The sequence below is a fragment of the Antechinus flavipes genome, chromosome 2 (assembly GCF_016432865.1).
Source record: "Antechinus flavipes isolate AdamAnt ecotype Samford, QLD, Australia chromosome 2, AdamAnt_v2, whole genome shotgun sequence".
NCBI lineage: Eukaryota > Metazoa > Chordata > Mammalia > Dasyuromorphia > Dasyuridae > Antechinus > Antechinus flavipes.
This window is the reverse complement of record NC_067399.1, coordinates 453,203,927-453,348,105: the sequence shown is the minus strand read 5'-3', so window position 1 is coordinate 453,348,105 and position 144,179 is coordinate 453,203,927. Positions and strand designations below refer to the sequence as shown.

Genomic DNA, 144,179 nt, shown 5'->3' with positions numbered 1-144,179 from the left:
ACTTACTGTGTGACATTGGCAAGTCTGGCTAGGTATTAAAATCCTCATTTGTAAAATGAGAGTATAGGACTTGATGACTTCTAAATCTCTGAGTCATAATTTTGCCATTTATTTGCTAGATAACTTGAACTTTCTCCATGAAGGTGGATAAGATAGAGAGATAGAGAGATCGATGGATGATAGATAGATATCAAAATAGTGTGAATATGTTTAAAGTGTTTTATTCTGAAATTTGAAACTATCCATTTGTGGTACCACATAAAGTATTAAACCATTTTCAAGACCAAGCTCTGGAGAGGTAAGATTAAAAGATCATGGGAATTTGGCATCTGAAGTTCTGGCTTTAGTCCTGCCTTTGTTACCTATTACTTATGGGGACCTCGGGCAAGCTATTCCTCATCTCTAGATTTTATTTTTTTCATCTGCAAATTGAAGGGGTTAGATTAAAATGTTCTGGCTTTAAATCATATTGTTTTACCAGCCTTGTGACTTGAACAAGTGTTTTAATGACTTTGGGTCTCAGTTTCTTCATCTGTAAAATTAATAAATTAGATTAAATGATTCCTAATGATCACTTTCATCTCTAAATTAATGAATCAGATAATCTTCCAGCTCAGATCTTCTATGTTAGAAGGTTCCTCCTCTCTTACAGTCTATATTTTGTGATTATTTTACTACTGAGAGATAATTGTCATTTTCCTTGAGAGAGGGATTGTTTTGTTTTTTGTATTATTATTCCCAGAACTGACCATAGCATATGTCACACAGTAGGTGTCTAATAAAAGCTTGCTGATGAACTCCTTTTCCTTTAGTTCCAATGACTTGCCAGACCTCCAAAGAAAAAGCTCCAAATTTGCTTGTATTGGTTCTTCCTTCTGCTTTATTTTTTTCATTTCCCTCTAGAGAAAAATTTGGCAATGCTTTGGTTCCCTTTTGCAGAATTTTGCAGCTATTATGTACCCACACAGCGTTGGCACTCAATTGATCCCAGCCAACCTGTTACTAGCTGGCCAGGGAAAAAGTCCCATAATCCTGACGTCAGCTTGGAGTGCTGAGACAGGGTGGAGGACACAGCTGGGTTCTTATCAAAAGCTGGTCCAGGAAAACCTAGGGGAGCTGAGTCTACTTAACTGGGAAAGCCCAGGAATACAATTTAACCAGAGAGTTGGGGCTGAGATCAGAGATGAGCCGGAACGGAATCTGGGGTTGGGGAGCTTTCAGTTGCCAGAATGAGGTAATTGTTCACTCATCACTGCAGTAGATGTTGTTGGCGCCGCACTAAGTGAGCCTGTCTATAGACTTCTGAAAGTGGCATGTGGCTGCAGAGGCCCATGAGCCTGCTTACAGCCAACACTTACATGCATGGTGCTATGGGAGACAGAGAAAAATATAATGAGAGCAATTTGAATGTATGTAATTTAGTAAGGGTTACAAGGCACTCTACCCATAAGTCTGTGAGGCACAAGTATTAGATGGATGGATAAATAGATGGAGAGAGAAAGAAAGAGGGACAAAGACAGAAACAGAGAGCAACAGAAAGATAAATAGATGTAGATAAATAGAAAGATAGATGTAGATAGACAAGTGTAGCTGAATTGAACTATGTAGATAGATAGACAGAGAGTCAAACAGTGATAGATGAGAGAGAGATAGAGAGGAAAGAGATAGGGAAAAGAGACAAAATATGGGGGAGAGGAGGAAGAGACAGTGACAGACAGAAACACAAAGAGAGAGAGAGATGTAGATAGACAAATGTAGTTAAATTGAACTATGTAGATAGCAACAGGAAGTCAAATAGTGATAGACAGATGAGAGATAGGAAGGAGGTAGGGGAAAGAAAAAGACAAGGGAAGGGAAAGAAGAGGTAGAAAGGGAGAGAGAGTCAAAGACAGAGACAAAGAGGCAGATGAGAGAGAGAGACAGAGACAGAGACAGAGACAGAGAGACAGAGCAAGAAAGAAAGAGAGACAGACAGAGACAGAGACACAGAGAGAAACACTAAGTATTTACTATGTGCTAAACATTAGGGATACAAATACAGTGAACATGACTGTCACCACCTCAAGAAGCTTATATTCAAATGGAGAAAGACAACAGATAAAGAAAAGGGAGCTGGAAATACAGAAGGATATTTGAGCAGGATTAAGGCTTCTGGTAAGAAAGGAGAGAAGTTCTGTGACAAAGTTGAGCTAGGAGTGAAATGAGAATGGCTAGGGGTCCTAAAGATATGGTAGTCTGGCCTAGAGAGTTACCAATCAAGAAAGTGGACCTCAAGGCAAGAGTTTTCTCCAGGGTGCAAAGGCAGGAAAAATAAATTTGAAAGTGAGGCTCATAGATATCAAAATAACTTTCTCTAAGTCACCCACTTTTATTAAGGAAAAGAGTCCAAGTTAATTTTTTGAATTCCAAACTCCTTGTTCTATGTACTTTATCCACTACCTTAAGCTCCCACCACAAACATAAGCCAATGTGCTAGCCCTTAAGGAAATCCAATCAGGGGAAAAATTGTTGTTATTTAGTTGCTTTCACTCCTTTCTGACTCTTTGATGCCCCATTTGGTTTGGGATTTGTTTTTGTTTTTTTACAAAGATACTAGTTTGTCATTTCCTTCTCCAGCTCATTTTATAGATAAAGAAACAGTAGATTAAGTGATTTGCTCAATGTCATATAGCTAGTAAGGAACAGAGAGGTGTCATGTGGAACAAAACTCTTCCTTTTTTTTCATGTCCTGGCCTATAGATCTCTTCTCAGATGAATGTAAATGCAGAAGCATTACAAAGGAAACTAGTCCTATTGAAAAACAATGATCAAAAGATTTGTTTTCATAAATTTACTTGTGATCTAGTTTATAGTAATTTGCAAAATCTGTCAGCAGATTTCTTATGAGTCTATGGAACTCAGGTTAAGAAACCATGATGTTGAAGGTAATGTTTTAAGCTAAGACTTGAGAGAAACAAGAAATTCTAAGAGGTAAAAATGATATGTGAAATACAGTTAGTTGGGGTGTTCCAAAAATGGCAGAGATTAGTGTGGATTGAGGTGATCAGAGAAAGGCTTGGAAGGATCAGGAAATTATGAAATGAATTTGACTATCATCCTTTTGCTTTGTGCCATCCTGAGCATTCCCATACATCTCTGGATATACCCAAGCAACCAACTCCTACTCCTAACTCACTGTGAGTCCAGATCAGCAGCACCCTGCTGGCAAGTTTCTCCTTTTCCCATGACCCACTCAGTACCACCTGGTTCTGATTTGTGACCAGCCTTGCTTCCCTATAGCCACAGCAGGCCCCGTTCCAAACATTCTTGGCTTTTTCTCTCCATGCTCTGAGGGTGGCAGATCAGGTTGGGGAAGCTGGGGGAGGAGTGTCTGTAATCTCTTAGAAAGAAAATGGGGTCTCTGCCTAATAGTCCATAATAGTCAAGGCCCCGCCTGATGGAATAGTGCTGACATAACCTGGCCTGCGTTAGGAGTTCATTTAGTTCTTGTAAGAATCACAGATTCTCTTTCTACAACAATAAGGGTTTCTTTACGTGTCTATCAGCTCCGGTAATGGCTGAGGGATTTGCCATCTGGTCCTGGAGTTCTAAGAATCCTCAGGAGTTATGGGCAATACCCCAACTTGCCTGTTCTGATAACTGAGAATTGATTGACCATATTTGTCTGAAGCATCTCAAGCCTGCTTTGCTCTGGCATCAGCAAATTTAACAGGTGGGAAGGGATGCCAAGGGGGAGGGGAGGGAGGGAGAGGAGGGGTATCAGCCTCCCTTTTTCATTTCCTCCTCATCTGTCCTTCCTCCATCCTCACACCAACTATCACCATCTTGACAAGAAATAAGCCATAACCAAATTGTGGGGTAAGGGAAATTTGTCATATATTTCTATCTTTTGTTTTTAAATCACATTCATATATGTGGAATAAGGACAATTTGTCATAGTTTTTTTTAATTATTGATATCTTTTTAAAATCACTTTCATTTTACATATGTGTGTATACACACACACACATATAGGGAGGAAGGGGGAAATATGTATATTTCCCCCTTCCTTCCCTAACCCAGAGAGCCATTGCCTCCAACAAAAGAGAGATAATAAGTAGTTTATAAAACCAAACAACACATCAGTAGAGTCTGACAGTATATTTAACATTACATAGCCACAATTGCTCATTTCTGCAACAAAGAGAGAAGGAAATGTTTTCTGCTCCTTTCTTTGGGACTATGCTTAATCGTTATGACTAGATAGCATGCAGCTTCAGTTTTGTTTTTCCCCTTTGCATTTACTTTGTTATAGTCATTATTTAAGTTGCTTTTCTGGTTCTGAATACCTTACTCTGTCCTAGTTCATATAAGTCTTCTTGTTCTTTTATTCTTTTCTAAATACTTTGTCTTCATTGTTTCTTATAGCACAATAATAATCCATTATATTTATGGGCCACAATTCGTTTAACTGTCCCTCAATAGATGGGCATATCATAGAATTTTAGAACTGGAAGAACCTCAAAGACCATGCAAAAGACACAATCAAGTGCCTGGAGAGAAGGAATTGCCTTGCCCAGCCTCCTTTTTGGAAATAACAGAAATTTCATTTCCAAAGTGGTGCACATGACTTGCAAACTACATCCCTCCCCAGTTTGTTTGTTTTTTACAGCAAACCCATGAGACTGAAATGCAAGGTTCACTATTATCCTTATTTGATGTGTCAGGAAACTGACGTTCAGACAGGTAGGGAGCATTGTTCCCTTATTATTAAGAGGCAGAGGTCGAATTCTAACTCAGGTCTAGGTTTAGTGCCAGGTAATGAAAGGAGACGAGTTGGGCACAAAGCAGGGTAGCCGTAGTCATCCCTCAACTTGAGAAATACCAAAAGGCTTACCTCCAACCAAAAATATACCTTTCCATGTATATGCACACACACATATACAGCCCACCACAGGGCCTGAGGCCACATGAGTGTGCTGGAGCCAGCTCAAACTTGCTCTGGAGAGCTGGATTGGGAAATTTTCAAGGTGAGCACTTATACTTTGGAAACCAAACACTATAAATCAGAGCTTGGTTTATTGTTTTTTGGAGTTTTTATTTATTATTTAGACTTAAGAAAGTGATGGGGAAAATGTTAACAATGGAACAAATGGAAATGAAAAATTTCCATGTGTACTTCTTTTCAGAAGCTTGTTATTAAACATTTACCTACCAGCACTCCCCAATTGCTCCATAGTGGTTAAATTAGAACAGCATATTATTATTTTTAATTACTTCCTAATTGGCTTGCTTATTTCTCATTTCTACCTTCTCCAGTCCATTTCCCCACAAGAGCTGCTAGCATATTCCTAAAATACAGGCCTAACCATATTATCCACCTACTCAAGAAGCTTCAGTGACTCCTAATTTCTTTAGAATAAAAACCAAATTATCTTGTTTGGCATTTAAAACCTTTTATAATTTAGTCAAATGATAGAGCCCTGGAATTGAAACCAGAAAGACTCATCTTCCTGGGTTCAAATTTGACCTCAGACACTCACTAGTTGTGTGGTCCTGAGCAAGTCACTTCATCCTGTTTGCCTCAGTTTCCTCATCTGTAAAATGAGCTTGAGAAGGAAATGGCAAACCACTCCAAAAAATAAACCAAAAACTAACCCAGACAGATAGGACTGGAAAACTACTACAATAACAATAATCTGGCTCTAACCTACCTTTCTGTGATTATTTCATATTACACACACCCACACCTATACATCATTATGCATGCCCTACTTCCCACTCCACTTCCACCCCCTAAGAAGTCAATGCCATCTGAATTGCAAATGAGAAGTACCCAAAAGGAATGCCCTACAAAGTCTTGGGTTCTAAGCCACAGAAAGAACTGCAGGAGAACAGAAATGACTTTTCATTACATTATTTTATTCATTCCACACAGATTTGTTAAATACAAATGTGAAACATTATTCCAGGTGCTAGAAATTCAAACAGAAAAATCAAATAGTCCTTGTCCACAAGGAATTTATGTCAGGCATGAAGAGATGTATATACAAAGTACTATGGGGAGGAAGGAGCTGAAAAGACCTAGCTTTAGAGGTCTGACCCTCTGAAATTTGAAGGAAAGGAGGAATTCTAGAGAGAACTGAGGCTGGAGAGCATGCTGGGATTTGGGACAGTTTCTGCAAAGACCCAAAAGTAGAGGAGGCTTCTCACACACAAGGAATAGTTTTTTTTTTTTTTAAAAAGTCATTTTGGTGGGAGCAGAGCTGCATGACATTGGTAGGGGTCATGGGATGGTATATGAAATAATCATGGAAAAACAAGACAGAGCCAGATTGTAAAGGTTATTAATGCTAAGCAAAATAATTTCTTTTTTTCTAAAGGAATTAAGAATCCCTGAAGCTCCATGTGGTTAGATGTGTATTTGGGAATATGGTAACAGCTTTTATGGAGGAATAGACTGGAAAAGAGAGATGAGAAACAAGCAAGCCAATTAGGAAGTAATCAATAATAATAGCTGATGTTTATATATTGTTTTAGGATTTGCAAAGCCCTTTGCATCCATTATCTTATTTGATATAATAACCCTGGGAAGCAACTATGATTTCTCCCTTTTACAGATGAGAAAACCAAGGCACATAGAAGTCTATGATCACATAGCCAGGATGTGTCTCAGGCTAGATTTGAATCTGGGACTTCCTGATTCCAAGGCCAGGTCTCTCTTCACTACAATACACAGGCTATGGTAACAGGACAGACAAGATGTGAAAAGGGCCATGTAAAGGCTTCCCTTTATATGAGGATGTGAGGGGTGTTGTGGAATCAGAATCTACAAGACTAGACATGCAAATGATGGGGCGTGAGAGGTGAAATTGGGGTGAGAGAATAAAGACTCCCAGATAACTATGAAGTTGTAGACCTGATTGTCTGGAAAGATGCTGATGCCATGGACAGAAACACCAACATTTTTAAAAGGGGTGAATTTGGGGTGGGGGAGAGTAATGCATTCTGTTTAGGATATTTAAAGTTTCAGGTAGAGAAATATGGCACAGATGACCAAAAGAAAGTAGAAAAATCTTTTTTGTTGCTGTTTGCTTACTTTTTTCCCTTTTGTTTTTACTTTTTTTCTGATCTGATTTTTCTTGTGCAGCATGATAAATGTAGAAATATATATATATATATATATGAATGTACTTATTTAACATATAATGGATTACTTGCTGTCTAGAGGAAGGGGTGGGGGACAGAGAGAAAAATTTGGAATACAAGGTTTTGCAAAGGTGAATATTAAAAACTATCTTTGCATGTATTTTTTTATTATAGCTTTTTATTTAGAAGTTCTATGCATGGGTAATTTTATAACATTGACAATGCCAAACCTTTTGTTCCAATTTTTCCCCTCCTTCCCCCCGCCCTCTCCCACAGATGGCAGGTTGACCAATACATGTTAAATATGTTAAAGTATAAATTAAATACAAAATAAGTATACATGTCTAGTTATTTTGCTGTACAAAAAGAATCGGACTCTGAAATAGTGTACAATTAGCCTGTGAAGGAAATAAAAAATGTTCAAGTATTTTGAAAATAAAAAACTATTATTTAAAAACTGATAAGTTCATGTTTAAATTTTTTTAAAAGAAAGAAAAAACCTCTTATAATTAAGGAGTTAAGAAAATACTTGACTGTCTTTGACACATTTAAGTCACCAAGCCCAGAACTATAACACTCAGACCACTTCCTCCTAGTAGTAAAAGAAATGGCTAATGGAATCGCTGAATGAGTCACGCTTGAAAGATTGTGCAGAACAGGAGGCCGATCATAAGACTAGACAATGCCGAGTGTCCTGTATGTCAAAAAGGGAAAGAATGGGGAAAGAATAAAAAGCCAGCAATGGTTTCACCAAAAAGGACCATGTCAGACTAATTTCATTTCCTTTCTTTTTTTAATAGAATTAGTACCTGTGGTTCCATTTGGGATATTCTTGGCAAAGATACTGGAGGGGTTTGTTATTTCCTTCTCCAGCTCATTTTACAGATAAGGAAACTGAGGCAAACAAGGTAAAGTGACTCGACCAGGCTCATACAGTTAGTACTGAATTCTGAACGATGAATCTTTTTGGTTCCAAACCCAGTATTCTATCCACTGTATCAATATAACACCTAAATAATATCAAATTAATTAATTTAAATACTTATTTAAATGGATAAATATTAAATAATGTTATATATATTATATAAATAATAACTGAACCATTTATAAGGTTTTAGGATAGCTAAGTGGTACAGTGGATAGAGTGCTGGTCCTGAATCAGGAGGACCTGAGTTCAAATCTGACCTCAGATACTTACTACTATGTGACCCTGAGCAAGTCAATTAACCTTGTTTGCTTCAGTTTTCTAATGGATATAATGAACTGGAGAAAGAAATGCTAAAGCACTTTAGTAAACCTTAAATGGGTTCATGAAGAGTTGGACTCTGATCAATTGAGTAAACAATAAGAGCAAATTCAGAATTAAGGCATAAATTTAGCTTATCAAGATTCTAGCAAAGCATTTGATAAATTTTTTCATTCTATTCTTGAAGATAAGATGAATCAATGTGGATTAGAGTGTAGTGTTGCTTGTTAAGAAGATCAGCAAATAGTATGAATCTCTATAGCAAAATAACTTATGAGGAAATCATTATTAAAGCATCCTAGAGATCTATGGGTGGCCCTGTATTAGAAAACATTTTTCTCATTACTTGGATATATAAGAGATGCAATTATCAGATTTGCAAATTACTCACAGCTAGCCTGGATACCTAATACATCAGATAACAGAAGAAAGATTCAAAAAGGTCTTGCCAGACTATTACGTTGGACTGAATCTAATAAGATGAAATTTAATAGGGATAAATGTAAAAGTCATACACTTCTATTTAAAAAAGCAGAACACTGCAAAGAAAAGCTATCAGAGGCACAGCAGTTTATGTGGGAAATATCCGAGGCTTTTAGAAATCAACAAACTCAATAGGACACAATATGATATGGCAGTGGGGAGGGTGAAGTTTGTTAAAGAATTAAGTCAATATTCTATATGTCTATTGCTCACTCAAGATATTTTTTTTACTTGTGAAAAGGAAGATGGGATAATGGATACCCAAGCAGGTTTTCTATCCAAATATAGATGACCTTCCAATTCTTACATTACAGTTGAGAAGACAAAAGGGAAGATGGGTGATGAAAAGTAGAAAGACAAAAAATAAAAGTCATAACAATATCCACCAGCATCTATCATTTATTACTTCTCAATACTTTCCTCTTAAATATTGACTTGCTGATGCATCAACTTAGATAATTTTACCAGGATCAAAGAAAGATAAGTACAAGTCACACTTGCAGTCCCAAGAGATGACACCTCATATATTAAGTTCCCATGTTTATCATTAAAGCAAATCTCTCAGTGCTCTAGAGCCCAGCTTCTTAAAACTGTAGGATCTTGAAATTGAAGGTGGGGGATCATAAAATTATGATTTATTATCAGAAAACATTGTATTTGTATAGCTATTTTATATACCTATATGCTGGGGTTACTTAAAAATTTCTTGGGCAAAAAGGGGTCACTAGTATAAAAAATTTACGAAGCCCTGCTCTAGACAATTCTACTTAATGGCACAGTGACACAAAAGGTACCAATATGCATTGGCAGTGTGAGTTTCCTTATTTGGAAATTCCCCACATCAATGATATGAGAGGTCAAGTTCCTATCTTTATCCCTTACAGCAGCTAAGATACTTCACCTCTCAACTCCACTGGCCATACCCATGTCCAGAATGCCCTTGCTCCTCATGTCTACCTTCTGGCTTCTCTGGCTTCCTTTCCTACTTTGCTACTTTCTACAAGAAGCCTTTCCCAATATTCCTGTTGATTATTTCCAATATATCCAGTGTATGGCTTGTTTGTATATAGTTATTTGCATGTTCCTCCCCAAGCAGGTTGTACACTCCTCAAAAACAGGCTTTTACCCTTTTTTGTTTCTCCCAGCATTTGTTAGCACAGTTTTTGGCTTAATAAATTTTTATTAGCTGAGAGTAGTATAACACAGAACAAACACTGAGTTTCAGATTCTTCAAGTTTATCATTATAAAATATAAGGTAAACAACGTATTTAAACTTTTGATTTCCCCATTCAGAAAAAAAATGCATATTTTCTTTATGTTCTTAGAGGGCAATGCCTAACCATACAATTAATGAATGAAAAATCATTTATTAAACTCTTACTATGTGCAAAGCAATATACTAAGTGATGGGGCCACATTTTTGATTATAAAGAGATAATCCTTAGCTTAATTTTTTTTCTGATAGGGAAAATAACAGATTAAAAAGAAAAGATAACTGAGAATAGGGATGGAGGTTGGTGTTCTGAGGAAATCAAAGAGGCCCAGGATAATGGTATATGGGAGAGGAAGTTGAAGCCTGTTTCAAATAAATTCTTTAATAAATTGCTTATAAAAGTGTCATTTTCCCATCTGGTAGGAATGCAGGGAATCAGATATCATCAGGTAATATATTCAGAAAAAGTCATTTTCCAAATACATAAATTTTATAAAATTTATGTGATCTTTTTGTCATAATCTGAAGATTTAAAGTCTAAACTAATTTTCTAATTACCATGTTCAGAGAACCTCTAAATGTATCTTCATTTCTGATTTTGACTTATTTTAAGCTGAAAATTCATGAAAATATTTCAACCAAGCTATCTTTTAGCTAATTCATGAGCTATAAAGCCATAGTTATTCTTCCTTATTTTGGAAAATCAAAGATTGAATATATTAGCTTAAGATCATAATTAATGTCCTTTGCAAACATACGTATAACTTCAGATTTTCAAGGTCTCTTGTACCATTTTAGCAAAACCAAATTGACTCTTTATATATATATATATATATATATATATATAGAGAGAGAGAGAGAGAGAGAGAGAGAGAGAGAGAATCATACAAATGTATGAGCACTGAAATCAAAGAGGATTCTGCCCTTTAATATTACATATGCATCACACATTAAGTATCATTACCAAGTATTAACAGCATAGTTTTATAATACTTTTCACAATTATAATGTTTAAATCTCATAAACAGAGCAATAACCAAAAATAATCTTGTGAACAATTCAAGCATTAGGAAGAACTCACTGTAATTGATCTGACAACATTAATCCAGTTGAACATATTTTAAAATTATTGATAAGGAAAAAATGCCATGTGTGTCTCTCCCAGTTAGGGCATTTCATTATTGTTACACCCAAAATCCCAGCACAGATAATTTCCTAATTTCAAAGGTGTTTATCAGTTGTTATTCACATCCTGTGTCAACTTTGCCATTGAAATCACTGTCTTCCAACTCTGAGATACCACTACACACCTGTCAGATTGGCTAGAATGACAGGGAAAAATAATATGGAATGTTGGAAGGGATGCAGGAAAACTGGGACACTGATACATTGTTGGTGGAATTGTGAACACATCCAGCCATTCTGGAGAGCAATTTGGAACTATGCTCAAAAAGTTATCAAACTGTGCATACCCTTTGATCCAGCAGTGTTTCTACTGGGCTTATACCCCAAAGAGATACTAAAGAAAGGGAAGGGACCTGTATGTGCCAAAATGTTTGTGGCAGCCCTGTTTGTAGTGGCTAGAAGCTGGAAAATGAATGGCTGCCCATCAATTGGAGAATGGTTGAGTAAATTGTGGTATATGAAATCACTGTCTTCAACTAATGTACTAAAACAAATGAAAAAAATTACTTATATGGCTCAAATTTAAAGTTGTTCCATTATTCTAGCTTCCTTTTCCAAATCCACACCAAGATACTGGTATTTATGAAATAAAACTTAAAAATAATTAGAAATCTCCGTAACTTCCTAAAGAGCAACTGTCTTTTCAGAGATAGTCTGTCATCCTAAATAAGTTGACAGGTAAAAGCTTTTCTATGAATCATTTTTTCCATTAATTTTTCTGAATTTCCAATAGCTTCCAAACGTCTAGCAAATCAGACTAACTCTGTTGTAATTTATTATATTTCTCTATTCATACCTATATATATATACATATCTTCTTTTTCTACTGTTAAGAAATTAACAAATTTGTTGCTTTCAGTGGTACAGAGAATAGAATGCTGAACCTAATCAGGAAGAACTGAGTTCAAATCCAGCCTCAGCTATTTACTAGTTTTGTAATCCTAGATAAGTCATTTAATCTCTGTTTGTCTCAGGTTCCTCATATGTAAAATGGGAATAATAATAGTCCTTCTCTCCTTGGAGTGCTCTGAGAATAAAATAAGAAAATACTTGTATGTTATGGAATATTATTGTTCTGTAAGAAATGACCAGCAAGATGAATACAGAAAGTCTTGGAGAGACTTACATAAACTGATGCTAAGTGAAATGAGCAGAACCAGGAGATCATTATATACCTCAACAATGATACTGTTTGAGGATGTATTCTGATGGAAGTGGATTTCTTTGACAAAGAGAAGATCTAACTCAGTTTCAATTGATCAAGGATGGACAGAAGTAGCTACACCAAAAGAAAGAACACTGGGAAGTGAATGTAAACTGCTAGCATTTTTGTCTTTCTTCCCAGGTTATTTTTACCTTCTGAATCCAACTCTTCTTGTGCAACAAGAGAACTGTTCGGTTCTGCATACATATATTGTATCTAAGATACACTGTGACATATTTAACTTGTATAGGACTGCTTGCCATCTGGGGGAGGGGGTGAAGGAAGGGAGGGGAAAAGTCAGAACAGAAGTGAGTGCAAGGGATAATGTTGTAAAAAAAAATTACCCAGGCATAGGCTCTGTCAATAAAAAATTATAAAAAAAAAAGAAAATATTTGTAAAGTATTTTACTAATCTTTAAAGTGCTATATAGATGTTAACTATCATCATATTATTATTGTTCCAAATGTGGTTCAAGTGTGCTGTTAATTCTAGTTTTCTTTTTCCTCATTGTTTCTTTCTTCAATTTAGTATACTTTCTGTATATAGGACTAATTCATTCTTTCCTAAAATATGCTTTTTTTAATCTAGTTACTTAGTAGTAGTTTAGATGAATACAAATTGAGCCATGTAAACTTTCTTCAATTTGCCGAACAATTGAATTCAACTAAATCATTTATTCAGAAAAATGTGAGCAATGAAAAGTTTTCTTATTAAAAATGGACAGGTTTTCAAAAACTTCCCCCTTTCAGTAGCAATAACTACTAGGAAGGAAGATTTACTTTAAGTGCTTCTAGAATTAAATGAATGCAGTTCAGCTTTGCATCCTACAATCTTTGTGAAAGAGAGAGAGAATAAAGAAATAAAGGTGGACACAGACATTCAAGTTTATTAGTTTTCAATTTAACTATCTATAATAAACCATTTATCTGATTATGAAATTTAGTATAAACTCCACTTGATCTCCTTATAATTATCATGATCTTTCCCTTGTATCCCGATTGGCCAAAAATAGCGGAAAGAAGGTTTCTGCTCAGATTGGGAAAATTCCCATTTTATTTTTAAGTAGACTCCAATTTTAAATTAATTTTCATTTAAGGATGAATCACATATACCTAAACCTAGAGAAGAAATGAAAAAGCTTTTGCAGGCATTAAATCATTAATAATGAAGACAGGACAATACCTGGTAGTTCAATTATTTTTTTCTGGGATCCATTCCAATTTTACTCTGGCAGACTCTCAACACTAATTGTTTGAGATCAACCTTTTTTCTTTTCTTACCTTAGAGACCTAACTTTTCTATTTTAAATATTTTTTTCATTTACCAACAGGTGAAATGTCTCCAAAGTACCATCTGTTCCTATTGCTAATAAAACAAAACTTCTTCTTATAGCTACCTAGAGGATATAGTTAATTTGAAAGTCATTCATCTGCTATGACCAGCTTCTAGTTAAAATCATTTTGAAAATGCTTTCTGTTCTAAGAGTAGGTAAGATAAAGAACCACTTTTTTCAATCTGGTATTTAGTTCACACAGAAGTCAAAAGTAGATTTTGCTTCTGTCATAAAGGATAGCTCATAGGAAAACAAAATAGACTCTGCTGACTTCATTTAAAGGTCTAACATGATCAGTCATGATCAAGGAAGAAATCACTACCTCTTATGTGATTAAAGGATGAAATAACTGGAGCAGAGAGTTGTGAACAAAGCCATGCAAGCCTCTTCTGGGCTCTTATTTAAAGGGGATTAGTCCAATACTGTATGAGGATGTGTTCTGATGGAAGTGGATTTCTCTGACAAAGAGATCTAACTCAGTTTCAATTGATAAATGATGGACAGAAGCAGCTACACCCAAAGAAAGAACACTGGGAAATGAATGTAAACTATTTGCATTTTTGTTTGTCTTCCCGGGTTATTTCTACCTTCTGAATCCAATTCTCCCTGTGCAACAAGAGAACTGTTCGGTTCTGCAAACATATATTGTATCTAGGATATACTGCAACATATTTAACATATATAGGACTGCTTGCCATCTAAGGGAGGGGATAAAGGGAGGGAGGGGAAAAATCAAAACAGAAGCGAATGCAAGGGATAATGTTGTAAAAAAAAAATTACCCTGGCATGGGTTCTATCAATAAAAAGTTATTATAAAATAAAAAAAATAAATAAAGGGGATTAGTCATAGGGGAAGATGAGCAGAGGTGATCCAGCAGATACTGCTAAGAGCTAGCCATATTCTCTCTCCAAATTCCTCTTTCATCCATTTACATTCAGGTCTCATTATATGGGAAATATAATCTTCAGGTCTCCATAAACCATCTTTCCATTCCACCTTCTTATAACCAAAGTGAACCAACAATAGATATGATGAATAAATAGATAAATAAATATATAAATATATACGACAAGTAAATATGGCAGCTGACTGGCACAGTGGATAGAACACTGGACTTGCAGTCAAGTTCAAATTCTGTCTCGGAAAGTAACTGGGTGACTCTGGGCAAATCACTTAAGCTCTTTCAACCTCAGTTTCCTCATCTGAAAAAAATGGAGATAATAACAGCACATCCCTTGCAGAATTATAGTAATGATCAAATACAAATCTTAAAGAGCTATTTAAATATTAGCTATTTGTATCATTAAACTTCCTTGTCTAATAGGAAACAAACAAAAAGCAAACAAATTCTTAGCTTTTTAGAAAAGATTAACTAGTTCTATCACTCATATTCAACAGAAAAGTTCCAGGACTTTTTAACACAGAAGTGAATTGTGCTGTGACTACCTCAGATAATCTGAGGTTTTATTGTCAGCCCCAAAAGAATGGATTTGACACCAGCTTAGCTTCAGCTAGAATTTTTTGCAGATATTAGGGTACTACACAAAACCAGAACTCTTCCTATCAAAATTAGAGGAAAACCAGATATCAAGAATCTCCCTCAGAAACTGGGGCATTACCTAAAAGACCTGAAGAATTTTCCTTCAGATTAGAGTAGTTCCCAAAGTTCTTAAACAGTTCCTTTTGAACTGCTTGTATAATATTTTTAAAAAGTAATTACCTGTCAGAATCCCTTTCAGATATAGAAAAATCCTACTTTTACTTTTTCCTTTTTTTCTAATTCCAGAAGCTTATAAAAACAACCCAACATTTACCTAACCTTTATTTCGAGGTTTTGAAAAGTCTACCTGTATACACACCTTGGAGTCTAGGGTATCAATCAAGAGAAGACCTTCCAGCCATGCTTATCAGTCAAAAAGTTGTATTGAATCTGAGAAGACATAGTCAAGCAGATAGGAAAACTAGGCAAGAGTAATATGACAAAAACCTCCAGGAAAGAGTATAAAGGAGAAGATGGGGAGGGTCAAAAATTCCAGAGAGATCAAGCAGGATGAGGATTGAGAAAATTCCATTAGATTTTGTAGTTCAGGGATCGTTGTGAGAAGCTAAAATGATGGAGTAACAGGAAGAAGTACAGTCAGCCTTCCCTAGCACAAAGTATGAAGTTGGGAAAAATGAGATCCCGGAATAACACAACATTTAACACCCCCAAAAAAAGTCACGGCAGGAATCCAGAAGACAAAAGGTCAGCCCAGACTTTCCTTCCAGATGTTGTTAGAGCCTAGTTCTAACATAAAGTATGATGTCGGGAAGAATGAACAACAACCAAAAAAAAATACCACCCCAAAAAGCTGTTATGGTGACAAGGATGCTCAAGATAACAAATCCAGAAAAAGAGAATGATTTCAAAACATTCAAATCATTCAAAATATCTACCAGCAAAACATCAAAGAAAAACAGAGCATGGGAACAAGTTCAACTAGAATTCCTAGAAGAGATAGGAAATGTTTTAAAAGGGTTTTAAATGCCTTTATTAAAAAAAAAAAAAAAAAAAAAACCAGAGGAGGAGGGCAAACGAGAGCTAACATAAAGACATAAGAGATAGAAAACACTGCCCAAGCAATAAACTCCTTGAAAATTAGAATGGATCCAATAAAAAATAAGAAATAGTAAAACAAAGTTAAAATAGAAGAAAATGTAAGGTATCTTATGACAAAAAACAACTGACTGGAAAACAAATGAGAGATCATTTAAGAAATATTGTTATCCACCATATACCAAGATAAGATCAAAATGGGTCTATGACCTAGGCATAAAGAACGAGATTATAAATAAATTAGAGGAACATAGAATAGTTTATCTCTCAGACTTGTGGAGGAGAAAGAAATTTGTGACCAAAGATGAACTAGAGACCATTACTGATCACAGAATAGAAAATTTCGATTACATCAAATTAAAAAGCCTTTGTACAAATAAAACTAATGCAAACAAGATTAGAAGGGAAGCAACAAACTGGGAAAACATTTTCACAGTTAAAGGTTCTGATAAAGGCCTCATTTCCAAAATATATAGAGAACTGACTCAAATTTATAAGAAATCAAGCCATTCTCCAATTGATAAATGGTCAAAGGATATGAACAGACAATTTTCAGAGGATGAGATTGAAACTATTACCACTCATATGAAAGAGTGTTCCAAATCATTATTGATCAGAGAAATGCAAATTAAGACAACTCTGAGATACCACTACACACCTGTCAGATTGGCTAAGATGACAGGAAAAAATAATGATGAATGTTGGAGGGGATGCGGGAAAACTGGGACACTAATGCATTGTTGGTGGAGTTGTGAACGAATCCAACCATTCTGGAGAGCAATCTGGAATTATGCCCAAAAAATTATCAAAATGTGCATATCCTTTGATCCAGCAGTGTTTCTATTGGGCTTATACCCCAAAGAGATACTAAAAAAGGGAAAGGGACCTGTATGTGCCAAAATGTTTGTAGCAGCCCTGTTTGTAGTGGCTAGAAACTGGAAAATGAATGGATGCCCATCAATTGGAGAATGGCTGGGTAAATTGTGGTATATGAATGTTATGGAATATTATTGTTCTGTAAGAAATGACCAGCAGGATGAATACAGAGAGGCTTGGAGAGACCTACATGAACTGATGCTAAGTGAAATGAGCAGAACCAGGAGATCATTATACACTTCGACAACGATATTGTATGAGGACATATTTTGATGGAAGTGGATTTCTTTGACAAAGAGACCTGAGTTTCAATTGATAAATGACGGACAAAAGCAGCTACACCCAAAGAAAGAACACTGGGAAACGAATGTGAACTATCTGCATTTTTGTTTTTCTTCCCGGATTATTTATACCTTCTGAATCCAATTCTCCCTACGCAACAAGAGAACTGTTCGGTTCTGCAAACATATATTGTATCTAGGATATACTGCAACATATCCAACATATAAAGGACTGCTTGCCATCTAGGGGAGGGGGTGGAGGGAGGGAGGGGAAAAAAAATCGGAACAGAAATGAGTGTCAATATAATGTAATTATTAAATAAAAAATTTAAAAAAAAAAAAAAAAGAAATATTGTTATCATTTAGTCATTTTTTCAGTTATATTGGACTCTTCATCAGCCCATTTGGAGTTTTCTTGGCACAGATGCTACAGTGGTTTGACATTTCCTTCTCCAGCTCATTTTACAGATGAGAAAACTGAAGCAAACAGGATTAAGTGACTTACCCAGGACCATACAGCTAGGAAGTATTTGAGATCAGATTTGAATTCAAGAAAATGGGTACTTCTTCCTCCAGGTCCAGAGCTCTATTTACTGGGCTGCCTACCTACCAGTAAGATTAAGAATCATTGGACCATCTGAAAACCTTGGACAAAAAAAAAAAAGAGCCAAGATATCATATTTTGTCAAATCATAAAAAAAAAGTGCTCAGATCTCATAGCAACAGAGAATAAAGTGAGTGTCCATTTTAACTCAAATCCTTCGAGCAAAGTCTAGATGACCACTTGTTAGAGATAATCTTGTCAAGGTACACATTAGACTGGTTGGTCACTGAGTGACCTTTACAATTCTTAGATTCCGTGTAATATAAAAGACAGAAACATATAACTATATTATTGCGCAGAATGTGATAAATTTGAAGGTACAAAGTGGTATGAGATTTAAAGCCCCTTACCACTTGACCCCAACCTCCTTTAACAGCTTCACTCCATATTGTACCCTTCCATGCACTCTGTGGTTCACCCAATCTGGCCTTCTTACAGTTCCCTACATAAAGTGCTAATCTCCAGCCTCTATGTCTTTGGACTGACTGACTGCCATGCCTGGAATGCATTTCCTTCTCACCCTCACCCTTTAGAATCCTGAATTCCCTCCAAGACTCAGCTGAAACATTTCATTCTACATGAAACTTTTCCTGATATGCAAAGCTACTAGTGACCTCCCTTCAAAATTATCTTGTATTCTATAAAAGATATATGTCTATATACGTATATATTGTTTCTTCTGGCTATAATTGTAAAGTCCTTCATGGTATTTTTTGTCTTTGTATCTTCATATATATCCTATAATAGTACCTAGCACATAGTAAATACTATGTCCTCAGTACTCAGCACACTTCCTGGTACATAGTAGATGTTTAATAAATATTTCTTAATGGACTGCTTAATAGCTACTTATTGATTGATGGAAATTTTGCATCTCTTTCCCTCACCAAAGGAGAAAGAAATCAGGCTGAAGACTTCATAAAACAATTGACAATTGTGTTAGACCTTAAGAGACTGAAACAGGGAGCAAAGACCCTTTGAGGAGGGCAGGAAATGAGGATGGTGAGAAATTCAGTTTGGCTGGAATGTGGAGCATGTGCAATGGGAAGCAGGAAGTAGAAAGTAGGAAGAGAAGACTGAAAAAATTAAAGTCAGATTGTGGAGCTTTTTGCAAGTCAGACTTGGGAGTTTTTACTCAGTTTGAGAAGTAATAGGGATGCATAGAAAGTTCTGGGACAGAGGAGAGATGGGATCCATTTAGATGATGATTTTTGGCAACATGTGCAGGATGGATTGGAGCTTGGCACAGGAGAGAAAGTACCTGATTCAGACAACGAATCTGGGTTTAAGTTCTGACTCTTATACTTACCCAATGATTTGAGGCAAGGCGTCTACCGCTGGATTTCAGATTCCTCAAATAAAATGGGGGAGTTGCACTAGAAAGTCTTATCTGCTTAAGACTCTCTTATTCAGAGCTAGAACGGACTTCAGAAGCCATCTAGTCCAATTCCTTCTTTTTAGGAATGAGGAAATGGAGATTTGAGAAGCACTGAATCACTTGTTTAAAGCCCCCACTTGTTTAGCAGCAGAGGCAAGATTTGAACTCTCATCATCTGACTCCAAATCCAGTATTCTTTCCACTGTGCTGTATTGCCTCACAAGGAAAAAACAGCCCACCAAAAAATTCTGATAGCATCAGTGTGAGTATTTCTCTAGTACTAATGAGGGGGGTATAGCTATTGAGATATCTCAGGTTCCTTCTTGACCTGCAATACTCAAGAACAATGGCATCAGAGTCCAATGAGAAGGGAGGGCCATTAATCTGTATGTAAGGATCCCTGCCGAAATGTGATATGTATTTAGTGTATGATATTGTATGATTTATTGTACTATATTTTATGATTATATATGTTGTGTTGAATGATTGTATTCTATTGTATAATTTATTGTGTTTTTATTGATTTTGTTAGATACCTCCCAGGAATATTCCAGTCTAATTTGGGCCATACTCAGGAGTGTTGTGGACCACAATTTGCCCACCATGTTTAATGCCTTAGGCCTAGAGCATAAAGAAAGAGGAAAGGAAAGGCAGGTTAGAAAAACCAATATACCAAGTGAGTCTGACAGCATTTTGTATCATGTTAAAATTTACGAAGTGATTTTCTCACAACAACATTATGAGATAGAAAAGGCAAATGTTAACCTCAATTTACAGATGAGAAAATTCAGACTCAGAGCAATTATTTGCCCAGAGCCAAAGAGACAGCAAGTCCTCTGAGCCAAGATGAATACATTGATTTTTCCTGACTCCAGATTTAGTCCTCTTAATACTATATGATCATCCCTCTGGCAGGATCTACATGAAACTGGGGACATAACTGAGGAGTTTGTCGTCAGATTTCCTCTCCTGTTTTCCTATTCTCTTTTCTCAGCCACTAGCTCCGGTATTATAAGGTAGAGAGCAGATCCAGAGGCTGGTAGGAAGCCAGGTTATTTCAGAAATTAACTCTATTGCTCTGCTCACTCTCCACCATCCCAGATGAACCCCCATAAAGATCCCAGTACTAGGTTGACAGGGAGGAGGGAGGAGGGAGGGGTTGCCTATCTCGGCCCCCCGGGAATAGAGGTGATCAATCTCCCTGTCCACCAGGGACGTCCCAAGCCTGGCTCTTTGTTTTGGGTTTGTCAGCTCACTGTCGTCATGGGGTCCCTCCTCGGGGCCTCACTTTCCAAAATAGAACTGCCCTTTGACCCAACCAGGCTCATTAATCAACTCCCAGCAGCTACTGCCAAGCTCAGACCCAGAAATGCGGCTGAGCCAGGGAGATCTGCCAGCTAGCTCCCTCGTCCTGCAAATGAAGGGCACTGCCAGATGCCTTCAAGATCTCTGCGGGCTCTTGTTTCTACATTAGCTGAATAATGATAGACCACATTTATGTAACACTTTACAAAACACTTCTCCTTATTTTACAGTCAGATCCTGACAAATGGAATACCTTTCTTCACGAAGTAGTGAGGTCTCCGTTACTGAGGGTCATTAAATGGAGACTGAATGAGCCTTCAAGGAAGTTATGGGGGGATTCTGGGCAGTTAGGGATTGGACTGATCTTCGGTGAGATTTCTCCTTCCTCCCTCCCCTTAGCAGAAGTGGTTCATAATTAACAAGTGCTAGAGCCAGCCAGGCAGCTAGGTAGTCCAGGGTAGTTAGAGTGTGGACCCTGAGCCAGGAATTCCTGAGTTCTAATCTCGCCCAAACACTTACTAGCTGAATGATCGTGGGCAAGCCACTTAACCCCGTTTGTCTCAGTTTTCTCTTCTGTAAAATGAGCTGGAGAAGATACTGGCAAATTATTCCATTATCTTTGCCAAAAAAAAAAAAAAAAATCCAAATGAGATCATGAAGAGTCAGACATAACTGAAAATTGACTGAACAGCAACAAACAATAAAAAAGCAAGTGTGCAAACTCAGGTCTTCTCATTCTAAGCCAGGGCATTTTTCATTATGCCACGTTGCCTCTCATATGGAGGAAATAATCTGAAATGTTCCCAACTTCACTTGGATGTAATTGTATAATTGTGCAACTTCCACAAAAGGATGGTACAAAGTATTAAAGGTTCCAATAAAAATATTGCTTCTCTCCATCCCTGTCATTCACCAGGAGCATAGAAATCTTGTAGCCTTTCCCTGTCCTTAATGCTAGTAACTTACTTCTGAGATTACCTTCCATCTCTCTATATCTTATATACACACAGTTGTTTACATGTTGTCTCCCCCCATTAGAATGTAAGCTCCTTGAAGGTAGAGACTGTTTTAGCCATTATTTGTATTTCTTGCCCTTAATTCAGTGCCTGGCACATAGTAAGAACTTAAATGCTTTTTAACTGTCAGTTGCATTTATGGTCAAACACCAAAGGAACTAAGTACTACAGTGGTTAGAGTGATAGTCTAAAATCAAGAACACCTGAATTTCAATCTGATTTTAGACATTAGCTGCATAACCTGAGTAAGGCACTTAACTTCTATCTGCCTTAATTTCTTTGACTGCAAAATAGAGATAATAATAGCATTTATCTCCCAGAGTTATTATGAGGATCAAATGAGATATTTATAAAAGCTTACCAAAAGTCCTGGTAGATAGTAGGCACTCAATAAGTGCTTGTTTCCTTCTTGTCAAAGCCTTTGTTTTTGCCCCAGAGATGAATATTTGTAATGCTAAAGTACTCATTCATAGAATAAAAATTAGAGTTGGAAATTACCTTAACAGTTATCTAATTTAAAGCTGAAAAATGGGGGCCCAGGCAAGTTATGATCTCCCCACTTCTTCTGACTTCCAAGCTAGTCTTTCTACTGTACCAATTTTTCTCCTTTCATGTACATACATCCCTACCCCTTCCCCATCATTGCAGATTATACCTCATTGGTGTCTACACATCCTGTGAGATTATTGCTCTAGTTTCATCATCCATAAAATGAGAGGGTGATCTCTAAAGCCCCTTTTAGATCTATTATCCTATTACTTTTCCCATATTTCACCCAATGCACTGCAGACCTTCCTCTATGTCTTCTAATACATCATGGGTTCAGACACATCACTTGGGACAGTCATTCAGCTCTCATTCTTATTATACAAAGAAACCATATGCTTTTAGGTCATATGTGTCCTAGATGATTCCTCAAGTAATTTACTGCTTTTACTGATATCTTTTGTTTTAAATCACCTTTATTTTCAAATATTTTCCTCTCCCCCCTGTAGAGTCATCCCTGATAATAAAGAATAAAAAAGAGAGGGGAAAAGCAGATTAGCAAAACTAGCTGAGTTGAGCTGTATACATAGTATTATAAATCCACAGTTCTCTCCCTCTTACAAAGAAAGGAGGAAAATGCATGTTCTTATCTCTTTTTCAGGGCTTAATTTGGCCATTGGTCTTCAGTTGGTAGGGTGAAAGGAGAATTGTTCTTTCCATTTATATTATTGTTGTCACGATATCTATTGTATTTCTAGTTAGCTTATTTTATTTTGCATCAGTTCATATAGGTCTTCCCATTTTTCTCTGAATTCTTCATAATCATTTTTTCTCACCCTACAAAAGTATCCCAATATATTCTTGAGTCACAATGTGTTAGGACATCCACCTTGTTTCCAGTTCTTAGCTACTATAAGAGTGTGCTATAAATATTTTGGTGCATCTTGAAGGCCTCTTCCTATCTTTGATCTCCTTGGGGCATGCAAATGGATCTTGAATTAAAGGGTATGATTATTTATCCACTTTGCAGAATAACACTTGACTGACTAAAGGCATTTTCTAATACCCATGTAACTGGGTACTTCCCCACTTCTTTAATGCGCTCAGTGCCCCCTCCTTAGATATTCTCTAATTTTTCAAGGGTGACCATGTAGAAACTAGAGCCCAGCTTTTGATCATGTATGACTCATTAATGAGACATCCTTGATTGACCACTGAGGCAGAAGAGAGAAGAATTTGGGGGACCTTTTTAAAACAGAAGACAATATCCAGCTGAACTCCTTCTTAGCTGAAGCCTGTTCCCTCCCCCCACTTAAAAAAAAAAGAAAGAAGGGTATAATATAAGAACATGGGGGGAAGAGATAAGGTCTTTTCTCTACCCTAATGTCATGGCAATCCAACTCACAGGATGGCTAATGTCAGAAAGACCTCACCAGTCTGCACCTGACTGCTCATCCACTTTTGCATTTTTTTTCTCTTTTGTAGGTGGGGAGAAGGGAGGGAAAATGCAAACATTTTCAACTTCATCTACCAAAATGGTAGCATTTGTAGCCAAAAAAAGGAGCCAGGGCAGGTTTCTAGGAAGCCCTGGTGAAGAAAATTAAGTTTAACTGTTTCATCAGATGATATTTGGTGCAGAAGTGAAATATAAACTAATTAGTAGCCTTGCAGCAAAAATCGATTTATTTTCTGACAAGACTTAAGTATCAGCCTCTCAACTAACTAACAGTAGGTGTAAGCTAAGTTAATGAGTCTTGTTTAAATCATTATATTAATTCACAGAGTGAATTTCTTCTAAGGTTAGCTTCTATTTCTGAATAAGGATAAACCATCTGTTACCATGCCTAATTCACATTGTTCATTAGATCTCTTTTTTCCTTCTCTTCTTCCTGGAGGAGCCTTTAAATTTTGACATAACTATTACTACAATTAGCAACTTTCTCTGGGGAAACCAAGGTGAGAATAAGCTAGTATATGTAAAAATGGGCAACTCAACCTACTATTGCAGTGATTCTTGGCCTTTTTGTGTGTTATGGACCCTTTCTAAGAATAACTTTGTAAACACATAAAATTAAAAAATATTGAAATACAGTTATTAAAATATGTTTTAAGAAACCCAATAAGATAATGAACCCTGAACTAAAGTGAGTTTAGATTTCCCTTAGCATTGAACATGATACAGGACCATTTGTCTGGATACAAATTGGGGGTAGAGCAGGTTGTCAGAACCTTCTGCCTCAGCCAAGTGGTGCTTCTATGACCTATGCTAGACTCACATTTGTCATGACACTCGAGACCCCAAACTGTAAATTGCAAACATTTCACTAAACTTGGATTCTGACATCTCCAGTCTTGCAACTAAGGAGAAATATGGGGACTAAAGGAAAGGATGCCTCATTTTCCTTGGATAGAACTGAGAAGACCTTTCCAAAGACAGAGAATAGGCATGGTCTTCTGGAAGACATAGTAATTGGTTAACTTCCTACATGTGGGAAACAAAAACAAAACAAAACAAAACAAACTCTTCCCTTCCTAAAAGTTTCTCTCCCTTTGCAGGGTCTTCAAACTATGCCCATGGGCCAGATGCAGCAGCTGAGGATGTTTATTCCCCTCACCCAGGGCTATGAAGTTTCTTTATTTAAAGGCCCACAAAACAAAGTTTTTGTTTTTACTATAGTCTGGCCCTCCAACAGTCTGAGGGACAGTGAACTGGCCCCCTATTTAAAAAGTTTGAGGACCCCTGCTTAAGAGCAATCCTGTGGGGCCTTAGGCAGCTTCCACAATTAACATTTCTTTTCCTTTGGTCATCTTTTGCACTCCCTAGGATCCTCCTTGAGGATATAAATCCCTCAGGTACAAGGGAAGGAATAAATTACTTTGTCCCCTTAGCACAAAATTTCCTATGCCTTTTTGTATGTCCTGGACCTTTTGGCAGGTTGGTGAAGCCCTATGGACCCCTTCTCAAAATCATGTTTTTATATTATTTTTTATTTTTTTAATTATAGTTTTTTATTTACAAAGCATATGCATGGGTAATTTTTCAACATTTACCCTTGCAAAGCCTTCTGTTCCAAATTATACCCCCCTTCCTACCACCCCCTCCCCTAAATGGCAGGTAGATCAATACATATTAAATATGCTAAAATATATGTTAAATCCAATACATGTATACATATTTATACAGTGATCTTGCTAAACAAGAGAAATCGGATCAAGAAAGAAAAAAAAGGGGAAAGAAAACAAAATGCAAGCAAACAACAACAGAAAGAGTGAGAATGCTACAGAATCATGTTTTTAAATGCACAACAGAAAATACAAAGAATTACAAGTGAAATTAATAACATGGAAATATAGTTATCAAAATGTTGAAAAAAAGTTAATGGACTCCAGGTTAAGAACCATTGTCTTTGTAATATCAATTCGTTTGTAGATCTTGGAGGGGTAAGGGTAGCAAGAGTTAGCCCCAGTGAAAAAACAGGGAAAAGCTAGAAGAGAGAGAGCCCAAGGACAAACTTTTGCTAATTTTACAAAGTTAATGACAATAAAAATATTTTTTACATTGCATTACTTTTGAAAACTCACAAGCTCTGCTTAAATTTCCTTTACAAAGGTGTCAGACACATAGCTCTGAGCCCCATGCCTCCTACTGCACTCCCAAGTGTGATCTGAACCATATTAAAATATAATTGGGAAATATTTAACAAAATAAATAAAGAATACAATAAAACATAACATTAATATGTAGTTTTCTAAATCAATATGAGTCCTGAAGGGATTCTTTTGTATAGTTTGGTGGCCCCATTTCTATTTGAGTTTGACACCATTACATTAGAATGCAATCGCCCTGAGAGTAGGAATTGTTTCATTCTTCATAGTTGTCTCTTCAGAGCCTAGCACAGTGCTTGGCACAAAGAAATGAGATGATCTAGCCCTGTAGATTTAAATCTGTACGGAAATCTGAAGTCATTTAATCTAACTTGCCCATTTTTCAGATGAGCAAAATGACATGCAATGGAGTCGTGTCTTCATGAAGATCACAGGGCCAAGATTTGGTCTGTCCCACTTTTCTACTGCTGCATGTTGCCTCTAATTCAAGGATACAAGTATGTTGGTAGTAGTCAAGATGTCATTTGAGCTCCCCAAGTACAGAGCTTTCCACTCCTTTTCACCTCAAATTCACATAATGCATTTAATACAACAGCTCCAGGGGATAATTTCACATTAGGAGGGTATGGAATGTAGCAGAAGATACCAGCTAAATAAAATCTAAGACCCACGTCTACCCTAAGACCTAACTCCTGTGTTTAATTATGGGTTCCCAGCACAGTCCTTGGCACGTAAAAAACACTTAATAAATGCTAGCTGATTGATCGTTTTTCCAGCTTCCTTATATAGAAAAGGCAGAATTCAGTTCTTTGGCAGCTAAGGTTTATGATGAAATCTTTAGCTACTTGATCCCTTCATTATAAGTGATCCATCTAGAGTCAACCTGGGAGAATTCATATTTTTGGCACATTTATAAACAGGTTTAAAGGTTTATGGTGAAATCTTCTTAGCTACTTGATCTCTTCATTATAAGTGATCCATCTAGGGCCATCCTGAAGGATGGAAATTGGAGTGGCTAAGGGAAAAGGTTTTGAAGCTATAAATTACTCTCTCCCTGTGACATCAAGATTATTACTAGTAGGACTCTGGGGAGCACCCCCTCTCAGTTCTCCCTCAGGAGGGGCACTGACAGTTCTGGTCTCTCTCCAAGGTTGCTAATGGTTCTGAAGAATGATTGCCAGAGCTTCCCCTGCTTGCCAATCAGATAATGCCAGAGGTGCCCTGGGTAATTTTCTTAGCAGAAATGTAAACAGGACTTGTAGGAGAGGAATGTTGGTCTGCTTCAAGCTGCCATGATTTTCATCCCTTAATTATCACCCGGTGTTTATTTAAGGAGTTGAAAAGGGGAAGGGGAAGGAAAATTGGATTAGGGTGGTAGGGACAGGGAGTGGGGAGAAGAGAATTGCTGATTTAACTCAATTCCTTCAGGTCAAAATAAGGATAATTGGGCAATACCTCCAGAGTCCTAAGAGTGAGCCTTGAGTTTCCTCTGGAGGAGGATAAGTTCCCTCCCTGTCCCAATCTCTCTTCTAGAAGGACAGTGGGCCACTTCTGCTACCTTTGATAAATAAGTTTCTCTCTTTAGTAAATTTTGTGCTTTGGAGGCCTCAAGTATTTTTAAATCTTTGAAATGGCACAAATTCTTCCTTGTATCTTCCTCAACAGGAGTACAGTAAAGCTCAAAGGGGCCCCTGCCTCTGCGCTCAAGAGAGCAAGCTCTCTTCTGGTGAGTCTAATTCATTCATTCATATAATTTAGTTAATTTTTTTTAACTATAAAAGCTTTATGTGATGCCTTTTATTAATATACCACAGTAATTTCCAGATATACCACCCACCTACTCAGCCAATAAGCCTTCCCTTGTATCAAGGAAAATATGCAAAACCAACTAACACAGCGATTCACTCTGTTAGAATATACACTGTTCTTTACCTAGAGTCTACCACTCTCTGCCAAAAAAAAGGAAGGTCCATTTCCTCTCTTCTTTTCCAGGACCAAGATTGGTTTTCACAGTCATTTAACATTTGGCTTAGTTTTAATAATAGAGTTCTTTTCATTTGCATTATTGTGGCTGCATATATTCTTTTTCTTGGTTCTGTTTACTTCATCATCCATATGAGTTTTTCCACATTTCTCTGAATTGGAGTGGTCTAATTTAAAAGAAGATGATTCATTTTCAGTGTTTGTAATAAAACTACACAAAAATCCTGCTCTAGGACTTCTTTGTGGCATGAAGATGGCCCTGGGTTTTTGAAGGCAGTCAATAGAATATAAACTCAGTAGTATCCCAACAATAAATATAGTCACTACTTCTGAAAACCAACATAGCAAAATACAGAGGGGTTTATTGGACACGACAGTCCATGAAAGAAGCGTAAATACAGAGAAGCTCTCTTCACATGTCTGTCATGAAGGTGGAAGAGTGGCAGAAAAGACTCCTAAAGGATCACAGTTTATTTGTTAATATTAACTTAACTGTTGGTATTCTAAATGTCAGATCCTAAATCAGTCAATAATTAATCAGTCAATAAGCATTCAGTACCTGCTATGTGTCAGGCACTGGGAATACAAAGAAAGATAAAACACACTCTCTACCTCAAGAACCCTCCATTCAATGGGGGAGGTGACATGCAGGAAACTGTTCAGACAAGATATATATACAAGGACAAATTTGAAATAACAACAGAGCAAAGGCACTAGGATTAAAGGAAGATTGGGAAAGACTTCCTGTAAAAGATGGAATTTTAGCTGGGATATGAAAGAAACCAGAGAAATCAAGGCGTAGACATAAAGAGGAAGAGCATTCCAGACATGGGGGATAGCCCAAGAAAATGTCTGGAGTCAGATTTTATTTGACAAAAATAGTATTTTGTTTGAGGAACAGCAAGGAGACAATTATCACTGGAACAAGAGTATATGTGGGGCAGTAAGGTATAAGAAGTCTGGCAAAGACTACATACCTCTCAGCTTGGCTAAGATGACAGGAAAAAATAATAATGTTGGAGGGGATGTGGAAAAATTGGGACATTAATTGGTGGAATTGTAAATGGATCCAGCCATTCTGGAGAGCAATTTGGAACTATGCTCAAAAAGTTATCAAACTGTCTATACCCTTTGATCCATCAGTGTTTCTACTGAGCTTATATCCTTAGATCATAAAAGAGGGAAAGGGACCCACATGCACAAAAATGTTTGTGGCAGCCCTCTTTGTAATGGCAAAAAACTGGAAACTCAGTGGATGCCCATCAATTGGAGAATGGCTGAATAAGTTGTGAATGATTGTTATGGAATATGAAAAGATCAGCAGGATGATTTCAGAGAGTCCTGGGGAGACTTACATGAACTGATACTGATTGGAATGAACAGAACCAGGAGATCATCATACATGGCAACAACAATATTATATGATGATCAATTCTGATGGACATGGCTTTTTCAAACAATGAGATGATTCAGTTCAGTTCCAATGATCTTGTGATGAAGAGAGCCATCTGCACTCAGAGAGAGGACTGTGAGTGCTCAGTGTGGATTACAACATAGCATTTTCACTCTTTTTGTTGTTGTTTGCTTGCATTTTATTTTCTTTCTCATTTTTTTCCTTTTTACTCTGACTTTTCTTGTGCAGCAAGATAATTGTATAAATATGTATACATATATTGGACTTACATATATTTTACCATGTTTAACATATATTGGATTACTTGCCACCAGAGGAGGGGGTGGGGAGAAGGAAGGGAAAATTTGGAACAGAAGGTTTTCAAGGATCAATGTTGAAAAATTATCCTTGCATATGTTTTGAAAATAAAAAGTTATAATAAAAAAATAAAATGGCAAAAAAAGAAGTCTGGCAAAGTAAGACAATGGCAAGTTATGAAGTTCTGTCTCTCTCGACCCTAAACAGCTTTATATTTGATCCTAGAAGTGATAGAAAGCCACTGGCATTTGTGCAGAGCAGTGACAAAGTTAGACCTGCCCTCCCCTTTTGACAGCTGAGTGGAGGTTAGATTGAGGTAGGGGCAGACTTGTGGCAGGGAAACCAACCAGCCAGCTATTGCAGATGTCCAGGCATGAAGTGAAAAGAGCTTGAACCAAAGTAATGACAGTATCAGAGGAGAGAAGTGGGTGTGTTTGAGAAATGCAACAAAGGTAACTTGAAAGGTGCCTTGGCAACAGGCTTGGATATGGAACAGTAAGAGTGAGGACTAGGATAATTCAAGTTTGGAACTTGGGTGACTGAGAGGATAGTAGTACCATCTACAGTTATAAGGAAGAAGAGGGAAAGCTTTGGGGAAAAAGATAACAAGTTTTAATAATGAGATATTTTAAGATATCCCATTGGAGATGTTCAATAGATAAGTTGGAGATTAGAATCTGGAAGTTAGGAGAGAGGTAAGGGCTGGATAAAGAAATTTGTTTATGACATATGTTTAGAATAATTTTACATATATACATATACCTATTTGTGTTTAATGGTAGTCACCTTTAAGGTGGGGGAAGGAAAGAAAAGAAAAGAAATTTACATGATTTTGTTGTATATTTGAATGGACTAACAAGTTGTACATAGCAGATTTGCAATTTCCTGTGTAATTATCTTTTTTTTTTAATGGTACTGTTATAGAAATGCTTGTTTTATCCTATAAATTAAAGATAAAATAAATTTAAAAGTCTAATTCTCAAAAAAAAAAAAGGAAATTTGGTTAGCTGAGAATCCTCATTAAAAGATGATAATAATTGCATGTATGTAATCTAAATCTAACTGAAGGAGATGTAAAATTTGGAACTCACAACTCTTAAGTGTTTAATTTTTTAAAAATAGAGATAATAATTAAATTTGTGCAAACTGATGAAATAACCGAATAAAATAGTAAAAAGGGGGGAAAAAGTGGACCCAGGAGAGAACCTTGTGGAACACTAAGGATTAGTGGATATGATCTAAACGATCTAGCAAAGGAAACTGAAGAGAAGTCAAGTAGGAAGAGAACCAATAAAGAATTTGAAAGTCTCAGTTCCACTCTGCCTCCCTGACTACCTCTAATGTAATAGCATATTAATTAATAAGCATAATAATAATAGTGTAATAGGGTTTGTATGAAGCATATATGAAGTTAGAGATTATGATTTAGAACTCTTCTGATAATTTCTGGGCATAAATAAGGCTTGGTGCTGAAAGGTCTACATTTTGATATGATGACACAATGCCTTTCCTGGCCATTGAGTTAGAAGAACCATTGATTCAACTCTTTCTTCCCATCTGTTGATCATGTCAGAAAGTTCTGCGCCTTTGTTTGGAGGGCAAGGGGTGCAGAAATGTTCATGGACTCCGATAAGCTTGTGCCTAGGAGTTGAGACCTTTGATTATCTTTTCTTCTGAGGCATTAGTGATCAAACAGCAGCCCCCAAATGCATGTTTCCAGCCTTAGAGGCAATTTCATGAATTTAAGATGTCCAAAGATTTGGGCTTCCTCAGTCAAAGATGACAGGGGGCAGGGAAAGTTTCTGGATAAGAAATGATGGTCACCAATGTGGGAGTGGGGGGGAGGGAAAGAAGTTCAATCCATGGCTTGTTTGCCAGAAGATATAGTCCTGGAAGGAATTATTTGGAGAATATGGAATGGGGTGAAATATAAAATTACCATTCAATCCTTCAAACAGCATCGTGGTTTGATGCTTCAAGTATCACTCTCCCATTCCTGTAAAACAGTAATTATATTATTGCTAAGGACTATTTTATGTTTTTTTAACCTGGAAAAATTTACATGAATTGATGCAAAGTAAAATAAGCAGAACCAGGAGAACATTGTATATAGCAACAACAATAATGTATGATGATCAACTGTGAATGACGTGGCTATTCTCAGCAATGCGATGATTTAAGACAATTCTGTAGAACTTATGATGAAAAATGTTATATCTCTGAAGAAAGAACTAATGGAGTCTGAATGCAGATCAAAGCATACTTTTACTCCATTTTCTTTATTTGTCTTGGGTTTTTTTGTCTATGTTTTCTTTCACAACATGAATAACATGGAAATAGGTTTTGCATGACTGCACATGTATAACCTATATCAAATTGCTTGGGGGGAAAGGGAAGGAGAAAAGAAAGAAGTCGAAACTCAACATTAAAAAAAAAGAACGTTCAAATTGTTTTTAACATGTAATTGGGGGGAATATTCAAAACAATTATTTTGTTTTTCTGTTAATGCATGCTTGTGAGTCTTGTGTGTATTTAGCATTTTTTTGTGTAGAGTAAATAAATAATTGTGCCATTAATGATCTATATTGTATGCTGAGTATCTTCTACTCCCCTTAAACCATTCAAAGCAAATGTTTGGAAAGACCTTAACCCTGTACATAGTAAGCACTTGATAAATTTGTGTTGATTTTAGACATGACCTGAACCTATATTTTTTTGGCAAATTTTTCCTTGGACTCCTAGGTAGACATGTAAAGAGTCAAAATATGAGAGAATATAGATTTTGACTCTTCTTGTAGGTAGACTCATTCAGGGTGACATAAACAAGTGCAGACTTGAGAGAGGTTGCTTATCCCCCTCTCCTAACCAGGGCCCAGTCTTAATGCGATTATTAAATTGACATTGATCAAGTGCCTTAAAGTTTGCAATACATATAATTTATATACATATATGTAGTCTATCTGTATATATAATATGAATATATGCATAAGTATATTTTACTAATTTGATTCTACCAATAACCCTGTGATTTATTTCAGAACTCGGTTCTGAATTTATGAGGTAGGTGCTGTTATTTTACTAATAATGATTATTATTTTTATAGTTGGAGAAACTGAGGCAGAGAGTAATTAAGTGACTTGATCAGGGTCACAGAGGTAACTAGTTCATATCTATGGTCAAATTTGAATTAGGTCTTCTTGACTCCAGATCTGGTGCTCTATCCATTCTGAGCCTAGCATATAACAGCCCCAAAAAGCTACTGACATCTTGTTCTACAATTTTGAGCAGACAACCCAAAATTAGGGACATCCCTCTGTATAAAGTACTGTGTTCTGAGCACCACGTTTCAGGAGGGGTATTGATGAACTTGTGATGGTGAAGGAATTGAGTCCAGTTAACCTGAAGAAGAGAAAGCAGCATTGGGTGTGGGAAGGATACTGGATTTGGGATCTGAAAACCAAAGTTTTCATTTTTAAAAAATGTTTATTACTAAACATGTAACTGAGTTAAGTCACATTACTTCTGGGTCTATTTCCTCCTGTGGAAAATGAATAGGTTGGGCTGGATCCTGTCTAAGCTCTCCCAGGTGTAAGTACTATATTCAAAGTTTTTAAACATTTAAGGTCAATTAGCTAGTACAGTAGCTAGAGCTAAGCCTCGACTCAGGCAGCTCTGTGTTCAAATCTACACTCAAACACTTACTAGCTGTATGATCTTGGATAATTCACCTAATTTTATTTGCCTCAGTTTCTTCATCTGTAAAATAGGCTGGAGAAGGAAGTGACAAACAATTCCAGTATCCTTGCCAAGAATGGAGTCACAAAGAATTGGATATTCCTGAAATGACTGAATTGCAACAACCTGGAAGAGGCTGTGTTCCCTGCCACTAATCAGATGCTGGGTGATCTCTTGTCAAGAATATGGTAAAGGGATCCTTCTTCAGGGAAGCTGTCAACCTCCACCTCGTCTAACTGTGATTCTATGGGGAGATGGGATTTTTGTTTGTTTGTTTTTTAATCTTTTCCCATAGGGTTACAGTTCCTAAGGCAGAAATGGCTTCTCTTTTTTCTTCCCTTGTGGCAAAGCAAAGGCTACAGCCAACCCCCAAGCATCCTGCCCAGGTCAAAACACCATCAAAGTTTGGGAAACAAGAGGAAAGAAACAATACCAAACACCAGAATCAGCTCCCTCTCCGTGAAAACAAGCAGAGAGAAATTTCCGCTGCAGCCCAGCTGGCAGGGAGCAAGAGGCAGCCGGCCACCCAGAAGAGAATCCAGGCGTTCCCATTAACCTCCTCAGCACCTCCCGGAGGAGGCAGCTACATGGTGCAGTGGACAGAGCACTGGCCTAGGCTCAAGAAGAGATGGTTCAAATCCAGCTTCAGATAATACTTCATGGAGAAAATCAAATCAAATAATGTTTAAAAATCTCTAAGCACAGTGCCTTACATATAGGAGGTGCTTAATAAATTCTTATTCTCTCCTCTCCTCCCCTAGAAACTGACCTGGCCCTAGGCAAGTTTTTTACCCTCTGCCTACCTCAAGTTCCCCAGTTGTAAAAATAGGAACAATAATATCACCTATCTTATAGGGTTAGTGTGAGGATCAAATAAAATAATATTTGTAAAGTACTGAGCACAGTAGGCACTTATTATGCTTATTACTTCCTGAGGGACTGACTTGACCAAGAACAATATTGAGGTCAAAGAGTATAAATGGCCTTCCTGGATTTATACAGCAATGGGGCCAGAAAGGTGGGATGTCATCTATTATTGTAGGGATCTCCTTCCTTGCACAGTATGATGAAACACACACACACACACACACACACACACAAATACACTATTCTGTGACTTAACTCATTGTCAAATCTTGTGCAAATTGTTTAACTGAATTGGGACCTGATTTTTCCATCTGGATGCTATTAATATCCTACTTTTAATACATAGGGTTATCAGGGAACTCAAGTGCGACAAACCATGTGAAAAATATATGACAATTTTTAAAAATTCTATAAAGTTTGTCATCACTTACAGATGACTGAAGATACTAATTGAAGATTAGTTTGAAGATACTAATTGAAAATTTAGTTGAATGCCTAGAATAGTCTAGCGTAGACTAGATCAGACTGTACACTCAATGGATAGAATTTTGTAGTAAGAGGACTTGGGTTCAAATTCTACTGTTAACTTTGTCTGACCTTGGACACTTAGTCATTTAACTGGTCCAGGTCTCAAACCTAAATCTGTTCTTCTGTGAAAAGTTTGCCTTTGTTTCTTTTTTTTTTTCTTTCTCAATAGTATTTCCCAATTATATGGAAAGATCATTTTCAATATTCATCTTTGTAAGACTGAGTTTCAAACTCCCTCCCTCTCATACCTGTTCCTTCCCCAAGAGAGTAAGCAGTCTGATATAAGTTATACATGTAAAATCATTGTAAACATATTTCCATCTTTGTCATGTTGTGAAAGAAAAATCAGAAAAAAGAGAAAGAAAAAGCAAACAAAAAAAAATTTGCCATTGCTTCGTGCTGCAGACCTCATTGGCCTCTCCTAGCTCTGAGTATATCATGGATAAAGACCTGGCCTTGGAGCTAGGAGACCTAAGAGTTAGGATTCAAGCTCTCTGATCTTCTGCTGTGACCTTGGAAATGTGACTTCACATCTCAGAACCCCAAGCAACACTTTAATATTCTGAGGTACAGAGAAGATGCTTATGAGCAGATGTAGAGTTAAGTTTCCTCGCTTGGGAGTTCCCAAGACTAATAAAAGCATAATAATCCTCCATATGTTCAGTGTCTAGACCTTGCTTAGAACTCATTATTTTTGCTCCAACCTATCCCACTTCCTAAATTCTCTATTTCTGTTGAAAGCACCCGCATTCTTTTCATCACTTTGGACCATAAGTAAGGGTCATCCTTCACTCTTCACTCTCATTCACTTTTGCCACTCCTATATCCAATCAGATGCCAAGTCTTTTCAATTCTTCTCATCAACATCTCTCCTATCTATCCCCTTCTCTTGATTTAGACTACAGTCACCCTGGTTCAGGCCCTTATCACCTCTCACCTAGATTATTGCAATACCTTTATAATGTTCTCCCTGCAAGGAATGGAGGCAGCTAGGTGGTACATGGATAGAAAACTGGTCCTGGAGTCAGAAACCTGAGTTTAATCAGTCTCAGACACTTATTAGCTGTATGACTTAGCACAAGTCACTTAATCTGTCTCAGTTTCCCCAACTATAAAAAATGGGGATAATAAAAGCACCCATGTCCCAGGGTTGCTGTGAGAATCAAACGTGATAATGTTGAAAATGGCTTAGCACAGCGTCTGGCATATACTAGATGCTTAATAATTGCTTGCCTTCTTTCCTTCCTTTGCATCTAGGCTTCTTCTCCCCAACCCTTTATAAATGTTCTTATTTGTTGTCATATAGATAATAAGACCATGTCATTCTTGTGTTCAAGAATATTGAGTAGTTCCTTCTCTTCAAGATAAAATGCAGATTCTCCTCTTTATTATTAAAATCCTTCACAATTTGGCCCAGTCTGTTTTTCCAGAATGATTGCATATTACTTTCTATCACTCTAAACTCCAGACAAAGTAGCTGACCAAACTCCCCATCTTCCTCCTTCATGCCTTTGGAATGGAGTTAAACGATTCCCGAATGTCCTGCTTTAAAGAGACCTCAGAGGTCATCTGGTCTGACCTAGAATAGTCCCCTTACTCACCTCTGCCTCCTTTCAAGGATCAACCTTCTTCACCTTCTTCAAGAGACCTCATTCTTGCTTCTCCAGCTTTCAGCTCCCTGCACCCCACTAAGTTCCCTTCACTGTTTATTTTGTATACATTTTGTTTTTACTCATCTCTAAACATGTAGCATTCCTACAATTAGGATACGGGTTCCATGAGGACAAGGATTATCTTACTTTGTATCCCAGTGAAGTACTTGCCACAAGTCAAGTCACTTAACCTCTCTCTGCCTCAGTTTCCTCATCTGTAAAATGAGATTAATAATAACAGCCCCTATTGGGGGCAGTTAGATGTTGTAGTGGACAGAGTATCCACTCTGGAGTCAGGAGGACCTGACTTCAAATTCAACCTCATATACTTAACACATGCTAGCTGTGTGACTCTGAGAAAGTCATTTAACCCCAACTGCCTTGCAAAAAAAAAAAAAAGGAAAAATAGCGCCTATTTCCCAGGGGTTTTGTGAGGGTCAGATAAGATGATAATTATAAAGCACTTAGCATAGTGCCAAGAACATAATAAGTGCTATATAAATGTGGTTGTTGAGTCATTCAGTCATGTCTGATTCCTCAGGATCCCATGGATCATAATGCACCAATACCATCCACAAGGTTTTCTTAATAGAGTAGAGTGGTTTTCTATTTCCTTATCCAGCGGATTAATGTATGTTACCTGACTTGCCCAGGTTCACACAATTTGTGTCTGAACCATCTAGCTGCCTTCATTTAAATACTAGCTATCGATATTAATATTAAAAAGATCAAATGAGATATTTGTAAAGTGATTAGCTCTGTCTAGTACATAATAGGTACTTAATAAATGCTCATTTCCTTCTTTCCTATAAAGTTCCTTGGAGATCATCTAAGTCAACTCTCTCTCTCTCATTTGACAGATGAGAAAATTGACTCTCAGAGAGATGGAAAATGACTTGCTTAGTACACCAGCCCAAAAGTCAAGAGGACCTGAATTCAAATCCAGCCTCAGATACTTGATACTTACTAGCTGTGTGACCCTGAGCAAGCCACATAAATAAATAAATAAATGATTTACTCAGAATCACACAAAAAGTAAACAAAAAAACCAATTACCAAACCCAAGACGTTTGATGATAAGCCCAGTCCTCTATCAAATGTCCCTTCTTCAATATACAACAGTTCACAATTTTTTTTTCAAGATGCTCTTTTTGTGCCTTGTTCTTCATCCAACACACCTGTGAAGGAGGCAGGACAGGGATCAAATGTGTCCTCATTTGACAGAGAAAGAAACATGATGGGGAAACGGAGGTACAGAGTGGAGGAGCGACTTCAAAGCTGCTCTGTTGCCTCCCCACATCCTTTCTGTACCTCTCTGGCTTCCTCATATCAGACTTCATTCCCGCAGCTGAGAGCACGAGGGCTCTTCCCAAAAGCCTGCGTTATGTAGGACCAGCTTGGAGGAGCCAAGGAATCATCTCCTTTAGGGCGCTTTCCATAACCCCAGGTCCAGCTGGTCCTGATCACACGATGATTTCCTGGGCTGTGTCCACGGAGTGAGGAGGGGAGAGGGGGAAGAGCTGGGATCTGACCTGGGTTCAAGCCTCTTCTTTCCAAATTGCTTTCTCCCTACATAGGCATTGTTTAAAAAAAAAAAAAAAAAAAAAGCCTCCTTCCCTCCTCCCCCCTCCCCAAATACTTTCTCTTGGGGTCATTCCAGTTCTGGGCCGAAACGTGGCCCGCCAAATTAATGCTAAGAAAAAGCAGGGAGAAGCTGGTGGTGGGATGAGAAAGCCCCAGAGTAGTGGTGGAGGGAGAGAGGGCTTGGGGGGTTGGGGGGGGAGGAATGAGGCTGAGGGGGGAAGGGAGGAAGAAGGGGGAGGGAAGTTATGGAGGGGCGGGGGAGGGAGACTGAAATTTGAGCTCTGAGCTCGGGAGCGGAGTTAGGGATAAGAAAAGAGAGATTTGAGGTTGGTGTGTATGTGGTTTGGGATGCAGGGCTGGCTGAAAGGGGGCGGGGTGGGGGTGGGGAGGCTACTAGACAGTTAAAAGGACTTATAGGAGCTGAGGAGAGAGGAAGGGAGACTGCAGAGCAAGGGAGTGAGGGAGGGAGGAAGGAAGGAAGGGGAATATGGGGAAAGAATAGAGGTGAAGGGAGGGTGGGGGGAAGAGGGGGAGTGTGGGGGGAGAGGAAGCAGCTTCGGTATTTAGAGCGAATATAAATAGCCTAGCTGTGTGGTTCCCAACCGCAGCCTCCCTGAACATCTCAGTGGGCAGGGTTCCTCAGCTGTCTGTCTGTCTGTCTCCCCATCCTGACCAGGGACAGAGGAGAGCAGCCTGGCAAGGTTTTGAACTGTGCCACTCCCCCAGCACATACGTACCTCCACATACGTAAATACACAATATATAATACTCACACTGGGACATACACACAAACACGCACATATAAACACACACACTTAGATACGGAGCGTCAGTCCGCACATCCCACAGCCCGGCAGTCCCGGAGCCAAACATGAGGACCGGCACTTTCATCCTAGTCCTAACCACGGTGGCCACGGTGAGCCCCCAGAGGAGGAGGGCCGAGGGCGGCGCCCACCGCCGTTACCACCGGGTGCAGCACGGTCAGTGCAGCTACACGTTTGTGCTGCCGGAGCCCGAGCCGTGCCCGCCAGGGCCGGAGGCCTTTGGCGGCAGCGCCAACACCCTGCAGCGGGACTCCCCGGCAGAAGCGCTCCAGGGGAATGACTGGTCCGTCCAGAGGGTGCAACAGTTAGAGCGGGTCCTGGAGAACAACACCCAGTGGCTGCTGAAGGTGAGTTAGGGGAGGGGCACGAGGGGGGTCGAGCCTGTTTGGAAGAGGAGGCGACGCGGCCCCCCAAGGCCATGGGGCTGGACTGGACAAAGTTTAGGGTCCTTGGAAATCTGGAGGCCCCTTCTACCATCAATAACGGATAAGAAATCAAGAGTACTCCTTACTCACAGAACCTCGTGATGGAAAGGCGCTTAAGAGAAAAGTATCAGGCAAGCGCTTCCTCACTTGGTTCCTCTGGGTAAGTCCTTTCTCCTGATACCCTGTTTGCAAAAATCAGAATTTAAAAGAAGGGGGGAGGGGAGAGACATGACAGCTCCTAGTAAATACTTGGAAACCTGTCATGTAGAAGAGATTCAGCTTAATCTGCTAAACCCCCCCCCCAAAAAAAAAAAAAAAAAAAAGAGCAGTGGGTGGAAGGTCCCGTGATGCAAATTTTGGTTCAATATAAGGAAATGCCTCCTAACAATTAGAGCTGTCCAAAAGAGAACAGGCTGCCTGGGGGGAAGTGGACAGTTTTCAGTCATTGGAGGTCTTCCAGCAGGGAATCCAAGGTCATTTGTCCAGGAATTCTCGCTAAGTATGGGGTGGACTGGACTGTATCTGAGGTTCCTTCTAACTATCTGTGATTCCGAGATCCAGAGTTTCTGTGATTCTTAAGTTGCCTAATGATTCACTTGGTACCAACTTCCCTGAATGGTTAAGAGAATGCTTTGTAAAGGTGAAAGCTTACAGAAATTCAAGCTATTCTTACTATTACTGCTATTAACATAGAACATTAGCACCGTCAACCACCTTGTAGAACATCGTGCCCACAGCCTTATCTTTTAGATGAGACTACTCAGGCCCAGAGGTGAAATGACTAGTGAAAGGTCACATAGGGAGTCAATGACAGAGAGGAAGCTAGAAAGCAGGTCTATTTCCCCCATGCTGAGGCACTTTCTATTGTATTTTGATCAGATTAGACTCATTTATAATATGTTTGTTTTCTTCTTTATTTACAAAGGTTTATTTACAAAGCACTTTCTTCATAACAGCTCTAGGAGATACAGTGGTTCTAGGATTATTAACCTTATTTTACAGATTATCGTCATGGGATTTTTGCCCTTCAATTAATTCATTGAACATTTATTAAATATGTAGTAGGCCCTATATTCAGTGTTGGGGGAGGAGTATGTGTTTAGACTAGATGCTTCCAAGGTCCCTTTCAGCTCCAAACCTATGATACTATAATCAAATTAGTGAAAGATTGAATATGCAAATAATGAATACAAGAGAGTGAGATGGGGGTAAAGAGGAAAGCTAAGGAATGTGGTCTGTGACATTTGAAACAGGAAAGACTTTTGAGGATGGGGTAAAGAGGAGGGTCAGGGAAGACTTCATAGAGGAAGTCACACCTGAATTGTGATTTTAAAAAAATAGTGAGAAATACAAGATTATAATCATTTATCTTTAAATGAGGCTCAGGAAGGGGCAATTGGCATAGCAGGGACTAGAACCTTAGATCTTCTGACATTAGTTTATAATTCTTTCTACCTTATTAGTTGCAGAAGCAGCACAGTACCTTGTTTTTTCTGTTTATTTATAGCTATAGGACCGTTGTAAGTCACTTCTCCTCTCCACATCTCAATTACCTCATCAAAAAATAAGATTAGAGCAGCTAGATGGCATAGTAGATAGAGTACCAGCCCTCAAATCAGGAGGATCTGAATTCAAATCCAGCTTCAGACACTTAATACTTACTAGCTGGTGATACTGGGCAAGCCACTTAACCCCAATTGCCTTAAGAAGGAAAGGAAAGGAAAGAAAAGAAAAGAAAAGAAGGAAGGGAGAGAAGGAGGGAGGGAGAAAAAAGGAGGTTAAAATTTTTAAAGCCTGTTTCACAGAATTGTCATGAGTCTCAAATAAGGTCATTCACATGAAATACTTTGAAAACTTTATAGCTACAACATCAAAATTTATCTATTCAAGGACCAGTTATTAAGTACTAAACATATTTAAGACACTGTGCTTAGCAATAAAAAAGTTAAAAAAAAACATAACCAAAAAAAGTGGTCCATATCCTCATGAAGTTTACAATATAATGAGGTAGCACAGGACACAACCACAAATATATAAGACTGTACAGTAACTGTGACAAAGAATATGAGAGACCCGAAGAAGCTTTTAGAATGGAAAGATCATTTCTGATGGATTAAGGAGGAAATGAGAATTAAAAATTTCAAAAAGCAGAGGTTGTGGTGGGAAAACAGGTAGAAAGAGGCATTCTAGATGTAAGAAACCAATTGAGCAAAGAACAGGTGGGTGAGGACATATAAAATGACTTTGAATAGTCCATGGTAGGAAGTAATAAGAAATAAAGCAGGAAAGGTACCTCCAGATCCCATAGCACCCCAGTGTTGGAAGATATTTTAGAAGCTATCTCATTCAACTGATACTTAAAACATTCCCCAAATGGACTTCTCTTGAAGATTTCCAATAAAGAGGAACTTAGCTTGTTCCACTTTCATACACCTTGAATTTCACATGATAACTTTTCACATCCTCAATGCTTACCACCATTAAGTATTCTTTTCCCCAGATTAATCCCAAGATACTTCATCATTCTGGTTGTCCTATGGACATTTATCAGTCTCATTCTTAAACTTTAGCAGTTGAAAGTGAACAGAAATGGGCCTGTCACGTCCCTTATTCTCAACAGTATTAATTTCTTAATGTAGCCCAAGATCTCTCTAGCATTTTTATTTGCTATATTGCACTATTGATCCATAATAAGCTTACAATCCACTAAGAACCACCCCCCAAAATCATTTTCATATAAATTTTTATCTCATCATGTCTTTCCCATCTTGTGCTTATGAGATTAATTCTCTCATTCCCCACAGTGCCTGTTCCAAGCTTTCTCTTCTCTCCTCAAAACTCTTCTTCTCAATGGAGCATCCCACAATTTATTTTCTTGTCAGCAATACTTCATTATTTCCAGCAAGTTCATCTTCAGCCTAAAGAAACCCCCTAGAACTTAAAAGAAATAAGAGAGAGAACGTTATTCATTGACTTTTAATTATTCATTTCAAGTGAGACATAAAACAGGAAGATATTTTAGCCAAAAGTGTTTGCCTTTTGTATAGAGGAGATCCAGAATAAAATCATAATTAAAGAGAGATTCCCTGTGGATTATGGGGTCCTCCAGATGTTTCTGTTTCTGAATGATGACACTAACATTATTAGAACATTGCAGAGCCTCCTAAGTGAGCATAATCAATAAAAACAAATTTGGTCCAAATATCCACACAGGAAAACCAAAGTGGATGAAGATGCCCTTTGTCAAAGTTATAAAAGCAGTTAAGTAAATAATCTATAGAGCTTATTCATGGATGTTATATGTATATATTAAGTATGTATACAAATAGACATATTTTATATTAAACATATACAGAATATCCTAGAAGGCTTAATGCAATTTTCTTCTATTAAAACCTTCAAACTGAACTAAAGCTTTTGAGACACCCTACATAATATTATGTATACATATAAATATTGTACACACATACATATATTTATATCACAGAGAGACCCACTATAAATGAATAATTAGTAGAACTTAGAATTGAACATGAGTAGAAATCAGACTGGACTGCTTCTGGGAAATTGCAGAGCTCTTTTAAATACCCTAAGCTGCCCCCTGTAACAAAGTTCATCTTTAGAAAGAAGCACATTATTCTTTTTATGTTGTACCATGGTTACGACTCAAAGAGCACTGCATTTGCCAAAGTTGTGGTTGACACAGGAGAAGCGAATGAGAGATGTGTATAATGCTCAACACATTACAAATGAGGAATTATAAAAGAGACAGTACCATCAGGGAAATGTAGGAACTGGGCTCATCAGAGAGGACTCTTATTTCTAGCTCAGTTTTCCACAATCCATCAGCTTTACTGGCATATTAGCCACGTCATGGAAAGTGAGGAAGGGAGCCAATGTATGGGATGGACCATGAAGGTGAACTAATGAAAGTGTATATAAGTTTCCCAAGATGAACAGGCATAAACAGGTGTGATCTGTGAGCCCCTTGAAAACGGAGACATCTTTTGTTTTTCTTTGTATCAAGCAGTGCTTAATATGGTGCCTGGAATCGTTTCAACTGTGTACCATTTTTGTGACCCCATTTGAGCGTCACATTTGGGTTTTTCTTGGCAAAGACACTGGCTTGTTTTGCTGTTTCCTTCTCCAGCTCATTTTACAGATGAGGAAACAGGCAAACAGAGCTGAGTGACTTTCCCAGGATCACACAGCTAGACACTTCCCAGTGGCTGACTTATGGTTCTATATCCATTGTACCACATAGCTGCCCCAAGGATATAGTAGGCACTTAACAGATGCTTGTTGACAGAAAGACTGAGGGAAATACCTAACAGGGGTCCTCAAACTTTTTAAATAGGGGGCCAGTTCACTGTCCCTCAGACTGTTGGAGAGCCAGACTATAGTAAAAACAAACACTTTGTTTTGTGGGCCTTTAAATAAAAAAACTTCATAGCCCTGGGTGAGTGGGATAAACGTCCTCAGCTGCTGCATCTGGCCCTCGGGCCATAGTTTGAGGACCCTTGAGTCCTACACTGATGAGATCACTAAGTATTTTGAGTATATTAGATCTATCTCATCTACAGCCAAGAATCTATTATTTGAGTATTTTGCTCAGTGGTAGAGAAATCCAGGGGACATTCAGGTGTCAAATTGGATAGAAAGCCAAGCCTAGAGTCAGAAAGATTCATCTTTCTGAGTTCAAATCTGGCCTCAGGCAGTTACTAACTGTGTGATCCTGGACAAGTCATTTAGCCCAGTCTGCCTCAGTTTCCTGTAAAATGGACTAAAGAAGGAAATGGCAAACCATTCAAGTATCTTTGCCAAGAAAACTCCAAAGGGAGTCAATGAAGAGTTGGACATGACTGAACAACACCACCAAAGAAATCCAATCTGCTTTGGCATCTTCCTAACCAGCTTTTGCATTCCAAATCTACCTTAATCATCTAAAAATTTTACTTCCAATCAGCCAAAGTGATGAAAAAACAGCTTATGTACCTTAGGTCTTCAGTTTCTTGCTAAGGACTACATAATCCTTAGCAATGCTTTCTGAATTCCTTTTAACAGTATCATTTTTCCTATTGTGGATAGTGAGGAGGGGGATGATACCATGAATCACTAATTTTTAATGTCAGGTAGTAAGACACCAGATTGTTAAGGTTCTGAACGGCTGGCTTTAAATTTGAATTTTACTCAGAAGACAAGAGGGAATCACTGATGAATTTTTTTTTCAAACCAAGAGGGATACAGCCAGATCTATATGTATGTGATAATGATTCTGGCAGTAGTATGTTCTGTTTGGAAGGTGATGCTGAGTGGAAGTGAGAAGGAACCTCTTGTTGTTAGTCCAATAGTCCTGCTGAACAGTTAGAAGACCTGCATGAGGGTAGTGTTGATGGTAACAGAGAATAAGGGGCAGATGAGAAAAGCTTTAGTATTAGAATTAATGAGAATGAGGGACTATTTGGGATATGAGAGATAGACAGCTGGAAGAATCAAAGGTAATCTTGAAGTCACAAATATGGGAGTTCATGTGATTGATGCTGACAGAAACATAGAAGTCAGATGGGGGAAATGTCTTATAAATTTATATACATTTTGTTGAATTAAATGGAATTTGTTGACTGATGTTGTATTTTAGATATTTTCCTAAAGGAAATAATGTGATATAGTGGGAAAAGAGTCATAGTACCTGAGTATGAATGAGCTCTTTCCTGAAATCCAGTCCGGTATCATATAAACCTAGAGAAGGATGGAGGGAGGGAGGGAGGCAGGAAGTAAGAGAGGAAGAGGATGAAGGAAGAAAAAGAGAAAGAAACAGAGAGACAGAGACGGAAGGAAAGTACACACACATACAAAGAATTTTGGAATTGAAGGGTATGGGTAGGTATGCTTTAGGTAAATCATTTCAGCAACTATGTGGAAAATAAACCAGATTGTGTTATAATTTCGGATATAGCATTAAACAGTAGAGAATTTCTTTTATATGTCCAATAGGCAGTATCCAAAATGGTCTTTCATTCCTCTCTCTCTCTCTCTCTCTCTCTCTCTCTCTCTCTCTCTCTCTCATTCTCTCATATTCTTTCTCATTAAAATCCAGTGGCTCCCTATTATATCTAGGGTCAAACATAAATCCCACTGTTTGACCTTCAAAGCTCTTCACCACTTGGCTCCTCCCACCTTTCTACTTCTTTTGCATATTATTCCCCTCCACTCCTTCTGCAATGCAGCCATACTGGCCCATCTGCTATTTCTCACATATACAATGCGCTGCTTCTCTCTGACTTTGCACTGGCCACCACCCTGTGTCTAGAAGCTTTTCTCTCTTCTTTTAGAATCCTTGGTTTCCCTCAAAATTCACTTCAAGTATCACCATTTACAGTGGTCAAGTTCTCCCCAAAACTGCACTCTTTCCTCTAAGGTCACCCTGAATCTACTCTGTATGTATCATATAGTATTGTTATCATTCAGTTGACTCTTTGTGACTCTATGGACCACGGCATTCTGAGTCTTTATGACTTCCACTATCTCCCAAAGTCTGTCCAAGCTCATGTTCATTAAACTCCTTGCAGTTGCCCTCAGCTCTTCCCCAGTAAACTTGAGGGGGTTACATTCTGATGTCCTCTCTTTTAGCATTTTAACACTCGGGGTCTTCTTGGCAAAGATATTGGAGTGGTTTTCCATCCCCTTCTGTGGCGGATCGATCACTTTTGTCAGAACTCTCCACTATGACTTGTCCATCTGGGGTAAAGTTTCATTGAGCTATGCTGTGGTTTAGAAGAGCAATTTCTGGTTCCAAATGATGTGTTTGGGGTTTAGCATCAAATGATGAGATTGTAGGTGCCAAACATTGGGGTTCGGTCATGTGAAAAACTCATAATGGCCATTCTCTTTGGCAAAAGGTAGGTTTATATTGGAGAAGAGATTACAGACAAAATGAAGGGATTCAAGTAGACACCAGGAGTGGTAAATATGAAATAAAGTTGGAAGAGCACATAGCAAGGAAAGGAATTTTAATAATTAAGGATGGAAAAGACAAGTTCCCTAGTGGAACTCACAATTAGCCAGGAGAAAAGGAGCACTCTATGAGATTGGAGCATACTCTTAGCTTGCAGGCTAAATCTATAGAGGAGTTTGGCACCCTAAAAGAATTAGTTAACCATAAGAAGAACCAAGAGGTAGAGTGTCATGGTGGAGTGACCCAAAAGGGGTTCAGCAAAGATTGCAGGTTTATAGGGAAAATTAACCTCAGGGGTTTGACATAACTTGGATTTCTGACCAGATACAGCAAGGAGGGGCTGCCTAGACCTCCACAGAGGGTGGGACTTTGAGACTAAACTGATCCCTATCAGTGCCCTTCCCTGCCTGCCCCAGAGAGCAGTTCCATCAGTACTCCAGTCCTGCTCTGTCACCTGCACCCAGTTAATCAGGACTTCATTACTCAGAAATAGAAGTAGGAATTCTTGCTAATCCCCTAGTAGATTATGCAGTTTTTCCATTATTTTTTACTTCTTGCTCTCTAGAGCTAACAATTATTTAGCATTTTCAGGTTTACAAATAACTCCTTTTATCCTCACAACAACCTTAGGAGGTAAGCACGATCATTTATACCTATTTTTGTACATGAGGAAACTGAAATAAAAAGAGATTAAGTGAGTGCCCTGATCCTACCAGCTAGGTGATATCTGAGACCAGATTTGTACCCAGGCCTTTGTGTTTCCAGGTCTAGCACTCTATCCATTGGCCCACCTGGATGCCTTGACAACTCCTCCTTTTCTGGTCATAAATCTCTCTGATAATGTCCCTTCTCCTGCAACTGCATCCTGGTAACATTTTGCTGTGCCTCCTGTCACCAGCCACACACTGTCCTTTGGATGACCCACAGCTCGAATCCTTTGGCCACTGTGGTTCTCTATGACTTGCAGCCCTGCAGCATCCCTGGAAGAATGTTGATGTTAAAAAGATGGTCCTTTGTTTCAGGGAGAAGCTTGAGGTCATTACAAGCACTGCTCAACTTCCCAAAAACAATTGAGTCTGCTCTCCTTACAAAATCACAGAATTTGAGAGTTGGAAGGGACTTTAGCAGCCATCAAGTCTGACTCACATATAATTCTATTTATTAAATCTCATTTAGTTCCAGGCCCAGTTTGTTATTCATTTGCTTTGTCTGTCCAAAATATGTGTATAGATAAATCAGCTCTCTGGCTTGCACCTCTAGCTTCATGTTCTAATGGGATATCCAAGACTCTTTAATAGAATGCTCTTTTTCAGCTCTATCAAGGCTCGTGCTACTGTTCAAATAACCATCTATTCAAATCCTATGGTCCATGAACCAGTATGAATGATCTTTTCTCAGATCCAACCAGATCACCATGAATTCAAAGCACATACATTTAATGGAGCAATAACTAGACAAAACCAGGCAACTGAATGAGCTGTTATGAGTCTCATAGCCATTACTAGATAATTGCTGGAGCCATAGGTACTGTGCCAGTCTCAGCTTCCAGACACCATGCTGTCTCCCAAACAAAGTGGGAGGAAGATGGATCAGTCACCCCAGAAAGCTACTTGGGACACTCAGCACAGTCTCTGTGGAAACCAGACAAGCAGTGAAACCCCACACAGGTCCTGAGAGCTCTTCCTCTGGGTATGGTGGCTGTGAACATTCTTGGGCCTACAGCCACCACAGCTATTATTTTTTCCTGACTTTTTTTAACTCTCATTTTTGTCTTGTCTTTCATTAGACTTTCTCTTATCATTATATCATCCAACATTACTAAAAAGGGAGGAAATTCTCAGCCACAGAAGTGAGGATTCTCTCCGTTCCTAATTTGGACCAAATAAAATTCTGAAAGTCAATCAGTTAACAAGCATTTTTAAAGTACTTACTCTGCTCCAGGCATTGTGCTTTGGGGGTACAAAGGGATAAAAAACCAATCCCTGCCTTCAGAGAGTTTATATTCTAATAGAGGGAGACAACATATAAACAACAAGGTATATACAGTATATATTCAGGGGAGATGGAAGGGATTCTGAAGGGGGAAAGGGGAAAAGGCATCAGCAGCTGGGGGGACTAAGAAAGACTTGTTGGAGTAAATGGGATTAGAACAGTTTTATAAGCAGTGAAGGAAACTAAAAGGTTTGATTTGAGTTTAAGGGAATAGAGAATTCCAGCCATTGGAAGACTTCCAATGCTAGTCAAAGGGTCCCCCTTTGTTCCACACTGGTGGGGTACACTTGGAAAAGGAGGCCCTGAGGCTGATCAAGTCAGCCCAATTCTGCTGAGTAAGTCCTTTGACCTTTTCAGAGATTAGCTCTCCAGAATGGGATACATAAGTGGGTTAGGAAGGATAGGTCAGGAAAGCCCCAGGAGACTGACTTTGGAACATTCATTCTGGAACAGTCTGTTTGCCCTGGGTAATGAAATATTTCTGTATCATATTCCTTGGCATTTTCCCCACAGGCACTACAGACCGGATGACCCAAGTCTGAATCCCTGCTTGCTAAGATATATAAATGAGGGCCACTAAGGAGGGTAGGGGCAGGTAGGTGGTACAGAAGATAGAGTACTAGGCCTGGAGACAGGAAGACCTGAGTTCAAAAACAACCTCAGACACTTCCTGGCTGTGGGACCCTCTGCCAGTCACTTAACCCTATTTGTCTCAGTTTCCTCATCTGTAAAAATGAGCTGGAGAAAAAAAAAATTGGCAAATTTTTCTAGTATCTTTGCAAAGAAAACCTCAAATAGGGTCACAAAGAGTCAGACATGACTGAATTGACTATATAACAATAACATGGAGAGAATTCTTTCCCTCGGTAGATTAGATTAGATCTAAGATGATAAAACTCATGGCCCAAATTGCTGCAAAATGTCCTAAAGCAGGAAGAATTTTAAGAGTATTTTGCAGCAACTTGGGCCTTAAGTCGGATATCTTAAGCCTATATACAAAACCTTGAGTTTTGGAGTTCTCTGTCTATCTCTGTCTGTCTCTGTCCCTCCCTTTCTCTCTCTCTCTTCCTCTCTCTCTCCTTCTCCCTCTCTCTTCTCTCTTCTTTCCCTGCTCTCCCTCTCTCCTCTTTCCCTTTCTCTCTCTCCCTCTTTTTTTCCTCCCTCTCTCTCTCTCTCTCTCTCTCTCTCTCTCTCTCTCTCTCCATCTCTCTCCATCTCTATCTCTGTCTTTGTCTCTCTCTGTCTCTATCTCCTTCCTTCTCTATTTCTATCTCTGTTTCTGTCTGTCTGTCTGTCTCTGTGTGTGTCTGTCTCTGTCTCTCATAAGATTTGTTTTTATTGACAAATTATGTTTTAATATCTCCAGATGTAGTCTCCAGAGTAGGTCTAGTTACATTTCCCACAATGCACAATCCCTCCAAAGTTGTTTTAAATAACTAAAAAGAGCAATTGTGACTGATGGTCTCTACAACTTGACACATTAGTAGTTTTCCAATTGTTAAAAGAAAGAATGAGTATTAACAATACAATGATCCAAGACAATTGTGTAGGATGAAAGGTACTGTCCATCTCCCAAGAAAGAATTAGTAGAGCCTAAATGCAGATCAGATATATATTTTTTATTTTTCTTGGAGTTTTTTCTGGGTTTTCTTTCATAGAATGACTTACATGGAAATGTGTTTTCATGACTACACATGCATAACTGATGTTAAATTGCTTGCTTTTTCAATGAGGAGTGGAAGGAAAAGGAAAGAATTTGAAAACAATAAAAAAGATTGTTAAGTTGTTTTTACATATAACTGGCAAAAATAAAACAAGAAATAAGATCTTTTTAAAAATTTAAATGATGAATGCATTTCATAAATTAGTAGCAATGTGGTAGAATCAAAGGATTTAAAGCTATAAAGAATCTTAGAGGTTTTTTGGGTCCAAATCCCTTTGCAGAACCACAGAGCTCACAAACAGAAGAGCTTGGATTAAAAATCCAAGTGCTCTTCCTCCAAATCCAGGCTCTCCCAATCCACTGGATACCTTTTTCATATGCTAACTCCTTGAAGACTTGAAAGTCAAATCACTTTCCATTCTACTACATATACTCTCCACTCCATTTTCCCCTGAGCTAAACATCACCAGCTCCTTGCTTTTTCAGCCAACTCTCAACCTCCCAATGAAGAGCCCCAGGGTAGAGCTGAAAGTCAAACCCAGCTTTCTTGATCTCAAACCTGGGGTTCTTTCTATATATGACATTGCCTTCAGTTGCTCCAGAACCTCTTCCAAAAAGTGCCCTTTACTCTAGGTTTCTCCTCAAGCTCTTCTCTATATATACCCAAACCTTCAACCACAACAAGTCTGAGGAAAGTCATCTGTCATAACAAAGAATAAAAAAGAGATAAATCAAGTCAAGTATTTCTTAAGCATCGATTATGTGCCGGGCACTGTGCTAAGCTGAGGGTATAAAGTAAGGCAAAAAGCAATCCTTGCACTCAAGATGCTCACACTCTAATTGGGAGCCCACAATCAAGCATATGCAGAATAAATGGGAAGTGATCTCAGAGGGAAACCATTGGTATTAAGGGAGATGTGGAAAGAGTTCTTGCAAAAGATGAATTTTGTAACTCAGATTTCAAAGATTTCACAGGGAAAATAGTTCAGCCAAACCAACCAATCCATGAAAAAAATCCTAATATTAATGTATTCTATAACCATAGTCCTCAACTCAGCAGAGAAAAGAGAGAGGTGCCTTAAGCTATATATTTAATAATGCTCATTCTTCATGCTTTAAAGAATCTTAGAGATTATCCAGCTCCCTGAACCTCATATTACAGATGAGAAAACTGAAGGACAGGGCAAGAAGGAGAGGCTTGCCATAGGTCATATAGGTAGAAAGAGATAGGAGCAGAATATAAACCCAGTTATTCTAATTTCAGAATTTTTCCCCAGTACCATGACAGAAAATTTTCCTAAGACCCTTCACCTTTGTAGACATCCTTGCTCATTCTGCCAGATCCTTTACTAGGGTATTTGGAGGAAAGATGAGGGAGTTGAGGGTAGGGATAGATCATTTTGGGGTGGTTCCCCTTGGCTTGGGGTCACCCAAGACTGTGAGCAGAAGTTCCCAGCCAGTCCCCAGTTCCATGGCAGCATCCTTCCTATACTGAATTTGGAAAACAGAGAGCTGCAGGGCAAGGCATAGGGGCCACTTTATTTTTAGTATAATTCATAGCAGATTCTGCTGGACATTTTATCCTTTACCCCCTACTCACCTCTCCCCTCCCAAATCCCAACTCTTGAAGGCTTCAGCAAAGACAGCCAAATTTGGGGATGACATTTTAATGGCCCCATTCTCATTCTACTAAAATTTTAGGAGATCCCCTTGGGAAACCAGAGCTTTCTGTACAGAGCTGGAGGCCAAGAACTGGCCCAGTTCCAGTGCTGTGACTAGTCTCCTTCGATATCAGGAGTAAATCACAACCCACTGAAGATCACCCTTCCTCCCTCTGGGACATGAGACCTTCTTCTGGAAAGGCCTTAATTGGAGGCCACTCTCAGCTCACATTTTAATTCTTCCCTGTGCCTGGTCCAGAGTGTTCCTACATCAGGAAACAGATTGGAAGGGTGGGGAGAGGCAAGGGATTAAAGTCAGAATGCCTCATTCTGTCTGGTCTTGGCTCTGCAACAGACTTGCTGTGTGACTTTTACCAAGTCCGTTCTTTCTCTGGGCTCAGTTTTCTCATCTGCAAAATGAAGTATTTAGACCAGATAATCCCTAAAGTCCGTCTCTCCAAGCTCCAACGTTCTAATAATGAGACCATTCCAATTGCCTTTCCTTTGAATTCCTTTAAGTGCCAGTAGCTGGAGATCTCATCCCCCAAAAGCATCCCATGAACCTGAGCACGAGCTACAACTAGGACTAGCTGTTCAGGGCTTTGCCTCATGTTGCTGGATTTAAATGTCACTAACAGAACTTTTAGAACTTCAATCATATAGAAACAATGGAACTTGGAGAGAGTTAGCCAGGATAATTAGTTAAAGGAAGAAGCCAGGATGAGTTCCTACCCTACTCTGAATCCCAATATCTCCTTAGCAGTTGCCTCTTCAGAATAACATCCCAACTAGTCCATCTTTCCTTCAGTTGAGGGTACATCTTGTTTCACTTACCCAAGGCCAAAAAAAAAAAAGAAAAAAAGAAAGAAAGAAAAACTGGTTACTGCTCTGGCCTGGGCAAATAATACTAATATTTATGTAGGTTTTAAGGTTTATAATGCTTTTAATATGAGTTCATCTCTTGCCCAAAACACTTAATAGTCATGTGATCCTGGGCAAGTCACATAATCTTTCAGCTTCAGTTTCCTTATCTATAAAATGGGAATAATAATAACAACAACACCTCCCAGGGGGTTGAGGCTCACTAAAGTATTAGATCTTCCTAATTCTAAATCCAACACCGTGCCAAATACTTCAAAACATGGGTCAAAAGCCATGAAGCCTGGCTTGAATCTTAGCACAATCCTGATCTTCTGGGTTGATTTGTAGAAGTTTTTTTTCCCTATTTTCCAATTTCCCTATGATAGTGAGAGCTCCCTGAAAGCAGGAACCCAATCTTCATTACTTTTATCTGCCCCCATAGAGCCTAGGATGCAGCTATTTTCACAGTGAATATCTTACCTCCAGTAGAAACTGATTCCATTTCCTCTTTAAGAAAATCTCTCTGATTTTCTGGAATGCTTAAGTTTGGGCAGGTATGGAAGATTTCATAGCATTATGGAGAATGGTAGAGCTTGGGAGGGCTTTAGAACTTTAATGGAATAAGAAATGGCAGTTTGGGAATGGAATGGAATGGAAATGGAATACTATAGTTGTTATGATAGTCCATGAGAAGGCTCATATAAACGTATTAGAGACTGCAATTGCCTCATTTTACTAGTGGGAAAACTGAAGTTTAGAGAGACTTGCCTAAGATGACACAATTTGTTAGAATCAGAAAGCTGATATTGACCTAGCAGACCTCCAGGGTTCTACTAAGAATGTTAGGTAATCAGAATTTATATGTCATTGCATGAATCTCTGTAAACCACAAAGTTTTTTCTTAAGTGTTCAGTTACTTCTCCAAAAATCAGGCATTTTGGTGTCTTTTATCTTGATCCCCCTTCCTTATAGATTCAATTACCTGGAACCATCTAAGGTGATAAAGTCCAGTAAAGGAAAGCAGTAGTGGAAAGGAAAATTAAATAGCCAGGACTACTAGAAATAAGAGGATGAGGACAAAAAGCCTGGAAACCAGTAGCTTATATTCTAATTCAAGCTCTGCTAATAATTTGTTTGGTGATCTTGTGCAAGGCAATTTCCATCTCCAGGCACCCATTTTCCCATTAATAAAATGAGACCCAGCTCTAAGTCCTGCACATTCTAATTTCTCAAGTCCCTTCCACTTGAAACAATAACATTCTGAGATCTATGAACCCCTCTCTCGGCCCCCTTCTGGCCCACCATGTAGAGAATGTGACCTGAGATCCCAAACTAATCCTCACAGATGGAGCCCAGATTGGCCATAGTCCTACACAAATATGAAATCTCCAAGTCTTGTGCAGTCGAGTTGGGCTTTTTGTCTTTACTATTTATCCCTCTTCTCCCCCCAGAAATTTCCCCTTTATTGCTTATCCTTCCTTTCATAGAAAAGAGAAACAGACACACAGAGAGAGACAGAAAGAGAGAGAGGAAAAGAAGAAGAAGGGAGGGAAGGAAAGAAGGAAGGAGGAGAAGGAGGGGGGAAGGAAAGGAAGGAAGGAAGAAGAGAGGAAGGGAGGGAGAGAATCCTTCATTCGAGATTCAAAATTTGATAAAAGCAAACACACTACCATCGTTAGGAATTACAGTTATCCAGGACAGATGGAGAATTCATCTTGGAAGAGAAATCTACTGAGAAACAAGCACCTGTGACAAGTCCAGGTCCTGTTCTTCTTTTGCTTTCTTTTCAAGGCACATATGTTTTTGTTCTTGGTCCTGACTGCTCTGGCTTTCCTAGTCTGCAACAAGAGGGGTCCCCAGTCTCCATAGAACTAATTCACTTTCCTTTAATTCTGCCTTCTACTACCAATTCTAGACAGTTATCTGGTGATCCTCTCTCCCCAGTTGGATCTGTTAATGGCTAAGAATTAGAGCCTTTTCTCTTACTTCCAAAGCCTCCAAGCCAGAGACATTCTTCCCTTAGAGTCATGGAATATCCAAGATAGAATTAATCTAAGAGATTCTAACCCAACTCCTTTGTTCTACAGATGAAGAAATTGAGTCCTAGAGGGAGGAAAAGCATTTACTCAAGGCCATGAGGAATGGAACTCAGTTTTATTTTTTTTTTTTCTTTTCCTTCCACCTTCTCCCATTGAGATGAAAACAACAACCGCCACCCTTGTAACAAATATGCAGAATCAAGCAAAACAAATTCTGCATTGGTCACATCCAAAAATGTGTGTCTCATTCTGCATCTTGAGTCCATCGCTCTGACCAGTATGATGACTATATGAGATTCCAGAGAACTGATGATGGTCATTGCTTTGGTCAGAGTTCTTAAGTCTTTCAAGTTTGTTTATCTTCACAATGTTGTTGGTAGTGTGTATAATATTCTCCTTCTCCTGGTTCTGCTTATTTCACTCTGCATCCGTTTTATGACCAAAAAAAAAAAAAAAAAAGAGTAAAGAGGAAAAAAGGCCCATATGTACAAAAATATTTGTAACAGCTCTGTTTGTAATAGCAGAAAATAAGAACCCTGTTCCAGCCATCAACAGTCAACTCTTCCCTATTTGCTCACAGAGTGATCTTACTTCTCCCTCTGGTCTACCCATTCAATCAGTGAGTGTTGAAAAAAGGACTTGTGTTGGAATTGAGACTGGCAGAAGAGATTTGCCGCTTTCTTATAGACAAGAGATGAAACCCCTGCCTTGGGGAAGCTCATAGTCTAGTTAAAGCAAGTCAACAAGCAATTATTATTATTTTTTTATTTTTTGCTGAGGTAATTGGGGTTAAGTGTCTTGCCCAGTGTCACATAGCTAAGAAGTATTAAATATCTGAGACCAGATTTAAACTCAGGTCTCCTGACTTCAAGGCTGGTGCTCTCTCCACTGTGCCACCTAACTGCCCCACAGTTATTATTTTTAAATAGCATTTTATTTTTTCCAGTTACATATAAGGACCATTTTTAATATTCATTTTGTAAAAATTTTATGTTCCAAATTTTCTCCCTCCCTCCCTAAAATGATAAGTAGTTTGATATAGGTTATATATGTACAATCATGTAAAACATATTTCCACATTAGTTATATTGTGAAAGAAGAACCAGAACAACCAAAAAGAAGCCATGGAAAAAATAGCGTGAAAATAGTATGCTTTGATCTATATTCAAACTCTATCAGTTCTTTCTCCGGAGATGGTTAACCTTTTCCATCATGAGTCTTCTGGAATTGTCTTGGAGCATTGTATTTCTGAGAAGAGCTAAGTCAATCATAATTGATCATCAAAGAATTCAACAAGCAATTATTAAGTACTTACCATGTACTAGCCACTGTGTTAAGCCCTGTATGCAAAGAAAGGCAAAAACAGTCCCAGTTCTCAAGAAGCCTACAGTATAATCAGGAAGACAATATGCTAACAACTATGTATGTATGTCATATAGGAGTAAATTGGAGGTGATCTCAGAAAGAAGAAGTGGGGAATGGGAAGGAGAATGAGAAAGACTTCTTGCGGAAGTTAGGATTCAGCTTTGAAGGAAGTCATGAAAACCAACAGACAATATAGAACAGGGAGAGCATGGGGGACATGCATGGAAGGCAAGCTGGGAAAAGACAGAGTTGGAGACAAGACATGCATACATAGGAGAAGAGAACAGACGACTCTAAGACTTTAGTGTTTGGGACCCAGTTTGGCATTGGACACAGAATCATCAGAGCTCAGAAGAGAAAGAGATCCCTGTGGATTAAGATGTGCAGGGAAATCCCTCTGGACAGGATTAAGATTTAAATACTGAGAAAAGTCATTTAGGTGCTTTATAACTCAAACCCCAAACAAACCCTTTTTTTTTTCCGAGAGAGATGGAGAAACAGAGAGTCAGAGACAGAGAGACAGAGACAGAGACAGAAATAAGACAGAGACAGACAGAACGAGGGAGGGAGGGAGAAAAATAGAGAATCATAGAGAGAGACAGACGAGAGACAGACACAGACCAACAGACAGAGACATAGAGAAAGACTAAGTAGCTAACAAAATACCACCTAGTATGCTCAGTAGCTAAACCAAGCTACTCTCAGCCCACCTGCCCCTCTTCCCTCCTGCTCCATTATCTACTCACTTTCCCCCCTCTCTTCTCCCATTCCCTCCTCTCCTTTCTCTTCCACCTACTATACTTTCCACCTTCCCTTCCCTCTATTCTTTTCCCTCTACCTTAACTGTCTCCTAGCTTCTTCCTTCTTTTACTCTTCCTCTTTCCCCTCCTCCTTCTCTTCCTCTGCTTTCACCCCCTTCTCCATAGCCCAAGGATGTTGCCTCTTGGCTCAGTGATTCATGTCTGGCTCCCAAGTCTCAATGTTGTGTATCAGCTTTGGAATGTCTTGCCATTGGGAAAGACACTGCGGCAGACCAGGAACTAGTCGGGCCAGCCAGGGCAGCTTGACCTCCAGCATTCTCATTACTGAAATAAATGAGATAATATGATACATAAATGAGCACAGTGAGCAAACCATCATGTTACACTAATGGAGAGCACAGTGATGCATAAATGAGCCCAGATGAAGGAGCACAGTGTCTGGAGCCTCCTTCCCTTCCTAGGAGAGAACGGGTACCTTTCTGCAGGCATCAACTTCCCCGGGTGTCTTGGTTCTCTAAGGTGCACAAAACTTCAAATGCAGTTCCGCCATCTCTGCAAAACTGCCCTGGATCTGTCCAAAACCCAAATGCTGAGCCACCCCCTGGACACACAAACTCACCTCATTCCGGCCAGTTCAGAATTTCTCCCTGCAACCCACACATTCAGCTTTGTGACTTTGGAAAAGTCACTTCAATGTATTGAGTTTGGATTTATTCTTCTGTCAAATGGAAATAATATCCCTGGTCCTATCTCCCTCATGGAAATTGTGTAACAATAGATGAAAAAGCACTTTGAAAAGTCTAAATTACAATAGAAATTCAAGGTATTGCTGTTATTATTAAAGACAAAGGCATTCATGTATGTGAATTACTCACACATATATATGTATATATTCTAAATATGATCAACTTATTCCTTATTTTATATTTTAATCACTTACTAGGCAGTTAAATGGTATAATGAATAAAGCCCTGGGCCTAGAGTCAGGAAGACCTGCATTCAAATACAGATCCTTAGACACTTAATAGCTGTATAATCCTGGGCAAGTCACTTGACTTCTGCCTTAGTTTCTTCTTCTGTGACATGGGGATAATAATATCTATCTTTTGTGAAGTGCTATGTAAAAACTATTTTTTTTTTCCTTAGCCCTTTGCTAGGGGATACAAGTCACATGGTTTGGGTAAGCCACTGTCTTCTGGGATGAGTTTGAACTTCTATAAAGTAATGCATTTGGACAAGATGATCCTTGAGGTTACTTCCTCTGACATTCTGGGATTTGAGAAGAAACTGCAACTGTCCTCAAGAAACTCATAGCCTATTGTTTTTTTCTTATTTTTAATTTTTTGATCTTATTTTTCTTGTGCAGCATGATAAATGTAGAAATATATAGAGAAGAATTACACATGTTTAACATAAATTGGATTACTTGCTGTCTAAAGAGGAGGGGTAAGGGGAAGAGAAGAAGAAAAATTTGGAATGCAAGGTTTTACAAGCTTGAATGTTGAAAACTATCTTTGCATATATTTTGAAAATAAAAAGCTATTATTTAAAAAAAGAAAGAAAGAAAGTCCAAGACAATCCCAATAGACTTTGGATAGAAAATGCTATCTGCATCCAGAAAAAGAACCATGGAGATTGAATACAAATCAACATATGCTATGTTCACTTCTTTTTTGTTTTTGTTTTTTTCCTCTCCTATGGTTTTCCCTTTTTTCTCTCCAATATGATTCATAAAGCAATGTGTATTAAAATATATTTAAAAATAATAAAAAGAAAGAAAAAAAGAAACTCATAGCCTAGTTTGAGGGACAAGGCTTATTTCCATGGAACATCTAGCAAATAGTTGGAGACAGAATGTGATTAAGTGCTAAGTTGAGTAGGATGATGAGGACAGATCAAGGTGATATTGGAGTCACTGGAAAAGCTTCATGGAAAAAGCTGTTTCCTAAGTCCTCTCTCTTTCTCTGGTACTTATCTTTCCTTCACATATTGTCTTCCATTAGAATGTAAGCTTCTTGAGGGCAAGGACTCCCTTTCTTTTACTTTTATTTCTATTCCCACACAGTACATTATTTAGTACTTAAATGCTTATTGACTATATTTAATGAATGGCTAGAATTTTGCTTAGCTTCAAACTGACTCTTGTTTCCTAAATTCCTTATAAATTTAATGACAATTGTGATAATTGACATCATATGGAATTTAAAGTTTTGCAAAGCATTGCAAAGCCACAAATCTTATTTGATTCTCACAACAATGCTCTGAGGGAGTTGCTATTGTTCCCATTTTACAGATAAGGAATCTAAAGCTCAGATATTAAATTATTTTCTCCAAGTCACAGTTAGGAAGTATCAAAGGCTGGAGTCAAGGGAAGGTCTTCCTAAATTTTAGATTATTTCTACTCTTTCCTATTAATTTCTCTAACTGATGTTCCCTTACACAATCCTAACTATCAAGAACATCTTCAGTGTTAGAGCTGGAAGGAGGAAACCATGTACTTTAAAATTAGCTCACAAGGTCTGGAATTAGGAAAAGCTAGGTTCAGATTCTTTTTGTCTTTGTAGGCCCCATGCTTAGCATAGTTCCTGGCACATCCTAGGTGCTTAATAAACGATTGTTATTGATTGGTTTCGTATCTCCACACCTTTGCTCACACCTCATTTACTCTCCAGTTTCCATCCTCCTTCTCTCCATACCAGGTGAAGGTAGCTATGCTGGAAAGGGGAAAACGCAGGAGAGAAATCAAGAGGAACAGCATCCTAGAAGGGCACTTAACTGAGCTTAGCCTTAGAATGGGAGGCAACTGACCATCTCCATTTGACTGAGAAGGTTCCAAAGCCTTCACTCCATGTGCAAATTTAACCAGGTTAAGAACAGCACACAGAAACCACAGTACTTGGGTCTGAAAGCCCTTGCAGGGTGGATGAGGAAGATCTCAGAGGCCTGACCCAGTTTGCTGCCAACCTTCATGGGGGCCAAAGAGGTCTCTTCTTTACCCCCTAACTTGCTTCTCCCCCTTTGACTAGCTAAACAAAAACTGAGTTTCCTGTGACTGAACATGGTATCTCAGCAGAGATTTCTTTAATTTCATAATCAGTTCTTCTCTTTGGTTGTTTATTTGGGGGTGATGCCCCTGGAAAGACAACTACAACCCCCTTCATTCCTTATTGTAGATATTAATCACTTACTAGGCAGTTAAATGGTATAACGAATAAAGCCCTGGGCCTAGAGTCAGGAAGACCTGAGTTCAAATATAGATCCTCAGACACTTAATAGTGTATAATCCTGGGCAACTTGACTTCTGCCTTAGTTTCTTCTTCTGTGAAATGGGGATAATAATATCTACCTCTCACGGTCCCATCTTGATTTTCAGGAAGGCAGGAAAACACCCCACCCTCACCCCATCCCCCAAATGCTTCCAGATCCCAGAGCATTGCTCTAAGAGGGCAGTTGTGCTGGAGAGTCAGCCCCATGGCTTGCTCAGTCAGCTTCACCCAGAATGATGGATTTATTTGATTAAGTGGCTGGAACCAGGAAGTCTCCCAAGGCGTAAGGCCGAATATTTCTGCAGTTCAGCTCCTCCCAGCTGGGAGCCAGATACCCGCCCAGCTGAGGCCTGGATTTAAAGAGATTGTTCAGGAACGTGCCCCAGGGTCAGCCTCAGATTTCCCTCTCTGAGGAGGCACCAAGGGATGACTGGGGGGGAGAGGCAGTGGACTGTCCCCTCAATGCTAACTTTAAAGGAAAGATACTAGCTCATTGTGTGTATGTGTGTGTTTGATTATATTTCATTGAATCAAAACTGGAAGAAGTCTTAGGAACTCATGAGCACAAATTGCTCATTTTGCAGAAATTAAGACCTAGCAAGGGGAATTGGCTGATCCAAAGTCACACGTGAGTTAGTGACAAAGCCAGACCTAAAATCCAGGGTAGTTGTCTCTCAAGTCTACTGTTCTTTTTACTATATACTAAAATTCGATAAATTCCTCATTGCTAAGCCAGCAGCAAGTGCCTTGGGCTCTTTTTAGCCTAAGGATAGAGTCCAAACTCCTTGACATTCAAGGTCCTCTACAATCCCCCTAAACTAGTTTTCTTGACTCCATTTCCTCTGATTTTCCAAGACTGCTCTTCCCTAACAAGCATATTATCCCCTTTTCCTTAGAATCATTCCTTTTCTTCAAAACTCAATTCAGACACCTCTCCTATATGAAATCTTTCCTGATTCCCAATCAGCTACCACAATCATCCTCCAAAACTACCTTGTATTCGTTTTATAAGCTTTAACAGCTTAAAACTACACTAAAATTTTTGGTACCCACTTTATTTTGTATCTATTTATGCCTGTATATGCTCTTTCCCTTATAATATAAGCTTCTTGAGGTCAGAAACTATTTCACTTTTGTCTTTGTATGTCCAGGGCTTGATACCGGACCTGGTACAGAGGAGGTACTTAATAAAAGCTTATTAATCAATTAATGTTTCACCTCCACATTTTTGCAAATACTATTCCCTTGTCCTAGAATATCATTCCCACATCTGCCAAATGTCTTCATCTATTACAGATCGACTATAGAATATAGATTAAAATCATTCTCATTATTCAAGGCCTTGTTCAAATGTCAACTCTTCCAGGAAGTTCTCCCCAATCCTTTCCCACTCCCTCTAGGCCAAAATGATCTATGGACTTGATTTATATGTACAGTCTGAGTCACACTATCTGGTCCTTAACCCAGTAAAGTTTTAGATTTATTGTTTCACATAAAGTCTTAAGAATGTCAACTCTAGAAGAGACATGCTTAGAATGAATGATTGGAACATAAACCTAAATGTTAGAAATGAAAAGACAATAGGACGTAGGATCTGAGAATTAGACCAGGCTGGAAAGCACAGTGTGGTCTAAAGGGAAGAGCATTTGGAGCTAAGGAAGCCTGGTTGGAATTCCAGCCCCGTCACTTACAGTATGATATATATTACTCTGGACAAGTAACTTAACCTCCCTGGACCTCACCTCATCTATCAAGTGAGAAGTCTGGGGTAGACAACATCTAGCTCCAAACCTGGGATCCTTTTACAGGCTTGGAATTGATCTCCAGAGAGGTCAGCGACAGTTAGTGCAGATTTCAGACTAGAGGGCAAAGACCCTATCCCCCCCACACCCCTGCCAGATGTTGAACACGTGGCAAATGAGCAATCATCTTTTGGCTTACTTACCAAGAGACAGGACCTCATCCCCAAACTGTACTCATAATATACCTAGAATCCCAGACTCCAGAGCTCCTAAGCCTTGGGACAATCCTTAAAATCAATGCCCCAGGAAGCAGGTGCTCTGAGTCTGAGTAGCCTTCAAAACTCTAAATTGAATCAGAGTATTTTGGAAGTGGAAGAGACCTCAAAGATTATATAATCCAACCCTCTCCTTTTACAGATGGGAAGACTGAGTCCCAAAGAAATAAAGTGAATTATCCAAGTTTAAAGGTAGCAAAATTTGGATTAGAATCCAAGTCCCCTGACTAGATTCAGCCCACCTTCCAATCCACTTAATTACCTTTGCCCTACAATTCACCTTCCAGGCTCTCCATCTCTCCCATCTGCCTGTTACTTTTGTCTTTGAAGTTCTACTTGAAGGGCAGGCACCTCTTCCAGGAAGTCCTCCCTGCTTCTCACACACAAAGACTGGAGCTGGATTTTGAAGGACAAGGGGTATTTTGATAAGAAGAGGAAAGAGAAGATGGGAAAGAAGAGGATGTCCCAGGTCAGGGACTAGGGGGTAAGGAAGAGCCTGAAATGTCCCCAAAGCCTCCTTCCCTCCTTACCTTATAGACCTATTTAGTAGATGATTTTTGCTTCTATTATGACGTTCCATCCTCTCCACTAGAGTCTTGACTTTGGCCTAGGACAGTAAGATAGGTCTCTCTGCAATCAGCTAGCCCTGATCTCCCTGAGGCTGGGCCCCAGATGCAAGCTTTCCAACATCCTTTGGGGAGGACTGGAGCCAGACAAGAGGCCCCTGGGAAGAAGAGAAGCTAGGGAGAAACTATCCTCCTTCCCTTCCACAGTCACTTCTGCAAGGTTGCTCTCAGCTGGAACCTGGGCTGGGTTCACTCTTCCTCCATGTAATTTCTTCCCATTTAGGAAGGGGTGGGAGCCAAGGAATAGTTACCTCCCACTCCCCAACTCTTTCTCAATTCTTCCAGATTTCATTAGCAAGAGCAGGACATTCTCCTGGAAAGCCTCGCTCCCACCACCACTCTCATCATCTCTGTCCCTGAGAATAGCCTTGAGGTTCTTCCTTAGATCTACCATTTTTACTTCCCATCCCTCAGTTTAGAATAATCCATGAGCCAGGTGATTGCTGCTCCCACTCATGCCAGTCCCACAGAGATACATTTGCTCTCCACAGAAGGCTGGACCACAATAGAGACTCTGCTTTGGTCAAAAACTAGGGATACAGTGGACAACCATAGCAGATAGCTGCTTATCCACCTGAAGCAATAAAGAAAGTGCTTCACATCCCCATAGAGCTTTATAGTCTGTAAACCTTCCTCGTGGCATTCCTGGAAATTAGGTAGCGTGGTCAATATTGTCCCCATTTGCTAATAAAAACAACCTGAGGTACAGAGAGATAGTGGCCAGCCATGATTACACAGCCTGGATCAGTGCTGGGATGTGGATTCGGGTGTTGGAGATCCTTACCTAGGGCACTTCCACAGATTCATTGATTTAGAACTAGAAGCGACTTTGGAATTTCTCTCATCCAGCTTTCTTATTTCACAAATGAGACAATCGAGGCACAGAGTAACTAATCCAGGGTCATATAGCTAATAGGTATTTGAGAAAGGATTCAACATCCACCACATTAGATTATCTCAGTGATAAATCCTGCTTAGAGAATCCTCAGTTCTAGATTCATCTAGCTTAAGTCCTATGGCTATGTTGATACAAGCCCTTCTCTAGGTGTCTTCTCAAGAAACAATCATTCTCCATTCAGGTTTATTTCTAAACTGGTCCTGGTTGAATCTCAGTCACCTGATTCCATTTATCCCAGCCAAAATGCATTCCTTGCTGTCCCTCCTATACGCCCCCAACCTTCAAGCCTTCATAGCTTTTATTAGACTATTTCTTCTTCCTACAATGCCCTCCCTCCCATCCTTCCACTGCTGAAATTCTACTAGCCCTTTAAAAAGCTCTATTCAAATTCAGCTTCTTCCATGAAGCCTTCCCTGATCCCTCCCACTGGTAACAAACTTCCCCCCTCAGACCTTGTCTAGCTTTTACAATAGTACAGTTATGTACTTATCATGTAGTACTGTGTATTATAGCTGGCTATGTATTTCTCCTCTGTCTCCAGGCTGTATAAAAGAGCAAACCTGGACTTGGTAGAGTTTAGAACAGCACGCTGTAGTGGAGTAATTGGATTTGCAGATTGAATTTCAGCTCTAAACCTCGCATTTGCATCCTACCCACCCTTCCCCTCTCTAAACTTGGTTTTCTATAAAATGAGAATGATCCTTGCCCTGCTACATTCCAGTCTGGTTGTGAGACTACTTACCTGACCCAGATAGACAACTTTCAGATATTATCCCAGTTGATTCATTCTTTTGTTGTTCAATTATTTCTTTGTGACCCCATTTGAAGATTTCTTGGCAGAGATATTGGAGTGCTTGGCCATTTCCTTCTCCAGGAAACAGAGGCAAACGGGGCAAAGTGATCTGCCCAAGGTCACACAGTGAGTAGATGTTGAAGCTGGATTTGAACTCAGCTCTTCCTGACTCCAGGGTCAGAGTTCTGTCCACTGCCCTACTTAGCTGCCCAAATTCCCTCCAGCCTGTCCTCATTCCATCCACTGTGCCGGATCACCAAGCTCGAAAGGTTTTGTCTTTCAGAAAGATCCATGAAACAGGCAAATGGTTCATATTCCCCAGATTGGCAATTTTCCTTGCTATTCCCAATCCCTAATACACACACCCTCTCCCCATGGTTAGGACAGGTCCTTCCCTGAAACTGTTTGGAGGAATTATTGGGGGCTTTGCTTTTTAATGATGTAGGAGAGGATAATTGAGACTGAGTTTACTTGGAAGAAAGAGGATATGTTAGCCTACTTAGTAGTGATTTTAAGATGCTGGATGAGGGAAAAGGAATCTTTATCCAAACCTCCTAGAAGAAGAAGGAAAGCCTTTTGGAGAGGTCTTTAAAAGGGTCAAGTTTTGATATTATTTATTCCCTCAAGAAGGAGGAAGTTTTCAGCAATGGACTTGACTGATGATACTTAATAGAGTTGTTATTGTTGTTCTTATCATTATTATTATTAGTTCCAAATTCTTTTCTTCCTTCCCCTCCTTCTCCCACCCACTGTTATTATTATGATTCAGGTAATGTAGCAATAGCAGAAAGAGAATCTAGGTTCAAATCCCAGCTCCAACCCTTAGTAACTGTGGGACCTACTTAACCTCTGAGTCACTTTCCATATTTTAAAAATAGAGATAACACCACCTGCATTTTTGACTTTGCATATTGTTATGAGAAAAGTACTCTGCAAAAATAGTGTGCTGTAGTGAAAGGAGTAGTAGGTTTGATGCAGGAAGATCTAGCTTCAATCTGGGTTCAAATTCCGGCTCTCTAAATCACAGCACTTGGCACATCATCAAGTATTTAATGAATATTTTCTGACTGATTGAATGATTTTTTTCTATCTTGAGCAATTGTCTTCTACTATATAACTCAGTTTACTCATCTATAAAATGAGACTGTTGGACTAGCTGATCTTCAAAGGTCCTTTCCTCTCTGGCTGTAAATAAATGAAGAATTATATAAATATGAGTTATGGAAATATGAACTTTAAAGATGCTCCAGAGAGCCTCTCAGTGTTGTGCATAGAGTTATAAACAATACTGATCTAAATTGAATTCTCAAGCAGTATATCCTTCCTAGTTCTCACCTCCTGTTCCCATCTAGATCCCTCTTTATACATGAAATATTTTTTAATTGGAAAGTACTATTTGGAAAGTACTGGTATTATATTATAAAGCCCAAAGATAAACTCTGTCATCCAAGCTGTAATACATTGGTGAATGCCACATCCAAGTCAAACTCCATAACAGATTAAAGGGACAAATGATTCAAGCCTCTTTTAGTGTGGACTCCTAAAGCTGTTACTCCTATTGCTTGACAGTGAAATTTGGAATTCCTCCTACCACTTTGCTATGCCATCAACAAAATTGCCTCTGTTTCCAAATAAATACAAATATGAGTAAAAATAATAAAGAATGGTAGATCTATAAGTAATTATGGAACATAGAATATCTGAGCTAGAAGGGGCCTTAGAACATAAAGCAAAGCATATTATAACTAGAAGAGGTCTTGCCAACCATCTATATTTATGGTCTCCATGCTTTTTTTTGATCATGCACTTACCTCATCAGTAAAAGAAAGTTGAGGATGTGAAAAAATTGGACACTAATGCATTGTTGGTAGAGTTGTGAACTAATTTAACCATTCTGGAGAGCAATTTGGATCTATGTCCAAAGGACTGTAAAATGGTATACCCTTTGATTCCCAAAGAGATCAAAGAAAAAGGAAAAATCCTTATGTACAAAAACATTTATAGCAGCTCTTTTTGCGGTGGCAAAGAATTGAAAATTGAGGGGATGCCCATCAATTGGGGAATGGCTGAACAAGATGAAATATATGGTTGTGATGGACTACTACTGTGCTATAAGAAATGGCAAGCTGGCAGATTTCGGAAAACTTGGAAAGACTTGTATGAACTGATGCAGGGTGAAAGCAAAAGAACTAAGAGAAGATTTATGGAGTAAGAACTATATCATACAACAATCACTGTGAATGATATGGCTATTCTCACCAATACAGTGATCCAAGACAATTCTGATAACTGGAGACATCTGAAGCATAATTTTTTCACTTTGTTTTTCGTGCTTCTTTTGCAGCATGGCTAACATGGAAATATGCTTTGCATGATTTCACATATAGAATTGATATCATATTTCTTGCCTTTTCAATGCGAGGGAGAGATGGATAGAATTTGTAATGCTATTTCTAAAAAATGAACATTAAAAAATAGATATTTCTTAAAATGTTGATTACATACTCCCAATACATGCATATTTACTTATTTATTATTAATATACATGTACCACTACACTAATAATTATGTATATTATAAAATTACTCCAAAATTGACATTCGCAAATGTTAGTGAGACAAAAATAAAATAACATTTTATTTTAGAAGTACTAAAGAGTTATTAGATTTTGTTGAGCAGGGACTAGTATGCTCAGATCTGTTTTAGGAAAATCATTTCTGAAGCTGTGTGAAAGATACATTAGAGAAGGAGAAATGAGACAGGGAGAACAATTAAGAGTCTGTTGCAATAGTCTATATGAAAGGTAATGAGAGTCTGAACTGGCAACCATGTGAGCAGGGAAAAGAGAACATTTGTGAGAAATTGTGGGAGTAAAAATGACAAGTTTGGCATCTGATTGTATGCACAGTGGAGAATCAAAGACAGTGTCAAGGTTGGGAATCTGAACATCTAATAGTCCTTGAGAGAAGCTGGGATATTTGGAAAGAGTAGATAGAGTTGAGGAAGGGGAAAAGAACATTGTGATGAAAGCTGCAATGAAGACTACAACCCACCAATGCTGACTTGTTCTGTGTGACTCAATGTCTCCCACCCAAACTTAAAACAGAAAATTGGGTTTCCTATTCACCACTTACTGCCCCTGAGCATAAAGCAGGACCCTCCTAGGGGCACCTGATACAGCCAGGAAGCAGGAGATAGTTTTGTTTGGGGGTAGGGAGGAAAGGAAGGGAAGGAAAGAATTTTCCCATAGTGACAATACAACTGCTGCTATAGATGTCTAGGGAATCAAATAAATTATTTAACTGCTTTGAGAAACCAAAGCCAACCTCAAAATGGAAAAGGTTGGGATCTTGCACACTGAGGACATGTTGGATGATATGGCTAGGTATGATGTGTTGGAGACATCACTGGCTATTTTGGGGAAGGGAGGCCATCTTCCCACCAAGTAATTGGTTGATCACAAGCCCATTCAGGTCAGGAGGCCACATTTCCCACTTTGAAAAGCACTGATCTAGAGCAGACCAATTTTGGAATTCTTCACACAATGACCATTGAATAAATAAATAAAACATTTGTCAAATGAAGAAATTTTGATATAATCTCCTCTTCCTCTTCATTAAGTCATTGATTAGTTAAGATGCAGAAATCATTTCCTTTTAGCAGGGGAATCCACTTGCTTAAGGGTTCTCTTTACCCTGTGGTTCTCTTAATTCTGTTCCAGCTGCAAGCTCCACTCAGGGTTTTGGGTCCAACTACAGTGAATTTCTCCCAAGGATGAAAATAGCCAGATGGAAAGCCTGGTGCTCCTGGCCCCTTATGCTCCTTCAATTTAGATAAAATAAGAAAAACAAGTCCAGCACATTTCCAGTTGGGGCAGGGGGCAGGACGGAGGTCTTAGTCCTTGGCCTAGAGGGTCTGGGAATTCCTCCCAGGCCCAGACTCCCCTCCAAATAAATATCATAAGATCTAAATTTGGAAAGAGGCCTTGATATTATCCAGTCCAACTTCATCATTTAACAGCAGAAGAAACTGAGGCTCAGAAAGATACATTTAGACCAGTCTAATGAAGCTGAAAGATCATTGGATTTGAATGGTGGCTCTGCCACTTGTGTGACTTTAGACAATTAGCTCCTCTGGGCCTCTGTTTTTACCTCTTTAAAATGAAGAGAATTTGGATTAGAAGATCTCTTCCACCTCTGAATCCCAAGCCTCAATGACCTATCCAAGATCACAAGCGTAGAGTGACCTTGCACTTTAAATCTAAGCCCCTGAATCCAAATGTGGTCCTCTCCACTCTCCACACCCTGTTTCTCCTCAGAAGACCAAAGAGCCTGAAGTAGGAGGCAGGAGAGGAGAGGAACAAACAAGAGAGCAAAGGGATAGGGTGGATGCTGGGGAGGAGGCTGGCCACCTTGAGTAACTATGGGGAGACGGAGGTCTGTGATCTGCAGCCCCTTCTAGGACTCGGACAAGTTAACCATAGGAGCTGGCTTTGACCATATTTCTTTGGCAATCCTCCTGGAAAACTCATCTTTCTGAGTTCAAATCTAGCTTCAGACACTTACTAGCTGGGTATTTGCCTCAGTTGCTTCATCTGTTAAAAAAAATGGGCTGCAGGAGGAAATGGCAAACCACTCCAGTGTCTTTGCCAAGAAAACCCCAAATGGGGTCACAGAGAGTCAGATATGGCTGAACAACAGAAACACAAAATAAACCATTCCTGAGTGAACTCAAAGAGAGGGAAAGTAAGCTACCAGAGGGGCCACAGGCCAAAGAGCTATATAACCCCAAGTTCAGGGATCTTCCTAGAATGAAAATTTCAATAATCCCCAGGTAACTTTCAATGACCCCCACCAATGGTAGGGGGGATCTAAGAAAGGATGTGCTTCTGGAGTCACTGGGAATTACGAAGGTGGTTTTGAAGTTTTCTTGGCAGAGAAATGGTTTGCCATTTCCTTCTTCAGCTCATTTTACAAATGAGAAAACTGAGGCAAACAGAATTAGGTGACTTGCCCAGGGTCATATAGTTGGTAAGCTCCTGAGACTGGTTTTGAATTCATCTTTGCCTTTCTATTAATTGTCTTAATTGTCCAATCTTGACTTGAGGAGGGAGGGACATGATCTAATATCTACTTCTTATCATTTGCATCTGGTCCTTTCTGGTGTCATCAGGGAAGCCTGGGAGTCCTACAATTCCTGAACTCAGGAGTATTGTGAATATCTAATGAGATAATGGATTCTTTGCACTTTGCAAACCTTAAAACACTACATAAATTCCAGTCATTATTAAAGTTGTTATCCTCTGGTCACCAAGCCTCCAATCTGGTGATGACTTCATTCTCCAAGACTTCTATTGCTGGGCTCAAGCAATGTTTATAGACCAATAAAGGGGATGTGCTGGGAAATGTTTAACCCAGGGGTAGGCATGTATGCATGCATATTTTTAAATTTAATCTATATTAACACTTTAAAAAAATTATTAAAGTTTTTTATTTACAAAACATATGCATGGGTAATTTTTCAACATTGACCCTTGCAAAACTTTCTGTTCAAAATTTTCCCTTCCTTCCCCCTACCCCTTTCCCTAGGTGGTAGGTAGTCCAATGAATGTTAAATGTGTTAAAATATATGTTAAATCCAAAACATGTATACATATTTATATAGTGATCTTGCTGCATATTATTAACACTTTCTTAAGGCTTGATGATCAACAAAACAATAAATCAGTCCTAGATTTGTAGAGGATTACAGATATCTGTAAATGCTCACAATGAAAATTTAACAATGAGTTCTCTCAGAGCTGTTTAGAGCTGGCTCTATCACATCCCTGCCTGAACTACTATGGATAGTGGGAAGCTTGGAGGAAGATGGTCTCTCCCTTCACATCCAGTGGTTAAGGAACCCAGTAGGAACTGAGCCAAACCATTTGTACTGCAATAAATGGGACCAAGGTGTGAAAGAACACTTCTCTCATGGTCAGACAGAATTGATATCTAGTTCTCCATAGCAACACTAGAATGCTCCTGGCTCCAAATATAAGGGCATAGGATTATGATAGATGCAGGAGGGGCTTCAAAGGCCTTTAGTCCAAAATCTCCCTTATTTTATAGGAGAAGAAACTGATTTGCTCAAACTCACACAAGTAATAAAAGTCAGAAGTGGGAAAAACAGAATATGAATCCAGGTCATCTGATGTCAAAGCCAGTGTGCATTTTTCAATGTACCACGGCTACCTATCTAATCTTAGACTCCTTCTGAGCAGCTAGAAATGACTGAGAGCTGAGAAGATAGCATTGGCTTCTAATTCTCCCCACTTTTCATTTATTTAAGCCTCACTGGGATTAGGAACCAAATAAATCTTAAGCCAATTCTTACAAGTATAAGAAGAGCCCCTTATTGCAGGGGCAGCAAGCAGGTTGATTTCCATTTGGCTCCCCAGGCCTTTCTCTTTTCCCTCAGCTTGTGGAAGAGAGGCAAGGAATTCAAAAGGTGTTTCTTTGAAAATTAATAATTTGTGACAGCCGGTGCTACAGTGGATAGAGCACTTACCCTGGAGCCAGGAAGACCTGAGTTAAAATCTAGCCTTAGACAGTTGACACTTATGAGCTGTGTGAGCCTTGGCAAGTCACTTAATTCTGATTGCCTGACATAGAAAAAGAGAGGAAGGGCAGGGAGGGAAAGAGGGAATGAATCTCACTGTGTGAGATATTTTGTGGAATTTCCCATTTGATGAGAGCTGGAATTATCTTTATGGCAATATCTTACTCCCAGTGGGAGAACACATTCACTGTGATCTGGTATATTATCATCGTATAACTTGTATGGCTTCTATTTCCTATTGCCCTGGATAAATAAGTTTATTTGTTAGTCACTGGATCTTTGTGTGACTGGGATTTGGTAGGAAGGAAATCAAGCCTTTGGATATATGTTAACGTATTCCCTCCCTATTGATGAATAACGATTAGGAGAAGCTTGGACTTAACATTTATTTCCCTAAGACTAACATATTAGCAGGGAGGCAAAAATATATAATTTTAGCTACATATGCTTTACTTGGGGAGAGCAAAGGGATCAGCCTTGTGGTCCCAGTCTCTTGTTCCCTTCCTAGTAGGAAGTATGGATGGAAGAGACTCCAGATAACTATTCATGCCTCCTTGTGATCCATAGCTAAACGGATCTATGGATCTATATGGACACACCATAATCTTCTTGAGTATCACAGAGAGAGGAAATAAGAAAGAAAGAAAAAGAGAGAGAGAAACAGGGAGAGGAAGAAAGAAAGAAAGAAAAGAGAGAAAGGAAGAGAAAGAAAGAAAAGAGAGAAAGGAAGAGAAAGAAAGAAAAAAGAAAGGAAGGAAAGAAGGAAGGAATTATTAAGAGGCCTTTCCTTATGAATACAAACACACACACACACACACACACACACACACACACACACACACACACACACCACTGGATTTAAAATGAGGATTTTGAATGGAAGGAGATAAGGCTTCCTAAAAGGACTCCTCTGATCTTACCATTCTTCTTTAACCTCTTTGCTGATTTCTTCCCAGAAAAAAGGCCTCTTGTCCTACTGTCTGACCAGCTCTTCTAAGATGTAGCAACTCCAGTCCCTGCATAGGAGGGAAATCAGCATCATTGAATTATTCTTTTTATGTGTTCTATTCACCTGAATTTATTTTGGGTTTTGTTTTCTCGTTTTTTCTCCTATGCCAAGTCATAAGACCTGCATTTCTTTGCTCCCTGTGTCTTCATTTGTACAATGAGAGTAATAATAGCATCTGGTTCACAGGATTGTTGTGGGATCAAATTAGATAACGGATGCAATGTGGGAAAGAACCCAGAATTTGGAATGTGAGAACCTGAGTTTAAATCCTAACTCTGCTCTTTACTACCTATTTTGAACAATTCACTTAAATCACTCTGTGGTTCAATTCCTCCATTAGAAAATGAAGAGGTTGGATCAGGGGATCTCTGAGATCCGTTCTTACCCACCACCTCAAGTTTTATCTATGATCTTCTAACATTTCAATTTTTCCTAATGTTTATTCCTGTCCAGTTAAAGTTCCATCCATCAAAGGTTGAAATGGTTGAATGATCTTGATTCTAGCCCTAATTCTTATCCCTGTCCCCCTTTTTCCCCTTTCTCTATTCTCTCTCTAATTCTCTATTTCTCATTCTCTATCCTTTGTCTTGGGGTCCCCAGTGATCAGTTACAGTATTACAAAACAAGGCATTTCCTTTCTCTCACAATTCTCCCGGGCTGGGATCAGAGCTATAGTTCAAATCTTGGCTCCCTAGTTTTCAGTTTCCTCATAAGTAAAATGAGGGTTGAACTAGAGAGTCTCTGAGGTCCTTTCCATCTCAAAATCAGTGATCCTAGACCAATGGGGCATTTGCTGTGTGACTTTAGGCAAGCCATTTCCCCTTTGTGATGTGTAAAAAGTTTGAGACATAATTTCTGAGTAATTAATCATTTTTTTAATTATACGTAAAAGAATGGTCATTTGGCTATCTCATAAACCAAAGAGGATCATGGTGGCTTATTGATACCGATATGTCTTTGGAAGACTGGATGTTTCCCACAGTTAATAATCTGTTAACAATGAAAAGAATGAATAGTATAATGAGAGATGAGCCTACTCTAATGAGAGGCTGTGCTACCAAGTCTTTAAGTCCCTTTTGCTCTCAGACTGCCCTCAACAATGTAGACAAAGAGTCTATCTCACCAACCACCAATACAATGAGCTTCCCCAATTGGGTAGAGTTTGAACAAGACTGAGAATGTTAAATCCAATGTCATTATCAACCATATTCTTCAGGGGCTGATTTGGTCTAGAGAATGAAGAACTAGGAAGGGAAAAAATCCTGTATCTCCCCAATAGTAATTGGTTATTGATATAAAAAAGAAATAACTATTTCTCTCACTTATTTGGCCTCAGTTTTCTAGGTACCAAAATGAAACGGATGCTTGCTAAACTCCTTTTCAGATCTAACAGCCAATGTTTTAGATTAAAAGGGCCCGTCCAGTTCTAAAATTCCATATTCTAAGATCCTGTCTAGCTCTGAAAATATGTTCTAAGGACTCTGTCACCTCTAATATTCTGTTCTAAGGAACTGGAAAATGAATGGATGCCCATCAATTGGAGAATGGCTGGGTAAATTGTGGTATATGAATGTTATGGAATATTATTGTTCTGTAAGAAATGACCAGCAGGATGAATACAGAGAGGACTGGCGAGACTTACATGAACTGATGCTAAGTGAAATGAGCAGAACCAGGAGATCATTATACACTTCAACAATGATAATGTATGAGGACATATTTTGATGGAAGTGGATTTCTTTGACAAAGAGACCTAACTGAGTTTCAATGGATAAATGACGGACAAAAGCAACTACACCCAAAGAAAGAACACTGGGAAACGAATGTGAACTATCTGCATTTTTGTTTTTCTTCCCGGGTTATTTATACCTTCTGAATCCAATTCTCCCTGTGCAACAAGAGAACTGTTTGGTTCTGCAAACATATATTGTATCTAGGATATACTGCAACATATCCAACATATAAAGGACTGCTTGCCATCTAGGGGAGGGGATGGAGGGAGGGAGGGGAAAAAAATTGGAACAGAAACGAGTGCAAAGGATAATGTTGTAAAAAAAAAAAATTACCCTGGAATGGATTCTGTCAATATAAAGTAATTATTAAATAAAAATTTTAAAAAAATATTTTGTTCTAAGGTCTCTCCAACTCTGAAGATTTCCACTTCATGTTCTCCTTTCCCTCATATCTTGGCCCACACATGATTGGGAAATCTCCCCCCCTAGTATCCCGGATCATCTCATGCATTAACAGGCTCTCATTGACTGGGTCTGTCCTTCTCTAATATTCTCATTAATGATCCTATCTTGCCTTATCTTTTTTTCTTTCATTCCCCAAATAAAGACCTAAGGTCTATTCTTTTATTGATAATGGTAGTTTCACTGGTTTCTGGGTCTGACTTTCTCTCAACAAAACCTTTTTGCTATTTTGAAAGGAATTCACAAACCAGCTTGGGGATGAATCTTGTGGCAAGGAAGGACAAAAGACCTGACCTTCCTGCTGCCCAGCTTGCCTCTTCATTCCTCAAATTAAAACAGGGTCTCAGAGAGGCCAAGCCCCAAATCTGGAGGAGATCCAGTGGGAAATATTCAGAGGACTAAGGTCCCTTCCAGCTTCTAAATCCTATGATTTACTTCCAGTCCAGGCTCAGAGCCTAGTGGCGCCCCGAAGAAACCTCAGTGTGTTTTGCATGGCAGCTGTGGTGTCCCCTGAAGGAATCCACTGGGGAAAGGAACCCAAGACCAGTTGTTTCTTAAACTATGCTGCAAGGAGCCCTGACATACCCCAAGTTTGTTTTCATTGAATCTTCTGTTGTTTGCTAAGCATTAAAAATAATTATTTTAGATGATTTTACTACAAGAGTCTACAGGATTCCACCAAAGTTTTGTTTAAACTGAAAGGTTCTACCACAATGGACAAATTTGAGAACCATTTCTCTGGATCAAGAACAGTTAGTATTCCTAAAATAAATGAGTAGAAAGGAACTTGGTTCAGAAAATGAAACACAAAACACAAAATGTCAGGCTGAGTAGAGACAGATTGTCCTCCAAGCACAGAAACTAGCTAGACAAACTCCTTTGCTTTACAAAGAAAATAAAGCTATGCAAGGGGAAAATGACAACTCAAATCACACAGTGAGTCAATGACAGTCTGAATTAGAACGCATTTCTCCAGGCTGCCAAACCTAGGCTCTTTCCACTGGATCACACTCTCTGTCCCTTTGCTTGCAGTAGAAATTCAGAGTCTGAGCAGGAAGGTCTTGGACAGGAATAGGGTAAGGTTGTTGACTTGGGCAGCAGCAGCTCCAGCTCACATCTGAAAGTCAGCGTTTGCTTCTCCAGGGCATTCAGTGGTGGGGCTTCCTCAAAATTGCCTTTTCTGGGTAAGGAAGGATAATTGGAAAATATTTTTTGTGTCCATTCCTTTACGTTTAAGATTTCCTAAGTCCAATTTTATACCTGAGTAAAACAAGGCTAAGGAGCATTCAGAGGGTCTTGTAGAGATTCGGTGTCATTCTAAACGTGTCAGGAAATGTCTAAGTCAAAATCTGTTTGCTATTCCTCCCCCACTGAGGAAGTAGAAAAGGGAACCCCTAGAACAAAGGAAAAGTTGGAATAAACTGAGATCTTTCCAGCTCAGATAACCAATTCTTATTATTAGATTCTCTAAATCTAATGAGACATTCTACCATAAAACCTAGGTCTGAGTCACAGATCTGCTTCTAATTTGATCTTACCTTTAAGGAAGCTGCTTTTCCTGTCTGAGTCTGTTTCCTTGTCTGTAAAATAAGAGGATTCAGTTAGGTATACTTTAAGAACCTGCAGACATTGCAATATAAGGAAAAGAGCAATGACTTGGTAATGAGGTGGTTAGTAGTAGAGACTAGTTTTGAACATTGATCCTTTGATCATCAATTCAATGCTCTATCACACTGTCTTTCCCAGATCCCTCTCTTCAGTTTGCTACCTTTCTCAACTCCCCATCACCAGGCCATCCCCACTGCATCAAGCATGATTCATTCATACATTCTAGCAGGAATAAGTTCTGAAAAGTATCCTAGACAATTCACTAATATTCCCACTTTCCATCAGCCAGATCCTAGCCAGACTGTAACATCCTGAAGCAGGACTGCCAGAGGGATTAAGGGCCCTAGCTATCTATAAGACCCTGAGGAATCTCCAGTAAATCATGCCCAGGAATGTAAAAAAAGTTAGGGTGTTCCTAGGGGATATGAAGAATACTAAGATCATCTTGAGAAGGGTATGAGGGAACCTGGGCTGTCCCTATAGAGTACAAGGGGTTAACACAAGGCTCAAAGTGGCATCCCACTCAAATTGTCCTGCTCAAAATAGACCAAAATTAATTAGAAACTAAATAATCTAATCCTAAAGAATGAATGGTTGAAACAACAAACCACTGAAACAATCAATTTCATCCAAGAGAATGATAATAATGAGAACAACATACCAAAATTTATGGGATGCAGCCAAAGTTCTTAGGGGAAATTTTATATCTCAAATTGTACTTCCTGAATATCCTTACATGAAAATCCAACTTATACTCTATATCTTTGCAGATGTGGTTTCCTACATCTGGGATTTAATCCTTCTTCACCTCCAACTTGAAAATCCCTAAGTCATAAATCAGTCAGTTAAGAAAAGTTATTAAGTGCCTACTATTTATTTAGTACGGAACCCCAATGTAAGCACTGGGGAAATAAAAAGAAGCAAAATGCAGTCTCTGCCCCAGAGAAAGAGAAAAGTAAACAAACAAAAACAAACTATATAGGAAATAATGAACAGAAGGAAGGCACTAGAATTAAGAGAGATTAGGGAAGACTTCCTATAGAAGGTGGAATTTTAGTTGGTAGTCTGGGATGCCAGGAGGCTGAGATGAAGGACCGTAAGAGAGAATAATGCCCAAAGACAAGGGATACAATATTTTGTTCATGGAACAGCCAGGAGGCCAGGGATTGGAAATTGTATCAGAGAGGAGGGTTGAGAAGATTGGAAAGGTATGAGGAAGTTAAATTGTGAAGTGTTTTGAATGCCAAACAGCATTTTATATTCGATCCTACAGGCAATAGGGAGACATGGAGTTTATAGAATGGGTGGGTAACATAATTTGTTCAGAGCTTTAGTAAAAATCACTTGGTGATTGAATGGATGATGAATTTGAAGTGAGGAGAGACTTGAGGCAGGAAGGTGGACCAGCAGGCAACTGCAATCAATAAAATAGGCAGGAGGAGTTAAGAGCTTGTATCAGAGTGAAATAACATCCGACAAAAAAAAAAAAAGATATAATTGGGAGATGATACAATGGATAGTGAGAGATAGAGAGTTGAGAATTGAAGTTTTAAAGGACTGGGAGAGGAGTGCTATCCTTTACAGGAAAAGGGAAGCTGGAGAGAAAAGGAAGGATTTAGGGGGAAAGATAATCAGTTCATTTTGGACATGTTGAGTTTAAAATGTCTACTGGACATACAGTTGGAAATGCCTGAAAGACAATTGGACTTGCATGACTGATAGTAATCAAAGATGTTAAGTAGACTTGGGAATCATCAGAGATAGTAATTAAATCCAAGGAAGCTGGTGAGATCACCAAGTGAAATCGTGTAAGACAGAATCCTGCGAGACACTTAATAGCTATAGAACAAGATTTGGATGAAGATCCAGCAAAGGAGACTGAGAAGGAGCAGTCAGGTAGGAAAAGTACCAAGATAGTGATACCAAAAAAACCTAGAGAGGAGAGAGAAACAAGGAAAAAAGGGATGATCAACAGTGTAAGAGGGTGCAGGGAGATCAAGGGGAATGATTGAGAGAAGCGCTTTGGATTTGGCAACTAAGTATTCCTTGGAAACTTTGGAGAGAAGAGTTTTGGTGAAATAATTAGCTCAGAAGTCACACTGTAACCTAGACAAGAGCTTTCCTGCTCCTTGCCCTGGATTGTTAATAACTTCTCCCCTCAGAGAAATAACATTTTAAAAAATTTATTCATACTTTATATTTCCTTATCTATAGACATGCTACATCCTCACCTCTCTCTCTACTCAAGAGAAAGTAAATTCTTTAGGGTGGAAAATTGCTCCATATTCCTCCTCATGGCTCTAGCACCAAGTACAGTGTCTTTTATCTAAAGTGCTTTATGTTTGTTGAGTTAATGTGAGTTAAGAAGTCCAAGGGCAGCCCCCAAAGGGCATTCCAGAATAGTGTAGTCTTAACCCCTTACAATTTATACATTGTCTCCCCCATTAGACTGTGAGCTCCTGACAAGCAAGGACAGTCTCTTTACCTTTCTTTGTATCCCCAGACTGAGAACAGTATCTGATACATAGTAGGCAATTAATAAATGCTTACTGCCTAACTGACAAAGCAGAGATATGAGTTCTGAAGTGCAGAGGAAATAATTTTTTTCAGAGGAGGAAACTGAGGCTCAGAAAGTGATTAGACTTATTAGATAGTGATTCTTTTGTCATGGAAGCTATAGAGAGGATTCCTATGTCGGTTAGGAGGTTGAATTAGATGATGTCTCAGCTCTAAAATTGGGTAACTTAGCCAATCATTCAATGTGTTAATGGAATACTCAAAACCAGGCCCAAAGCAATAATGAGAGAAGGCTCATCAAGGTGACATCCAATTTGCTTTATAAAGACATTGTTCTTCCCTGAGCCTGTTTCCCTATGAATAAAACGAGGAACTTGAACCAGTTAATTGTTGAAAACCCTTCCAGCTCTGACAGTCTATGTCTAAGATCACAGAATCATTGAATTTAAAGTTGTAATGAACCTCATGGACTACCTAGTAAAATCTTAAAGGAATGAGACAATAACATGGCCAAGAAGTGGTCCTTCAGCCCCTGCTTGAAAACCCCAAAGGTGGGGGAATCCCGACCTCACCCAGCTTGTTCCACTTTTGGACAGCCCTGTTAGGATGTTTTTCCTTATATCCAAATTTGTCTCTTTCCAACTTCCTCCTGTTAACTACTGGTTCTATCCCCAGGGACTGCAGAAAAGTCCAGTCATTCCTCCATGTGATAGCCTTCAAAGATGTGGACACAACTATCAAATCCCTAGACTTCTCAAGGATAAATCTTCCTGGTTCCTGTAAATAATCCTCATCTGACTTAGAGTCGAGAGCCTCAAGACCATCCTGATTACCTTCCTCTTGATATTCCCTCCTTTACCAATGTCATTCTTAAACCATGGTGCCCAGAACTCAATCCAAGAACTTCCAAAGAAGTCTGAGGGAGCTGGTCCCCAGTCAGTTTAATTTTCTATGTTCTAAGGGACCTTCCAGCTCTGATATTCTATAGAAGGCAAAGAAATTTGGGCTTTAGGTACTGCCTTGTCTTTTATATTCTCCCCACACTCCCAACTTGATGGGAAAGAAAAAGCCACAGAATCCTCCAGCTGTTATTTAAAGGGCAGGGGGAAAGCCTGGATCCCAGATTGACTTATGGATGAGGTAGATCTTCTCTCCTCCAACTGGTGACCCCAGCTCCCTCCAAAGTCATTCTGGCAGGACTCTGTCTAAGTTCCATTCACCAAAAGGCTGAGGTTGGATGAGGGAAAAGATGAAAAAATCCAGAAAGTACGATGGGTCCTGCCCCTTTGGTGCCTGTGGTGTGGCGACTGCTGTGGAGTATGGAATGATGATTCCCAGCTGTGTGCATGTGTTGGGAGGGGGGCGCGGGGGAGAGAGGAGAGGAGGCAGTCTTCTATTCTGTTCTTTCATCCTGTTCCCAAGGACAGCTGGTGACCTGCACTTGCAACTAGGATTCAAGGTCAACTCATCCCCAGTCCTCTGTCTTAAGGAAACTCTGTGTCATGGGTGGCTGGGTCTCTGTTCTATTCCTTTATGTTCTCAAGTAGAGGTAAAGGTTTCAAGTGACTCTGCAATAGACAAGTATTTTTCTAAATACACATAAAAATAGTTTTCACCATTCGTTTTTGTGATATTTTGTGTTCTAAATTTCCACCCCCCTTCCTTTCTTACCTCCTCCCTCCCCAAGAAAGCAAGCAATCTGATATAAATTAAACATATACAATCATTTTAAGCATATTTCCATGTTATACCACTTTCCCTCTTTACTCCCATACTGGTTGCCTGAGGTCATATAGAATTCTGGAATTACTTTGTGCTGATTCAGTAAACAGAAAGACTGGCAAGTGTATAGGTTCTGAAGAACATCACCCCTGCAAACAGATATAAGTTCGTATCAAGGAAAGAGGCCTGACACTGGAGTTAGGAAGCTTAGGTCTGAGCCAGACTTCAAAGCTAATCAATTGTGTAACTTTGGATGGATTACACCATCCATCTCTGTCCAAACTGGTTTCCTCACCTGTACAGTGAGAGTACTAATACTTGCACAATTTATCCCAAAGACTAGTTGTAGAAAACATACTTTAGCTATCTGGAAGTTAGTTTATTATTAGTTGTTTTGTTGTTGTTGCTTTGGGGATAGGTTTTTCTTTTTATTTTGACTAAGACTGAGATTTTTTTGGTGGAGAAACTCCCCAGGAAAGGATTTCTTCCACCAAAGTCGACCAGCACCAGCTCTACAACTTAAAAGTTTTCTGGGACACAGAGAGATTAAATGACGTGGAAAACTCTCTCAGCCAGTATGTATCAGAGGCAGAATTTGATCCCAAATATTCCTAGCACAGTACCTGATATGCAGGAGATGTTTAGCAAATGCTTGTTGACTAGTTGATTGATTCCTGATGCTGAGACTTGTTCGTTATCCATGACAGTTCTCCTGAGTTGTGGTTCTTGTCATTATCATAATTACCACAGACCCTTGACCTGCAGATAGTACTACAGAAACATGATTCCATGTGCCAAAAACCTTCAACCTCCACAGCACACCTAGACTTGCAGAGCCCCAAAACAAGCCCTGTTCTCCCGAGACAGAGAGATCATGATAAGCTATGTTCTCAACTAGTGACTGTAATCCCTGGATGCTCTTCAGAGGCTATGGTCCTGCCAGGCCTCCTGTCTACTGGACCAGCACAGAGTAGTGCCAGCATTCTACATGACTTTAGTGACCTCTGGCAACCAGTATGGGAATAAAGAGGGAAGGTGGTACAACATGGCAAATATGGAAATATGTTTAACCTATATGAGATTGCTTGCTATCTTGGGGAGGGAGGAGGTAAGAAAGGAAGGGGGAAATTTTAGAACACAAAATCTTACCAAAATGAATGTTGAAAACTATCTTTATGTATATTTGGAAAAATAAAATACTATTGAAGAGGAAAAAAGAAGATAGATGTTAATTTGGGTGGCAGAATCTTTACAATCCTTCAAGGTTCAATTTGGGAGCTATCACCAAACAGAAATATGTCCTAATCCTCCTTAGGTCCCTTCCTTCTCTTCAAGTTATCATGTAGATACTTTCTTTTTTATCTGTGTGCACATGTATGTATGTGTTCATATATACATATATTCATTCGCATGTAAGTTCTTAGAGGAACTTATTGTACATATACACATACATGTATACATAAACCCTAGAGAAGTTTAATATACACACATATATCTATATATACATGTACTTATATATGTGTGCTTACATATGTGTGTATAGTGAGCTCCTCTAGGATTTGTGCTTATCTTAGTGTGCTCAGTATTTTAGGCACAGTAGGATCATGGAGTTAACTCTAGAAGGGACCAGTATCCTCAGTTATAGTTCTGCCTTAGTATTGCCAAGGGGATCAAAATGCTGGAGATGGATTCCTGGTGGTTTTCCGGTGTGAGATTCCTAGCTTTTCTCCCTATTCCAAAGGGTATCTGCCTTAACCTGGGATAGAGGGAGTGAAGATGATATGATTTAAAAGCTTACTCTCCCAGGCTTGTGTGAGGAGGTGAAACTATGTGAGATCTGAGGAATAAAATACTGGCACTGGAGCAGTCCACAGAACCAGGAGAGAGGAGAGGAGTCACCATGACAAGAAGCACATTTAGCTACCAAGAGAGGGGAAGTTGTAGAGAAAGCAGTGCCAAGAATGAAAGACAGATCTACATTTATACTATTTGTCAGTGGGGTTCTGTGGTTGGGGACTTGGAACTGAAGGAAGGAAAGTTGTTAATTTTTTTTTAATTCTCAGAGCAAAGAATAAGAGAGAACACATACTTTTTTCTTCTCTCCCAGTACTGAAAAGTTACTAGTCAAGCTGGGAGCTTTCTGGATAGCTGGATTGGTATTAGAATCAGGATCTATGCCATCTTGCTTTTGTCCTCCCCACCCCAACCTTGGTTTGTTTGTTTTTTCTTTTACATTTTAATTTATTATTTATTTATTTTGTAGCACTCCTTTTTAAATTTTGAATTTCAAATTCTCTCCCTCCCTCTCATCCCTTCCCCAACCCACAAAGAAGACAAGCAATATATCAACTATACATGTGAAATCATTCAAAACATTCCCATATTTAAAAAAAATTTTAAAGGAAGAAAAAGAAAGTATGAAATTTTTCTTCAATTTGGACTCAGAGTTCATCAGTTCTCTCTTGAAGTGGATAACATTCTTCATAATGAGTCCTTTGGAACTGTGTTAGATCATTGTATTGATCAGAGAAGCCAAGTCTTTCTCAGTTAATCATTATTATAACATTGCTATTATGTGCACAATAATCTCCTGGCTCTTCTCATTTTGCATCAGTTCATATAGGTCTTGTCATGTTTTTCTGAAATCACTCCTCTTCCCTTTTTTTATTTCTTATAGTACAATAGTACTCTATCATAAAACATATGCTACAACTTTCCATCTTGGTTCTAAAGGAAAACTTTAGGGAAGGAGCTGAAGGAGATACTGAAGGAAGAGTTACATGAGGGGAAGAACCATGGAAGTGACCGGAAGCATTAGTCTCAAAGACAAAAGGATGAGGGTAGGAGAAAATGATTAACCCTGTTCATTTCCACAATGAAGGCTAAGGGGGTTGAATTGATTTGCCAAAGACCCTCTTGGCAAATTCAAAGTGAATGCATCCTGAAAATCAGGGGCTTACCCCCCAACAGTGTATCTAGGAATAAGTAGAGTACAGATCCACATGGTTCCTTCCCATGGTTGTAAACAACACAACTAAAACTTAGTTAGCAATGAAGAAAAGCAAAACTTACCATCCTATTCTTTCTCCCCCATTCTGTGGTTCCCTCACTGGGGCTCTCTTCAGTGGTATTCTGGAACTTGCTCAAAGAACTTGTTGTTAAAATTTCAGAGCACAGATTCTTTGAATTTTTTTTTAATGCTACAAATCAGGGCTTGATTTATTATTGATTTCTAAACTTCAGAAAGTGATGGAGAAAATGTCAATAATGCAGATTAAATTTAAAAGTGTTGTGAATGCCATTTTGGCAGAATAAATAGTTGTCAAACATTTACCAACACACCTTGGTTTCACCCCCGGTAGGTCCATCAGCTTATATTCTGTCCTCAGAAATATTAAGACTGGTTTCCCAGCTAAGGGTCAGGGTCTCAAGCTTTGAGTAATGTTATGCAATTAAAAAATAACAATAATAGTTCATATTTCTATAGAAATAATACATTTTTCTATAGTACTTTGCAGTTTACATAGTACTTTTTTGCATCAGTTTGTAAAGTAAGTAATACAGAAATTATTTTCTCCATTTTATAAATGAGGAAAGTAAGGATTAGAAAGGTTGTTTTTGTCCACAGTTGTTCAAGTTGTTGCAATCATTTCATGACACCATTTGGGATTTTCTTTGGGAAAGATATAGGAATGGTTTTCCTTTTCCTTCTCCGGCTCATTTTTACAGATGAGGAACTGAGGCAAATAGGGATAAGTGACTTGCCAGGATCATCCATCTAGTAAAATGTTTGAGGCTGGATTTGAACTCAAATCTTCCTGCCACCAGGCTCTAGCCACTGAGTCACCTCGCTGATTGTCCCCAGTTACATGACTAAAGAAGTGGAACAGCTGAGTCTGAACCGAGTCTTGCTCCAGGTTCTTACTCTTCTGCCTATCTTTAAAACACATTTAGAATTAACCTTTGAGTCTGTTTTGCCAGTGAAGTCTCTAGTTCTCTCAACATGTGGGACTCCCTTCCCTGATGTAGACTCTCCCAAACTGTGACCTGAGAGTCCAAAGACCCGCTCGTTCCTCCTCTTATCAACTCTCCAGGGCCAGATCCCTCATTACCTCTCTGGGTGCATGCTAATGGCGCAGCTGATGCCATGATCAGTCATTACGGTTTTATCCTTTTAGCTGGAGAGCTACATCCAGATGAATATGAAGTCAGAGATGGTTCAGATCCAACAGAACGCAGTCCAGAACCAGACGGCAACCATGCTTGAACTTGGCACCAACCTACTCAACCAGACAGCCCAACAAACAAGAAAACTCACCGATGTGGAAGCCCAGGTATGGGACTCTAGAAAGCAGCACTGAGGGCAGGGCTAAGAGATGGAGTTGGGGAGGAAGGGTGGAGGTGATACCTGAAGAGAAAAGGGATATTCTAGTGATGCAGTGGGAGCCCCACACTTGCCTTCTTCCTGAACTGCACCAAGCCCTTCTCCAGGATTCCAAGCCCCATCTAAAGCCCCACCTAAAATATACAATGAAAGATCCTGAATTTTAATCCCTATGTTTTTGTGCCTTAGGATCACCAGATACTAAAGTTAAGGCCTTTTTACCTGACTTCCCTCATTTTATAAGTGAAGCAACTGAGACCCAGGATTGCCCAAGATCATAGAGATAATAAGCATCAGAGGCTGACTATGGACCTAGGGGCCCTTGGATCTCAGTTTCTCCAACTTTGTAAAAGAAGAAGTTAAAGTCTATTGATCTCTAATGTCCCTTCCAGCTCCAAATCCTACAATAACTACAAGGGGCCGTAACAGGGTATGTTTAAGACTTTGATGGAAAATAGACAGGAAAAGTGTGGCTATGAGGAAAAGGGAAACGTAGTCATTTTCACCAATCCTCTTCTCTTGTCTTTGTCCTGGCAGTCCTTCAAAGGAGAAAGACAGCTGTCGGGCTTAGAGGTCACTGGCTTAAAAGACTGGGAACCCATGTGGAGAAAAGAATAGGTAGCCCAAAACTTTCAGGAAATGAGGCAGGTCAGAGAGACTCTTTGAAGCCACATAATTTTTTAAAACTTTTCCTTGTTTACTTTAAACTTAAATAGAAAATAGGAAAAGAAAAAAATTTATCATGTGCACAGCAGAACATAAGGATTCAAAATATAAAGCAATAAATTTCCATTTCAAGAGAGCCTGTATGATAAATACTATACATTGTGTTCAGAACTATCCATTTTTTCTTTGCTTCCTTACAGGTTTTCTTTTGTTCTCTGCTATGTACGTTTTACTTTATTCTTTTTCTCGCCTTCCTCCCTGCCCTCCCCCAGGAAGGCTACAATTAAGTATCACCTGTACTTCATGTGCAGGTGTATTCAGTGCTGCAGTAGGAGGGGCTGATGTGGAGGTACAGCAGGGTTCAGCAGAGCTTCTAGCGTCAGGGCCCCATCCCACAAATCCAGCATGCTCCTTAATTTGGTGAGCTTTGGGAAGTGTTGGAGTCCAATGGGCCCACCCATAGGGCAGCAGGAGGGAAATGAAGTATCAAGGCAGGCCCACTGAGCCCAGAGCTGAGAACCAGCCTCAGTGGCAGTGGACGGACAGAGCCTAGAGCAGAAGTCAGAAGGCCTCAGTCATCGTCTCCTCTTGCTGAGAGAGAACAGTAGGGATGATGAAAAAAGTGCTGGGCAGGGAGTTAGGAGACCTTGGTCTAAGGCCCAGTTGAGCCACTGAGGCATTCAGCCATTTTTCTTAATCGCAAAAGTGTAATATACATATTAAAAATTATTACTCTTAACCTTTCTGCCTCCTCATCTTCGCCATAGATTGAGAGTTTTCAGAGCTAGAAGAAGTCTTAGAGATCATTTAATCCAAAGCTCTCAGATGAGAAAAGGCCTAGATAAGGGCTAAGGTAGTGACTGGTTTCAGGCCATACCCTCCTACTCCCCGAGGATGTGTAAGATTCAAATAAATTAACACCTGCAAAGTTCATCAGACCTGTGAATCCCCAGGCAAATGAAAGAAATGATCACTATTACTATTCACTATAACTTCACTGTAATTATTATTAATTATAACTATTAACTTCTCAGTTTCTCCATTTGTCAAAGGGGTGGAATAATCTTCCTGACCCCACAGCCAGGCCTGCCGTCAGAACCAAGGCCCTACAAAGGCCCCTAGGTCTGCTAACAGTGTGCTCACCAAGGAGGCTACAAGCAGGCTTCCTCTCTGTCTCCGCACAGGTACTGAACCAGACATCCAGAATTGAGCTCCAGCTGCTTGAGAACTCACTGTCCACAAACAAACTAGAGAAGCAGCTGCTTCTGCAGACAAATGAAATCCACAAACTGCAGAATCGGAACAGGTACAAAGCCCGAGAGGAAGGGAGGGGAACCTGAGCAAGGGGACGGACATCCAATGAGCCGGCCTGCCCAGCCTGGGTGACCAAGGGATCCGTGGGAGGCAATAGAGGGAGATGGAGCCAGAGATAGAGACGGGTAGGGAGAGAGATGGGGGATAGAGAGAAAGAGATAAAATCTCTATTCCCCCATCTCTCTCTGTCTTTCTTTCTATATATGAAAATATCTATCTATATCTATGTATACATATATATGTAATATATATTATATAAAATAGAGAATAGAGAGAAATAGAGAGAGGAATAGAGATGGGGAAAGAGATTATACATATAATGTAGAGATAAGGATAGAAATGGGGATAGAGATTACATATAACATAGAGAAACAGAATATATAATATAGAGAAATATATACATAGAGAGAGAGAGAGACAAAGAGAGACAGAGAGAGAGACAGAGACAGAGAGAGACAGAGACACAGAGAGAGACAGAGAGAGACAGACAGAGAGAGACAGAAAGACAGAGAGAGAGAGAGACACAGAGAGAGACAGAGAGAGACAGAGAGACAGAGACAGAGAGAGACAGAGAGAGACACAGAGAGATAGAGAGACAGAGACAGAGAGAGACAGACAGGGATAGGGATTGAGACAGAGATGGCAGTCACTGACCGGAAGGTCGGAGCCTCAGGTACCACTGATAGGCAATCAGGTGGTTCAGTGGATGGAGCGTGGGTTTTGGAATCGGGAGGACTGGGGCCAGTTCCTGCCTAGTTGTATGATCTTCATTCAGCAAGTCACTTAAGGTCTCTTGCCCCAGTTTCCTCATGGGCAGAGCCGGACAACGTTGCTAGAGGATCACCTCTGTTAACCTTCGGAGAGCCCTCTCTAAATGCCGGCCCTCCTCTCTGGCGCCCGGGGGGCTTGGGCACGACCCGAGCTCCCCACTTCCTGTCCGGTGGGGGGAGCTTGGGGCTGGGACCCCCGAAGGAAGCGCGTTGGTTCAGCCCCGTGACCTCCCCCAGCCCTGCGCGGGCCCAGCCTCATCTGCAGTCCCGCAGGGCAGGGCTGGGCAGCGGCGGGATGCTGCAGCCCGTGGTGCCCAGGGAGGGCCGGCTGGCAGAGCCCCGAGGCTGGGCAGAGGGGAGCACGGCCGGTGGGAGGTGCGCTGCCGCCGCGGGCCCTCCGCCCACCGTGCGCTCCCCCTGGGCAGCGTGCTGGAGACGCGGGTGCGGGCCATGGAGAGCAAGCACCAGAGCGAGCTGGAGGGCATCCGGGGCGAGAGGGAGAAGCTGCGGCGCCTGGTGAACCGGCAGAGCAGCACCCTGGAGGGCCTGGAGAGGAGCCTGCACGCGGCCAACAGCAACACCAGCCTCCTGCAGAGGCAGCAGCGGCAGCTCCTGGACTCCGTGCAGCGCCTGGTGCACATCGTCTCCAGCGGCAAGGGTGAGGCGGCCGGGGTCTGAACCCTGCTGGGTGACGTTCCCTACTTAAGTCCAATTCCGCTTGAGAACAAGTTCATCTCGGCCTCAGTTTTGTCATCTGTCAAGTGGGCAGAATAGACATTAGAAGCAAAGAAACCTAGAAAAGTTAGACATTTACTCTGGCCCCCTCGTTTTTCAGAATAAGAAACTGTGGCCCAAAGGGCAGGGACTGGGAAAGGAACTTTCCCAAGCTTGCACAGATAGTGGCAGAAAAGCTGCCCTTGGCAGAAAGAGTCAGAGAGTCCTAATAGGCCCTCCTGCTTAGGGGTTCCTTTCTGTGTGTGGCCTTGAGCAAGTCGGCTCAAGTACCTCAGTTTCTTCTTCTCTAAAATGGAATAGCTCCTGCCTTGCCTTCCTCACAGACACAGGGATATTGTGAGGACTAAATGGGATAACTAATGGGAAAGTGCTTAGTACAAAAGAAATGTGAGCTATGATTCTTCCTATCTCCCCTTTCACTTCCCCTAAATACCAGCTGCACACATAATTGTCTTAATACACAGCTCCAACCATGTCCTCCCCCTTTGCTCTGACACTGCATTTCTCCCCTCCCCCCGGACCCCATCTCTAATTTTAAGAATCCTCTAGGCTCTGCTTAGTTGCCCCCTCCTCCATGAAGCCTTCCCTACTCTCCCAGCAGAAAGGGATCCCTTCCCCTCCACTTTTCCTGGAGCACTTTGTCTAGATTTCACCTTTGGTTATGTTTTTCTTTGCATATGTTATATGAGCTTCCACCCTCTCCCTCCAAGAAGGCAGGTCATTTTTATCTTTGCGACCCAGGCCCAATATATATAATGGGTACTTTGTAAATGTTCACTGAACTGAATGGGAAGCAATGGGGCACAGTGGAAGGGTCTCAAGGTTTGGAGTCAAAGATTCTAGGTTCAAATCGCTAAGTGAACACCTGTTGTGCTCACTTCCCTCCTTGGACTTCCTCAGTTACCTTATCTGTAGAATCCTGGAACTACATCCAGAATATCTTCTAAGGGGCAACACAGTGACAGAGCTCTGGGCCTGGGATTAGGAAGATCCATCTTCCTGAGTGCAACTTCAGCCTCAGACACATGCTAGCTATGTGATCCTCGACAATTCACTTCACCAAATTTACCTCAGTTTCCTCACCTGCAAAATGAGCTGAAGAAGGAAACAGCAAATCTTTCCAGTATTTCTGCCAAAAAAGCCCCAAATGAGATCATGAGTGGACAAGACTGAAAATACTGAACCGCAAGAGTCTTGTCTGGCTCTAAATCTGTTACTTATGGGAGGAGATACATGAAAGAGAGATAATAGCGGCAGTTTAAAAAATCTAAATGCAGTTTTAGACTATTAAAACTTAAAATTGCATCAAGACTTTGGGGATATCCTAAATAATAATTTAAAAAAATTAATGAAAAGTATTGATTAAATCGGGCAAGCTATGTGCCTAGCTCTTTTTGGCTTAGATAACCTCTATGGAACATATCACTTATGACAGTTTATGATGGGCTACATTCTGCCAGATCAACTTGGAGATGACCCAGCCTTGCCCCATTTTATAGAAGAAAAAAATGAGGTCCTGAGTGGTCTCATGGCCTGCCCAAGATCCCACAGGTGTCAAGTAGCAGAGTTCTTAGGATACCCTAGACAAGATCTATGATCCTGTCACTCCTCATCTGTGGATCCTCAGCTGCTTTGTCTGAAAAAGGAAGACAATAATGTTTTATCTGCTCTGTGAAAACCCTTACGCCTTTTGATCAGTCAAAAGCAGGAAGCCCCCCACTCCTCAGCATTGGTCAGACTATCTGTCAGTTGTAGTTCATCACCCCTGTCTGTCTGGAGATCCTGCCAAGCCTCAGTCTCACAGCCAAAGCCACCTCTGAGATTACAGTAAACAAATAGTTTAGGAGTTAGAAGTTGTTAACATTCCTTGCTTGTTTGTTTTAAAGTAATATGTCATTTACCAGTGGGGTCTCTGGGAGCCACAATCACTGCATGGAAAATAGTTCATTAGGATCTGGGGTCCTCTGGGACAGAGAGAAGCATCCTGGGTCCCCTTCTGCTTTTCTGGTCCATCCCTCCCTGTCCTGAAAAAAGTACAAGCTGTAGCCCCTGGAGCAGGGGCCACCAGGGATAAGCAGAAGGAAGGAAGGAAGGAAGAAAAGAAAGAAAGAAAGAAAGAAAGAAAGAAAGAAAGAAAGAAAGAAAGAAAGAAAGAAAGAAAGAAAGAAAGAAAGAAAGAAAGAAAGAAGAAAGAAAGAAAGAAAGAAAGAAAGAAAGAAAGAAAGAAAGAAAGAAAGAAAGGAGGAAGGGAAGGAGGAAGGAAGGAAGGAAGGAGGAAGGAAGGAAGGAAGGAAGGAAGGAAAGAAGGAAGAAAAAAGAAGGGAGGAAGGAAAGAAGGAAGGAAGAAAGAAAGGAAGGGAAGGAGGAAGGAGGAAGGAAGGAAGGAAGGAAGGAAGGAAGGAAGGAAGGAAAGAAGGAAGAAAAAAGAAGGGAGGAAGGAAAGAAGGAAGGAAGAAAGAAAGGAAGGGAAGGAGGAAGGAGGGAAGGAGGGAGGGAAAGAGGAAGGAGGGAGGGAAGGAGGAAGGAAGGAAGGAAGGAAGAAGTGCCTATTGCAGGTCAGGCATTTTTTTATTTTTTTATATTTTATTTTATTTTATAATAACTTTATATTGACAGAATCCATGCCAGGGTAATTTTTTACAACATTATCCCTTGCACTGGCTTCTGTTCCAATTTTTCCCCTCCCTCCCTCCCTCCCTCCACCCCCTTCCCTAGATGGCAAGCAGTCCTATATATGTTAGATATATTACAGTATATCCTAAATACAATATATGTTTGCAGAACCGAACAGTTCTCTTCTTGCACAGGGAGAATTGGATTCAGAAGGTAAAAATAACCCCGGAAGAAAAACAAAAATGCAAATAGTTCACATTCGTTTCCCAGTGTTCTTTCTTTGGGTGTAGCTGCTTCTGTCCATCATTTATCAATTGAAACTCAGGTCTCTTTGTCAAGGAAATGCAGGTCAGGTATTATACAAAGAGCTTTACAATTATTATCTCATTGCATCCTCCTGCAGCCCTGGGAGGTAGGGGCCATTATTATTTTACAATTTGAGAAAACTGAGACAAACAGAGGCTAAGTAACAAGAAAGATACATGACACACAGACTGCACAAGAGAGGGAGGCAGAAAGGTACATTGGGGGAAATATTAGCTTTGGAGTCAGAGGATCTGAGTTGTTTTCTGTCACATCATCATCATTATTATTCTACCACTGTATTATACTTCATAGCCTCAGTTTTCTCATCTGTAAAATTGGAGGGATGGGCCACCTGATCTCTGAGGTCTCTTGCAGTTCTAGATCAATGAGCCTGAAATCCTGGTCCAGAAAAGCATTCAATCCTAAAAGGAATGTGATACTAAGAGCCCCTTGCAGCCACAAGGCAGGCAAATAGAGGATCTCTGAAGATGGGACCAGAAAATCTGAGAAGTGCCTATCTCTCCAATCCTCAGTGAATGGTACTTCTAGAAACAGATCCAGACTGACTCTCTGAGATATTACAGAACCTTAGACCATAGAACATCTGAGTTGGAAAGTACTTGGATCTGGAACTGGTCATTTTGGACCTAGAAACCAAGGGAGTCAGGAATGAGAGGTGGGATGAGGAGTTAGGACGATGATGATAATTATAGCTAGCGTTTACATAACAATGTATGTTTTTCCAAAGGCTTTATGTATATTCTTGAGACCTCTAGATAGCTCCCACCTCCTACCTGGCATATTGCCCCTTGTAAGTGAAACTGGGACCATGGCAACTATGGCCTCAGAAGACAAGAGGGAAAGAAGGGGCTAAGGACTGGGATCATCTGGTATTTTTCTCCTTTTAGTTAACCGTTCTTACTAAGTGAGTAGAAAATTCATATTGAAGTACTTTCTGAATTTTAGCACCCTAGGGAAAAACTCCGTTGTCCTCACTCTAGTTAAACCTCAGCTTAAAACAGAAAAATGAACATTTTTCTCAGACCATAGGACATTAGAGCTGGAATGAATTTTAGACACCATGTAGTCCAAGCCTTCAGTTTACAGAGGTATGAAGGACAGAGACTGGCCCAAGTTTACAGCGCATGTTAATGGCAGAGCCACAATTCCTGCCTCCCATATGGATTCAGTGCCTCAGTATGATATAATGCAGGAGAAAAAAAAAACTGGTACAAGATTTGGAATCAGAGAGCCTGGGTTCAAATAATGCCTTGACTTTTTATTGCTTGTGTAATCTTAGAAAAGTTACTTCTCTGTGTCCCTCAAATTTTTTCTTTGGAAAAAAAAAATGTGTGTGTGTTGAGGGATGGGTTTGGACTAAAGTGCTTCCAGCTCTAAATCTACGTATGGAGCCTTCTATCCAGGACTCGTCCCTCAGAGGTGCCATTTGAATCTTAAGAGAGCTAAAGCAAAGAAAACATCATCATGTGAGAAGGCCTGCGTGTGAGCTGCTCCTATCCTCCTGGCCCCGCTGGTGGGAGCCTGTGGGTGTAGGACAGAATGGGGGTTGGGAGTAATTGGAGCTTGTGGAGACTGCCTGAAGTCTTGAGGACCCCCCAGGTCTCCTATCCATAAAATGGAGATGCTAGTTGTCACCCTGCCTCCCTTACCTAACCGCTGGGAGAACCAAAGGAGATGGGAGTGTGAACTGCATGGGAGATGGCCCTCCCTGCCCAGGGTGACCACCCCGGCTGAGCCAACCTTTGTCCTTTCCCCAGTTTTCACTGCCTTCCCTTTTTGCCTTTGTATGCTGCAGCTCTGCTACAGAAGGATGAGCGGTCCTTCCAGGACTGCTGGGAAATCCGCCTCTCCGGGGTCAACGTCAGCGGCGTCTACACCATCCACGTGGCCAACTGGACGGAGCCCAAGAAGGTCGAGCTGGGCGGGAGCGACCCTCCTTGGCTTCCTCCCCCTCACACACCAAGAGCCCGAGTCCCCACCAGCATTTTGTAGACTCAGAACCAGAGGCCTGGACTCACAGGCAGGCAGTAGCAAGGCTGACGCTGCAGCTCCAATTTCCAGACTCTGGAGCAAAATCTGCCTTTCTAATCCCACCCTGCCCGGCAGGACCCTGCTGTTCAATGCCGGCAGACCAGTGAGCCCATCGTTCCCAGGAAAGACCCAGGAGACCCCTTCTCGGCCAGTGGGCAGGGATTTCTTCGGAGCAGGAAGATGGGTGGGGAAACTGAGGCAGATGGGGGGGAGCAACAGGAGGAATCCTCTTTAGAATTTCTTGTCTTGAACCTTGACCTCAGCAGCTCCAAGGCCAGAGAAGCTTGTAGAGGGAATGCAAAAGGGGTATATAGCGAGAGAAGACACATAGAAGAGACATTCATTTGCCTTTTCTTTCATTCACTTGTTCATTCAAACGTGACCCCATAAAGTTTCTTTCCCACCAGGTATACTGTGACATGGAGACCAGTGGTGGGGGATGGACCCTCATTCAGAGACGAGTGAATGGCAGTGTAAATTTCCAAAGGAACTGGAAAGATTACAAACAGGTAATGTCCACCTAGACACCCAAGCCATTGGGTTCAAGAGCCCTCCAGGCTGGGACACAATCTGTCAGACAAGTGTCTGCCTATCTGTCTCTCTGCTTGTCTGTCTGTCTGCTTATTTGTCTGTCTGCCTGCCTGTCCACCTGTCTGCCTGTCAGTCTGCCTGCCTGTCCACCTGACTACCTGTCAGTCTGCCTGCCTGTCCACCTGACTGCCTGTCAGTCTGCCTGCCTGCCTGTCTGCCCTTCTGTTTGTCAGTCAGTCTGCCTCTATGTCCACCTGTCTGCCTGCCCTTCTGTTTGTCGGTCTTTCTGCCTGTCTGCTTGTCTGCCTGCCTGACTATATGCCTATCAGTTTGTCAATTTGTCTGCCTGTCTGCTTGTCAATCTATCAGTCTGTTTGTCAATCTGTCTACCTGCCTCCCTTTCCAGACCCTGGATTCTTTTTCTGTTTTAGCATTATTCTTCAACAACTTCGGGGACCTCATAGGGTCTCCTTCCAAGGGGACCAGAGAGCAACCTTGATATACTTCCTGGGCTTCTAGAACCCACTGTCCATCAAGTCCCTAATGAATAAGGACAAAAAAGCCCGTTTTGTTTATGGTTTAGTGAAAAGAGAGAGAGGAAGCTGTGGCATCGAACTCAAATTGGAAAGGAACCAGTAAGCCCTATTTGAGGATTCGCCCAATTTGAGGATTCTTCCTACATATCGACTTAATGTTATCTGTGGTCTATTGTAGTTTTTATTTATTCTGCTAAATTGTTTCTCAGTTACATTTTCATCTGGATCAGGGTACAGGATAGCAATGGGCATTGGTGAAGGGACTTCTCTCCCAGGAAGTTTTCTATACACCAGTGAAATTCCAGGTCAATGACTAAATATAAAAAGGGGTTGGAGAAAGAGTAATGAACTTGGAATCAGGAGACCTGGGCTCTGAATCTGTTTCTTCCTTTGCATAAATGGACAAGCATTTATCAAGAACTTCTGTGCAAGGCACTGAGATACAAAACAAAAAATGAAATAATCCCTGACCTTAAAGAATTAGATGCTATTGAGAGAGACTTGACTCTAAAATCAAGAAGGACTCATCTTTCTGAGTTCAAATCTGCCTCAGACACTTACCAGCTATGTGGCCCTAAGAAAGTCACTTACCCTCAGTTTGCCTCATTATTTTCATTTGTAAAATGAGCTAGAGAAGGAAATAGCAAACCACTCAGTATCTTTGGCAAGAAAACGCTCAATAGGGTCATGGAGAGTCAGACACAATTAAAATGACTGAACAACAACAATTTAGTTGGAGGAGGCACTCCAAATCAAGCTGAAGGGATTAGGGAAAGCTTCATGGAGAAGGGAGCATCTGAGCAAGCTTTGAAGGAAATGCACAAAGGCACGGAGATGAGAGATGAAATCCTTTGTGTGAAGAACATGTAATACAGCCTGGCTGGAACAAAGACCGCATGAAGGAAAGAAATATAAAATACTCAGACTGGAAAGCAAGATTGGAGCCAAGTTGGGAAGGGCTTTAAATGCCAAACATGGGAGTTTGAATTTGATTCTAGGACTAATAGGGAGCTATTGTGATTTATTGAGCAGGAGGGGACATGGTCAGATGTAGACTTCAAGGACATCATGCTGGCAGCATGGAGAGAACAGACCAGAGAGGGGAGAAATTTGAGTCACGTAGACCAATTCAGAAGTTATTACAATTGTCCTAATGAGAGATGACAGGGCCTGAACAAGAGTGGGGCCATGTGAGCACAGAGAAACTGGACAGGAGAAATGCCCACAAAACATTCCACTATTAGTGCTCCCAGGAGAGACTTGGTGCTGCAAATATAATCTGGAAATCATCTGCATGGAGATGATAATCAAACCCATAAGAACTGAAGAAGTTACAGAATATAGAAAGAGGGGAAGAGAGAAGGAAGGCAAGAAATGAACATTTACTAAGTGCCAACTTACAGATCTCTCATTTGATCTTCACCACAACCCTAGGAAGTAGATACCATTAATTTTCCCATTTTGCAGATGAGAAAACTGAGGCAGACAGGTTAAATGACTTGTCTAGGATCACACATCTAATAAATGTTTGCGGGTGTAGCTGAACTTCGTTCTTCCTGATTCTAAGCCCAGAGTTCTAGCTACTATGTCACCTAATTGATTCTGCTCAGTGGTGTCAAATGCTGAAGAGATCAAGAAAGATAAGCACTGACCAAAAAAAACTATTGCATCTGGCCATTCAAAGAGCACTGACAGATTTGGAAAGAACAGTTTCAGATGAATCAGAAGGTCAGAAGAGAGAGTACAAATAATTGAGAAGTAAGTGCAAAAGGAGAAAATGCAGATGGCGTTGACAGCTTTTTTCCAGGCATTTGGCTGTGAAAGGGAACAGAGATGTAGCTTGAGAGAGTACATAAGATCACTAAGAGGTTTTTAAAGAGAGAAAGAGGCAGTGACAGACACAGAAAGAGACAGAGAAATGGAAGGGGGGAGGAAAGAGGGAGGGAGGAAGAGAGAGAGCGGGAGGGAGAGAAGAGAAAGAGAGAATGTGAGAAGATGAAAGAGAGAGAGAATGAAAGAGAAATGTAAGGAGTGAGCTAGCATTTATTTTTTTTAATATTTTATTTTATTTTATAATAACTTTATATTGACAGAATCCATGCCAGGATAATTTTTTTTACAACATTATCCCTTGCACTTGCTTCTGTTCCGATTTTTCCCCTCCCTCCACCCCCTCCCCTAGATGGCAAGCAGTCCTATATATGTTGGATATGTTGCAGTATATCCTAGATACAATATATGTTTGCAGAACCGAACAGTTTTCTTGTTGCACAGGAAGAATTGGATTCAGAAGGTAAAAATAACCTGGGAAGAAAAACAAAAATGCAGATAGTTCACATTCGTTTCCCAGTGTTCTTTCTTTGGGTGTAGCTGCTTCTGTCCATCATTTATCAATTGAAACTGAGTCTTTGTCAAAGAAATCCACTTCCATCAGAATGGAGTGAGCTAGCATTTATTAAATGTCAGAGACTGTGCTGGTGGATGCAACTATAAGCAAATAATTAATCCCTGACCTTAGGGAGCTTATAATCTAATAGGAGGATACAACATTTTAAAAATGTGGATAAGGTAAAGGGGACCTGGCAAGAAGACCACGGACAGTGGTGTGGGGGCCCGGTCCCCTATCAGAGTTTGAGGGGAGAGACTGAATAGAAGGAGGGAAAGTCAGGAATTGAGTCCTACTATCCAGGAAGGTGAAAAATAGTCAGAAAACGAGGCTAAAATGAAGCTGGGAAACCACAAGAAATAGTCTGGAAGAGAGAGGCCTGGGAGATTCTCCAAAAATGGGCCTCAGACCTCACAAGGCTATTGCAAAGAATGCATTTTGTCAACCTTAAAGAACTGAGGGAGTTCTTAATGTGGGGTCTATGAGTTAGCTTTTAAATTTTTTCTGACTACATTTCATTGTGATTGACTTCCTTGTTAACCTGCATTTTATTTTCAGCATTTAAAAACACAATTCTGAGAAGGGATCCACAGGCTTTACTAATTTTCCAGAGGGGTCTATGACACCCAAAAAGTTAAGAACCTCTGAATTAGAAGAATATGAGTTAATATTCTAAAAAATATTATTATTAGTGAGAGAGGAGCTGATGGGAAGGAAGCAGAGATTGATGCTGATTGGTGGGTCACATCCTGATGTCAGAGCATTTCACGAGAGCAGGCCCAGTGAGGGGGGGAAGCAAGAAGCAGCATAGGGAGAGGAAGTGGCTCCTGAAAGTTAAGAGAAGCAGAGGAGAGAATAAGGGGAGAGGCAGCGGAGAAGGATGCTGCCAAAAGCTGATTGGACAGATCTCCCGCGCCGGCTCCGCCTCCAGCTCCATCCCTGGCGCTGTACCTCGGCGCGGACCAGGGCTCACCTCACCCACCTGTCCCCCCTTTCCCTTCTTCCCCTCGCAGGGCTTTGGCGATGCTGCTGGGGAGCACTGGCTGGGCAATGAGGCGCTGCACCAGCTCACCAGTCAGGCGCCCTATGCCCTGAGGGTGGAGCTGCTGGACTGGGAAGGGAACCAGGCTCACGCCCAGTATGAGCGGATCCAGCTGGGGAGCGAGCAGCAGTTCTACAGGTGGGAAGTGAAGGGGGATTAGGGCTCGAGAAGGGAACGCCCATCCCTCTGGTTCCCTCCGAGCCCGGCCCGGGCCACTAGGTTCTGGATGATTGGGCTGGCTGGTCAGAGATGACTGGGGGGAGGAGGGGAAGGGAGGGGGGAGAAAAGGTGGGGGGGAGAAGGGGAAGGGTGTAATCCCTGGGGGGGAATCAACCACCACCATGTGTCCCCCGTTCAGACTCACGTCACCAAGCGCCCAAGAGAGCCGGGACCCCTCCTCTGGAGGCAGGGGTTTCAAGGCTCTGTGCCCAGTGGGGTCATATAGAGGAGAAGGCCTATTAGCACCCGCCTTCCTCCAACCCACAGAAGGAAAGAAAAATAATAAGGGAGCTTAGAGACACCGGAACTCATTAAGTCCAGCCTCCTCGTGCATGCGACAGAGAAAACTGCAGTCCAGAGAAGGGTCGGAACCAAGGGGCCCAACACAGAGAGGTTAGCAGTAGAGTCAGGATTAGCACTCCATGGGGGAAAATGCTAATACTGCAGCTTAAATTTAAGCGCATCCTGGTACATTCAGAATTAGTTTCTATCACCACACCCTAGTTGGGCTAGATAGATGGGCATAGAGATAATAATTCTTATTATAATGATACAGTGGGTACCCCCTGCACACAAATATTATACAAGGTAGAATGTAATAGGGACAGGGGGAAATCCAAAGAAATGTAGAAAAATCTGAGAACAAGCTACAATTTTCAGTGGGGATGGGAGTGGGGTGGAGTCTGGAGGGTAGTGGAAGGTGGTCAAGGAAGGGCAGAGATGAAAAAGAAGGGCTTCGTAAGCAGGAAAGGTGTCAGGATAAATACCTGCTAGTTCGGGTCGAATGTATGTAATATAGGGCATGAAAGAGAGTAGGGATGTTGATAATTCTATTAAGCTCTTACTCACTATTTGCCAGGCACTCTGTGAGATAAGGCCAGGACGATAGGCTTAAACCCTATTGTGGAACACCTTCAATAAAAGGCAGAAGAATTTTTGTTTATCCTATAGAAAATAGGGAACTATTGTGAGCAGGAGGGTGATATGGTTAGACTTCTTTTTGCCTGTACAAGGCCCAACAAAGCTTATACTCCGGTTTCACATGTGAAGAATTGCAAGATCAATATGACTGGATTGTAGAATGTGTGGAGGAGAAGCGGTGGGTAATGAAGCTGCCAAGAGACATTAGGGTAGGGAGATAAATCATTTTAAATCCTAACCAGAGGAATCTCTATTTGATCCTAGAGGCAATAGGGAGCTATAGTTTGTTGAGTAATATAGTCAGCCTTGTGATTGAAGGAAATTGCTGTTAACTTTGTGGCGGGTGGGCTGGGAATCTGATTAATAGGCTATTGCAAATGACCCAAATAAGAGGTAATAAGGGTCTGAACTAGGCCGATTGCCCTTTGGGTGGAGAAGAAGGAGGGGCTCTCCTTTTGCTTGGAAGAATCTGGAAAGAACCTTAGGGATGGGGAGCAAAGGTGTGAAGAGAGAGAAGCAGCAGCATCAAAAATTTGAGCCTCCCATACCCTGCTAGGTGGCCTGAACACCTTGCTAAGAACAAGTTCACTCTCCTTCCTCTTCTATTGTGATAATGGCCCATCAAAGAGACCAAAATCCCATCTCTAAGAGCTCAGATAGAGGAGGAAGGAGTGGGCTGAGATGGTCTGGGAAGGCTTCCCAGAGGAAGGAGGACATGAACTGGGGCTTGAAAAATAGATGGATTATAGAGAGGTAGAAAGGAAAAAGAAGGGCCCTTCAGGCCAGGGGAACAGTGTGAACCAAAGAAGATTCCCTTCTATTCCCTATTCTCAGCCTATTCCCAGAATAGTATAACCTGGTGGAAGTGGATATATGGGGAAGTACCAATGACCACTTCATGTCTTACATTCATAAGACAATATCTTATATATAAAGCAAAAAATTCTAAATGTACATGTACCACTGACTTTATCTGTTCCTCGATGAGCATTAAGTGTTAATGTCTCAGGCCCATACCAAGAACAGAGGCAAAAAGGCAGTCACACTTTAATGGGGTGGGGGAAGAAATAAATATCAAGGTACGTACTAGATATGTCCAAAGTAGATGGAAGGTGTTTTCAGAAAGAAAGGCACCTGGGAAAGTTGGGGTTGGGCGGATATGTCCAAATATGTTAGCACATGGTAAGAAGCTGCAAAATGAGTGGATAAGGGTACGGATAAGTCAGATGAAGAGAATAAAGGTATTGTGTTCATTAAGTAGTGAGGCTTCCTATAATGGTCGAGGAATCAGGAAAGATGGTTTGGGAGCATATGGTGGAGGTCCTTGAACATAAAAGTTAAGGCTTTGTCCTGTAGGCAATGGGGGACTATAGGTGGCTTGTAGCTAGTATTTAATTTCTCCCCTTGTGCTCCCGTGTCACCCCTCCCACTTTCCTGCTCCCCGTCCCTCAGCCAGGAGTGAAGGCTCTTAGGGAGGGACCAGGGACTCAGGGGACCGGAGGGAGGGAGGGGTTAGTTTGTCTACTTCCCAGCAAGGTAGAAGACTGTGAGACGCCCAGACTCCCAGGGGCCCCAAGATTACTCCTTCCCTGGGCCAGTGCTTCTTGAGAAAGCTGAGAAAGATCAGCTAGTTCTGGGCTAGGGCAAATGCTGAGTCAACCTGCCTGGTGGCGCAAGAAGCACACAGCTGTTGTCCATCACAGCCTACAGATATGCGAACACTGAAGTCAGAGACACACACAGAGACACAAATATACAAAGTTCCACCGACACTTGCAAACAGTCACACAAACGCAGGCAGCCGCACAGGCAAAACACTCGTAGCCTGCCACATGCGTGCTCGCAGACACACATTTGTAAACATACATAGACACGCCCAATATGAAACATTCACACACGTAAACACACAAACACACAAGCCCAAGCACAAAAGTACAGAGAGGCAGCGGTACCTCAAAAACAGGTGACTCACAGGATGGCATGTGTCCGGTTATGGATCTATACATACACACACATAATAATGCATGTGTACACAGAGGCACATTCACAGAAAGGGTTATTGCAGCAGCCCTCCTGCAAAGCGTGTTTATCTAAAAACAACCAAGTGAAAGGGCTACCCCCCTACCGACCTGCTGAAGGCATCGGGAAATGGGGAAAGCAACTCTAGACTTCCAACCAGGAGAGTTCTGCTTGAGACCTACTAGCTTTGTAACCAAGTCACCTAATTCTTCTGAATCTCAATATTCTCATCTGTAAAAGGGGGATTAAAATCCCTGTAGTGACTTACAGGACCTCAGAAGGCGGCAGTGAGGTTCAAATAAGATGATGTTCATACAGGATGTCCCAACAGTTTTAGTTCTGTTTTAAATGGCACTGAGATCTTTGGGACACCTTTTATATAAGGGAGTAGATAAATGCCCGTTGGGAGATGGGAGTAGGGGTGGAGGGAAAGAGAATAAGGTCCTAAAACTTGGATCCTTTCCTGAGAGAGCTCACCATAGCCAGCTGAAGTGGTCCCTGGCAATTCTGGGCAGAGCCCATAGGGGATTATAGACAGAGAGTGCTGGAGGAATGCAAGGGAAGGAGAGCTTACTGGGAGCTGGCAAGTCAAGGAAGACTTCTCCAAGAGACCATTTGAACCTTGAAGAGTTACAGAATTTGGCTGAAGGGGACAGGGCTTTCCCTCTGGGAAGCAGAGAAACAGAGGACAGAGCACAAGAAGTCATGAGAAGGTGTGCTACTACACCCCCCCCCCAGGTTTCCTAGTGAGCCTCGGATTCCCTGGAAACACCCACCTCCTGCATGGGACTATCCAGCCCATCTCTTTAGAGATGCCTCTCAAGACTGTCCCTTAATCAACTCGGCCCCCTCTGAGTGGCGGGGAGCTTTCTGGAGGGCCTTCCCCCTCCTGGAAACAGTGTTTCCCAGGCTGAGTCGGCCCTCACCTGGCTCTCATTCCTCCCTGCCTTGCCTCTCCCTTTTGCCCCTTCCCTTCTGGGCGCTGGCCTCTCCAGGTTGACACTGAAGGACTACAGCGGTACGGCCGGACACCAGAGTGGCTTGGTCCTCCAGGGCACCAACTTTAGCACCCGAGATTCTGACAACGACAACTGTCTTTGCAAGTGTGCTCAGATGCTGTCCGGAGGTAAGGCCCAGGGCCAAGCGGGGAGAGAGGGAGAGGGAGGGGAAGGGGAAGAAGCAAAGGAGGGAACCAGCCCCAATACTAAACCTCTGTCTAGCCTCAGCAATCGTTCCATGCACCTAGCTTCTCCTTAGAGTCCAGTGTTCTGCAAAGAACGTACTTAGCAACCTCAGCTCACATTTTTAAGCATTTTACACTTACACATCTTGTGCTCAAGCCAAGTACTTAAGAACTTGGAGTAGAGTAAGTAGAAGGTTAAGCCGAACATAAATAAATAACTATATATCTAATGTAACATAACTAGGCCATATAACTTCTCCCAACGGCTAAGACCCTCAGCAGATGACCGGACCTGGGTACAAGTCCTCCCCAGGGCAGAGCTGTCACCCCCTTGGCAACAGGCAGGCTCTAAATGGAAGCTCCCCTCGGTCTCGCGTTCCTTACAAAGTGGCAAAGGCAGCATTGGCTTTCGGGACCGATCACATTCCTTCGGTTTCCACATGTCCACAAGGAACGAGTTAGACTTGGCTCTGTGCAAGGTCCCGCCTAGCTTTAACAGTCTGTGCTGTGTGTGTATGTATTGCCCCCACGTGTTGATCCCTCCTGAGTCCTATTTTTAAGGTTCTTCCCAGCTCTAAGATTCCATCTTCTACCATTCTGTGTCCTGGGACCCCTTCCAAGCTTGAACACTTTATGACTTTATGACACGGCTATATCTGCACTGACTGCCTCATTTCAGGAACACAATTTCACACCTACATCATGTTCAGGTCTTCTTCTTGTGCTGAATTCAGTGTGAAGGAAGGGGACCAGGAAGGACAGCTCTCTAGGCTCTCCTACCACTCTCTGGCTGAGTTATCAAAAACCAAAGATCACATTTCTATACCACTTTACATTAAAACCTCTTTTCTTCACAATAGGCTAGAGGTCACCAGTGCAAATGTTATTTCCCCATTTTATCAAAAGACAAACTGAAATTCAACAGAAGAAAATTATTTGCTGGGGGTCATGCCAACTTAAATAGTAGAATCTGAATGTGACCCTAGGGATGCTGACCCTCAATCAAGGGTTCTTGCTAATACATTGGCTAAACAATTGATAACAATTGGAATGGACTCCGGCTCTTGGATAGCTCAGCTAGCTATTAATACTGGTATGAGAGAGGAACTGATCTGCTTTCTCTACATTTGTAGGGATCTCATATTTGTCAGACTCAGGAGTGGGGGTGGACAATGGGGAAAATATCAATAAAACTGCTCATTGTGCTCTGAGAAGCCTCTGAGCCAGATTAGAAGAGCTTTCTCTTTTTCCAGGATGGTGGTTTGATGCCTGTGGACTCTCCAACCTCAATGGTATCTATTATCCAGCCAAGCACAATGTCCGAAAACTCAACGGAATCCGGTGGCACTACTTCCAGGGCCCCAGCTATTCCCTCCGGGCCACCCGCATGATGGTGAGGCCCACAGACTTCTAGAACTACAGCTCAGCTTGGGAAGGCACCAGTGGCAACTGGGGGGACAGAAATACCCACATCTCAGCACACAGAAGGGCAATTGAGATGCCCGGAGGTCTGCCTGGAGGAGGAGCAGGACCCTAATAGACCATCAGATCCCACAAGTTAGTCTGGACTCCTCAAAACAGGACTATCTTGGACAGTCTCAAGGTGCTGGAGTCGGCCAGCCTGTCTGTCTCCTGGAGGCATTGGTGCTAGAGCTCAGATTCTTGGGGCTCCGGCCCCGGGGAAAGGTCCCACAATGGGTCCCTGGCTGCTGGGACACGGGCCCCACTTTGGGGGGGAGGCTTCCTCTTACCTTCTATTGATCCCATCTAATTCAGTTTCTGCCCTGACCTCTCTCATCTCCCATCCCGCCCATTGTCCTTTCCCTCCTCGGTCTGGGCGGCCCCGGCTTCTCTTCAGTGCTGCCATCCAGGATCCTCATTTCATGGCCAGAGGAGCTGGCTCCACTTCTCCCCCACCACCACCACCCACACACATTTTAATTAGATCCAGAGAATCCTCTTCATTCAAAAAGCCCAACCTTCGAGTCCTTGGTTTCTGCTGGTCTCCCTGGCTTGAAGTCCCAGCAGCGAGGCTGGCCTGCTGAGCAGGAGGAGAAAGGAGGGCAGAAGGGGGACGCCCCTGGGGTTCTTTCCCTTGAAGATGCCTGGAGACCTTCTCCCAGAAGCAGACGCCGCGACCTTAAAGAAGTGACTCCCTCTCAGAAAGGCCCAACAACCCGTGTGTGTGTCCCCAGAAGCAGTCGGGAGAGCCTGTTATGGGCAGCAGGGTCTGGGCAAAGGGGACTGGCGGTCTCAGAGAGATGAACCTGTGAATGGAAACAATCCAACCTGGAGAGCAGGGAGGGGTGGGAAGCTGGACCCTGAGGAGCTCTGCCGGCCTCCCCGAGGTACCCAGCCCATTGTTTTCCCCAAAGGATTAAACCCTAACTTTATAACCAGTCATTTCAGGGCAGGCCAGCTTTATTTGGATCAGGCAACCACCCATCTTCTGGGCAACAAAAATATGCAAGAGATACAACCAGTCTGGACCACCGCCCTGCCCCATGCAATCCTCCTCTATCTATAATGATTCCCCTCTTCATTTTCCCACTACCTTGTGCTCTCCCCACATCCTCCCAAATCTGTCTTCTGGAAAAGAGGTGAGATGTCTGTCACAAATCTCTCTCTAAAATGATCCAGGCCCCTGTTCCCTCTCCCAGGGGGACTTATGGCCTTAACATGGCCACTGTTGAGGAGGAGGGGAGAGCAAAGGCAAGAGAGAGAGACATGAAGGGCTTTGTCCCTTATAGAGGGAGAGCAAACAGGGAAGGTCCAGAGGTACAGGAGGCCTCCTTTTCTGTCTCTAGGTCAGGCCAGCTCTGTGTTCCTGGGGAGCACAGAAGAACAAACCCCATACTAGCTTTCAAGCACTCACAATCTAGTTGGAGACATCAGCTCCATTAAGCAGACAGAGAAAAAAGATATATTCTTGGTGCTATGGAAAGATCAATGGTTCAAAGGATAATCTGTAAAAATGAAAGGATATGGGGTCCCTTTGATTTCCAAATACATGAGTATGTGATTTAGGTAATAGTCTGTGAGACTTTTTTAGAGCTAGTAAGGTACAGATAGGGTAGCAGGTATTCCAAGAAGGAAAGATGAGTTAAGTTTGGAATAATCAAAGGTTTCCAAAGGAGAGGGCACAGGATAGGTTGGGAAAGACTAGAATTGTGTGCAGAAGGAAGAATAAAATTTGGGCCAAGAGGGCAAGAGAAACAGAAGTTGGTAAAGTTTTTTTTTTTTTTTCCTTGATTCAGAGACGGTTTAACTCATTGGATGTCTGAGTCAGGATCCCAAAGAACATTGAGCCAAATTGTATTTGCTCGGTGGTGAGACAGCATGATATTTAGGATTGAGGTCTAAGTGGGAATCTCAGCTCCACTACTTACCAGCTACTAGACCTTGGACAAAGAGTAATCTCCTTGGGTCTGAGTTTCTTCATTTGTCAACTTCATTTGTAAAAAGGGTTGAACTAGATGAACTCTCTCAAGTCCCTTCCAGCTTGAAATATATTATCTTAAATTTTAATGGGGATAAATGTAAAATCCTACATTTGTGGTTCAAAAAATAAATTTTACAAGTACAAGATGGAGAAGATATGGTAAAATAACTTCCATTCTGGGAAGAGATCTGAGAGTACTGGTGCATTATAAGCAAGGGTGTCCTAGTAAATGTTTAACAACTGACTTTCCAAAAAATGTATGGCACTCACACATTTAAGTTTAATCTGCATTGTTAACATTTTTCCAACACTTTTTAAAGCTTAGACAACAAAACAATAAATCAAGCCCTGATTTCCAAGGTATAAATGCTCACACTAGAAATTTAACAGTTGGGTTCTGGGAGCTGGTATGAATTGGCTCCTGAAAAATAAAATACCAGTCAATAGTCTGATATAGTAACCAAAGGTATCTTAACCCCTCTTTAAGAGGAAAAAAAATGTCTGAGCCAAAGAGGAGCTAGATAATCCCATTGTACACTACCCTGATCTGATTTCATCTGAAACATCACACTAACACTGGGTGTTAATTCAAGGAAGGACATCAATTAGTTGGAGTTCCTGCAAGGAAGGGGGCCTCAAGGTGAAGGGTATTGGCATTGTGCCATATAAGGAATAACTGAATATTCTGAAGATGTTTAATCCTGGAGAAGAGAATACTTAGCAGAGAGGAGGGACAGATTAGATTTACTCTAATAGGCCCTAGGGGCTAGAATTAAGATCAATGGATAGAAGTTGTAGAAGCAGGTTTAGGTTTGAAGTAAAGAAGAACTCTAACAATTCCAGTTTTCCAAAGGGCTGCTTTGGTAAGTCCTGGGCTTCCCCACTCACCGGAGGTCTTCAGACAAAGGTTGCAAAACTACTTGTTGGATATTTTGGAGTAGAGATCCAAGTTCAGGGATGGTTTAAGTCCCTTCCAGGCTTGGGATTCAGGAACAAAAGTTCTTCCCGGGATCCTTTAACTCTGATTGACTGTGTTCTATGCTCCTTCCCAGCCCTGACATTCTAGGAGTCTGATTACTGTCCCAAGCCAGGGGAAGTGATGAGTGGATAGGACTGAGGAAGCAGGAACCCTTACCCAAACATCAAACAAAAACTAAGTTTGGTCTATGGCCACTAGTGTTTGTGAACTGGGTCAACTAGCTCTCAATCAGGGAATGGGTAAGTGCTCTAGGCCTGCTGGGGATAGGGGAGTGGAGGTGGAGTGGAGTGAAGCAAAGAAACACTGATAGTGTTAAAAGGCAGAACCCTCTCTCTGGGACAGGGTTTTACGGTGTCCATGGTGATAAATATTTATGGGTTGGTAATTATACTTTTAGTTCCTGGGGAAAACTTTTAGTGTTGGGGCTGAGGAAGACAATAGAAAAAGAATAGAGAAAAATAGAGATTCCCTGCCCTCCCCCCCAAAGGGTCTTAACCAAGGCTGCTGCTTGTGCCAGAGGGCCCGCCGACTGGGTTCCAGGCCGCCTCTGCCACTGAGGGGAGGTAAGACCTGGAACAATCCCTTCCGCCTTCGCGCCCCTGTTGCCTCCTCTGGTGAATGAGAAGGTTGGATTTCAGACTCAGGTGTGTTCCAAGAGCTGCACATTGGACGGAGGGCCGGCTCAAAGCCAGGAAGACCTGAATTAGATCTCTGTCCTGCTGGTAGCAGCTAGTTAACCTCCCAGTGCTCTAGGCCCAGTCACAGAGAAAGGGCCAGCTACATCAGCAAAGAGGGCTTCCTCGCCTGTTATTCCCTCTGACAATCGCAGATCTTCTCCATTTTTTACACCTTCACTTCCCCAAGACCACCTAACATAACAAAAAAGGCATAATTAACTAAAACAGACACCACTTTGGTCATACGTGACACAAAATGCCTCCTATTTCTGGAGTTAGTTCGCCGCCTCTCTGCTGAGAGGAGAGAACGTGCTGGTTCACCACTGGTCCTAAAGCCTCCCCTGCAAAGGAGGGTGGGGAGTTCTGGGAACTCTGGGAACGAGTGGAGCTGCAGGGGCCAGGTTCTGAGCGCCAGGCCCAGGGGCTCCTCAAGGAGTGGTAGAGAAAAACATCCACAGCCAGGCAAGGGGATGGGACCGGAAGGAGGGATCCCCCTCTCAGAGATCCGTCCCGGGCGCCAGCCCCCACTTGCTCACTGAGCAGATGCCCTGCTAGTCGCGCCAGTTGGAGTTTGTGCTGGCTGGGCAGAGGGTCCCCCAAGGCACAGCTCTGTCTGTCTCCCCAGGCCACGGCCTTTGTATCAAACTCGTGAATGGTGCTTTAAGGGGTCTCTTGGTGGGAATTTGGGGGGGTAGGTGGACTTGTCCAGAGTCCCTCGTAGTCCATGGTAGAAGCAAACAGCATAGATTACTGGAGTCTGGCCAGGCTATAGAATATGAAAGAGAGGCTATCTGTGCTATTGAGGGGTGAGAGAGAGCAAGAACACCACAGGGACCTTAAAGTATAGAACAGAAAACATCACTGCTAGAAGGGACCTCAGAACATAGAAAACAGACTTTCCAAGCTAGAGGGAATCTTAAAATGTAAAATATTAAATCTAGAAGAGAGACTCATGCAATCACCTCATTTTATAGATGAGGAAAACTACATGTGAGAAGCTCAGACCTTGAAGTTTGGCCCCAGTTTCTGTCCTTGCCATGCAGGGGACCTGATATCTGCTTTTGAGTCAAAGCCAGATCTCCCCTACTGGAACCTTCTCTCCCTAGGCTCCAGCCTCCTTCCAGTCCCCCAAGTCTGCACTTCCAGAGCAGCAAGAAAAGTGAGCCTACTCTCTCATAACTTTCCTCTCCTCCCTCCCTTCTTCCCCCTTTCCTCCAAGGCAGGCCAAAGAAAAGTGCTTGTTTTATTTTTATATCAACAAATATTTATTTTTGTACTTCATCTTTTATAAGCAAGGCATGAGTAAAACTGGGGGGGACAAGGCTGGGGGGAGGGTGACCATGGGGATTTTAGGGGCTGGGGCCCAGCCTGGGAGGAGAAGTTTGGCCTAATGCAACAGAAAACTCTCTAGGGGAGAAGGGAAAGCTAAGACCCTGGGCTGCCTCCCTGCCCAGTTTGTGTTTAGAAAAAAGAAGCAGAAGCCAAAGGGCCAATTTTTCCTTGGAAAATCAAGAGGCCTCCTCCTGGTTTGACTCTCAAAATCTGGAGGAGACCTTCAAGATCCTCTAGCTCAGGGGTCCTGAACCTTTTTTACGTGCTGGACCCTTTTGGCAATGTGGGGAAGCCTTTGGATTCCATCTTAGACTAATGTTTTTAAATGCATAAAATAAAGTACATAGGATTACAAAGAAAATCAAAGATTAGTGAAAATAAAGATGTAAATTTTTTTTTCTTATCTAAGTTCAGAGACCCCTGAAATCTATCCACAAACTTCTGATTAAGATCTCTAATCTACTTCAACACCGTTGTTTTACAAATAAGGAAACTGAGGCCAGAAAAATGATTTGTATGAGGTCACACAGGGACAGAGCCTCTGCATCAGGATTTTAACTTTGTTCTTCTTTCTCTGGATCTAGTTCTCTTTCCTTTGAAATAGGCTGTTTAACTTTGTCTCCATCCCTCTTTTCTCTGCCTTTCTTATTTCCCCTTCTTCCACGCCGGCAGTGGGCTGTTTTCCACTCTCCCTTCTCCACCTTCTTTTGGGTTCCCCCTTCTTTCTCACCACTTATCTTCTCCAACTTCTTAAAGGCCTTGCCTTAAACCCAAACTGCTCTGACTCTCATTGACTGGCCAAGAACAGGACCCAGATCAAGCCCCAGATGGTCACTGTAAAAGGCAGAGACCCAATCTACCAGTAGGGCCTCCGGCAGCCTCCACAAATCAGTGGATCTGTGGCCTCCAGCCAACTCATTTCCAAGACATTTGAGGCACAATGCAGCCAAGAGTCCTGGATGGGAGACCTAAATTCAATCAATCATTCAACAAGCATTTATTAAACACCTAAAGTGTGCTAGGGTGCTAGGGATACTGAGGAAAAAGCAAATAATTCCTTACACTCAGGGAACTAGGATTCTATTGGGGGAGAAAAAATGTGCATATGTAAGTATGTATAAAATATATACTTTTAGATTTCACTGCTTTAGGAAACTAGTGATGAGGAAACTTCCCTTTCCAGTGCAGAGCAGCTCTTGTCGAAAAGTAGTAGGTGGGGCAAAATGATTAAGTAATCTGTTTAGGGACTTTCATACAGTAGTTAGATGAGGAACTTGAATGTAGGTCTTCCAGACCCAAAAGGCCACTCCTTAACCACTAGGCCAAGTTGCCTCTCACCCCAAATATATGAAAAGTCAATATAAAATGTTAGGGAAGGAGAGTGGGAAGTTCCTAGGAGGCTCAGGAAACTCCCACAGGGAATGTCTGAGCTGAGCTTTGGCAGAGATGCCAGAGGGACTAAGCAAAGGGGCAGTGCATGCCAGAAATGGGGGATGGCCAGGGCAAAGGCCAGAGAGCAGGAATGTGATGCATTAGGAGAATCAAAGGTCAGTTTGGCCGAACCATAGGGCACCTGAAGGGGAGGGATGTGTAATAATCTGGCAAAGGTGGGGGTTAAACCCAGGCTGGATCTCTGACTTTGGGTGATTCACCACATCTGGTCTGATTAACTCCAAGGTCTCTTCTGGTTCTCATATTCTATGTTCTAGGGTCCAACCCCCCCCCCCCTTCTCACCCACTACTTTCCATTCTAAGCTCCTCTCCAATTCTGACATTTTGTTTTATTCTCCCTTCCAGTTCTAACTTCTCTGTTCGGATAGTCCTCCTTACTCTGAGTGCTAGGCTCTGAGGAATGTCTCAGGAGAGCACGGAGAGCATCACACTTTGGCTAAGGCCTGCGGGACTGTCACTCCAGGCCCGGAGGGGTGGGCCCGACTAGCAGGCAGGCCCTCCTCTGAGAACTGGAATCTGGGACCTCTAAGGGGTGTCCTCCTCACCTGCCCCATTTCTCCCAACCTATGTTGTTGGCAAGACAACAATTCTACAGAGAGAAGGCTGGCCACACTGAGCCATAATGGGGGCTTCCTAAAATGGGTTTCATTCACTATGGTCACCCCTGGCAGAACATCCAACTGTTCACATTAGGGCTCAGGAACATCCTACTGGGACTGCTGGCTGTTCCCTGAGAATGGAGAACCAAGGACACATCCTCCTGTCTCTCTGACCTAGGTGTAATGTTGCCACTTCATGGCCCGTGGAGGTCAGTGCCTAAAGTCTGCGGGCTGTCAGATTGTGCCCTTTCAGTCTAGTTCCTTATGGAGAGAGCCAGTGAGTCACGGGTGGGGAGCGGTAGTCGGCCACCATTCACCCTCATCTGTATGCTCACTAGAAGACGTTTCCCTGAGCACTTCCCCAAATAATCCCTGGTGTGTGCCATATACAACGAGCCTTGCTTCTTTCTGGTGCACGATGCCCAGGGTGGTTAGAGCAGGCCCCTGGCCTTCTGCTCTGGGCAAACCACCTGCACCAGTGAACAGAAGCTGAGTGCCTGCTCTTGCCAGGGCACAGATGGAGAAGCCAGTCCACCCTCTCTCGTTCCTGCACCTGCCTATCAGGAAATGAGGGGTTTGAGTGCACAACTAGCAGAAAATTCAAGATCAATTCCTGAGCTACTGGGCAATCACAATAACAGTAATAATAGCTAAAAATCTGGGGTGCTGTATTTCATCAATCCCTCTAATATTCTATGAAGCTGAGATCATTCCCATTCTGCAGATGGCAAAACCAGGAATCATGAGACAAGTTCAAATCCTATCTCTGGCACTAATTTACAGTTTGAAGTTGAGTGTTACATCTTCTCCAGGATCTTCATCTATAAAATATGGGGGTTAGACTCAATTACTCTGAGGTCTCTTCCAGCTCTGACATTGTTACTGGAAAGTGGCCTACAAGAATGGGAGAAAAGAGAGATCTCTGTAATTTGAAATAGCCAAGGAATTCTTGGGGAAGATGGGATTCCAGATATGCCGAGAAGAAGGAGAAGAATCAGAGATGGGCTGGGGAAGAGTGAAAGCTTTCCTGAGGGAAAAGAGAAGCAGTAGAAGGCTGGGAAATAGTGAGCTTCCTCAAACAGCTCACCCCATTCCCTAAACCAACCACCTTTGCCTGAAGGAGATTCTGTTTGTCCCCTTCCTTCCTAAGGAAGGGCAGCAAGTACAGATAGCCATCCATTTTCTTCACCCTTGGCTCTCCTTCAAAGTAGCTTGGGGCCAGAAAATGGGATTGAGCAAACATCCATGAGAGGTGGATAAAATCCAGATCTCAGCTCCCCAAGCTCACTTGAGGAGGAGGGTTCCCTTTCTTTTATTTGGCTCCCCATAGGTGCCCAGCACCTCAAGGAGGAGCTAGTCCATAAGCACTCTCCTTAGTGCCTTAGGGCCTCATAAACTCATTCTATAGAAAGAGAGACTGGGAAATACATTAAGTATTTCTCCCTCCCTCATTCCCTCCCTCATTTTCTAGAAAGAGTTTTACCATGGGGGGAAAAACTCAGATTATTTGGTTGTTTTCAATCATGGCTGATTCTTCATAACCCTTTTGACAAAGATACTGGAAGGTTTTGTTATTTCCTTCTCCAGCTCATTTTACAGTTGAAGAAACTGAGGCAAAGTGTCTGAGGACGATCTGAACTCAGGAAGATGAATGTTCCTGACTCCAAAGTTGACACCCTATGCACTTCATCACCTAGCTACCCAGAAGCATAGCAAAGAAGGAAAAGCTCCAGTTCTGGTACTAAATTACCAGCAACATTATTGGGCAAATTCCTTCCTCTCTCAGGGCTATTGGTAGAAGAAGAAAATTAGTTTAAATGGCCTCTGAGCTCCCTTCCAGTTCTGAAGTTGTGCTTTCAATGTGTACGATGGCCCTTTCCTCTCTAACATTCCATGTCTTCCCAGCCCTAAGATTCCACGTTTTAAGGATCCTCCATATCTAGCATAACTCTGTTGGTTTTTGATAGCTCATCCTGTCCACTAATCCCAAATAAAAAAGTGCCCAACACTAATGGCTACATTCTTAATAATGGGCAACCCTAGGCATCCTGGTAGCTCTAAGGCCCTCTTGTCTACTGCTACTGCTGTCCTCCCCCATTCTCCCACAGACATCCAGTGTGAGGGAAACAATACAATTTACCAGCAGGACTTCAATTGAGGAGCCTTGAGGCACAAGCTTAGGGCCTCCTCCAAGCAGCAGGATCTCCTTCCCCTTTCTCCAGCTGCCAAATCCCCTTCCCTCCTCTCCCCTTCAAAACCTTCCAGGGTCCTCAGAACAAAGGAAAAAATCAGTTAGCCCAAACCCAAGAATGTATGGAGGGGACATTGTTTACTAGCCAAAAAGGGTAAATTTCGATAATTAACTGATTCCTTATTGCAGGAAGGAGACAAAGCCCCTTACATATATGACTTCATTTGAGCCTCATGCAAGGATATGCTGGTGTCTTTAACAACCAGATCTTTGTGGGGGAAAACATGCAAGATATACATTTCAGTCCAATTTGCATTAAATTTTTCTCCATCACTTTCATAAGTCCACACCATCCACTAAACAATAAAGCCTGGATTTGTGGCATTTTCAATTTCCAAGGTACAAATGTTAAAAGTGAAAATTTAATCAGGTACAACTGGAATTAGCTCCAACACACCCTTTTGTCTTGTATCCCTTTGATGGGATGCAGGACAGAGTTGATCACATTCATATTTTAGATAAACTGAGGCTCAAATTTGGAACTATGCCTAAAGAGCTATAAAACTGTCCATGCCCTTCGATTTGGCAGTGTCTCTATTGGTTCTATATCCCAATGTATAAAATATTTGTAGCAGCTCTTTTTGTAGTGTCAAGGAATTAGAAATTGAGTGGCTGCCCATCAGTTGGAGAAGGGCTGAATAAGTTATGGTATGGGAATGTAATGGAATATTATTGTTCTATAAGAAATAATGAGCAGGCTAATTTCAGAAAAGTCTGGAAAGACTTGCATGAACTGATGCTAAATGAAGTGAGCAGAACCAGGAGAATATTATACACAGCAATAAGATTATGTGATAATCAACACTGATTGACTTGGCTCTTTTCAACAATGAGGTGATTCAGGTCAATTCCAATAGACCTGTGATGAGAGAGCCATCTGCACCCAGAGACAGAATTATGGGGACTGAATGTGAATCAAAGCAAAGTATTTTTGCCTTTTTGTTGTTGTTGTTGTTGTTAGCTTTTTTTCTCTCATGTTTTTTCCCTTTAGATCTGATTTTTCTTGCACTACATGATGAATATGTAAATATATTTAGAAGAATTACACATTTAATCTATCTTGGATTGCTTGCTATCTACAGGAGGGGAAAGGGGACAGGGGGACATTGGGAGAAAAATTTGGAACACAAGATTTTGCAAAGGTGAATATCAAAAACTATTTTTGCATGTATTTGGAAAAATAAAACATTTTTTAAATTAACAAAAACAACAGAAAAGAAATTGAGGCTCGGGGAGAAGAAATCACACAATTTGTAAATATTTACATCAGAGCCTAGGTCTTTAGTTGTCAATTCATTTTCTTCCCACATATACCAAGCTTGGGGTCTTGACTTCAGAGGATACAAAATCAGTCAAGAAGCATTTATTAAATGGTTATTATATGTCAGTCACTGTACTAAAGAGTAAGGATAAAAAATGGCTGAATTAAGTTATGGTATATGAATGTAATGAAATACTGCTGTTTTATAAGAAATGATCAACAGGATGATTTCAGAGAGGTCTGGAGAGACTTACATGAACTGATGCTGAGTGAGATGAGCAGAACCAGGAGATCATTGTACATGGCAATAGCAAGATTATCCGATGATCAATTTTGATTGATGTGGCTCTTTTCAATAATAAGGTGATTCAGACCAGTTCCAATGGATTTGTAATGGAGAGAGTCATCTGCATCCAGAGAGAGGGCTGTAGGAACTGAGTGTGGACCACAGCATGGTATTTTCACTTTTTTTGGTTGTTGTTTGCTTATTTGCTTTTTGTTTTCTTTCTTATTTTTTCTTTTTGATATGATTTTTCTTGTATAATAATACAATAAATGTGGTATATATAAATATACAATAAATAAATATGGAAATATGTTTAGAAGAATTGCACTAGTTTAACTTAACTATCTTGGGAAGGGGGGAAATAGAAAGGGAGAGAGAAAAATTTGGAACACAAAGTTTTGCAAGAATGCTGAAAATGATCTTTGCGTGTATTTTGAAAAATAAAAAGCTATTATTATTTTAGAAGCAAAAGAGTAGGGATAAAGAAGTCAAAAACACAGTATATGTCCTCAATATCCCCTAATAATAGGGAACACAACATGTAAACAACAAGGTAGACACAGAGTATATACATCTACAACTAGTTGGTCTGGTAGATAGAATGCTGGGCCTGGAGTCAGGAAGACTCATTTTTCTGAGTTCAAATCCAGCCTCAGACACTTACTAGCTTAGCATATGAACCCGTACAACTCACTTAACCCTGTTTGCCTCAGTTTCCCATTTGAAAAATGAGCTAGAGAAGGCAATGGCAAACTACTCCAGTATCTCTGCCAAGAAAACTCCAAATGGGGTCACAAAGAGTCAGCCATGACTAAACAACCATATATACAATAGATAGAAGGGATGCTAAGAACAGGAAAGCTTTAGTGGGGGGAAGAAGGGAATTCAGGAAGGACCTCCTGCAGATTATTGACTTTGGATAGAGTCTTAAAGGAAGCCAAAGATGTTTAAAGTCTTATACCTGATCTCAGGGAAATTTCAGTCTGGTAGAGGAGTGAAAACTAAAACATAGAGAGATCACTAACATTACCAGGCAAAGCTAGAAGAATAGTTCCCCAAGAACTTAGAGTAGAGGAGGACTTTCTGGAAGATTTGATTTAGACTTTGAAGTAGAATTTGGGCAAATGGTAGAATAGGAGATATCAAGAATTGTGTTTTAAAAAACAGGGGGAGGGCACATTGTAGGCAATCTCAGAAATTGTAGTTTGCAAGGTGAGTTTGAAGGAGAGCAGGTTATTCTGTCTAGTTGGATCAAAGGCTATATAAAGGGATGTATTATGAGATAAGCTGGAAAGGCAGGCTTAGGACCAGATTTGGGACTATCCCAAATGCTCTGCTCAAAAATGGGAGGGCAAGGGGAGCCTTCAAAGAGCGAGAAATACAACAGCTGTGTGAACTTTCTATTTTTTATAAATATTAGCATGCAACCTCTCAAAGAGGCTACTTGTTCCCCCAGAACAGCTTGTCAGGGTTGTTGGACAAAGGCAAGGAAATGTATAAATGGCTTCTGGACAGTGAGAACCAGAGGCAGCCTTTCTGGGAAGACCAAGGCCCCTTTCTACAAAGTCAGCAGATGCTCTCTTTCATCTTTTTTAGCAAATGAAGGAACTGAGGCAATGAATGACAAATCAATTTGGCCATTTATATAACCACAGCCTGGTCTTGAGTTAACTTATGCAATTGTATGTGAGCCCTGTCTCCCTAAATAGATGTGAATTGCCCAAAAGACACAACACAATTCTGACCTGTCTTTGTATCCCCTACATAGTAGCTCAACCTATCTGTGATTTTTAAAGTGAAAAGAGCCCCTGCCCCTGTCCAAATCAGCCCATTTCACAAATGGAGTTCTCAGGAGGGGGACTCTCCTGCTCAGAGACCAGATTTCTCAAGGACCCAGAGGATGTGGACCAAGATTCCCATCTCCTCTCCAGGCCTATGGCAGGCCCCTGGGGCCAAGCCCTGCCTACAAAATGTGTTTTGTTTCTTGGATAGCTCTGAATGTGCCCTCTGTCCCAGGGCCCCTGGGCACCGGACAAGGTTTCCATTCCCTGCTGGAGATAAGATCCAACTGCTCAAATTCCATAGCTCCCAACGTCAGAGCCCTTGAGGCTTCTGCCCTGTACCCTATGAGGTCAACCAGCTGAGCTCCATCTTTGCCAGGAAGGAGGGCTCGTCTTAATCAATTGGTCGCAGAGCTTAAATGTACCTTAGAACACAAGTCAAAATGTTACAGCCAGAAAGGACTGGAGACCATCTAGCACAATCCCGTTTTACAAATGGAGAAACTAAGGCCCACAGAGGGGAAAGGAATTACCCAGAGTTGCAGCTATGGTTTTTCCTCTCTACCTGGGGCAGAAACAATTTAGTTTAAGAAATAATAAATGGGTCCCAACCCAACTGAAATCCATCATGGAAGTCCGAGCATCTGCTCCCGCTCTCCCTTGGGAGTTGGGGAAAACTGTGTTGCAACAACAGAATGCTGTTTCTATTGGTATCACACAACAATGTAGGGGAGTGGAAGACCTCCAGGCCAAGTACGAGAATAGTGGTGGATACAGGAAGGAAGGCTATACACAAACACGCTCTCAGACAGCTCTGGAAATGGAAGGCCTGGAGGAAGGCTCTGTCTCTGCTAGTATACTCCGGGACTTAGCCGACTTTGCACAGCAGGTTCAGAGCTGGAACCCAGACCATCTGGCCTCCAACTGAGAACAACAGCTTCTCTTCCAGCGCAGGCATTCTGCGTTCTGCGTTCTAAGACCCCCCTAGTTTAGCAAATTTATGCCCTAATTCTATGTTCTGAGAAACCAGCCATTGGAGATACCCACAAAGGAGGAATCTAATGGAGTGTAGGTATTGTTCCTGTTGTTGTTCAGTCACATCCAATTCTTCATGATCCCATTTGGGGTTTTCTTGGCAGAGATACCAGAGCAAGATCCAGTGAAGTGACTTACCCAAAGTCACACAGTTCCTAAGTGTCTGAAGTCAGGACTAAAATCAGGCCGCCCCGACCCCAGGCCCAGCGCGCCCACTGGCCCACCCAGCTGTTCTTAATTCCCAACTGTTCCTAGCTAGCTAGCTCTCGGGTTCCACACGGAACGAGGGGCTCGCAAACATGGAAAGGCAGTGTGGGACAGTGGGGAGAGCTCTGAGCCAGCTCAGAGGAAAGCTTGAGACTCCATCTTGACTTTGGCACTTGCTGCTATATGACTACAGTCCTCCCTGCCCTCTCTGAGCCTCAGTTTCCTCCTCTATTATGTGAGGGAACTAAACTAAGTGATTTCTAACGTTCTAACCGCCCAGCTTTATCAGTGCTCATAGGCACGAAGATTTAGATCAGGAAACCAGGGACTAACCACTGCAGGCATTTTGTTCCACTGCCATAGAGAGACCTTCTTCACGCCCTCTTTCAAGCCTGCTCTTGATCAGTGGAATGAGGTAGGGAACACTATCAATACTTTCTCGGGCTCTCTCTCTGTCTGTCCGTCTCTCTATGTGTGTTCCTCTCTGAATCTCTGTTTCTGTCTCTGTCTCTCCTCTGTGTGTGTGTGTCTCTGTGTGTGTGTGTCTGTGTGTGTGTCTCTGTGTGTGTGTCTGTGTGTGTGTGTCTGTGTGTCTCTGTGTGTGTGTGTCTGTGTGTGTGTGTCTCTGTGTGTGTGTGTATGTGTGTCTCTGTATGTGTGTGTGTGTCTCTGTGTGTGTGTGTCTGTATGTGTGTCTGTGTGTGTGTCTCTGTGTGTGTGTGTCTCTGTGTGTCTGTGTGTCTGTATGTGTGTCTGTGTGTGTGTGTCTGTGTGTGTGTGTGTGTCTGTGTGTGTGTCTGTGTGTGTGTGTCTGTGTGTGTGTCTCTGTGTGTGTATCTGTGTGTCTCTGTATGTGTGTCTCTGTGTGTGTGTATCTCTGTGTGTGTATCTCTGTGTTTGTGTGTCTCTGTGTGTGTATCTGTGTGTCTCTGTATGTGTGTCTCTGTGTGTGTGTGTATCTCTGTGTTTGTGTGTCTCTGTGTGTGTGTCTGTGTCTCTGTATGTGTGTGTGTCTGTGTGTGTGTGTGTATCTCTGTGTGTGTGTGTGTGTGTGTGTGTGTGTGTAAGTCTGTCTCTGTCTTTGTCTCTGTTATATTGGGCTGTTTCTACCCCTTTAGCTTTCCCCTCTTTATCTGGATCTGGAGTTCCAGAATAAACTGAACCAAGAGGCCCTCTGCTGGCTCAGAAGGCTGCTTCTCTTTCCCAGGACAGCCCCCGTCTGTGCTGCTGTGACTACGTGTGCACGTCTGATATTTGCACATATGTCTCAGTTTGCCCTCTGGCGCAGTTGAATCTCTGTCATCATGTGTTTGTGGGGGGTGGGCCCCCATACTTCCTCCCCCCCAAAACCCCCACATTTTGATGGCTTACACTTGAGACAAGGGGATGTACCAAAGAGATTTGTCCCATAACTGGGACTCTGGGTCCTTTAGCTCCCAGAGGAGACGCTAACTCACAGATGACACGGCGAGTAGAAAAAGTCCTAAGTGCTGGGTGGGAGAAGCTGGGCTCAGTTCCTGGCTCACTTCTGGGGTAAGGCCCTAGTTTTCTCACGTTTAATAAGGGAGTTGATGTAGATGGCTTCTGAGGTCGGTGCTAGCTCCACATTAATAAGATGGTTCCTAAGAGTCTTCTAAGCTCTGACATTCTATATTCTATCCTCTAAAGTTTCATTTAACTCAAGGACCCTAAGACTGGACTTCCCTGTGCTTTGTGCTGATGGGGAAACGATAAAAAATTGCTAATAGTTACAGCACATCTGCCAGCCCCATGTGCCGGTGGTTCAGAAACAGGGCCGCCGACTTAGCAGCTCAGCAGAGCGGTGATGGAGCTCCCGGGTGGAGGAAGGTCCTGGCAACATTTCTGCAGGGAAGTTGGGAAGAGCCACGAAGCACTATCCTCCCTGCAAAGGTGTGACCTGCAACTCATGGGCCCATTTCCTCCTACCTCCACACACATAAAACGAGGGTGACAAAAAAGGTGGTTAAACAAGGTAAAAAAATCAGGTGTCCCAGAGTGTGATGGCGCAGACCTAAAATCCCTCTTACGGGGGAAGCTGAGGCTGGAGCTGCCGAAGGGCTGGTGTAAGGGTGTCTGATGTGGTAAGCACCAGGAGTGCGGAGGTTCCTGAGGAATGGTGAGCCAGCCCAGGTCGGCATGGAGCAGATCAAGCAGCCGTGGAATCACTCTTCAGAGGGGCTGCTGCACAAGGTAAGAACCTGTCCTGGAGATGGCAGGTTGGAGGTGGAAGAACTGGGACACCCGGGTTTAAAGTCAACCTCTGTCATTTTATAATTCATTGATTACTTCATTTCATGATTTACTTCCTTCTCCAGGGCTCAGTTTCCCCTTTCTAGGCGGTCTCTAAGATCCCTTCTAGCTCTGACCTTTATAATTCTACGCTAGCTCTCCCACATCCCAAGTGGGTGACCCTGAGCAAGTGACTTCCCTAATCCTCATTTTCCTCAGTAGCAATCCCTGCCCTGCCTCTCGGACATGGAATTACAGAATGTTATCATAGAATACAGAATGGGTGATGGGAAATGGACCTTAGAACATAAAATACCAGCGATGGGATGGACCTTAGAGACCAGCAGCCAGTCCCACTCCACATTCGATGGAGGAGAAAAGTGAGATCCAGGGGAGCGATTGGCCATCCAAGGTCACATCGTCTATTTTTATGATTTCATGGCCTATGGCCTACTTTGCTGAAGGCCAGTCCTGATGTGGCAACATGGGCTTAGGAATTTCTTAATAGTTTTCGGAAAATAATGGACAAAGATAGCATCTCTCAGCTGCCTTAACACCTGTATGCAGTCAATGCACCATTGCTTTCAGGAGGAAAAAAGTCATGATTTGTTTCACCTGATGGAATGCTTTCTACGAACAGAACCCTATCACAGAGAGAGAATGCGATCTGGTTGAAATTGTGATGGAGTTGGTATGAGAAGGCCCGATTTTGCTACTTAATGAAGTAGCAAAGCTAGCTGTATGATTATAAAGAAACAACTCCCCTTCTCTAGACCTCAGTTCTTTATCAGCTTCCTACCCACTTTGCATTTGTAAGGAAAGCATTTTAAACATGGCAAGTCTTGGGGAAATGTAAGCAACAAAAAGCAGCTTACTGTATACTCAGAGTTGTTCAATAAAACAAGATTTGTTGGCAGCCTGCCTGCTATCCTAGCAAACTAACTTAAGTTTATACATATGCCCAATGCTATTTTAGGTACTGTAAGGGAGACAAAGAAGTAAAGACTCTTTCCAAGTCTCAAATATTCCCTAAAAGTTTATTTGTAAGCCAAATATTTGAAGCCTGTTTTCTCATAGAAGCAATATTATACATAGAGGTTAGGTTTCCACATTTAACTATAGGCTTGGTTCCTATATTACTACCTACCCCTGCTACACACATACACACATTCACAATGTGACTTACTTTCTAGCCCACTAAATTTCATTTAGCTCAGAGTAGCTTAACTTTCCAGGTTAGCCCACCAAATTATCTTTGATGCAATGGACATTGGACTTGGTGTGAGGAAGTCCTGACATGTACTAATCCTGGGCAAGTCACTTAACTTCTCAACCTCAGTTTCCTCATCTGTAAAATAGGGCACAAAATAATAGCACCTGTCCCCAGGGATTGTAGTGATGATCCAATGAAGTTATAAATTTAAAGTGCTTTACAAATGTTGAAATACTAAATAAGGATTAACTCATATTAATCCATAGATCTGTGATCTCATCAATTTTCATGGTCATCCTGACTTTCTTATCTTATGGGTCTTTTGTCCCAGTCCTATCACGAGTCCTTGTCCCAAAGGACACCCAATATGCTCACTACTTTCTCCTAAGTCTCTCACCATTATGTACTTATGTGTGTGAGACATAGATATGGGATCATGTATTTAGAGCTGAAATGGACCTGAATCATCTATTTAAAGTCCCTCATGTGAGAAATGAAAAAAATGAATGCCAGAGGAGTTGCTCCTTACCCAAATTACCCAAGTACAAAATGACAGAATTCACATTCACATCCAGGTTCTCTGACTTTTAATCCCACATTTTCTGGCTGTATTAGCTTCTATTTAGAAGATATATGATCAAAAAAGAAGTTAGGACAAGTGAACTTAAGGCATCAGTGGTAATACAAAATAACCTACTTATGCTCGGTGAGCAATTTTTCATTGCCTTTTTTGGACTCTGGAAATTGTGATTTCTGGAAGATTATGATGTTTCATGATTCACAGTCATGTATCAACCTTGGAAGAATATTGGTGTTTAAAAAATTGGCCTTTGTGTCAGGGAGCCAAATTGGGACTGTTGAAAGTACATTTTCCCAAACACAATCTGGTCTACTTTTTCCCTCCTATTCAGTTCTGGGCCAAGATAATTATCCAGATGCAGCATCTGCTTAAAATAGATGTTCTGCTATGCCCAAAGGGCTGTGCATACTCTTTGATCCAACGATACCATTACAAGGTCTGTCTCCCAAAGAGATCATAAAAAGAGGGAAAGGATCTCCATGTATGAAAATATTTATAGCCCCTCCATTTGTGAGAGAATTGAAAATTGAGAAGATGCTCATCAATTGGAGAATGGCTAAACAAGTATGGTATATCAATGTAATGGAATACTGCTGTGCTATAAGAAATGAGGAGGAGGCAGATTTCAGAAAAACCTGGAAAGACTTACACAAACTGATGCAAAGTAAAGTGAGCAAAACTAGAACTTTGTACATAGTAGCAGCAACACTGTGCATTTGTTAGCTTTGATTGACTTAGTTCTTCTCAGCAATGCAATGATCTAAGACAAGACTCATGATAGAAAATGCTATCCACACCCAGAGAAAAAACTGATGAAATCTGAATACAGATGAAAGTATATTATTTTTATTTTTTCAATTATTTTTTCCATTTCTGTTCTATTTCTTCTTTCACAATATGACTAATATGGATTATGTGTTTTACATGATTGCACATATATAATCTATATCAAATTGCTTATCATCTCAGGAAAAGAAGAACTAAAGGAGGAAGAAAATGTGGAACTCAAAATTTTATCTGAAAATGAATATTAAAAATTGTCTTCATATATAATTAGAAAAATAAAATATCATCTACTGGGGAAAGAATAGATGTTCTGATGAACTTGCCCTGTCTATCCAACTATAATCCATAGTTTGAATAATAGGTATTTAATTCAATTGGATAAACAGCTATTAAGTGCCTACTATGTACCAAGTACTGTGCCAAGTGCTAGAATATAAAAAGAGGCAAAAGACAGTCCCTGTCCTCAAGGAGCTTCTCCACTGGGAGAGTCAATATGCAAATAAATATATACAAAACAAACTACATATGAGATGAATAGGAAATAATTAAAAGGAGGAAAGCAGTGGATTAAAAAGAGTTAGGGAAAGTTTCTTGTAGAAGGTAAATCTTAGTTGGGACTTAAAAGTAGCGAGGAAGATCAGTAGTCAGAGCAGAGTAAAGAGCATTTCAGTCAGAGAAAATACCTATTGCTGAAAGATAGAAGATCTTGTTCATGCTAGTGTGCGCTGGATCTGAAAGTGTAAATGAAAAGGTAGAGAGGACAAGGTTAGGAAAGACTTTGAATGCCAGACAGAGCATTTTCTATTCAATTCTTGTGTTCAGTGACTTGCCCAGAATCAAACAACTAGTAATGGATAAGGCTGGATTTGAACTCTTGTCTTCTTGTTCCAGTGCTGTGTTCCTTATGTCATCTCTAGTTACCTAGAAGAAAATTTAAAGCTTCATTTACTGTACTAAATCAAGCACTTAAAAAAATTAATCAACAAACAGCATGCATAGTGGAATCATATTCTCTGCATATTTAAATTTTATAGCTGTTTAAGATAAGATCAGCTATGAGACAGGACAGTAGAAAGAGTTCAATCATTTTCAGTCATGTTTGACTCTGTGTCCTTTTGGGTTCATTTTTTTTTTTTTTTTTTTTGGCAATTTCCTTCTCCAGCTCATTTTACAGATAAGGAAACTGTGAAGTGACCTGTTTAGGGTCACATAGCTTATAAGTGTCTGAGGCCAGGTTTGAACACATAAAGATGAGTTTTCTTGACTCCAGGCCATCTAGCTGCCTAGCAGAAAGAGAACTGGTTTGGAAATTAGGTGATCTCAATTCATATCCAGACGCTGCCATTTACTCCTAGTGTGTCCTTGAGCTAGTCATTTTACTCTGACTGGACCTCAGTTTCTTTACCTATAAAATCAGGTAGCTGGACTAGAGAATTTTCCAGCCTTAAACCTACAATCCCATGAATATCTTCTGTGAAAATCTACCTTTTCAGGACCTTCATACACTGTTGATACAGCTATGAACTAGTCCAGCCATTCTGGAAAGTAATTAAGAACTGTGCCCCCAAAGCTATTAAATCCTGCATATCCTTTGACCTCGAAATATTAATACTAGAGATCAAAGAAATAAGAAAAGAATCAAATGTGCAAAACTATCAATAGCGGTTGTTTTTCTGGTGGCAAAGAAATGGAAATTAATGAGCCACCAATTAGGAAATGAATGACCAAGTTATGGTATAAGTAAGTGGTAAGAAAAGTTGAAGGCTACAATTTCAGAAAAACCTGAGAAAACTTGTATGAAACTAAGCAGAGGGACCGCTAGATGGCACAATGGATAGAGCACTGGCCTGGAAGTCAGGAGGACCTGAGTTCAAATAAGATTTCAGACACTTAACACTTCCTGTCTGTGTGACCCCAGGCTAGTCATTTAACCCCAATTTCCTCAGCAGAAAAAAAAAGAAAGAAAGAAAGAAAAAGAAAAAAGAAACTAAACAGGTGAGCAGAACCAGGAGAACTAGTTATACAACAATTACGTTATTGTAAAAACAAACAACTCTGAAATATCTAGTGATTGTAATCAATACAATGAGACCAACCATAACATGTTACCTCCTGATAAAGAAATGGAGCTTTTTTTTTTAATATGGACATTGGAGGAATTATTTTGCTTTTTGATATATATTTGTAATAAGAGTTTTGATTTTTGTTTTCTTAATGTAGTGGGAGATTGGAAAGAAAATTCACAACTGAGGCTAAAATTTAATTAGAGAGGGGGAAAAAAGCCAACCTGTTCCCTTTTCATGGGTTTCATAAGGATATCCAGGATATACAAAGATTTCATGGACTGATATGGAGCAAAGTAAGCAGAACTAGAAGAATAACAAACATGATGAATAAAATCTAAATTAAAAAGATTACAAAAAGGAGACCTAACGCCAAGTAATTGAAAAACCAATAGCATTTTGAAGAATGGATAATGAAAAATATTGCCCTTCTCTCAGTATAGAAGTGGGTGACCCTGAAGAAAGGTTATTATATAAATTATCAGAAAAGGTTGTTATTATTATAGTAATACTTTTGTGCCTAGTTGATTGGTTGCTGTTGTTACAAAGGAAAGTTTAATTTCAAAGCTGAAGAATAGAAATTACATTTCCAAAAAATGACTGTAATGTAATACCACAAGGCATCAATATAATTTTTTAAGATTTCAGAAAGATGAAAAAGCACATGACTCACCTATAATTGATGTTCTATCAAAATGCTTCTATTCATGTTTAATAAATTTATTTTACATGCATTTTAATCTGTCCTCAATATCTATCTCCTACTGAACAATAACAAAAACAACCATAAAGCCATTAAAAAAAAGGAAAAACTAAACCCTCATTATAAGCTTGCAGAATCCAGCAAAATAAATGCCTATAGTAGCCATGCCTGAAAATGTACATCTCTCTCTGCAAGTTAATCTATCAACTTTCTGGCAGGAAGTGGGTGATATATTTCATCTTTAGTTCTCCAGAATCCCGAGTTTTAATGTATTTTTTTTAAGAAAAAAAATCCATTTTTTTTCAGCTAGTAAAAACCTGCATCTCCATCCCCAATCTTCCCCCAAATTATCTAAAGCCTGAGTCCTTCACTTCTCCATCAGGGAATGCACAGCATACTTTATCATGGATCCTCGAATATCATGACTGGTCATTATACTGAGCAATGTTCTCAAGTCTTTCAGTGTTTATTGTCTTTACAATAATGTTGTCATTGTATAATTTGTTCTGGTTCTGCTTACTTCACTCTGCATCAATTCATATAAGTCTTGGTTTCTTTGAAGTCATCCCCTTCATAATTTCTTATAGCACAATAATATATCATCAGATTTGATTATAACTTGTTCAATTCCCCAATTTTGGGGGCACCCCCTCAATTTCTGATTCTTAGCAATTATAATAAGAACTGCCATAAATCTTTTTGAATATCCTTAGTTAAGACTTTGTTTTATTTAGGCGTATTCCCTTCCTTAATCTACTCTTCCTCTTATTCCTCTTTTCCCCATTTTTCTCTCGTTTTAGTTTTGAGTAAAATGTATTTCTGTATCCAATTTTCTATATATGTATTCTTCCCTCCTTCAACCAGTTCAGATCAAAGTGAGGTTCAAGAGATGCTCACTTCCCAACCCTTTCCACTTTTTACTTTTTAAGACATCTACTTGTCTACCCTAATTGTGTTAAATAATTTTCCTTTCTTTTCTCCCCGCACCGTTTCCACCTAACATATTCCTCTTTTCCCTTTCCATTCTTTTTTTAAGATCATTGAGACATTACAGAACATTTCCATGCCCTCTAGTTAGATTCCCTTTGAGGGCTGTTGATATACATTTGAGGAGACAGACGTATCATCTCCCCTTGTTAGAAAGACTTTATCTTTATTTAATCTCTTATAATTATTCTTTTACATCTACCTTTTTATGTTTTTCTTGACTGTGTGTTGGTACTACAAACTTCTATTCAATGGAATCTTTTCATTAGGAATATTTCTTCTTGGTTGTAAATCTATATGCTTTGCCTTCTAGAATATCATATTCCAAACTCTCCAGTCTTTTAGAATGATGGTCACTAAAGCATGTATCACCCTGACTGTGGATTCTTCATACATGAATTCTTTATTTCTGGCTATATATTTTTTTACTTGGAAAACCCAACTTGGCTCAACTTGGGCCATAATGTTTCTGAAAATTTTTCATTTGAGAGTTTCTTCTAGGATATAACTGGTGGATTCTATTTCAACTCTGCCCTCAGATTCTAAGAGATCTGAATAGTTTTATGATTTCTTAAAATATGATATTCAAATTCCAATAGACTTGTGATAGATAATGCCATGCATATCCAGAGAAAGAACTATGGAGAATGAATGCAGATTAAAAACATACTATTTTCACTTTTTTGTTTTTTCCTTTCTTGTGATTTTTTTCTCTTTAGTTCTGATTTTTCTTTTACAACACAACTACATATGAAAACATGTTTAAAATTATTGTACTTGTATAACCCATATCAGACTACTTGCCACTTTGGGGAGGGGAGAAAGTAGGGAGAAAGGGAAAAAATGTGGAACTCAAAATCTTAATAAAATGAATTTTGCAAATGATCTTTACATGCAATTAGAAAAAATGCATTTTTAAGTCATGAAGTTCAAGTAATGTATTGATTCTTAAATTTTTTTTTCAATCTGTTTTCTAGATCAATTGTTTTTACTATGAGATATTTAACTTTCTATTTTTTAAGCAGTCTTTTGACTTTATCCATTACTTTGTGTTATCTCACTGAATAATTATCTTCTACTTGATCTATTATTTTTAGGGAGCTTATTGCTTACACAAAGCTTTGCTCCTCTTGTAGCAATTTTTTCTAATTCTTTCTTTCACAATTCTCATTTCTTATCCAATCCTTTCTCTCCCACAAGCTCTCTTACTTATAAAACTATTCTAGTGCTTTTAGAAAAACATAAAACTCTTCCATAATTCTCTTTGATTTTGAGTGCATGCTGTGTTTTTCTTTGCTCATAGACACTTTAGAGTTATTCGCATCTTCTGGATTTATGATTTTAATGTCCCTTTCATCCTAAGATTTTTTTTATGAAGGAATTTTTTTTGCTTGTTTGCTCATTCTTCCGGCCTGCTACCTGACTTCAGGCTTGATGTTAAGTTCAGGCTCTGACAATTTCTGAAGGGAATGTCTGGATTCATTCTGCTGCTATTTTATTGGAACATTAAGTATCGCACCGTTCCAGAATCTCAAGGACAGTACAGGATGGGGACCGCAAGCTTTCAGTGCTCTGATCCAAGGGAAAGTCTGACTGTTGCTCTAAGCTGCCTATGCTCTTCAGTTTCACGACCTGGAAATTTTGGGAGTGGGTTTAATCTGAGCAACATGCCAGGGGATGTGCCCTAGTTGGAGCGCCAGTATCCTGCTGCTGGACTCGCCAGTTTTCCACCCAACTGAACGGCTGGCTCAGAAAAACATGACTGCAAACTCCTCCTTGGCCTGGTATTAAAACCCTGGTTATTCCACTGCAGACGTTAGTTACAATTACTATCCGCTCCACTTGTGAGGTCACAGACACATCGCCCCTTGCTTCTGAATTTGTGCTAGCTTAGCAGACAGCCTACAGATCACAACAGCCCTTCACCCTGGGATCCCGCCCCTCAACATAGGTCCTCTCCTCAGCGCCCCTGGATCTGTGACTAAGAACTGTAGGAAGGAAACAGAGCTGTTAGGCCGTACCTGGCCTGGAACACTGCGAGATCCGGCCTCTTGGGGCTCTCCTCGTCCTGGTCCTTCCCTCTGTGTCTTCCCACGCCCACCTGGGCTGGAAAAATGACTCACTGTGCTTTTTTCCGGGTTTCCAGAGCAGGATTCAGCCTGCGTGTTGCATTTGCAGGAGGTGTGTGGTAGAGTTCTTCCTGCTATCCCACTTTCCTGATTCTGCCTCCTCCTCGAGGCTCTTCCAAACACCTCTCTTCTGTAGGAATTTCTTTTCCACTCATTTAGTATTTTCCCCTTGTAAAACATACAGTGGTTCTGTGCACATTCCAAATTCAAAAGTAACGCATTTTGACAAGAAACCTGCTCCAGCACTTGCGCTTTGCTGGGCACCTGGGGCCCGTGGCTGTTGTCCTGGCTGGGCCAGCCACCCCGCCCGGCCCCCGCTGCAGCCTTGCCCTCTGCCATGGGCATCACCAGCGGAGATGGTGCTCCGGCAGCAGCCAGGGTCCCGGACTGCAGAAGCTGCAGGACTGTAGCCTCCTCCCCAACCCCACTCCCAAGGAAGCTTGGATAGCCTGGGATGAGGGGGAAAAGAGAAAGCTCGAGGTTCCTCTCAGAATGGGTGGGTTAGCCTGGGCAGACTTTCTCTGCAGCTGGAAGTCCCATTTGACCCTTTGGAGAATTAGGGAGGAAGGGATGTGAGGCTGCAGACTAGAGATGTACTCCTCATGGAAAAATTCATTCAGTACTCCTCATTTTTGCCGCTTATTGTGCCTTCTGGCATAAATTAATGACAAGTACCAAGACACCATTGTATATTGAAAATCAAAGTCCTCAAAATCTTGCTTCTAGTACAGACCTCCTTGATATATAATTGGTCTTGTCCAAATGCTTTTCCTATCTTTAATGCCAATTCTACTTCCTCACATAAACTATCATTGATTTTAAAAATCATTTCTTTTTATAGAAATGCTGATAGGTCCATTTTTCATCTATTCGTTGTCCTCATTCCAATACCATCTTTATATATTCTTAGATTAATTGGGTCTCAGGCCTAGCTTTTGGCAAGCTTATTTTTCCCTCCATTATTAGATGATCCTGCTCTTAAGCTTTCATCATCTTCTTCAGCAAAACTTAACATATGAGTTTGCATTCTAAATAAGTGCTGCCTTTGGCTACCATGTCTCTGTGATTGGCAAGGAGGTCAAATGTCTGTGGACTGAGGAAGTTTTTCAGCTCTTCTCGTTTTTCTTGCTATTATGACTGTTCTACATAGATTAAAATTTGACAGAAAATAGCAATAATCAATGTCAACATCTTTTCATTGTTACATTTGGGAGAGACAGTTTGCCTTGTTTAAATAGGTCATACTGAATATGCTATAACTGCAATTTGTCTAGTCTCATCTTCATCCTTTCTTCTAATTATTTGTTCTTAATGGTGATTTTTTAATTTGCTCTCACACAAAGGTTCTTAACCTGAGGTCCATGGACTTTTTTTTTCCTGAGGCAGTTGGGGTTAAGTGACTTGCCCAGGGTCACACAGCCAGGAAGTATTAAGTGTCTGAGATCCGATTTGAACTCAGCTCCTCCTGACTTCAGGACTGGTGCTTTATCCACTACAACAACTAGTTGTCTGGTTCATGGACTTTAAAAATATAATATTTAGAAGGGACAGCTAAGTGGCACAGTGAATAGAATACCAATCCAGGAGTTGGTGGGGAGTGGAAGATGATGATCTGAATTTCAAATCATAGCCACATATGGCTGTGTTACTACGGATGAGCCACTTAACCTCAGTTGCCTCCAAAAAACATATGGCTAACTATATTTCAATATAATTAGTGTTCTTTGTAACTCTATGAATTTTATTTTGTGTATTTAAAAACATTATTCCAAGGAGGCCATCCATGATACAAAAAAAAAAAAAAGGTAAAGCCTTTCCTCTACCAAATCAGTAGTCTGACTACAAGTAGGTAATTCATAAATTACTCTCACATTAAGGAGAGATTTCCTTTCTACTACTAAGATAAAATCTGGTTTGTTTGTGTTCAGAGCTCACCATAACCAAAATCTTAGTCCTGAATCACATTCTCTTCGTTTTTTCTCTCCTCTCCTATATTCTGCTCTGCATGGTAGTCACAGCATATTCATGTCTGGGTGGGCTTAGTTGGGCAGAATCTTGTCAAGTTCTTGGAGGACCTTCCTGGCATTCTCTGCAGCTGATGCTGGTCCCTTTTCCTCCTGAGAGCCTCCTTGCTTTTTGCCCATTCTGACCATTGCAAGGTGAGATGAACCACAAAATGAGTCTCTTCCTACATTTGGCCTCTCCAAGAAGAAGCTGTAAGCTCTCCTTCAGTTAGCTGCAGTTCCCTTTTACCTTCTGGTTTCAGCACATCAGTGTTCCATGCTTCTCTTACTACTGACGGCAGCGTGGAGTAAGCTCCGAGGAGGCAGGAGATCTGGGGTTCTCATCCTGCCTTTGACACATACTGGCTGGGCAAGTCACCCAACTTTTCAATCAGTGCCCCAAGGCAACTGTCTAAGACTACACATTGCAGGGAAGATCTGACCTGAATTGGCACAGGAAGGCTCCTCACCCAGGGCTTCCTCATACCAACAAAATTAATCAGGAAATCATTAGTCCTCTCAGTCCCTACCTTAGTAGGTCAAGCTCCTGGTTGTTGGCATATGCCTGTCATTGTTTATAAATATGTAAATACAGTGTGATCTTTGGCATTCTCGGTGCCTTTTTCAGCTGCCCCATCATCCAGCATCAGGAATTAGAAAGCAAGGCCTGCAAGGGACTGAGGCTTATTTTAAAATTTTCCTTTGTTGCCACTGCTAGTGGTTGGTATGTTGATAAGGACCTTGGGCAATAAAGGTAATTTATTCCCAGAATTGTATTAAAGGCTTTTCTGGAGCTATCAAACTGACAGAGACTGCTCAGAAAGCACACCATCACCTCCCTACCATAACGAGACACCAGAATAAGACTTTTTTCCAGAATAGAACTTTTGTGGAAGATATAATTCATGTGGTGAAAGAGTACCCAGTTCAACTATTTTCTAGCACTTTATTTTATAGTACAAATGAATGGTCTTTCCATTGTAATACAGAGGAAATGGGCTTTGTGTTGGCTAAGGACTAATCCATGTCTCCAGGCTCTGATTTTCCCAGGGAGTCTCAAATATTACCTCTAGCCCCCACTTTGCCTCTCCCATACCTGTGGAATACCACAGCTGGTTTTGGGTTGTCCCAGCCTAGGCCCCTGAAGGAGATATAAACTCTTAGCATCTGCCCCAGTGGCCTACTTGGGGCTTTGCAGTCACTAGAATAGGTTAGGCTCAGGGAATCCTAACATATCTCTAGACCTGAGTTTGTAGGCCTCATTGCTTTGATCCCTTTTGCCTTATTGGAAATAATATCCAGTCAACCCTGTCTCTAAACTATCTGAGAAAAACAATAGTACTCAGCTCTCCATAATCATCCACTAGCCAGAAATCATGTCTCTTACCACGAGGATTATGTTTCAACCTGAAGCAGAGTCAAAGGCCCATGTGTGGAGTGTCTCTGTCACTGTTTACCATCTTAAAAAGAAGCAGTCACTGGCACTGAGAGCTGATTTAGTCAAGTAATCAAATCTCTTTCCCCCATGATGGTCCTTATCACCTGAATCCAGAAATCAGGGTAGGGTATTCATGCTGCCTCAATTGTCAGGGTTTGAAGAGACAACACAATAGGTTGTAGAATTTCTTCTCATTTTTTCTACCTTGTGCTTAAGGAAATCTGGTTTGTTCTAGAACTATATCCCTAGTTTATTCTTTTAAAAAAGTATATCTTGTATTCTGATGGAAGTGGACCTCTTTGATAAAGAGAGCCTTAATTGATCAAAGATGGACAGAAGCAGCTACACCCAGAGAAAGAACACTGGAAATGAATATAAACTGCTTGCATTTATGTTTTTCCTCCCGGGTTATTTATACCTTCTGAATTCAATTCTCCCTGTGCAACAAGAAAACTGTTTGGTTCTGTACACATATATTGTATCTAGGATATACTGCAACCCATTGAACATGTAAAGGACTCTTGCCATCTGGAGGGAAGGGGTGGAGGGAGGGAGGGGAAAAATCGAAACAGAAATGAATGCAAGGGATAATGCTGTAAAAAATTACCCTGGCATGCGTTCTATCAATAAAAAATTATTTAAAAAAAAAAAAGTATATCTTCCTACAGTATAGTACAGGCTACTCTTTTTTTTTTTTTTTTTTTGAGTTCCAAATTTTTCTCCCTCCCTAAAACATTAAGCAGTTTGATTTACATATGTGCAGTCATGTTAGACATATTTCCATATTAGCCATGTTGTGAAAGAAGAAACAGACCAAAAGGAAAAAAATTACCAAAAAAAAGCAAAAACTAATATGCTTCAATCTATATTCAGAATCCACTAGTTTTCATCATAAATCGAATTGCTTTGGATCATTGTATTGCTGAGAAGAACTATGTCTATCATAGTTGCTCATTGCACAATGTTGCTGTTACTGTGTACAATGTTCTGCTGTTTCTGCTCATTTCATTCTGCTCATTTCACTTGGCATCAGTTCATATAAGTATTTCCAGGTTTTTCTGAAATTTCCTGCTCATCATTTCTTATGTTTATTCCATGATATTCATATGTCACAGCTTGTTCAGCCATTCCCCACATGAGACACAACATTTCCAATTCTTTGCCACCACAAAAAGCTATTATAAACATTTTTCCACGTGTTCCCTTTTATAAGATCTCTTTAGGATACAACTCTAGTTGCAATGTTTCTGGTTCAAAGGGTATGCACAGTTTGATTACATTAGTTCCAAATTTATCTCTAGAATGGTTGGATCAGAACACAACTTCACCAACAACATATTAATATCCCTATTTTGTCACATTTCCTTCAACATTTATCATTTTCCTTTCCTTTTCTTTTCTTTTTTTTTTTTTAAATAACTTTTTATTGACAGAACCCATGCCAGGGTAATTTTTTACAGCATTATTCCTTGAACTCACTTCTGTTCCGATTTTTCCCCTCCCTCCCTCCACCCCCTCCCCCAGATGGCAAGCAGAACTTTACATGTTGAATAGGTTACAGTATATCCTAGATACAATATATGTGTGCAGATATCATTTTCCTTTTCTGTCATATTAACCAATCTGATAGATGTGAGGTGGTGCTTCAGAGTTGTCTTAATTTGCATTTCTCTAACTAATAGTGATTTAGGGCATTTTTTTCATATGACTATGGATAGCTTTGATTTCTTCATCTGAAAACTGCTTGTTTATATCCTTTGACTATCAATTGAGAAATGACTCATAATTTTATAAATTTGACTCAGTTTTCTATATTTGAGAAATGAGTACTTTATCAGACATACTTGCTATGAAGATTATTTCCCAGATTTCTGTTTTCCTTTCAATCTTGGTTACATTGGTTTTGTTTGTGCAAAATTTTTTATATTTAATATAATCAAAATTATCTACTTTAAATCTTGTAAGGTTCTCTATCTTGTTTGTTCAAAAATTCTTTTTTTCTCTATAGATTTGACAGATAAATTATTCTTTGCTTTCCTAATTTGCCTATAAGATCACCCTTTATGTCTAAATCATGTATCAATTTTGATTTCATGTTAGTATATGGAATAAGATGTTGGTCTATATCTTATTTCTGCCATATTGTTTTCCAGTTTTCCTAGCGATTTTTGTCAAAGTGAGCTTTTCTCCCATAAGCTAAAGTCTTTAGGTTTATTGAACACTAGATTACTATTGTCATTTATTACTGTGTCTTGTGTATCTCATCTATTCCACTATTTTTTAGCCAGTACCAGATAATTTTGATGATTGTTGCTTTATAATATAATTTGAGCTCTGATATGGCTAGTCTACCTTTCTTTGCATTTTTCCCCATTAATTTCCTTGATATTCCTGACCTTTTGTGCTTCCAGATGAATTTTATTTTTTTTTTCTAGCTCTATAAATTAAGAATAGTAATGTTAAAAAAAAAAAAAAAAAAAACAGAAAAATGGATCTTATTTTAGAGAGAAACGCAAGGTCATTAAAAACATGGCACCAATTCCCAAAAGCAATCAAGCCTTCTCTCCACCTCCCATTCAATTCTGGACACTGTTCACTGGCTGTCTATATCATGTGTCCAGAATATAAGCCTGATGGAAAGGACTTTGGATGATCCATCCAACTGCCTACCACAGCCTGGCTCGTAGCCACAAAATGCAGTCTACTTGAAAAACACAGTAAGATCCTCCATATTAAACCAGCATTTTCTATTATGTTTGGCGACTTAAGTGCAAAAATGAATACAAGGAAACACAAATGAAGGCAAAAAGTGCAATAAAAATAGTGGTAGAACCGCAAAGAGAGCAGGAGAGGCCTAAGATTTATAGAATATATGGAAGCCTTACAACTACATAGCAGGAATTCTTTCTTTGAGAATCCGAAGGTGCTGGACAGACACGACAAGCACACGCCCATAGACACGCAAACGTGTGCGTACATATGCGCCCAAACAGGCCATCACAAAGAGCCAAGCGACCGGATCAGATCGAGCTCCAAGCCTGGCCTGGGTTCTGGGGAGAAGCAGGGCAGCCTGCGGTTTAGAACACCCTGCATATGAGTCCCTAGGCCCCTGCATGTCTGATTTTCCATCTGGGAATTTGGGGAGTTGTGAATTAGCAACATGACCTTGTGGGGAGGAGGTGTTTCTCCCATAATTTCACAATGAGCCAACTGAGGCCCAGAGAAGGATTCAAGGTCCCACAGCTAGCTAGTAAACAGTAGAGCCAGGATGCTCCTGTCATTGCTTTACATTATTCCACTGTCCTGTGTAGTTTTTTATCTTTGTGTGTACCCCGTACTAAAGAGCTGCCTGTGATAATTGCTTAATAAATGTTTGTGGAATTGAATTAAACTAATTAAACTTTCCCCATGGAGACCGTGATGGGGGTCCTAATCTTTTTCTAACTAATTTCCTTCCTACTTTTCTTCCTTTCCTGTCCCTCTTCTCCCCTTCCCAGGATTTTTGGCAGGAAAGTGCTTCGTGCATGGAAAAGCTGTACACAAATATACACACTTTGTGAGCTACTAGATTGTCTCTCAGTTCAGGGAAGGATGGGGGGTGGAGAAGAGGGTCTGGTCCCCCTGACAGCTGAGCCGCAAACTGGGCGGTGGGACGCAGGAGAGGAACTCTTGTACTCCAGGCAGCTCGGGCCTCCTGACTTGCCATTCTCTAACCCAGGAAAAGGGCTTCAGGGGCACATGCACACGTATGTATGCGCAAGCGCACACACACACACACACACACACACACAGGGCACCAGGGCACATTTCCCCTTCCCCCACTCCTGAGTCTGAGGCCAGGATGGGGAGGGGGGGAGGGGGGCGGGGGAAATGTGCTAGCCAGATAGATGTATGTACATAGATGGATGCTTCCTCCGAGGGTTGTCATAGCAACTGTTCCCCTTTCATCTCTACCCTCCTCCCCAACCTCAGGCTCACCCAGCAAGGAGTAAAGGGGCTCAGCTGAGCTTCTTGCTGAGGACGGGGTCACTCACCCCCAGCCTTAGCCGAACAGCTGCCACTGATTAGGCAGCCACCCCCAGGGGGCCCCGCTGAACTGCTCCTACTTCTTTACAGGCCAGGATTGACGCTCTCGGCCGTCCCCCTGCCCTCCCTCACCAAACCTCAGGGAATCCAGCCCTGGCGGAGACAAGATCGGGGTGGAGGGCTGCTGACTCCCAGGCCCTGATACCTGACGTGTAACAGGAGCTGCGCCGTATGTGTGCGGGCATCCCATGCAAGGGGAGGCAGTCAGCCGCTAGCCCCGGGTTCTCAGGCTGTGTTACAGCAGGAAGGAGTCAGGCAAGAGACTTCTCACTGACTGCAGAGGGCTGGGAAGGGGCACAGGACTGGAACACAAACACAGTCCCTAAAGATGGATCTAGAGGGGCAAGGCAACGTATCATTAGGCAGGGGGCTGAAGCAGATGGCCCGAGAGTCCCCACTGAGACAAATTTGGGGGATACTAGGCCCAGGGAGTCTGGGCTTAATCCCCGAGGCCAGGTTCCACCTGGGGAGTGCTAGGTTAGCCCCGCTGGGACCCCGAACAATTCACTGGTGGGCCCCGCAGAGGGGCTGCCAGAAAGGAGCCCTGGCCTTGGGTCAGGAGACCGGGGTCAGGGGTAGCTCCAAACTGCATCAGTGCAACTTCAAATGAGTGACCTCCGGTTTTCAGGCCTTTTCCCTGGGCTATCAGGAGCTTTAGAGACCCAAGCAGGGGTATGTGTTGTCGCTGTGTCTGGCTGATTCTCCCACTCCCAAGTCAGGCTCCAGCATCCATCGCCTTGGGGACTGTTTGGCCTCCCTAAAAGGGAGCTCCTACCCCGGGAGTAAGGGAACTCCTGACCCAGACCTTGGAGCCCAGATTCTGGGCCTTCAGGCGCGAGCTCCCACCAGAGGGTGCTGCTCTGCTTTGGAGCGCTCCCCCACTCTGTGGGGTTCTTTATCCCTCATCCTGCTCCCTGCTTCTGCTCATCTCTGCCCACTCTTCCTGGGGAAGAGCTGGGTGGTCCAGCTGCCGGAGGGCAGTAGCCTGGGTGAGGCTGGCAGACAGGAAGGAGCTGCTATTTCCAGAGAGATAAGGAAGTCCTGGAGCTAGCAGTGGTATCCAGCAGTGAACAAAGGCCTAGGAAACCCTTCGCAAAGGATACATCCGGCCTGCTGCAACCTCCCTTCAAGGCCCTGCTCTGCTGATAACTGGCAGTATGTCTGAAGGCAAGTCACTCCACTGAAAGGATCGTATATAGCCTTAGAACTGGGGCTCTGAGAAGCTGTCCACAGCAGCCTCCCCCTTTTACAGATAAGAAAAGGAAAAAAGGAAAAATTACTTTCTCAAAATGGCAGAATCCAGTTTCAAATCCGTCCCGTCTTCGCTTTTCACTACACTTAGCTGCATTCAATTCCATTCATTCAAACAATTATTTATTGACTGACCTCTTGCCCTCTCTAGGCCTCAGAAGAACAAGATCACAATACAGCTAAGGAAAACAATACTAAAAGGCAGCCAGAATAAATTATCTGCAGTGAACGAGCTTAGTGCCAGAGAACAGATGATGAAACTCCTTGCCCCCTTCGGAGCGGGGCCGGGTTGGAGGGGAACCGTACCTCCAAGAGGCATACACTATTAGATATGGTATCTCTACTTTATCAGCATGGCTATCTTTGTTAGGTGAGAATTCAATGGAGATGGCAGGATAGATCTGAAATGAATGCAGTATAAAAAACAAAAGACACCACTCAAATACTAGGTAATAAAAATGAGTTCTCTAGGATCTCTTCCAACAATATCTCCGTCGTCTTCCTGAAGGTGGCTTCCTTCTTTAACATTCTGTGGTCTCAGGTTCTGAGGGCCTTCTCTGCCCTGACATTGCAGGGAACTAGCTCCTTGAGGGCAGAGTTGCTGTTTTTTGGTGACACAGTGGGAACCAATCACATGTGTATTGAATAAATGAATGAACACTTGCTAAACTGGGTTGGTTTATCCAAGAAGCTGTCCTGAAGCTTATTCCTCCCCCTTCCCCTAATGCACACACTCCCACCAATACACCTCAGAGGCTGTTTAGTAAACACGACGCCACCCTGGGCCACTTTGTGGGATGCCGCTGTGGGAAAGGTCCTCATTCCTTCCAGGGCTATGTCACTGCTGGGGTGCTTGCACAATCTCTGGGGCTGCATCATCTCTGTGATGAAGTCCACAGACCTGGACCCCGGGACAGTCCCAACAACTGCAGCCGAGGAAAGCCGGCAGCCGTAGGGAACGGTTCTTCAAATCTTAGGCCCACCAAACCCAGAAGGTCGGAGCTTGGAGGACCTTCTAAACAGCAGAACTGGAGGGGAAGGATAAACCATCGAATCCAACCCTTCATTTAATGAAGCCCAGGCAAAGGGACTGGCCCACAGTGAGTTAACCCTTGAGGAATCCATGTGCTTCATCAAGGGAGGCCGGGCTGCCAAGGGAGCCTGGGAGTGGAGCCTGCCTCAGGCCTGGAGGCAGGAAGCCCTCCTCCACGCCCCCAAGCTCTGAAAGGAAAGGGGCTTGGCTGCTCTGCCCTCACCGGGGCCAACCAGCCTGAGGCCACAAGCCTGAGGCAGGGCTCAGAGAAGATGAGGAGGGCAGGCTCCTCAGCCCAGGTGGAGGGGAGGCAGAGGAAGGGGACCAGAATCCCTTCAAACTATGCCCAAGAAATGGGCCACTTGAGGGGCTCCCACTCCCCTCCACAGACTCTCTTCAGGCCCAGGGATTGCTCATGGCCCACAGAAGCCAATCCTCGTGGGCAGGGGCTGGTTAGTCCTTAACTGCCAGTCCTTCCTGGCTGACCAGGGCCTGCCACCGCCCCTCAAAAGGGAGCTCTCAGGCCCCTTCGTTCCATCCTCTCCGGGTAGTCTGTCGCATGGGGGATGTGCGATTAGGGCAAATATTGGACCTGGACTCCAGAGGACCCGAGTTCAAAAGCCAGCTTTGCACTCACTAACCAGTGACCACAGCCACAATGCCTGGCTCCTCCACGCCCTCACTTGTTTCATGACCAGAGGCAAGTCCCTCCCCTCCCTAAGCCTCAGTTCCTTTTCTGTAAGTAATGAGAACTGCATAGTACCCTGCAGACCCGTTGGCAGACGCCCTGAGTCTAAGTATTCCGATGTCATTTCACAGAAGACCCACAAAGCTACAGTCCCTGCAGTCGTCAGTCCTACTGCTCCCTCCCACAAAAAGGCAGGGTCTCCTGGGCACACAACCATTGGTAGGGCCCACACCCTGACACAAGACCGACTGCCTTACATGAGTGTTCCTCACAATCTTCCCCAGCCCCATCACACAGTCACAAAGGACCCCAGGGCGCCTAGAACGCCGAGTGTTAGATGCTCTGAAGTTCCATACAGCCCACAAGCCACACACTTACCCCACAAGTCTCTCCCACCCACCCAACCATAGCAAACATACATCACAGGCCTCTACTTGCTTAAACCTCCCCCAATCCCACAAGCTCTCCCCCCACCCAACCAAGCCAAACCACTGCTTTCCCACTATTTCCCCACGCTGTGGGCCAGATTCTAGGAAGCAGGAGCATGGGGCGGGCCCTACCATGGGACTCTGCCGGAACCCAGAGTGACTGCTGCCCACAGGAATCCAGCCCTACTTCTTCCGGCTCCCAGAAGAAAACCACAGTCCTCAGGGCCCTGAGCCAAGGAGAGGTTATTGGAGTGGATGTGCCGGGCGGGTGAGCTCCCCCATCAGCTCCTACTTCCCCTGAGGTAGGCAGGATCCCCACAGGCAATGAGGGCTAGAGGGCAGTTATAGGCAAAAACTCCCCCTTTCCCGGTAGAAAGAGAGGTGTAAAGAGTCTGCTAAAAGAGGACCTAGCAGTCTGAGACCATATTCTGAATAGTCCTTTAGGGCTTAGGAAGTTTTTGCTCTAAAGGAAAGAAGTATCTAGCAATCCAGGGACAAGGCATAGTAGAAAGAGCATTTTACCTGGATTTTGTAAATCCTGGCTTAAATACTGGTGCTTATAGCTTGGGCTCTTTATATGTAATCTCCTCTTTGAACTTCAGTTTTCCCCTGTTTAAGCTAATCAAGTCTGGCCCCAAAGAAGAGTTGAGAAAATATACCTCCCCCTGGAGAAGTTGGAGAGGAAGAGGGGACTAAGGATGTAGATTGATGATGCACGTTTTCAGAAGAAATCGATTATCAGTATGTTCTAAATCACTATCTATTCTAGAAACACAAATTAAAACCATTCTGAGATACACCAATCAGACTGACTAATAGAAAAGGAAAATGGCAAATGCTGGAGGATATGTGGAAAAACTGGGACATTGATGCACTGCTGGCAATACTGTGAACTAGTATTGATGCCCAAAGGGCTATTGTATAAATCCTTTCATCCAGCAATATCATCACTAGATATGAATCCCAAAGAGATTAAAGAAAAGGGGAAAAGAACTATTTGCACAAAAATATTTGAAGCACATCTTTGTGATGGCAAAGAATTGGAAATTGAGGGGATACCCATAAATTGAGGAATGGCTGAACAAGCTGTAGTATATGAATGTGATGGAATAAGAAATGATGACGGAGATACTTTCAGAAAAATCTGGGAAAACGTATATCAGGGTGGGGAATTTTTTTTTCTGTGTAGGGCCATTTGGCTATAACATCATTCATGGGACATACAAAATTATCAATTTATAGAAGCAGTGAGAGGGTTGTTGTTTCTAGCTTTTAGCTCATCATCATCTACAGTTACATTGGTAAATAATTTCATGGGCTTCATATAGGCAGATGTTGCCTACTTCTAACCTATACGAACTGAAGCAAAGAGAAGTGAACAGAATCATTAAACACAGTGACAATATTGTAATAATATTCAATTGTGAAAGACCTGGCTATTTTGATCAACAAGATGATCCAAGACAATTCCGCAAGACTTATGATGAGAAATGCTATTCATCTCCAGGGAGAAAATTGATTGAGTATAATTTTTCATTTTATTTTTTTCTTGCTTTTTTTGCAACATGACTAATATGGAAATGACTTTTATGATGTCCTATGTATAACTGATCTTACATTTCTTGCCTTCTCAACGGGAAGGGGAGAGATAGAAAATCAAGAATTCCAAATCCAATTTTTTAATGAATGTTTAAAATAAATAATTTTTTTAAAAAAGAAATGATGACTGGGATAATTTTAGAAAAACCTAGGAAGTATTATACAAATTGATACAAAGTGAAGTTAGCATAACCAGCAAGCATGGTATATATAATAACAGCAATGTTGTTGATCAATATAAGACTTAGTCCATCTTAGAAAGGTCCTCAAACTATGACCGGCAGGCCAGATGCAGCAGCTGAGGATGATTATCCCCCTCACCCAGGGCTATGAAGTTTCTTTATTTAAAGGCCCACAAAACAAAGTTTTTGTTTTTACTATAGGCCCTCCGACAGTCACAGTTGAACTGGCCCCCATTTAAAAAGTTTGAGGACCCCTACAACATTGAAACTCTTGACAATTCCAAAAGACCCATGATGAAATTTAGTATCTACCACCAGCGAATTGATTAACTCTTTTTTATACTTTTAACTGGGAAATATTTAACGAAATATCGATTTTTAAAATTATTATATCTTTTTATTTACAAAACATATGCATGGTTTATTTTTTCAACATTGATCCTTGCAAAATACTGTTCCAAATTTTCCCTTCCTTTCCTCCCTCCCCCCTCCCCAAGAAGGCAGGTAGTCCAATACATATTAAATATGTTAAATGAGAAATATAGATTTTTTTTTTTAAAGAATGTTGATGCACATGCTATCTGAGGAGGCTGGTTGGTTCTGATAGTTTTTTTTTTTCCTTTTCTTTTTAAACTTCATCAAGAATCATAGTAGGACTTAACACTGTACACCAAGAGAAGATCAAAATGGGTCCATGATTTAGACATAAAGAATGAGATTATAAATAAATTGGAAGAGCATAGGATAGTTTACCTCTCAGACTTGTGGAAGAGGAAGGAATTTGTGACCAAAAAAGAACTAGAGATCATTATTGATCACAAAATAGAAAATCTTGATTATATCAAATTAAAAAGCTTTTGTACAAATAAAACTAACGCAAACAAGATTAGAAGGGAAGCAACAAACTGGGACAACATTTTTACAGTTAAACATTCTGATAATGGCCTCATTTCCAAAATATACAGAAAATTGACTCTAAATTGAATTTATAAGAATTCAAGCCATTCTCCAATTGATAAATGGTCAAAGGATATGAACAGACAATTTTCAGATGATGAAATTGAAACTATTTCTACTCATATGAAAGAGTATTCCAAATCATTATTGATCAGAGAAATGCAAATTAAGGCAACTCTGAGATACCACTACACATCTGTCAGATTGGCTAAGATGACAGGAAAAAAAAATGATGAATGTTGGAGGGGATGTGGGGAAACTGGGACACTGATGCATTGTTGGTGGAATTGTGAACAAATCCAGCCATTCTGGAGACAACTTGGAACTATACTCAAAAAGTTATCAAACTGTGCATACCCTTTGATCCAGCAGTGTTTCTACTGGGCTTATACCCCAAAGAGATACTAAAAAAGGGAAAGAGACCTGTATGTGCAAGAATGTTTGTGGCAGCCCTGTTTGTACTGGCTAGAAACTGGAAAATGAATGGATGTCCATCAATTGGAGAATGGCTGGGTAAATTGTGGTATATGAATGTCATGGAATATTATTGTTCTGTAAGAAATGGCCAGCAAGATGAATACAGAGAGGCCTGGAGAGACTTACATGAACTGATGCTGAGTGAAATGAGCAGAACCAGGAGATCATTATACACTTCGACAATGATACTGTTTGAGGATGTATTCTGATGGAAGTGGATCTCTTCGATAAAGAGAGCTAATTCAGTTTCAATTGATCAAAGATGGACAGAAGCAGCTACACCCAAAGAAAGAACACTGGGAAATGAAGATAAAACTGCTTGCATTTTTTTCTTCCCGGGTTATTTATACCTTCTGAATCCAATTCTCCCTATGTAACAAGAGAATTGTTCGGTTCTGCACACATATATTGTATCTAGGATATACTGTGACATATTTAACATGTAAAGGACTGCTTGCCATCTGGGGGAGGGGGTGGAGGGAAGGAGGGGAAAAGTCGGAACAGAAGTGAGTGCAAGGGATAATGCTGTAAAAAAATTACCCTGGCATGGGGTCTATCAATAAAAAGTTATAATTAAAAAAAATCATAGTGGGATAATAGAAAGAGAGCAGGTGGCTAAGGCAGGAAGCCCTGGGTTCCTACTTAGCCTTTGTTATAAACTACATAACCCTAGGCAAAAACACCCAGTGCTTTAGGCAAGTCTCTAAGATTGTTTAAGTTATAGTACAAACTGATCTATTTTAGCAGAGAGAGCTTCCTTACCAGGAATACCCCATATCAATGAAGTCACAGACTTGGTTCCCACTGGTTACAAGGATGGGGTCAAGAGGGGCAAGGTGAAGAATAAAGATAGACTCAGAAATGAATGTAATGTGATAACAAAATGCATCAACCAAAAAGATGACTCTGCTTCCTGACTCTCTCAAATCCCCCACTCCCACCCCACACTGACATTCTATAATTCCACTGTTTCTGTAGGTTGGTCAGGAGGGATAAAGAATATGGATTTGGCTGGGGAGAAGGTGCTGGCTCAGCAGGCTGGTGAGCCTGAATAGGAATCCCAGCTGCCTGGCGCCTCTCTCAGCCCTGCTGTCTCCCCAGACCCTGGCCCTTTGCCCTTACACCTGTCTTTTCCAGAGGGCCCAAGAAGACACACCAAGAAAGCTGGCCCTGCTTTGGAGCTGTGCACACCTGTTCCCAGACCCTCTGGGATGAAGGATAATGGGAGCGTGACTTTGAACAAGTCTCCTGGACTTCTATTTCCCCATATGTAAAAAAAAAAAAAGGGGGGGGTATAATTTGATTTTATTTTCAGTCCCTTCCGGCACTGCCATTCTGTGCTCCAGATTGACATTCTACGAGTGTGATTCAGGGTGAAGAGAAAGATACCCACAGAAGGAGAGGAAGAGAAAGCTGGTTTCCTCCAGGAGGATGTAGGGGTATCCACTTGGACCCCCTCTACCTCTAATCATGTACACAGTACTAAGCTAAGATCAGGTGCCCCAGGGGTGGGCTAGGATTGGTTACCCTCACTCTAGATCCCCTCCCCATCGTGGAGAATACACAACTACAAGCCTCTACACACTCCTAATAGCTTTGGCAGACGGCACTGTTGCCATGGCAATAGTTACAGCTGCTTTTCTTCTGGTTCTGTCCTCCCCAGAGAGCCTCTGCAGTGGAGATGCTAAGTGTGTCACTAGGTCAAAGAAATAAAGGATGTTCAAGCTAGGAAGAATGGATGTTAGAAACATATATAGCTTCTTGTGGTCAAAGGGATTTTCAATAATTCAATTCAACAAAGATATTAAGTACCTGCTGTGTGCAGAGCATTGTGCCAAAGGAGAAACAAAGGCCAGATGGGGGGAAGGGATGGGAATAGTGATGGCGAGGTGGTCCCAGGAGCAGTCATCAGTATGGAGAATTCCCAGTGTGGAAACTCCCCTCACCAACAAAGTCAGCGCTTCCCTAATTTACAATCTGAAGAGTGTTACCCTGGAGCCCCCTTAGAATAACTTCACATTCATGTACCTGGTATGTGCTAGATAGGATTTTGAGCAAATCCATTGCCAGTCTTCTTTCCATTATACCACACTCTTTATAAAAGCTTAGATAAAATCATTAAACATCCTACAATGTGCCAAAGGGGATTCTAGAGATCATATAATCTAACCCCTCTTACTTTAGAGCAGAAACTAAAGGCCCAGAAATGGGAAATGACTTGGGCAAAGTCTTACAAATAAGTCAAGAGAGCTAGGGCTAGAAATTAGGTCTCCAGATTCTTAAAACCAGGCCTGCCATTGAGGGAGCTGCCTGGCTGTCTGACAGGCAAAAAGCCTGTCTATTTGCTACTGGCTGGGGCAACTTGGATATTTTTCAACAACCACTTCAGCATCAATCGGAAATCTCCTTTCAATGCTCTCACAAAAAACTACCATAAAATCCTTCAACCGACAAACTGATTAGTGTTTTCCTTTCCTGATCCTCTGGCCAGCAAGATCCCCAGGGAAAAGAGGAAACCATTTCTCCTTCCTGGTAGGACTAGCGACT

At 41.0% G+C, this 144,179-nt stretch overlaps 1 protein-coding gene across 1 annotated transcript; it reads left to right on the top strand.

Moving 5' to 3' along the window:
- The first annotated feature begins 38,517 nt into the window (after positions 1-38,517).
- Positions 38,518-105,286, top strand: ANGPT4 (angiopoietin 4). Its single transcript, XM_051979494.1, has 9 exons — positions 38,518-39,174; positions 83,979-84,134; positions 86,035-86,156; positions 87,360-87,592; positions 92,405-92,520; positions 93,048-93,149; positions 97,107-97,273; positions 101,290-101,420; positions 102,731-105,286. The coding sequence occupies exons 1-9, from the start codon at positions 38,875-38,877 to the stop codon at positions 102,889-102,891; spliced, it is 1,488 nt and encodes a 495-aa protein (XP_051835454.1). The 5' UTR covers positions 38,518-38,874; the 3' UTR covers positions 102,892-105,286.
- Positions 105,287-144,179: the final 38,893 nt, after the last annotated feature.

Bases quoted from the DNA above. Each gene is read 5' to 3' on its own strand.
- ANGPT4 (XM_051979494.1), top strand. From the start codon at position 38,875: ATGAGGACCGGCACTTTCATCCTAGTCCTAACCACGGTGGCCACGGTG. The intron at 39,175-83,978 runs GTGAGTTAGGGG...TTATCCTTTTAG, and splicing joins ACACCCAGTGGCTGCTGAAG to CTGGAGAGCTACATCCAGAT. The intron at 84,135-86,034 runs GTATGGGACTCT...GTCTCCGCACAG, and splicing joins TCACCGATGTGGAAGCCCAG to GTACTGAACCAGACATCCAG.